The sequence below is a fragment of the Balearica regulorum genome, chromosome Z (assembly GCF_011004875.1).
Source record: "Balearica regulorum gibbericeps isolate bBalReg1 chromosome Z, bBalReg1.pri, whole genome shotgun sequence".
NCBI lineage: Eukaryota > Metazoa > Chordata > Aves > Gruiformes > Gruidae > Balearica > Balearica regulorum.
The window spans coordinates 6,784,072-6,922,505 of record NC_046220.1 but is presented as its reverse complement, the minus strand read 5'-3'; the positions used below and the strand labels follow the sequence as shown (position 1 = coordinate 6,922,505).

At 40.2% G+C, this 138,434-nt stretch overlaps 1 protein-coding gene across 3 annotated transcripts; it reads left to right on the top strand.

The window, feature by feature from the left end:
* The first annotated feature begins 25,083 nt into the window (after positions 1-25,083).
* Positions 25,084-137,695, top strand: VCAN (versican). 3 transcript variants are annotated; one of them, XM_075740933.1, is made up of 15 exons: positions 25,084-25,332; positions 33,349-33,424; positions 41,576-41,947; positions 54,075-54,249; positions 54,364-54,491; positions 67,147-67,440; positions 78,867-82,058; positions 101,427-106,943; positions 108,698-108,811; positions 111,202-111,315; positions 118,306-118,464; positions 119,236-119,318; positions 134,707-134,851; positions 136,005-136,187; positions 136,661-137,695. In XM_075740933.1, exons 2-15 carry the CDS (start codon positions 33,355-33,357, stop codon positions 136,789-136,791), a joined length of 10,677 nt encoding a protein of 3,558 aa, XP_075597048.1. In that variant the 5' UTR covers positions 25,084-25,332; positions 33,349-33,354; the 3' UTR covers positions 136,792-137,695. The 3 variants fall into 3 exon arrangements, with proteins under 3 accessions (XP_075597048.1, XP_075597047.1, XP_075597049.1); XM_075740932.1 differs by lacking the exon at positions 25,084-25,332 and adding an exon at positions 27,518-27,586; XM_075740934.1 differs by lacking the exon at positions 25,084-25,332 and adding an exon at positions 27,536-27,586 and having other exon boundaries at positions 78,867-79,283.
* The last annotated feature ends 739 nt before the right edge of the window (positions 137,696-138,434 follow it).

Below are 138,434 nucleotides of genomic sequence, written 5' to 3'. Positions count from 1 at the left end.
CACTGCAGTCAACCCCAAACCTTATGTGGACTTCAGGGAAGAAAGGATGTGACCCACATGCTTTTTAAAATTCATAAAGTGGTACTGCATGGCTAAGATGACAGACTAGAAGCAAAACAGACAGCGCATAGGGGCACCTTGCAGGCAGGAGAGCTCTGATGGTTAGGGTAATGTATGGAAAGGGATCTCCCTTAGCTGTGGTTTGGAGGAATGAGGGAGTCTTTGGTTGAGTTTTTGGAAAGCAGGAGGTTGATTTTTTTATTTACAGAAGAGAAGAGCCTGGGCTGCAGGCTGTGGTGCCAACAGTGGCCCCGGTCCTAAAGAAGGGTGCAGTTTAAGAGGTCCTCCCTGTCTTCCTGCTCTATCTGCTGAGGGATGGTTGGAGATATCCAGGTGTGCCAAAACCAGGACTAGGGGGTTTGGATAACTTCTGAATTAAACTCACACACCTATGAGTTTAATCGAGTATAGCTGCCCTGAATGTAGGACTGACTGAAGACCCACAAACCTGTGCAACTGAAAACTACCATTGCTGCAAGCTCTTTGATGGATCGTTTCGTGATCTTTCCAAATCCTGAGCAGAAATACTGGATCACATTTCAGTATCCTCTGATGTTTGTCATCAGCAAAGGGTATGTAAGAGGACTATAGCATAAACAAAAAGGGTTTGGAAGGTAGCACAAGGCAGTGGGGACTGCTAGAGGAAGCAAGTAATGGCACTTCAAACATAGCTAAAGAAGAACTGACAAACAAACTGAACAAACTAAAACAAACAAAAGGAAGCCACTCTTCGTGCAACCCTTGCAGCTCATTGCCAAAAGACAATGGATGCTAAAAGCTAACACAGCTCCAAGAGGAAATGGGTCAAGTGTTCTGAAAAAGGGTGACCAAATGTTGGCCCAGGAGGTCCCCTGGGCTGACAGTGGCTAGGGGCTGAGAGAGTACTGGGGGAGAAATATCATACGTATCACCCTGTTCCTATGTGTCTCTAAGCAACTGCTTCTCACCACTGAACTGAGTAGACCTCTGGTCTAAGCTTAGCAGTGACTGTTCTTATGGGTATAGTTTATTAATAGGTTGCTGTATGCCTTGCCTAGGGAGTAAAGCAGTTGCAAGAGCAAAAGGACTACACACACTGGTGTTTTAATGAACCTGGGGAATGTTGTCTTATAACCAATGAATGGATTTATGAGGAAGGCAGGTTGCTATCTCCTCAGTGCTCCTCGATCCCTATCTCCTACGTGTGTAGCCCTACTCCACAACATATAGCAGCACCAAATGTGATCCCTATGTCCTTCCATCCAGGGTCAGAACTGAGTCTGGTCCTGCACTAAATCATCTTCTTTTCAGCCTCCAGAAGTTAAAGTAATCCTGTGCCATCATATTTGGTTGGCAAAGGGAGTTGTATTTTAGCCAGTGTAAGAAAATTTCCTATTCAGATATTTAAATGTGACACTCTCAGGACACCATATAATCACTGTTTAAATAAGGTGCATATGTTTGCAACCACTGCAACAGAAAAGCCTGTGCTGTGCAAGTCAACATCTGGCCAACTGTTGACATGGAGAGGTATCAACCCATAAAGGGGCAAAGTTAGGCACAGGTACAACTGCGGAGCATCCTCAGGCTTCTTGTTGGCAGTCAGAGGTAGAAAAATGCAGTTTCTGTTCCAAGAGCAGGAGCAGTAACCTTACAGCTGGACAAGGTCTACCTTGCATTACAGCCTGTTGCCTACCCGTGTGTCTTCTTGTAAAACATCTGGGTCTCCACTCACTTTTCTACACATTTGCATAGTGTTGCCCTGTGTGAAAAACATTTCTTGTGTTTCAGCCTGAGAGGCCCATTTCACTGTCTAATTATAGTATTTTGTTTCCGTGGCCAAGTGCTTTTGGATTAAAGTGCAGTATTCTTGAACTATTATTATTGCAATTGTTTGATTTGATCACACACGGCTAATAACAGACCTGGTCCCAGGACATCAGCCCTGGTAGCTGCTTGCTCCCTCCCCTCCTCTCCATGACAGCCCTGTTGCTCAATCTGTTGGGAAGATTGTTGCAGTGCAATGCTTTGTTAGCTATCTCCATTAACATACCAGACCAAGCAGCTTAGGGAGGAGGATTGGTCACGGTGCCTTGTTTTCCTGTTCATATCTCACACTAGTTCATTAAAATTATGAACATGTTGTGAAATGAAAATAAATATAATTCGGGCTTATCCACTGTAAAACTAGCTTAGTCATGCTGAGATAGTGGCTGTCTACATCTGTTAATTATATCCTGACAGGCCTCAGCTTGAGACTTTTAAGACATCACAGGATTTTCTGAGATCTCTTGATATAAACTTTTTTCCCTAAAGTGCAGGAACAAAGGCCAGAAAATTTTTTTTTTTGTTCTTAAAGACACCACCACATTCAGTCTGTCCATCGAGATGTGAACTATACTTATTCTCCATTTATCTGACATATAGGATTTGTCTTCAGAAAACCTGCTGGCCATGTGCTCGCATGCTGCCTTCATAGCTGCACGTGACAGCATACACTGCCTGTCACACCGGGTGCCAAAGCTCTCCAAAGACTAATTCCTTCAAGAGCTGACTTGACACCAAATAGCTTCTGTCAGGAAAATCCTTTCTCTTGCTCTCCCAGAGTGGTCTCAGATTCAGGAGCAGCAAGCATCAGTTGGTGCCCTGCATGTGCTGGAGGCTAATGCTGACCAGCTCCTCTGAAACATCTCCCTTTGGTGGCGGATCTGCTAAAAGTCTACAGCTGAGATCACATCTTCACGCAATCAGCAAGGGAAGACAAAAAGGCAAACTTTGTTTCTTGCCGGAGTCCCACCCTGCAGGATATCCGTATTTCACCTTCGTTTTAACATCTCATGTTTCTCTCTTAGGTCTCTTGAGCTCATACATGGTAGATCTATTCAGTGTACTGATGATGATGGTGCTACTAGCAGCGATGTATTGCAGATACACCTAAAGAGGATATTGGTTTCTCTATTAGACAAGTAACTGAACCTTAGACAAAACAAAGTGCTAACTATTATAACGAGAGGGGAATCTTCATTACAGAAACTCTGGAAAATAATGTTATAATTTACTGCTTAAAGTGGGTTTTTTTCTGTTTTGAATTTAAAAATGCTGTAGAGAGTCCAACAAGTAAGTGTTAAACCTTCTGTAAGAAACACATATGGAAGAGGAGGGAGTTGCTAAGTACAAGCCAATGCTGGATACCTAAAGCCCAGAGAGAGAACAGATGTTTTACCACCTGCACACTCTTTTCTACCAGAAAATAATTCAGATTTGGATGCTCCACACTGGATCAGTATTTGTTTCTTTTTTAAAGATGACTTCCCTTCTCCTTATATTTAAAATGTAAGAAGGGGAGTGGAGGGGGACATATCAGTATTATACCCTAGGTTTGCACAGTGCTTACAGGAAAATGTTAAAATGAAGTTTCTGTCTCTGGGGGTTAATAATGCATGGTTAGTGTAGGGTTGTTATGAAAAGAACATAGTTACAGCGAGAGCATATGGCCAAATAAAAGAAGGAATCCAGCCTTTTGGAGATGCTGTTCTCATGGAAAGGGAAAGGCAAAAGCCGACAGGAGCATAGACATGTTCTTAGCTGCAGATAATCTGCTTGTTTCCTTCCAAAATATAAGGATATTACTTCAAGACATGCAGTATGCTTCAATGGTGATTTTTTGGTGAAGAACTGTATTTCAGCCATAGGAGTGAGGTTTTAGGGAGACACCCAAGCAAAGTGCAAACACTGTAACACAAAATCGCTGAGCACAAAAGGTGTAAGAAATGGCTTAGACTGGGGTTAAATCCAATGAGTGTCCCTTGCCTGGGGGACAGGAGGTGGTGGAGATGGTTCCTGAGGGACTCTCCTCTATGTGCTAATGGATCAGGGTATGAGAGAGTAGCAGGAAAGCCAGCCACATAGACACTGAATAAAGGGGTGAGTTAAATTAACCCAGATACAATCTGTAGGTGTGGATCTTGGTAAATCTGAGATAACAAACAATTAATTTTACTTATCACAGAATCCTAGAATGGTTTGGGTTGGCAGGGACCTCAAAGCCCATCTAGGTCCAACCCCCTGCCATGGGCAGGGACACCCTCCACTAGCCCAGGTTGCCCAAAGCCCCATCCAACCTGGCCTCGAATGTTTCCTGGGATGGTGCATCTACAACTTGTCTTTGACTCTAAAGCTGCAACGTCATTTCTGTCCACTGCCACCCACGCAGGACCTCTCAGCTCTGTACTGCAGCAATCCTACTGAAGACAACAGGAGTTTTGCCTCCTGTCGTGCAGAACATGTCTTTCTAGGCACTGCCCACAACATTATAATAGCTCATACTCTGCCGTGAGCAGCACAGTGCCTAGACAGTGCAGAATACTTTCATTTCTAAACAAGTAGAAGAGAGTTTACTTTACTGACAGATAAAGATAAACAGGAGGAGGCAGCTGTAAAAAGAATTCCATTGACCACTGACCTGAAAACATGTAGCTTTCCATTAAAAAAAAGCACAAACTAAATAAAAGTGAAAATTTAAGGTCTGCAAAAATATTTCCTACAGAACCGAGCCAATTAATTTTAGAGGGTGATATGAATAGAATATGTGAAAAGGAGAAGGCATGGCTTTCTAGGCTGAATTACCATACATTTCAATATTACTGTGTGGACATCTTTACTCTCTCAAATTAGACCAGAGCAGATGCCCCAACTGCTTCTGACTGTACATGGGCCGAAGACGAATTCTAACTCTGGCTTCACAAAAGAAGCCCAGATCTACACAGAGTAGGAAGCTCCTATTCCAATGCCTTCAATAATCTAAAGGAAAATGTTAGTGGAACTACACTAGCACTGGGAATAGCCCTGATTTTGTTGGTTCTTTTGGATTTGCGGTAGGCTTTGTTTGCTTGGTTTTGATAAGGTTTGGTATATACCCAAAACAAGTATGTGTGTGTGTGTGTGAGTGAGGGGAGGGAGCATACATGGATGTCATCTTAGTTAATTCTCTTCTTCACTTGCAAGACCAGAAATAAATTTAGTATGGCTGCAATTAATATATGCAAAGTTAAATCACTGATAAGATAGAGAAACATAGAGCAATCTGAAAACTGATCTGTAATCTTCCATAAAATAAAAATACTGTTTTTGTTTGGCTTTGGGTTGGTTTTTTTTATCCTACCCAGTCACCATCTCCACAACAAGTACCTGAATTTAAATCCAGACGGACTTCTTAGTTGGGATAACAGGCTGATAAATGACACATTTCTCAGGGGCTGGGTCCCAAAATACAAGAGATTTGTTTTCCTGAATTTGTCTAAATACCATTGAAATCTCCCAAGAATTCCAGTACCTGAGGTGCCTGGGAAAGACGACCAAACTCTGTACATGTTCTCTTGAGGTCACCTCCATTAAAGGTCAGATTATTTAAGCACTAAGCTTACTTGCTACAAAGTTTAGACCTAAACCTGAACATCCACCATATCTGTTCAGGATGCTACCCCTGTTATGTAGCTCATGTCCAAAACCCAAGCTTTATTGTGACACAGCTACAGCTGGCCTAAGTCATAGTAAAAATCTTTGAGCTTCTATATAGTATTTCTTTCAGGTATCACCTGTGCTTACATGCAGACTGAAGGTTCAAATCAGGCCTGCTTGGTTGGTTTTTTTGGGGGGGGGAGGGGAAGAAAAAGACTAAAAAACTTTGATATCAAGTAATTCAGCTTCTACAATAACAAAACCACTCTTGTTCCTCACAGAAATTTTAGCCTTACCTGGATACCATTGTGCATGACTACTACTCATCCACTGCAGATCGTCTAATGTCCTCTTTGTTACCAAGGTCAGGTTGACTGATCCGACACAAAGAGCAAAAAATGCTAAAGAAAATCTAAGGAGTGAAATACTGCCAGCAAGCTCTCATGAGTAAGTGGTTTCCCAATGAATATTGAAGGAAATGAATGGAAGTCCTTGGGCTGGTAGAAAGTGCCTGTAGAAGCCTGTAGAAACCATACAGAAGCAGAGGGCCTGAAGCAGTAGAAGATGGATACACTAGGCCAGGTTTGGTTAGAGATGCACCTGAAGAATGTGTAAGAGGAGTGACCACCGTGAGACATGTTGTTAAGCCACCTGCAAAGGCAAGTGAGCTCTTAGTGATTGCAAGGAGGCAGCACTTACAGCCCAGCTTCGGCAATAACAGCCTCAGGGAGCAGCTCGAAGCACAGGTAGAGCTGACTCATGTCAGTGAAAGATGCCACACAGACAGCCTTTGTCTCTGCAAACACAGATCCTTGCAGACACCCAACACAAACCATCTGATCCCAGGATGCTGCAGAGCATCGGCATCCTCTCACTTTCTGTTGGGCAGTGCACCAGCAGTGCTCTTGGCCAGCATCAGCCTCTTCTCTCGATGCTGCAGCCACATCCCGGGTGAGCTCATGGCACAGTGGCTTGGTTAGGGGTGGTGAACCTCTGCATTTTGGTTTGCCCCAGGGTTTGGATGTCTGACTTGTTTGTGGATCAGCTGCTGGCATGTCACAGTTTGCAGCGTGGTATTTTAAGGCAAACAAATGTTGGTTTTGGTTCCAGGTTCCCGCTGTATACCTTTCTGATGCCATACCACATCCAAATAAATCCAACTAAGTTGAAAATAGCAATTATAGAAGAGTGATACACTCTCTACTTGGAGAAGATACTGTCCTACAATCAAATGGGGAAATTGGTTTTGTTTTCACTTCTAACTGATGGATGAGTTACTAATGGGAAATAACCACCTTTCTGACTGTTTTTACTACGGTTGCCATATAACACTTCTGTCTAGTGGATTAGTTTGTTAGAACTGGATAAAATTTTTTTATGAAACATACAGATGTGGTGTGGTCATAACATCTTAGAAATTCAAATTAGATTTTTGCCAAGTTGTTTGTTCTATAAAAATTCCAGAAAGTCCAGGAAAAACTGGAAACTGAAAGGAAATACAAGTCCAAGCATTGCTTCAGACTGTTCAGGGGATTTCCATTCAGGCTAGATTTTTGTTCCTCATTTTCTTTAAATTAAAAGCCTAAATCCAAAGCAAAATTATTTTTTAAGGATTAGAAAATATTGTTTAATCTCAAAGTAATTTTTGAGTTGACTGAAAACACTAAACTTTGGATCCGCTGAAAAGAAAGTTCTTCTTTTCTATTTGTCCTTTTTTGTTTGTTTGTTTTCAACTAGCAGGTTTGTTTTTTTTAAAAAAAATAATCCATTCTCTCCTCAGCTTGGTTGTAGGCGAGAAGTGCCAATAGAGCTGCTGGGATTTATCCGAATGAAGCAATGAAGAGAGTTTGACCTTTCCCCATCCTCCCCAGGCAGCCTGGCTCTGCTGCCCTTGAGGCCTTCTGAATATATTTAGGAAAGGTGAAGGATAGAAACTGCCTCAGAGGTGAGGTCATCTTTGATGAAGAGTTGCTTTAAAAGTTATGTATTTTGCCATCAACATTACTAAGCTTTTCTTTTGTTATTTTTTGTTCTTGAAACAGTTCGGTGGGTTTTTTTCAAATATTCTGACCTATAACTTGCATTGACTAACACCAAGTGATGGATTCTCCAAGGTTAGTACACAAGTTAAAATTTTACCTACTTGGTCACCTTCTTGGTGGCAAACCACCAGAATTCAGTGCTTAACTTCTATCTAGTGGGCATCTGCCAATTTGGCTTAGCAGGGATCCCCTTGGGACATATATCAGTAGGACTTTCTGTAACTCAGCAGAGCTATAAAGCTTTTACTGGCACTAACTATGCCCTTTCCACTGGAGGAACAATATAGATAACATGTCATCATGAAAATAAAATAAAATAATGTTTTCCAATGCTATCATATTATCCAGAGGCATTGTTGTTATCTTGGTAGATTATTTTTTTTAATCATGCAGAACATACAAGCAAAAACTGGATGACAAATATTAGAGTTGCTTTCAAAATATGAAACAAATGGATCCCACAAACATTGGCCAACAGCTACATTCTGGGATTTGTTTTGAATGCAAAAGAGACAAGTGTGAGCTGAGAAATTAAGTCCCATAAATCTATCCTGTGCACATTGCCAGTTTATTTAAGTGATACAGTGTTATGTTAGTTGAAGTGATCATAGGAGAGTGCTAATAGCAAGTGATTAGTCGCTTAGGCATATTTATTTAAGAAATATAATAGATTAAAAGCCTTCTGGTCAGAGTAGATACTCCATCATCTTTAAAGTAAAATAATTCCTGCAATTTATGACTTCTTTTGTCGTAATTCAGGCTTTAAAACCATGAATCACAACTGAATTGCTGTTGACTGGGCTGTAGGCAGAGACATTTCTAAGGATGATAAAAGAAAGTGAAAATTTATGATTGCTGAACTTATTTTCCTCTTCAAATAGATTTGAAAAGAGAACACCGAAACGTTCATTTCTAATGTCCCCATGCCTCTGACATTTTCAGCTTTAAAATGTCTCTTTAGCTACTAAAAGTGCTATTGCATTATACAATAGAAGCTTCTGCTTTACTTTTTCATTGTAAGTCAGTGGAAAATTATCTGTGTTAAAAAGAGAGCAATAACATTTCTGTGAGCCCTATGTATTAAACTCTTCGCATTATTTATTGCATTGACATTCTACATAAGCATCATGAATGTGATACTTGAGCATAAGTGATATGTGAGGTTAATTATAAAAACACAGCATAAAAAGGAAGAGAACAGAAGCTTCAGCTGCTGCTTGATGATGGCCCCAAAGCCTGCAGAAACAGGAACATTAAAGGCTGATTGAGCTCATCAGGACCAGGACTATTTCTCTCACCTCTTTTGTGATAGTCACATTTCTGCACACCGGTGCCTCACCTCTGGGTAGAAAACTACTTACAGAATAAGCTGCTAAGAGGAGAGAGAACAGCAAAAGATGACCTGTGATTTTTAAATCAAAATGGGGTTGGTCCCTTTTTCTCTATACACACAGCTGCTAACAAACTATGGTCTTTTCTGTGCATCATGGATTGGCCTAGTGCTCAAACAGGACAAAGGCAGCCACCCCTCCGCTGCCAAAGGGTTTATGTGTTGAGTTTATTTTCTGGAGGTGAGAGACTAGCTCAACCTCATTACGAAAAGATCTTGACTTCTTTGCCGCAATGTGCAATGGCAATGGCATCGGCATGTCAGTAAGGTCCTATTGTTTTGGTGTGATAAAGAATAAAGGTGAAATCGGACATTGTGCGAAGAGCAGTGAACGCTGGTACATATGCTCAGATACAGATGAAGTGATCTGAATTTCATCTGCTGATTTCATCTTCCCCCTCGCAAAGTTCCTCTCCAAATTACCACACATCCTTATAGTTTACATAATCCCCCATATGCTTCATGTACCTTGTGACTTCATTTCGTCCATCCACCGTGCTTTCCAAAGACACACTAATCACTGTTTAGTGCTTGCGCACAGTGAGTTCCCACCATTATCTGACTCTTACTTCCAGTCTGGCTGCCTCGGAAACATTACACACAAGACGTAAACGTTTTAAGTTATTGCTCCGGGGTGGAAGAAGTACAGTATTGCTGCTCTACTGCAGTTGTGTATTGGGTGATCATCTCCCAAATGGTTTAATGTATCTCTCACTAGACATGAAGCTCCCTCAAGCTCCAAATACTTCTATTTGAAGAGTAATATAGTGATATTTTATCATGCACTTAGAAAAATGAAAGAACAGATGTTGTGGTTTTGATTTATTTATGTTAGAGTGGTGAGATGTATTTTATAGCATATCCACTTCTGTGTTCTTACCATGTATAAGATACTGAATATTTATAGCTTAACATTTTGTCCATGGAGATAGGTCACCTATTTCATACTAGTATGGGTGTAGGTCAAGGATGGATAATTTGAAAGGCTGTTGGGAATGAATGCTAAGATTTATTGGATGATGCCTCACGCCAAATTAGAAATGGTTACAATATTAAAATATCTGCTCTTTTTATTTTGTCTGGCTGCTAGTAGAGTATCTGTTGCTCTAAAAAAAGGGCTGGCTGTGTAACTTCTAATCTGAATAGGTCATTGTGTAAGTCCTTCTCTGTAAGAGCTTTCATTTGATATCTGGGACCCAATAATGGAATTGCTCTGTATGTGGGAGCACTTTTTCATGTTAGGAATATGAAAAACATTCTTCTGTGACTTGCTGCATGGCAGTAGAAATGTTAATATATGGGTAATATGTAAGCAGAAGGTCTCTAATATCAAATCCTTCTGAAGGACACGTGATCCACGGTTGAACTAAAGCTCCTTTATGCTACACGCCAGCAGGAGTTGTGGTACTGGTGCGTTTAAATCACAACTTCTCAATCCAGAGCTTACTTTTATTGCACCAGTCCTTACATGAACACTATATCTGGGCTTTTCATAGGAGTCTGTGGAACCTGCTCATATCTTTCCACTGGGCAGATGATGGATACCTAGTCCAACCTTCCAGAATGAAAATCTTGGTCTAAAATTGTGATCATGTTCCCGAATCAGTCATCAACACTGGCTGTGCCCATAAAACAGCTGCAACTGCATTTAGGTTAGTTTCCTTCCATAATCCTTCATTCAAAAACCACTTCACCTGTATACAAAAAAGTGTATTTGTATAAGTACCTACGTCTAACTCTAGTGATCCAAAATTATCAGGATTCTCGAGAAGTTATTGCATTGAGCTATATTCCTCTGTGTTTAAAATAATTTCTATTTCCTATCCTTGGGATGGGCTCAGAAAACAAAAAAGCCAACATTCAGTTTCTGACCATTCTGTAGAGGCACCACTCAAAGATACCTCCTGCTCTTTCTGACAGGCTATTGTACACATGTTATTAACACAGTGATTTGTGGACTGATAGGATGAATGCCCAGGTGGTCTCCAGTCTCCCAACGGAGCTCTCCCTCAATCTCTGCCTTCAGGCAAAAAGAACCGCTCACTTAGATTAATGTTACCTTATCTTGCCTTTCTTCAAAGCTTGCCTAAGTCAAATCAGGGCTCAGCTTCCAGCTTCCAGACCCAGAGTTGTGAACTAAGCCCCTGAACTGAATGTTAATGTATTTTTTTTGAGGGCAGTAGGCACACAATAACAAAACCCAGGGAATGTTATTAGTCCTCTTGATAGGTGAAGTGTGTGGTGTATGTATGCATGAGCATGGGTGCATGAACTCACACAAACAGAGCATCCTATCTTAGTCTATTAAAATAATTGCATTATTATGTGAAGAGCTTATTGCAGTCTTCTGGGGAGGCTTAAATGCCTGGCCCTGAAAACATGCATTTCAGAAAGATAGCATGTTTCTGTTTAAATGCTTTCAGGTTTCCTTTTATAGAAATGTAAGCACAGTCAACATATTCCTTTTGTTTGGCCGTTTTACTGCACACATCAGAGCATAAAGCTCTTGAAAGTCAATGGGAGAATTATGAGGAAACTCAAAAGACTTGAGATTAGGACCTAGAAATATATTGTAAAAAGACACAAAAGATAAAGATACCTCCAATATTATCTTTTTAAAAAAAAATGGGTTAGTCTCATATTAACAAATATAATAGCAATAAAAATAATTAAAATTTAGTAAAATTATATGGATAAGTTCTAACTATGTGGTTACATATACACATCCCACAAGCAAAAAAAAAAAAAAAAAATGCAAATTACATCTTAGGAATCCCTTTCATACCCTGAATTATTTCCCTGGGAAATCAGAAAAATTCAGAGGTGAGACTGCCATGGCTCCTTGACAGTAGTTGTAGAAATAACCTCCCATTATCCAATTTCTTTTGGTTCAGTGTTCTCTCCTTGTAGATTATTATCTGCTAGAGAGACTCAATATCTGTTCCCTTTATCCAGAAATGGTTCCCTTCAATACTTAAATACCCAAACATTTTTTAAACTGTTAGAAGTTAAAATGTTGTCTTCAAGATGTAATGACTCCTGTTTCAACAGAGGTTTCACACTTGTGATTTTGCTCCCTCTGTAGCTGACATCTGTAATCATGGCTCAGGACCTTTCCCTGCATCATCATTCCTGAATGTGGACTATGAAGTAGTGAATATTAGTGAAAAAATAGTAATTAAAAAAACCTCCACAAAACTCAAATAGTTTTCCTTTCTTTTTTCCCTTTCTTCTGCCAAGAGAAAAGGTTCCTCATCAGACTCAGCTGTGTGCTGCACCATCAGCAGTGGTTGCATACTACCCATGGTCTTCATCTGCTGCAAAAATGAGGTGCACGTGGGGGATTGCCTCCATTGCATCCTCCCATGAAACCCCTTGTTCTCTCTCAGGGCAAGGGAGCCACAACTTTTCTCGCCCAGGCTGAAGATTGTGCTACTGTTAGTTGGGTACCAGCTGTCTTTTGACAAAGTGAAGACTGTAAATGAATACTGAAGAGCTATAGCACATAAGAAATAGTTGTTGGTTGTTTTTTTTTTTTTCTTGACTTAAACCTTTGCTGTTGCTTTGCTGTACAACGCATTCAATCTTGCAAAAATTATGTAGAGACTTTCTTGTAAGGTATTTCTATCCGTGTTATGCATGTCGCTTTCAGTCTTGAAAGTCAGTTAGTATCTTTGTAGCTTTTCAGCACCCGAGAATCATGTATAGTTGTATAGTTAATACATTTCAACAGCAGGACATTGCGGAGGAGTTTTCAGGGATGGCACACACGTATCTTGCAAGTATTTTAATTGTGACCCTCACTATAGTGAATAGCTTATTACTACTTTATATCTTGGGGGCATTTTTGACCTGACTCCTTAATTTATCTTTAGCAATTATTACTTGTAAAGGAATGAAGCAAAATCTAACAATCTAGAGATTTCCTCACCTTTCCTGCTTAAGAGAACAGCTTTATTTGCTTAGCTTTTTTTTGTTGGGATGGAATTAACTTTACTCTTATGTCAAAAGAAAAGCTTCTGCAAAAAGTTTTAGCACAGAGCAATGAAAGTAAAAACCTTTTCTTTCTCTGTTCGCCCTGTTCAGCTCTCCTCTCTTTAGTTTCACAGTTGCTTAATTTAATTAAGAGGAGCAAGGATTGTCAAGAAGATATGTGCAATGGGGGTATTAGCACCCATGATTCAGTCTCCCTCGTGCCGATGGAAGTGATTATGATTTCAGAAACAGAATTAGTGCTGCTGAATGCTCCTTGGACACAATCAGCTACTCTGCAATACTGGAAATTTGAAGAACGATCCTGTGAAAATAGATGTTGACAAGACTTCAGATCCTGTTCTCCATCAGCGCCCCGAGATACTGTAAGCATTGGTGTGTGGGAAATCAAACACAAACAAAGAGTCAGGATTTTCTCTGCTTTTGAGTCAAAATAGGAGTGTTTGCCCAAGAAAAGGAGAGGCCTTGGAAGGAAGGCAGACATGTTATACATTCAAGAAAGACATGTATGAACAGAAGACAATGGGCAAACTTTGCAAGGAGAAGCAAAGCTCATGGAAAGATTTCTCCAGTTGCTGCTGAGAAGCACAGCAGTAGATTTACCAGGGTCTACCAGGGCTCTAGGAACTCCACCAGCCCCAAAGGGGTTGGACCCCCCAAATAGGGTCTCCTGATGCAATCCAGCACCTGTACAGCCCTCTTGCATGACCAGCAGTCCCACTGCCTGTCCAGGGAAAAATCAGAGTCAATACAGCATCCACAACAATGAATAAATTCTGATCTTCAGACACAGATCATGTTCAAGGGATTTCACCAACGTTAGAGCCCTCAGCTTTGGCCCTGTATTCACAAACTGGAGCATGCTTTTTCTTGTCAGCTTTGAAATATTGTAGGTATAAAAATGGTTTCACCCTTTATCCATCGAGCATTTTGTACTGAGCATTTGTTCTCCCCCCCACCCCTGCCCCACATCTTGCATACCTGGCTTGCATATAAGGCAAGTACTGCAGTGTGTGGTTGCAGTGACATAATTAGGATTTGTTAATAAAGCACCAAATCTGTAGTACAAAGTGGTGCACTGAAAGTCTTCAGTGTGATGCTGAAAGCAGCAGAATGGACTGGAATATGTTAGGAAGTTTTAAAAGGCATTAATCCTGAGGGATGCTCGCACGCAGAAACAATCCAGCCCTCTGTGAATCAGAGTGAAATGACTGCGGTAGTGCAGGGAGCGGAGGGCAATCAGCAGAGGTTACTCTATGAGAAGGGTTTTGTTAGAAACCACTCAGACTGTCACAGTGCAAAAACAAAATTGCCATGAAATGAGCAAATTCTGAGAAAAAGCATTGTTCAAGCCTTTGTTTGTGTTGCTTTAAGCCTATGAGAACTTATTAAATCATTCCACAAATACAAATGTATGTGTTCTCATTCAGTTAAAAACAATAAAATAGAAATATCTCTATTAAACTGAACATCTCAAGACACTCCACAAAAACATGCAGACCCTGCCCTGCAAACTAGGATCTCGATCCTCATGTGGCAGCAGTGCCACTAAACACAGAGAAAAGTGGCTGAGCCCAAAAAGTATGCCAGACTTAGCAAAATCTAAGCCTCCAAGTTCACTAAAAAATGGAGCTAACAAAGATGGATGGATAAAAAGTGAGAGGGGCAATGGGAGTGTGCAGGTATGAATGGGTATCTGGTTGCATCACAGATGATACAGTATAAATAAATCTGTGCACACATTTGAAAAAAGTATAAATTGCCTCGTACCCATTTCCCATTTGCATCCCACATGCTTCCGCCGAGGCACTCAGGGCTCTGTAAAAGAGCCCACTGTTCACCAGCAACCAGGGAGCCGGGGGCAGTTTCTGAGCTTGGAAAAAGCCACATTTCACTTATCTTTCCTCCTCTCCTCGCGCCCAGATGCTTTGCAAAACAAACAAACTACATATCTACATATCATAGCCAAAACTACGTATCAGACTACATCCACTGAAAGGCTCACTGTCTGGAGCTGTAAGATTCAGCAAAGCTTGGCTGGGCTGTCCATGAGCCTGCTGCTTGATTTATGTTTTCAGATGGAAACTATATGAAGCTCTTAGTTATGCCTGGTTTTCTGCCAAAATCAGTTTGACCTAAACTAGGCTTTATAGAAACTTAAAGCACAAGGTGAAATGTCACATAATCCACAGTAAAACCTGGCTCTATTTTTTTTTTTTTTTTAAGAAAGTGTACATTTTCTTGGGCCAAACTCTGAAGTTTTCACTCATTTTAAACTTTCTCTGTGGGTGCTGTGAAAGGAGTAGCTGGAAGGCCCAAATTGGCTTTCCTGTTTGTCTTCTTTCACGGCACATTGGTTGAGTCTGATACCAAGGCAACAAAGAAAGAATGAATGTTGAATTAGGACTGAAAGTTGTCTGTTTTCAATAACAAGCACTATCTCTAGAGGAAAGGATCCAACTTTATGCACGTGTAGGAGGCTGACAAGTTTCAACAAAACAAATGCAGAAGCAAAGAAATCATTGTGAGCTCTGAGCATCTGAAAAAAGCAGAGATAAGAAGCCGAGACGGAGAATATTCACCAATCTTGGGTTTAAAAAAAAAAAAATAATAAAAATTTGTGCATTAGCTTCCATCTCCTTTAGCCGATTAAAAAGAGTGGGCAATATTCATTAGCGGCATCAGTCGTCCGGCTTAATTACTGTAATTTGTAAGAAGGGAAGTGCCACCTAGTGGCACGGACCGTGTCCCTGCTGCTGCCGCAGCAGCTCAGCCTGCGAGAGGCAGCGAGTACGTGCTGCATGGCCAGAGGTCCCCACAAATTTGCTAAATACTCTAGACTAATACGTGCTGTTAATTCTTTATCAAGTGCCAATGGGAATCATGGCACCAGGCAAACACAGGGGGCCTCCTAGTCTAATTTAGATGGGACAATAGGGCCCAGAGACCCAAGATGGATATCCCCAGTGCAGATGCATTCCTTTTAATTCTGTTTGGTTTACCAAATAGGAATTCCTCTAGGAAACCTCAACAAAGAAGTGGATTAATGAGAACCCTAGCAGAGAGTGTTTGCTGTATAAGCAATTCCAAGCCTAAGTAAAGCAAGGGGCAAAGTCTGATCAGCGTTCAGTACCAAACTCAAATAAATTCTGACAGAAGTGGGTGAAAAATGCACCAGCTGCAGGTCAGCAAGAAATGCTAACAACTCTCAAACACTGGCCTGCCTATTTTCATTAAAAAGCAAACAGAGTACAAAACAAACACTTATTTTTTCCCCCTGGTTTTTGTTGTTCTGTTGAGTTTGTTTTGACACTTGTCCTTCAGCTATACTGTCTTCTTGTTTCTTCTGTTTTCATGGCATCTTGCTGCTCTGTAACACCCTTTACCTCTGTCTGGCTACATACAAGATAGACTGCTCCCACGATCAGGCCACATCGTCCCTCAGAGTACTTTCACCTTGCTGCTGCAAGGTCCATTCTTTGTCTCTTCTGTCCCAATGGCTCCTTAAATCCCCTGGTGCAAAAGTTTACTTTTATGCATAGAAGCAGGCAGACCCTCCCATCCTGAGCTGCTTACAGTTGCTCCCCTGGAGCATATCACAGGAATACTCTCTCCTCTTGGGCTGACCTGAGTCCTCAGTGCTCAAAGTGCTTTGTTGTGACAGCTCGGTCACAGTTGGCGTGCAGCAGCTATGTCCAAAGGACCAGCCAGCTTTTGCTTCACTATGAGTTACTGCATCCATGCCGTGAGATTTCCTCTAACTTAGAGATTTTTATTCCTTTTCTTTCCTGAAAGGCCCTACACATTTTGGGACTGTGGAACAGTTGATGAGAACTAGCCAGAAGACAGTCTGCAAGAAACAAACTCCCTCAAAACTGTGGTCTCTCCTACCATCTCATGACCAGCATGGCCCTGGGGTGACTGACACCATCTTCAAATGGTTAGCTGTTTGATGCACCCCACACAAAAAAGTACAATGTACGGCAATGCTGGTAATAAGCAAGGCACAGAAGCTGTGAAACTGGGTGTGCTACTGGGTAACATTACTATTGGTTTCAGTAGAAATGCTTAAAACTTATCCCTTGTGCATCTGAACCAGGAGGGAAAAATGAGAAAGGTGATCCAACAGCTCCTTCTTAAGTGGCTTTTGTTGGAATATTCTGTGCAATGATGTAGCTGAGGTCAAAGACAAGAAAAAGAAATACATCCCCTCCCAATCTGGACCACCTCTCATCCTTCGAAATAAAATACCAGGCAGGTGGGTTTATCTATATTTATTGTACCACAGTCCCTCTTGTTTCTTGGCTCACAGGACCGTTACTGGTGGCAGGACCAGCAGGAAGGACAAGCAGTGATTACAAAATCTCCGTATGGCAACAGATCTTGGAGGGTCTCGGAGGAGCTCGTGCCCCCAGTGTGAGAGCTCCTTATCTGCTCCGGAGCACGTCACCGACCCCGTTTGCAAAGTCACCACCCAGAAGAGATAGCACAAGTTGCTATCTAAAGCACTTTGGGCATGGAAATGTCAACTGCTGGGGCCATTGTGCTGAAGGCATGTACTCAGCCAGGTGTTGTTCAAAATAGAAAAGAAGACCCCCCTGCACCAGGCTAACAGCAGCGGTAGGTCCACTGGCATTAGTATGGAAGAGTCTCACAAAGTTTATGGTACTTTTGTCTGATTATATACTAAAAAGGGTATTTTTTTAGCTCCTATAGCCAATGTTATGAACAGTGAAGTTGTTCCCATTCTCCTTCAGCCCCAGAGACCCCACTCACCACGACAGAGGAATCTTTTGCTGAATATCTGGATACCAGGAACACTTATTTTTATCCTTCCTTCAGCAGCTAGAGGATAATAATGGCATGTGTCTTCAGGAGGTGGCCATTGCTAACAGAGTAGCAAAAACTGGTGAGCAATCCTTGGTTATAACTGAGCCCTGCTGACGCTTGCTCATAACAGAGACCTGGTGAATGGTGTGGGGGGGGGACATGGAGCATGAGGGGCTCCTTGCACAAAGTGCCCCAGTTTGGTCTCCAGAGGCATTTTAGCAGCATTGCCTGATACCTGGCTTTCAGGGTTCACCCAGGTAAGGGTCTTCGTTTGCTGTACCTGCCAGCCGCAGCTGTTGGAGGAGGCGTGAGCTGCAGAGCGTGGTGCGGGTGCTCGTGGTGTACGCCACAAACAGATTCTCACCTATTGACAGTTCCAGGCTTCCACACTGAGCTCATCTTCCTCTCAAACAATGAGATTGCTTTACAAATCACAGGGTTTTTTCTGTCTTTGAGTATTTTTATTTGCGATTGGGTCTTCAGGGCAAAGTTACTTCCTCTTTCCAAGCTTTTCTATGCTACCACCATGATTCATGTTCTGTGTTAAATGCGAACAAGCTTCTTGAGTTCTACATTTCCAACCTCAAGGCCTTTAAAAAAAAAAATCATTAAAAATCACGAAACATCCAACAAAGCAGGGTCGCTGTCATCAGAGAGGGACTCCTTCAGCAGCATAATGATCGGAGGTTGTGCTGAGGGGTCAGCAGTGGTGGGACCTGCAGCAGGCAGAGCAGAGAAGCCAACACAGATGCAGGCAGGAGCCGAGACCATGTGCAGCCCTGCCTGCTCTTCAGCACTAAAGGGAGATCTTTCTCCAGTGGAAGGACTGAATCTTTCTCTCTGCTTTCATACCCATCCTTTCCCCACTGATCAAAAAAGGATCACTTCCTACATAGGTGAGCAATCCTACGTAGGAAGTGATAGCTTTTTTGGGGGGGAAATATTTGCAACTACCCCTAGAATCTTATATATTGTGCAAGATGTATTTCCAGATCCCCCTGTCCTTTTATTCATTTGTTTATTTTAAATGAAGGTATCACAGATATTATCCTGACCATGTCCGTGAACCAGCCAGAAGGTGCAGGATGCCAGGAATAGACCTGGCTCAACATTTTCAACCTGCTTACACCCTCTTTTTCTCAAGCTCAGTTGTGACTTTTCTTGTAGACATGCGTCATTTCATCTTTTCTTGCCTGCTAATAGCTACCAAAATTTCCACCTTTTTCTTTTGATATCCAAAAAGGAGTTTCCAGGGAAGAACAGTAGAGATTTTCCTGCGTGATGGAAGACAAGGAAAAAGCCTGCAGTCTCCTTTTCCTTCTCTTTTTAAAGTCTTCCTGCTCTATTTCATTTCTTTGCTCCACTTCACACACAGCAAAGCAGAAGAAACTATTGACTGACACTTGTGGAGTCAGTGGGATCTTTCTAGTGACTTCAGTGGATTTTGGATTAATCACATTGCGAATGTTTGTTATTGCTTTAGCAAAGGATGAGAAGGCCCAGGAAAAAGAGATTAGTTAAGAAAATCTCTCTTAATCCGCTTCAAGAGCTTGCCCTATCAGTGTGGAACCAGACCCAGCTAGTTTATTCTTTGCACAGTGGTAGTACCTTTGTATCATAAAAAGAAAAAAGACAATAAAAAAAAGAGAATTTATGAAAGGCTTATTTCATTCGGTAACCGTAAGTGAACAAAACCACCTTTGATTATTCAGGATTACTTCTGCACTAAAACTTATGATGCAGCCAGAGTTATCAAAACAAAAATAATCTGTGTCCAGGATGGAGTTTATCAGAGGAAGCCCAGGACAGTACGGATTAGCACAACACTTGACTATGGCTCGGGCCACCCCGTGCTGATAAGTTTCTTAGTTTCTTTCCCCTTTGCTTGCCTTGTCCTGTGTTTGGTCCTCATAGGGATCAGTGTCGAGAACAACCTCGACAGTGACCTGCCCACCCTAGCAACTCCTCCCCAGAATTACAAAGCAACTATTCTTTAAAGATTTGGATCTGGCTGCTTAAGGCAGACTGCTTTTTGAGCCTGACCTGAAGACAGAGCCTGATACTTTGGCTTACACCAGGCAAAACCAAATGCCACCAGCTTTCCAAAACAGATTTTGGTGGGACTAGCCATGGAAGCAAAAGTGAAAACATCCCAGCTTGGCCCCTTGTCCTTGGAGTCAGGGCAGAAACACTGAGGAGGAACAGAAGGCAGTATCGAAATGCAGGAAAAGAACATACTGTTGTCTTTGCCATCATCAAGTGCCACTGAAAGCCTCCATGTCCTGGACCTCCTCCTGACACTCTGTCCTGGAAGCTGACTATCTTAGTGTAGATAATGCTGTGTCTGCATCATTACATTTAATGGAGAAATAATACCTAACCATCAATTGTGGTTTGTTCTGTTACCAAATGAAACACTCTATTCATAGTTTTCCATGCTCTCCCCTCTGCTGCAGAAACATGGAGTGAAAATAGGTGGAGAAGGGTTTTGCCACAAAAGAAACATTGACATAAAACATCGAGTGTTTCATTTGAGAAAGTGGTTGTATACACTAAGGTTACCACTGCTGCTAAGGTTGACTCCTTTGAAGAGTTTTAATTTGGCTCTAAAAACATAATTGACTTGAAGCGTAGGAAAGAGAAGGACTGGGAAAAGCTTTTCTTAAACACAGAATCTGAGAACTTGCAGAAGTCTATTGTTTTGAAAGATTTTGTGGTTTCTGAAAACACATTGGGTTTTAGATAACTGAATCACAGCAGAATCAGGAAGCAGCCTCTGTTTCTGTACCTTTAAGAGGGAAATTGGACCAATGGACTCATTTTCAGCAGCGCTGGCATGGTACAGCCCTTTGCAAGTAGATGGGAATGGGAAGTTAGTCCTTCAGAGCTAGTGGCCAAGTGGAATAACTTTGCAAGGATCTTTGATTTGCCTGAACTGACCTTAGTACTGCTGGCATCTAAGTTATATGAATTATTTCCTTGACTTTTACATAAGGCTTTTCACACACAGCAGCTCAGGAGAAAAAAAGGAGGAAAAAAAGCACAGGAAAAGATGAATAAAAAGTGACTATAAAGTCACAAAAGATGGCTTGAGAGAACCTATGCCAGACAAATTAGTTTTTCCTTGATAGACTGTATTTCAGATTCACAATATTCTTCCAAGTGATGGGAAGCGCTTTTTTTTTTCCACAGATGTTCAGTCTGATGTTTGCACATTGGCTGTAGCCATGATCTAATTAATTTCAGATATTTCAAAACAATGGTTTCTCATAAAGAACCTTTTAGGGTCTGTGTTTCACATTTAAGATGATAATCATTGTTGAGTCAGTAACATAAAACCTGTGCTTAAAAATGTACAAAGAAAATAGTATTTTTCATCATCTCAGGACTACGATGTAGCTAGCAGGATTTTTTTTTTCTCCACTGATATTGCTCTAGGATTGAGACAAAGTCTAAACATTTTCTCTTTGTTGGGTTTTCTCACACAAATCTGAACATCTGAAAACAATGATTTGTCATGGGAGACATTTGGCAGCCTGAGCAAAGGTTTACTGTTTCTACTTTGCCTAAAATATTTACAAAGAAAAATATCTGACATTCACAGTAAATCAGACAATGTTTCAGCCTCTGACATAACTCATGGAGCAAGTCTGCGTGGTCTCTCCAAGAGGAGAAAAGGACATCCCGTTTCTGGACGTTTTTTGGTTCAGTGCAGAAACCTTAGCTCTCGAGGAAGAAGGGGAGAGTTAAATAAAGTGGGATGGAAATACCTAGGGCTTGCAGAGGTCTGTTTTTCTGGCATGATCAGCTCCTCACTTTTCCCAATCTTTCTCTCCGTTCTCAAAAGCCCTGAGGGTCTCCAGTGCAAACCACCCTCCTCTCCAGGGTTTTCTTTCCGTCCCGGGCCGGGGATGCAAACCTCTTCTCTCCCACCCCGGCCCCAGATTTCTGGCGGGCGGCAGGAGCACACCCTACACAGGGAAGGGGCGGGGGAGCTCTACGACCACCTTCACTATCGCCGCCTGCGCCTTTGTCTCGCCAGCCCGAAAGTCTCCCCCGTGTCCAGAAATCTCCATCCCACCGCGGATGCAAACGACCCCCTAACGCTTAAAGGGGAGGGGAAGGGCGGGGGGAACAACACACGGCTTCTCGTCTACGTCGTCTCTTTGTCGCCTCGCTCCGTTTCCCCCGCCGGAAAGGTGAGGGGAGGCGGAGGGCGGCTCCGTTCCCCCCGCCGCGGGGCTCCGCGCATCCAGCCCCGGGGCCGCGAGGCTCCGCGGGGGCGCCGGGAGCTCCGCGCCGGGGGCAAGCGGAGAGGGGCCGCGGGAGCCCTGGGCGGGCGGGAGGAGGAGGAGGAGGAGGAGGAGGAGGAGGAGGAGGAGGAGGAGGAGGAAGGAGAGGAGGAACAGGGCGGGGGTGGTGGGGGTGAAGGGGATGATTTCTGCACCCTCCGCTTTCTTCCCAGCTCCGTGTATCAGCGGCTTGATCGTCCGGTTCCCATCGGGGCTCCGGCGTTTGGGGGGTGGGAGAAGAAAGGGGGGGGGGGGGAGGTCTTTAAAAATAATTGCTTTTCTTTCCCGTCGTGAAACAAGGGATGCAAGCAAGTAGCCCTGAGGCTGGGTTAGCCCCGGGGCTTAACTCCTAGTTGCTTCTTGGTGGTGCCTGTAGGCAGTGTGGTGCCCCTTTCCCCCAAAATTTCTAGTCATTCAGTATCTCCCCATCCCCAGGAGGGGTGGCCAGCTCTTCAGCTGGACCCCCAGCACAGCGGCTGTCCCAGCAGGCACAGACAGCTGCAACTTTCCCTCTTGGGGTTGTCCCACTTGCTACAGGGGCAGCCACAGCTGCGAGAAGTTGCTCATAGCTCAACTCTGCAGGAGAGCAGGCATCTCCACACGGTAGGGACAGCAGAGGCACCGACTTCTCTTCCCTTCCTTTGCCAGGAGAAGTTGTTCAATCTCCAGTGGCCAAGAGTCAACAGGTGATGGAGAAGCAAGACGAGGGCTGCAGAGGTGGCTTCTGCTTTGAGGGAAATCACCCCTCCTGCCTGAAGCCAAGGCAGGGAGTGGAATAAGAACAGATGAAGCTGGAAAGATGGGGAGGGTAGTGGAGGCTAGAGGGGACAACCGAGCTACCTTCAGTTTGCTGTGGTGCCTGATCAGTTACGAGTTCCCCATTTATCTTGGAGGGTGGCCTGGCATAGGGGAGATGCCTGATGACACAGGGTATGTCCTGCCCTCCTGTTCCGAGGGCTGGGATGGTGGCATCTGGAAAAGGGAATGGGCCACTGGAACTGGTGGAAGGAGGAGATTTGTCCAGAGATTCTTGCTTTATGCATATGTCCTCAAAGGGTTGCACCTGCAGCCCGAGAGGGGTCTGAGATTGTATAGGGAGAGGGAACAGTGCCCTAACCATGCATCTCACACAACGCCCTTACGTCTGGGAGGGCTTGTCTGAACCAACGTTGGAGAAATTCAATGTTAGTTTTCTCCTTTCACCACAACATTGTGCAGAGGAAGCGTGCACAGCCTCAGCAGTGAGCGTTGCTGTCTACACATGGTGAGGCAGGGAAGACCAGGCTAGAAAAGAATGGAGTTAACTCTGACAACCCCCTTCCCGTGACTTAATATTAACTGCAATGCCTTTGTGTGGTTTTGTATCAAAAAGCCTCAAAAATATGCCTGCAACTTTTTATTGTGCCTGTTTGAAAGCACAGTTGCATTTCTGTCAGCTGTTCCACCGCACAAGATTTAAGAATTGAGAAACTCGCAACCCAACCTGAAGCAGGTCCAGTCTGTCGTGGCAGGATGTTGCCCAAGAGGCACATGTGCCGTGTAGGGACCGACCCGTGCAAGAGGAGCTGGAGGGATCGGTGCCAGGGGGGGTGGCAGTGGTAGGGAGGCTGCTGCACACTGTTTATGTTCACACAGGAGAAGGGGATCAGCCTCTCTTCAATGCTCTGGGTAGCAAGTAAGCAATTGTGGATTTACCCTATTTAAGGAGGAAAGACCAACAAGCTCTGTGAAGGTGAGATAAGGATTTCACCCAGCAGTCCACCTCCATTCACGCCCAGGCCACAGCTCGCGTAAACCTGATCTGGTTTAAGCCACCAAGTCTCCATTTCCCTCTGCTTGGCTGTCTTCTCTTCCACCTCCCGCTCCTCCAACTCGGCACCAAGGGCTGTATTTGGAAATGAGGGCTTTGGGTTTGTCTCAAACCCTCTGCCAGCATAACTCTGGGGACAGAATAGCTGGAAAAGTAACAGCGAGAGGCACTGAAGGAAAACTCCTCCTGTCTCTTCCTAGCAGTTGTACCTGGGGCTGCCAAAAACGTGCCCAGAGCGGTGTGATTGGACACACCTATTTCTCCAGGTTTTTCTTTTTTGGCTCCGGATTTACACCTTTCTGGAGAAGGGAGAGATTGTGGCACACACGCTCCTCTGAGGGAGAACGCCAGAGGCACTGCTTTTGCCAGCATTTTGTGCCTGGTGAAGGGTGCCTTTAAGCGTCTACCACATACCAAGATAGGTACATTTTGGGAAAGGAGCTGCCTGAGGAGCACAGCAGACCCTGTATTAATTGGTGAACTTCCCTTGTAAAAGGGTGGTTTAGAGTTCTGTGTATGACTTCATCTCTGAGAGGTTTGGACAGTAAATGCAGAGTCTAATCTTATAAAAAAAGGGGAAAAAGAAAAAAAGAAAAGTGGCTGGAGATGCGTAAAACTAGGGTGGAGAAGCTTGGCTTGGGGAGGCTGCCGATGTGAGACTGCCTGTGAATTGGCACCGTCAGGGGAAGTTTGGAACAAGCACCGATATATTCTTTCATTGCAACCTCCGCTGAGATTGGGGAGGCAAAGGGGAAAAAGGGATTTCGGTCCCAGTCACTTTCCCCCATTTCAACCGGCTTCGGGGAGCCAGGGTGGAGGAGGTCTCTCCATTCTCTTCCCGGTTAATTATTTAATTGGGGAACAATGCGCCTTTCGCACCCACTTGCCCCTCTCCAGAGGACCGATACCGGGCGAGCGAAGGGACCCGTCCCGCCGCACGGGCTGCGGTTCCCCGGTACTTCTGGGGCCGCTCCCGGGCTGGGGTCTGCGGGGCCCCGAGGGCTCCCCGAGGGGGCGGCCGGGTCGGGCCGGTGGGGGGGGGGGGGACTGGGGCGCGCCGCTCAGCGGAGGCAGGCGCTTGGGGCTCTCCTGCGCCCAGCAGCTGCGGGAGCTTTGCAAATTGCAAGGAGGCTCTTGCAGAGCTTGTGAACCCTCCTCTCCCCGAGCCAGCGCCCCTCCTCTGCAGCGCTGACGGTACAACGATATAATAATGATCGGTGGCTGAGGCTCGCATTTGAACTTGCAGGCGAGCTCCCTTTGCTCACAACTCAGCTCAGGCTCCGCAGCTCGGAGTCAGGTGCTCGCCGGCGGGGAGGGAGGGGAGACCGAGCTCTGGGAGAAGGGGAGACCCCGGAACCGCCGTCTCCTTCCAGCGCTAACGAGGGGATTTACTCTTTCATGCGGCCACTGGGATCTCTGGACTAGCCTAGCCACCACGTTGTGATTTTTTGCAATCTCTGCAATACGCTACCTTTTAAGGTAACTATAACTCTGTTAATGCGGGTTGGGGTTTTTTTGGGGTTTTTTTTGTTTGGGTTTTTTCTTTTCGCTTTTCTATTTTTTTTTTCTTTAAATATGATTGCCAGCAAACACCTAGTGTAAGATTTAAAACGATTGTTCTACTGCTGGTACTTGTAAGGACAAAGAGTTGAACTGCAAACCGTAAGCGGGACAGAATAGCGATGATTGGTGAATTTAAACAACCGGGGGTAAGTTCAAGCACACGCAGGGAGAGAGGAGAAGGGATGCTCGGGGACCCACAAAAATCCCCTGGTGCAAAGAGGAGAACAAAGAAAACTAGGAAATAGAAGACTTTGGGGTGGAAGCCCTGACAGAAGTCTTTGGTACTGGTTGTTTGAATGGCCGGGAAGGTAGAGCTGCACCTTGGTGTGCGACGGGGCTCAGAGGCAGAAAGGAGGAAGCTATTTCGTACGGGTATTAAATACACAAAGCGCCTGTGTGGCAGGAGCGACAAGAATGGACCTTCCCTCGGGCCACCAGGTTTTCCTGCGTGTGCTCGGTCTGCTCCGCTCTTGTGTGTTCCCCTCACCCCCCACCCCACCTTTTTTTTCCCCTTCCCTCTCCTTCCCCTGATGTTCCTGGAAAGCTGCTCACAGGGCAGAGCGGGGCTGAGGTGCTCATACAGCATCTCTCCAGAGGAGACGGAGAGCGGGCGTCCTCTGAGCCACATTTTCATTGCTGAAAGGGGGGGGCGGTGGGTGAGGAGAAGGATCACAAGGTCAGTGGAGCAAAACGCCCCCTTTTACACCCACGGCCAGCTTCTCGGGGCACGGACACTGCCTTCCCTCTCCGTTCCTCGGGATTTCGCCTTTGTTTTACAAAGAAAAAGTGAGAGCATCGTGGAAGGAATTAAGGGAGTTTCGACGGCGGGAAAAAAGCGGGGGTGTGGGGGTGTGTGTGTGTGGCCGCATCGGGTCGGGATCCCCGCGGCAGGGCATGGGGCGCCGCAGGCAGCCTCCATCCGGCCCCCGCCCGGGCGGCCCCCAGGCACCGTCCCCGCACAAAGGGGCGACCGGGAGCGGGCGAGGGCCGGGGCCAGCCCTCATTGTCCCCCTTGTCACGTCCTACCCGGCCACCCCCTCTGCCTCTGGGCACCGGCTTTCGGGATTAAGCCCCGAAGCCCCGATGGCTTTTCTTTCCTTTTTTCTCTTTTTCTTTCTTTTTTTAATCTTTTCTTAAAAAAAAAAAAAGAAAAGAAAAAAAGAACGAGTGTTGAAATGTGTTGCAGAAGCCTATCCCAGGATGGACGAGTGTGAATGTTGGGTGGGTTTGGGGGTTTTTTTTGAGTATTTTTTCCTTTTTTTTTTTTTTTTTTCTTTCTTCTTCTTAAAAAGGCTGAGCAAAAGGGGAAGTTTCCCTCCCAAAAGGAGTGAGTAAGACTTGGCGGAGCGAGAGGGGCGCAGCGCCCGGTGGGGAGCCCTTGCTCTGGCAACGATGCGCGCTGGCGGGGCGGACCCGGCCGCCCCCGGGACGCGCTGACGGGCGGGGCGGGAACGAGAGGCTCTGCCGGAGCTCGGCTGTGAGAGTCACCGACGGCCGCTGCTCACAGGCGTCCTGGATCCGCCGCGGGGGCGGGGGGCGCGCAGGCGGGCGGAAGGGGGAAAGGCAGGCGGGGGTTGGCGGGGAGCGGCGGGCCGGGGCCGGGGGGTCCCGCCACAGGGTCCAGCCACAGGCGGGCGCGGCCCCGGCCGCTCTCGAGGAACGGGACGGGCGCGGCGGCGGCACCACGGCGCCCCCTGGCGGCCCGCGACGGGCTCGTCGTTTCCGTAGTCGCTCGTTTCCCGCCAGAGGGCTCCGGTTTCCCTCACCTTCAAGAGGAGGGGGGGGGGGGGGAAAAATCATCATTATAATAAAATAATTTTTATAAACTGTCGCCACGGCGTTTTGGGCTTGTTCCTCCCGCTCCCCGGACCGACGCGGGAGCCGACACCGTCGACGGCCGCCCGTCGGGTGCTGTTTGACAGCGGGGCGTGACCGGCGGGTTTCCCGCCTCCGGCCGGTGTCTCCCAGCGCCCCGGGCTGAGGGTGTGAGGCGGGCCCGGGGACGCTGGTCCCGTCAGGGACACCGCCGGGGGGACCCGCTGAGGGGGGATAAGAGCCCTCGCAGCCTCCTGAGTGCCCAGTGCCGACACCGGACGAGCCCGTAAGACCTGCTCGAGGAAACCCTCGTCCAGCCTGCATACTGGTCCTTGTGCCGAGCCTCGTGATGGTGGTACGGAGTCGTGCCCGTGGGCAGTGAGCTGCATCTTTACATCTTTTTCCTATTGCTGCTCCTCACACATGCCTCTCGATACCTTCGCTGTGCCGGTGGTGTGGGTGCTGGGGAGAGGTGAGGCAGAAGAGGTACCCTGGAACGCAGGCTGGGAAGCGGGAAGGCAGAGCCTGCCTTTGGGGTGATGCTGGAAGGAGCATGGGGGCTCATGTGGCTCTGCAGGCATGTGAGCCCTGGGACCTCGCTCCACGCGCTGCCTCCGACAATTTTCCACTGTCTCTCTGTGAGGCCGTCTGAGAGCCCAGAGCCACTTCTGGCATAAATTAGCAGAGGCCTGGGAGGGATGTCCTCAGGCAGCAGCTTCTCGGCAGCTGCCAGAGCGAGGAGCGCCAGAACACGCTGTGCTCTGGTCACTTTTCCCGTCTGCGCCCCTGCCTGCGCTTGGGGCTGGCGGCAGCGCTGCTCTCGCCTGTTGAGGCTCCAGCATGGGAAGAGTTCCCCCTGCAGCTGCTGGTGCTGGAGGTGGTGAGGAAGGGACCATGCCGATGCCCCTAGGACCTTCTCAGGGGCCTTGGGTGGACCTTTGCAAGTGATAATGGGCTAAGCAGATGCCACTGATGAATCAGATGCAGGCTGACTCTGCCATGTGGCAGCACAGTGGACTAATTAATCACATGGCAGAGACGTGGTGAATCTGGCAAAGTTAATTAGGCAGCACTTACGGTGAGCTTGATACATGTCAGCAGTTAACAGTCAGATTGCATAAAAGGATCAAAGGACTGCGAAAGCAAAAGAAAGTGCAGACTGTGTGCATTTGAGAAAGGATAGCAGCTGTGAAGGTTTTGGGCAGAGCTCGGAAGGTGGCAAGAGGTGTGCTACGTCTGGGGTTGGTCATCGATAGCTTGCCAGGGTTTCCTTGGAAAGATATGTAATTTATTGTTTTAGCCATTAGTAGGAGCAGCAACCTCAATTCACTTCTCTAATGCCAGGTTCTGTTAGGGTTCCCCCGCTCCTTTTTTTGGGGGGTTTTTTTTTGTGTTTCATTTTTAAATTTTTTTTATGTGAACCTGGCTTTCACTATGCAGGCAAGGAGGGTCAATGGGCAGAGGCTGCTTTTTACATATTTAAGAAACATGTCCAGCTTTCACAATACAGCTACAGAGCATGTGCTGAATCAATCTAAGTGTGACCTGAGAAGCTGCAGCCTTCAAAGACAGTGTCACCTCCATGAAAGTAGCCGATTTCTTGTTGTCCCAACTTTAGAGAAATTTGGAATAGTTTTTAGACGGTAGATTTTAGTCTGCTCCACACGAGGACAGTTGACTGTCTTTGTTAACCTGGGGTTTAAAACAGAGAGACATGATGATGTCCCATCTGGTTAAATTAAAATAGCACTGGTGTGAGGTCAAGCTTACATTGTAAACTAAACACGAGCTGGAATTTGATCAGAACTTATTGCTCCTATGAGTTTTTGCTGTGGTAAGGGAAGGTAGCAGTGCCTGCAAAAATAGGAGCCCTGCTCTATCCCCACAGAGAGAACCTCTGCTGCTAGTTTTTAAAGATGTGAGCTTTGTCAAGGACTTGGCATCTTCTGGTTAAAAGATGCTGTGCTCAGGGTTGCATCCAGTTTAAAAATGTAGTGCAAATTACTACTGTAGATTGGTCTGCCTGTAGTAGCTCCTAATAAAATGGATCAGTGCAGCTGGAAACTAGCCAGCAGGCAACCTGAGTCTGGTCACATTAAGTGAGATACTTTTTTTTAACAGAAGGTGGAAATTAAACACTTACTCAAGTCTTGCAGTCTTTAGTTGGCAGGATTTTCTTACTGTGTCCATAGTATTATGGCTTCCTCTTACTCTAGGTGAAGTGACAGTAAGGGGGGGAAAAAAACACCAACCACCTCATGAAAAAAGGTACAGTTAGAAGGATTTTGGCTAATTACAGTGGACTTAGGGGCAGTATGGCAGCCAGCCAGCAGAGGCCTTTGTAAACTGCAGAGTGCTGGAATGGGATGTACAAACCAATTTTAGAGCAGGGATTTTGCTCAGGAGGCTACAAGGCTCTGCCTTTAAGAGGGGAGGAGGCAGGAGCAGTCACATCTGATAGCGGTGGCCTGGCAACATGGGCAGCACTGAACGAATGGGAATCGGGGGTGCTAGGTATAAGCAGCAGCCTCTGCCTTGCCTGTGGCTCTTGGGGAGGATTGGTGGTACCAAATCTGCGGAGCTCTGCTTTCTCCTAAGCTAGGCTGCCCTGGATGGCTGAGCGAGGTACTGCCGTTATGATCTGCACGCTGTTGTTTGGAAAAGGTGGTGGAGGTAATTGCACATATAACTCTGGCAGCTGTAGTGGAACAGCACTCGGTAACCCAGGAGTGTTTATGGGAGCCCACCAAGGACCAGAGTGTGAAAACCCTCGTGCATGGACTGTTGCATGGGAATCATACTCGTGAGCCTAAAGGCTGAAAATTGGACCTTTCCCCCAACATTTTCCATTGCTTGAATAAGGACATCAGGGCAGAGGAGATTTAGGAAAAAGAAGAGGTTGAGAGATGATTTTCCAAGAGTTGGGTGGGGATTTTTGGCAGGTGTCTCATATTAAGCTCCATGCTCAAACAGTGCAGTTTTTTTTCAGCTATCTGAGCTTTTGGTGCAGCAGGTGTAATTCCTGCGCTACTCAATAAAAGGCTAAGTAGCCATCACAGTCATGAATGCTCTCTTCTGTAGTGATGGTTGCGTTCAGGAGTCATAGGGTGTCTCAAAAATTATCCTTCCACAGTTGTCTTTCTGTTTTCGTATTTAATCATGGGTGTATATATTGTGTTTAGTGACTGGAAGCTGAAGATGTGAGGGTTTTTTTTCAGTAAGATTCCTCAAATTGCACTTGTAATGCTGTCGCCAACACAACATCGTAGGATCAGTGCTCTGTGCTTGTGCGCAAAGTGGAGAGGAGTGGGAAGATGAGGTTCTCCCTGTACTCTGGACCTGTAGTGTAGAGCAGCAGCTCACGTTCAGAGCTCTCAGATGGCTCTGAACATAGTAGCAGGGTTGTTGTCTGACGAAATGTGGAAGCGGTTCCACCACCTCTTGTCATGACAGTATTGCAATGAGCTTCTGAGGGTAGCAGGTCTCCCATAGGCATGTGCCAAGTACACAAGTACTCCTGGGCACGGCCGGTGCTGTTTAGGTGCAGCACACCCGTCTTCCAGGAAAAAGAAAATCCATTATTCTTTTTCTTGGCAAATTTCTTGGATTCCCTTGTTTCTTGGTCCCAAAATCCAAGGTTGCCTTCTGGGGGTGGAGGGAGATAAAGCATATGGGTAAACATGGAAAGCTAAACTTGTAAACAGTTTGTTCTTGATTTTTGTTTAGCTATTGATGTAGCTCATGTGCGACACATGGGAAACACATGGGGACAGAACATCTCAAAAGAAGGTCTGGAGCCACTCTGCTTTCACGTGGGCCAGGGATTTTGCATTGTCTTGCAGGCAGGTCCAGCATTCACTGCCTTTGAAGGTAGAGAAGTCTGTTGGTCGTCTTCTTCTGCTCTCTTCAGAGTGCTTGTGTTACTGAAGGAACTAGTCTGCAGTGATTTTGGAGCTTGAGGCTTCCAGCAGTTTCAGGATACAAGGATTGCTTGAAGACCCTTCTAGTCTGTGCACATCTGTAGGCTCAGTGTGACTTCTCATTTTGTTAAATGTTGTGTAATAATGAGGATCATTTAAGTGTTTATCTAAGCAAACACATGTCTGTATTTCAGAGCTGGTCCATTGCGTTAAAAGGACTTAGATGTCTGCAGCTCTTATCTTGTGCAACCTCCTCAGTGTTAATAACCTTCTGCAGGAAATTATTAGGGCATATATAGTATACCAGTGCACAGTACAGATTTTTAAAGTTAGCTATTAAATAGACACTGTTTTTTCCATGTACAGCTTGGCTTGTGTAAGTGCAGGGAGAGATAAAACTCTGGCTGGAGGAATGTGTCAGAGTCTTCACGAAAAGCTTTATGGCGGATAGGGCTCAAACTGAACCAAGTCAAAGAAGTCCCAGTTCTTGTTTGAGGTTTGTCATAAAAAGCGCAAATTCCATGAAGATAATATTGCAAAATAAGTGACATCACATTATACACTCAGCTCTATTGAATGGCTGAAGCAGAGATGGGGCGTCTTTGGCAGCGCGCAGTTTGCTCTACAGAAAGCAGCTGTATTCTTTCCTCCACGCCCTGGGAATAGGTTGCAGCATATGTTTCCCAGTGCAACCAGCCGACTCTGGCCATCCACGTATAGGGAATGAAAAGCTCTTGGGTTTTCAGCCCTTTTGGGTGGGAATTTTTAACATGATCCTGTTATGTTAGAGATTGCCTCATTGGAAAGGCTTCATTTGAGATGTTTTGCATCTTTTCTGAACTGTTCAGCCATTACAGGATAGATGCCAATTCACACAGACTCATGTGAAGTTTGGACTGCAGCTGTAAGCTGTGGAGAAAACTTTCCTGAGATTGAACACGTCACCAGTAGTTTTTCTGAAGATGTTTCTCTGTATGTCTTGCCATCACGTTCAGTATAGTTTGTGGAGGTTTTTCAATGTATTAGTTAATGTTTTTACCCTAAAGCATTATATGTAAGTACTAAAGAACTAAAATGCTAATGTAAAAATGCTGAAATACCTATGTGCAATACAAGTTCCGTAGTTATAACACAGATGTATATCTATTAAATCTCTGTTTCACTGTTCCTTAAAGCAGTTCAACTGTATTCTCTCTTGGACAGGAAAAAACCTATCAGTTCAGGTTACTGGCCCAAGTAAAGAACTCAAGTAGCATATTTTGACAGCAATATCAGGAAACTCAGGATTTTGTGATAAAATTTTTTCAACGGCAGTATTTGATAAACTATTGCTGAAAGTTATTTCTTATGTTGGCTAGATAGTACAAATGTGTAACCGTATGGAGGAGGGACTATAGACCTTTTATAGTAGTTGATGTTTATGGGACTTGTGATGCTTTTGTTAGTGTACTTTTCCACTTTTCAAGATATTTACAGATTCAACGTGTGTAACTAAGATCTGGAATAAAAATGAATATATACTATTATGAACATGCAATATATTGTTATATGCATGTGATATACGTGGAGAACTTTTCAACTGTTAAAAGGTGGAGTCTGTAGAAGAAGTGAGAAGCAAACCCAAAGGGAACTGACATGTCTGAGTATCACTCTGAACTCAATAACCTGAAACTCATTATGAATCTGTATTCAATAGGGACACATTATCATTATAACAAATTTCCACCATAAAATATTGTATGGTGAACTCTTGAAAGCAGGAAGTCATCTGGCAACCTACTTGCAGATGGGAAGAATCATTGTGTGTACAATGACTCACTATCAAAATTCATGAGAAGCTTGCCATGGGAGACCCTTCTGACATGAACCGGGATGTTAGCTGTTGCTAAATGACAGGTAGTTGTGTTACGGACATAAAACTACCCAGAGGTTGGATATGAACTGGCAACACCACATCAGGAACAAGTCATCAAATTATATGCATATACTTCTACCACTGTATGGGAATAAATTTGAAACAGTGAATAAAATGGCAGAAGATTGACATATTAAGAATTATTCACTGTCCTGCTGAACATCTCTTTTAAGTAGATGACTGCTTCTAATATCAATGACAAACATTGATGTACTGACTTACAACACTTGATAAGGACACAATGCAATACTAACCACTTACTCCTTTGTTCTTTATTTGTAGGTCAAGATGTTGTTAAGTATAAAAAGTATCTTATGGATGTACTCTACGTTAGTTATAACATATATGCTACCTAAAGGTAAGTTTGTTACACACAGAACCATTCATTAAAATTCATTTTAGTGGTCCAGTTAGTACGGTATTTCCCAGGACTCAGGCATCAACCTGAATTCAGAAGATTCAGTTTCTGGTCTTGCCTGTGTCACTGTTTTTGTTGCACTAACTAACTTTGTTTCCATGTTCTCCTCATTACCGTACTGATTTATACAGAAAACTCTTGGTGTGTGGGCATATTTTTGACAAGGTTTTTACATGCCTGTCATGTCTGCTGAGGTTTGTAAGTGCCATTACTATAATTCAAGTAATAATAACGAAAATGCCGTAGAATTACACTGTGTAAAGCAAAATAAATTGCCTTCTCCAAATATTCAAGAATGCATTTTAATCCTTTAACCTGTGTTTCTGAAATGTTGGACCTGTTGGCCAGGTATGTCTCACACCTTCATGTTCCATCATCCACTAAGGAGCTGCTTGCAGTAGACGAGGTGAGGGCTGATGGGGGGTGCTAAGTTTAGCGGGGGCAGACAGCTTCCATGGGAGCTTCAGCCAGGTGCCAGGGAGGGAGCAGTGAGCAGTGCCAGCAGCACAGAAGCAGGAGCAGGTTCCTGGAACAGACCTAGCCAGGCTGCAGAAGTGGTGAATGAAATGGGGGAGGTTTTGGGCTACAGGAATACTGGTTTGGCATACCTCCCGGTCAGATCCAAATGCATGTGCTTATGTGTCTCGTGCCATAGCAGCCTTTTGGGTCTATAGGTCACAGCTCACACCCTCTCTGTATTCAGGGTGAAAGGTGCCATGTGCAGGTAGGATACAGGGGAAAACAGTAGCCTCAGTTTCTGCATTGATCTGTGATCTGTCAAGGAGCAGTTGGAGACATGCCTCCTGGAGTGGGCAGTCTGGCTGCCAGCCCGCTGTTGTGGGGGGGCTACATGAGCTAACCTGGTGGCCTGTCCCTTGGCTGGTGTGGTCTGGAGCAAAGACGTGTTAGGGCATCTGCAGGTCTTTGGTTTGGGTGGAAAGGAGGAGCCCTTTTTACTTGGTGACTACATGCTAACACTGAAGTATGTATTCATGTGTGGTTGCCACAGTTATTTCAAAGTTTGAGTCAAGCCTTTAGTAAGGAAGAGGTCCCTATAGCTGCTGCAGACTCACAAAATTGGGATAACAGCTTTCTCAAGTCTCAAAGCAAGATTTTTCTTGATTTTTATTTATTTATTTATTTATTTTTTTTTTTTTTTTGGAACATTCTTTTCTTTCCAGGAGCTCCTCAAACTGATTTTAGCCTTTGGGAAAATGAGATGTACTCATTTCTTTTTGCTGGCTTGAACACTGTTTCTAGCAAAGTTTTTAGGTAATCCTGTAAGATAAAGGAAAAGACCATTGTGCTTAGCCACCTAAAAAAAAAAAAAAAGTGGGTTTTTTTTCCTCCAGGTTGGGAGCACTATCCTTTACTGTTTTGTACCATCACTTCCTCCTTAAAGCTGGTTTTGTTTTTCCATTCTTCGTTAAACATACAACAGGGAGGATGATTAGACTTGTCCTCAGGGACAACAGACTCAAAGCTTCAAGCAGGGGGCAAGCCACTAAAACTGAGCTTCATTTCCTTATTCATGGAGGGCTGACACTAAACTGTCTGTAAGTGTAGACTGATGTATGGATCTTGGATCCACAGCTGACATTTAATAATTTGTTCGTATGAAGCATTCGGAGAGGCAAAGTATGTGATTGCCAGAAGAGGTCATGGACTTGCAATGTAAGTCTGCACAGTGAACTTGGGAGTTTTTATTTGATAAGCCACTTAGACTTAAATGGAGCTTATAAGAAAGATAGAGAGAGACTTTTTACCAAAGCAGGACAAGGGGAAACAGTTTTTAACTGAAAGAGGGTAGATTTAGATTGGACATAAGGAATAAATTTTTTACAGTAGGGTTGGTGAGACACTGGAACAGGTTGCCCAGAGAAGTTGTGGATGTCCTATTCCTAGAAGTGTTCAAAGTCATAGAATCACAGAACGGTTTGGGTTGGAAGGGACCTCAAAGCCCATCTAGTTCCAACCCCCTGCCATGGGCAGGGACACCCTCCACTAGGTCAGGTTGCCCAAAGCCCCATCCAAGCCGTGAATCTTCAGCTTAAGGCCGTTCCCCCTTGTCCTGTCACTGCGTGCCCTTGTAAACAGTCCCTCTCCAGCTTTCCTGTAGCCCCTTTAGGTACTGGAAAGCTGCTATAAGGTGTCCTGGGAGCCTTCTCTTCTCCAGACTGAAGAATCCCAGCTCTCTCAGCCTGTCCTCACAGGAGACTCGGATGAGGCTTTCAGCAATGTGATATGGTGGAAGATGTCCAAGTGCAGCTGATTCTTTTGTTTAAAAAAACCTCTAAAAATATATCTCTGCATTTTGAACAGTTAGACATCTTAAGTTTCACCTTTTTTCTTTTGAAATCCTGAATTTGAATATAAAATTGAGGCCTTGAAATCTTTCATGAAACACAAATTCCCGTGCTTCAATTCCCCCAATGGATTGGATCACTCCATGTATTTTAACTAAGTTTAATTAAATAATCACTTCAATGTGGTGCTTTGCAATATTTCCTTTAAAACGCTTTCAGGCAAAATTGTTCTGAAAGTTTAAAATTTTTCTTTCAAGAGTCATATGGGAAATGTGTCAAAATCAGCAGTAATTTTTAAAGTATAAATTCTGGAATCTGTAAGTCTTAATATTAAGTCATAACAAAACTGAAACTGAATTTAGTACACAGCAAGTTATAAGCATGCAGGGTTTTATGGATTCACCACTAATCGTTATTCCCATCTTTGTTTTCTCTCCCGCTTTCATCTTTGTGAATGTTCACATTCATAAATACCTAGCATGTTTCCATGGTGTGCTTGTTAGATTTTATGTAGCAACAAAAGTATTTTTCCTTTGAGGGCAAATTGAGAATGGTCTTGCACGGCTTCTTAAAGACTTTAAATTCTCAGAAGATGTGTGTCAGGAAGGCAGCAGGAAATACGGTGTAAGCTTCTGGGGTCACAGGAGTGCCCCTCTGCGAGACCTTTGCTGTTTGCTCTGGTGCGTGTGAAGGATTAATGACAGAAGCTCACGAGCAAGGTTTACACCTACTGCTAGTGTGGCCTTTACTCACTTTGAGCTAGCTGATGTTAAGATATTGTAGTTTATAAGGTGGAGTCTGTGATTATGATCAATGTTGGAGTTTATCTTACCCATTTTAAGCAACTATTTGTCATGCCATGGGTGAGTATGCTTTTGTGAAAGCCCTGTAATCCAGAAGACAGTAGAAATCCCCTAGATTGCAGTGTGTGATATGTTCTTTCAAAGGTATATAAATAATGTACCGGTTTGAACATCAGTTTATCTGATTATGTTTATGTTCTGTATGTGCTATAAAATACCTGTGTGCATGCCTGTGTTGTCTGCATACATTATGTTGAGTTCTACAGCTGAGATTTACATTTACCTGGTTTCCTGTGAGTTTCTTGCAGAATATGTAAGGAGTTGTTTCTTCATCACTCTATGCCTCCTTCTCTTACTTTGCTTGCTCAGACCACAAATCACCTGGTAAAGAACTCAGTGAGGGTTTTTGTTGGGTCTCAGTCTGTTACCTCTGCTGTCAGGGTTTCATACAAGTTTGTGTAAGCAGTGCATTCATTTTAATTTATCATCATCTACATTAAAAGATTTATAATTAATGTGATAGGACAAGGGGTAATGGCCTTAAGATGAATGAGGATAGATTTAGATTAGATCTAAGGCAGAAATTCTTCCCTGTGAGGGCGGTGAGGCCCTGGCACAGGTTGCCCAGAGAGGTTGTGGCTGCCCCTGGCTCCCTGGCAGTGTTCAAGGCCAGGTTGGATGGGGCTTTGGGCAACCTGGGCTAGTGGAGGGTGTCCCTGCCCATGGCAGGGGGTTGGAACTAGATGAGTTTTAAGGTGCCTTTCAACCCAAACCGTTCTGTGATTCTATGAAAAGACTTCTATTAGGCTCAGTGTTAGTAGTCAGATTAACAGAACACATAACTTCATTGATCCTTTCTATTGCTTACCATGTGTCTAGGCAGGTTGTTGATGAACTAAAAAATGAGATTCAATTTTTTTTTGTCTTATAAATTTGGCTTAATGTATATAGATTTTTTTATTCTTTAAACGTGTGGTTTTTGCCTGCATGCTCAGTAGTAACATTCTCTTCAGTTAAACTTAATTACATAGCAAAATTGTTCCTTTAAACAGTGGCATTTCATGTAGGGTATTCTTTTCGTTAGACTTCTAGTGCATTACAGACCTCCTGGTCTGGTTGTTATGGTTAATGTAATACAAAAGGGCAAATTTCTGTCCTTTTTTTCTCTTTAGATTTCTACTTTAAGAGTTTTGTAACATTTACAACAAAAAAAATGTACAAATTCTAGGGAAAGAGACTTTGTTCTCAAGCAAGAAGTTCTTCTGTAGTTTGTCTCCCACTTCAGAAGAAAGATATCAAGCTATGTGTCATTGCAGCTGAAATGGTAAACTGGGAGGACCTCAGGCAGTTTTGCTGTGGACAAAAGCATGAAAAGGCAAGCTGCAATTTTTATTTTTTATTTTTTAAAGAAAGAGTCATGCCATCATCCTCATGATAAACTGACACAAATGCATAGCCATAGCTCTAGGTTTGGAGAAAATAAGGCAGTAATAAGTTGTGGCAAAATCCTACCCAATAAGTTAGACCTGACAGGACTGTCTTCTGTCAGGACATCTCATGGGAGAAGTTTTCATTCTGCATTCTGTTCCTGCTACTTATTCTGATGCTGGAGATATTTAATATTTAAACAGAGGAACACAGCAAAAATACCCAACTGTAAGGCATGCTATCTACCAAGTCTGCCTGTAATCTGACTGCATTTTGCTGCTCTCGGCCCTACTTCATAGTTCCATCATCTTATACAAATCTCCCATTGACTTTGCTGGGAGTTCTGCCAAGAACGTTTGTGGCCAGGTGATTTGGACCTGTGTGTTTTATTTCTTTATTGTTTATATATTTTCCCTAATAAATTATTTATGCATGAGTGATACATATGAGTTAGCAACAGAAAAAAAAAGCTTATATAAATTGACAACCAGCTTAATAATTTCAAAACCATCCTCTTGTTTAAGAGTACGTGAGGTTACAAGTATTCTAGGTCCTACATGGCGAGGTGAAGATATGGTATAAACAATGTTGGCAAATACCTGCTTTTCTCAGTTTGTCTTCCAAACAGTTGCAAAATGTTTTGTTCGTATTGTTCATTTTATGACCCTTCTAAGGAATAGTCTATCACATACCATTAATAGTGGCTGAAAAGGAGATATAACATGGAGTATGAGCCCTGGGAAATGCTAAAGGAACAAAAAGGCTATAGGGATTCGTAGAAGATATTGATACTTTCTGCATTGGCCAGTGAATTCTGCTTGACTGACTAACTTGGCCAGCTGCAAGAAATCAAGCTTTTTGGAACTGTGCAGGAACATAATTTAATCTTATGTTTCAGTGCCAAATATTATTTTATTTTTCTTAGTAGGGAAAAGCTTGTCCCCTCTTCTTGTCCACTCCTCTTGTCAAATAGTGCTTTTACGTAGTGTTTTAAAATACTTTGTACAGTTAGACGGGCATGTTTGTAGCTACATAGTCTCCTAGTCTGGGATGAAGCCCAATGTAGCATAGGTCTAGTTTGCATATCATTATGATATATGTTGTTTGCCAAGGGTTTCAGTCTGCTGATGTGAAGACACAAGTTTTAAAGAGAGGAAATTTCCTCAGGGTTCAGTGCTGATATTCCAGATCACTCATAAACAGAAACAATGTTCTTAAAAGTTTATTAAAATTCTGTCAGTCAGGATAATTATAACTAGGTCATTTTTCATTTAAGAAGTTCCTGTAATATATGTAGATGACAAGAGAACATAATAAATACTAAATATTTTGAGACTGATTTTAATCTCCCACCTGTGCAATTTGGCAGTAATTCCATCCTAACTGATACGACTGAGTATTCATTCTGTTTCTTTATCTCTACCCCACTGTAACTCAGTGAAGTTTCAAGAAATTAAAGGTTATGTAAAAGGCAATGGTGTTTCCATACTGTACATCTTCAGAATAAAATCAGTCCTTTCTAGTTCTAGTGCAATCAATTGACTCTAGGTGAGGTGAGTTATTATTTCCTTGTGGAAATAATAATTAAAACAAAAACACTCAAGGTTTTTTTTCCCCTAAAGAAATATGTATGCAGTCAAAGTTTTTGAGCTAGTCTTTAGTCTTCGGTACCTTCTACAGGATTGTCTTCAAGCCTTGTGAATTCTCCAGTCTCCAGTTCTAGATTGGACCTGCTTTTATTTTTCCCTGTTTTACAAATAGATTCTTGCTTGGTCTGGGCCCAAACTGTATGAAGTGATTAGTTTCTTTGATTATTAAAGGTGCGTTGTACCATAACTGGTCTCTGTTTACAAGTTAATGGAAGAATGAAAATCTCACTGCATGCCTGAATCACAGAGTGAGCATCTTGCTAGTAAATGTACTCAGACAGTGCCGTTCCATGTGAACTTTTCAGCTGAGCTTTGGGTGCAACACAGATGTTTTGGCAGAGCTCTACTCCATTGTTTTATACTCTCTCTGGTCTAATCAGTTTTGATATGGTCATGTTGAACGTATCTACATTGTGTTCCCAAAAATTTCTAGTTAGGTAGGCATGAATGCAAAGGACCCGAGGACTTCCATTCAAACTTCTGGGTCTTCCTTGGTCAGTCCATATTTTTTTCTTTTTTTTTTTTTTTTTTTTCCTTTTTTTCCCCCCCTAGTTGTTACTTTATTGTTAAAATGCTTGGCCATCAAGCTGCTGATTCTTGTATTCAGCCTTTTTAGATAATGCTATTAATACTTTACTCTATATAAAGTCATCTGTTGCTGTTAAAAATAATCAACTCAATGAGCAATTTGTCCTTTTTTTTTTCCTTCTTCCATGCCCCTCCTCCCCCCCAAATCTTCTACTTTTTATGGAGAGATTATATTTTTTATGATAGATAAATAGCTAGATAATTTTCATGTGCTGGTGTCTCCTATTTCATGTATCATTCTGTTGGTAGCTAGTATGTGAAGTTATTATATTTCTAAATTTTATGAATCCTAGCTCACTTCAAATTAATGATCAGCATGTTCCACCTTTCACAAAATGTTAGAGTGCAGAACAGTGAAAGAGGTAAGATACTGTTGTGCATCAGCTTTTAATCTTCATTAAGCCATTATGTATGGTGAAATAACATCACATTAAAAATAAATCTAACAGAAATCCTCTCTTCAGACAGTTGATGTGTGCAGGTTGGATGAACAGTAGTCAACTTTCCCCTCAGGATATTGTCAGATGGAAGCATTTCACTGTAAAGTGCTTGCAGCTGGAGATGTCATAAAAAATGATAAAGGTCCTATCATGTCAAGACTGAGCCAAGTAGGGACTTTCTGTGTGCTTTACTTCCTTCTTTGCTTCAACATTCTGAAATACTTTAGTTCTGCAATGTGTTAAAGTCCCTGAGGCTACAAGGAAGTAATTTTAAAAGAATGACTGTTTGGGAGAATCTCACTGGAAAGGCTTTCGTTTCAGCATCAATGCGATACAAAGAGTTAACCCTTGAAAGAATAACGGGGTAGGCAATGTCATGTATGCCAAGTCATGGGCTATGTTTTCCTCTTAGGGCAGGAGCAAATGAACAAGCTACTGTGAGGTAAGGCAAGGTGTAAACATCAGTAGCTCCCCTATATGCATGCTTTTGGCCACCAATAGATTTGAGGTAACTTACCATCTTTCTCTCAGAGTGGTCTTCCTCCTTTGAAGTAAAAATTCATCTGTCATCTAAAATTTCAAAACAGTTTCTGAAAAAGGTCAATAACTTGGTGACTACAACAAATGGAGAAAAGTCAGAGAACAGTGAATTACATTTGCCCAAACAGAAAAGGGGTCCATCAGTAGCCTAGGATATTGGTGCAAACTTTTTTAGCTTATAGTAATCAGTTCTGTTACAAAGCAGCCAAGGTTCATGGATTTCAGGCCTTGTATGTCTGTGATTTGTTAAATAATAATGAAATATATCTGTTTCTGATTTTGCTATTCCACTAGCGTGATTTCTCCTTTCTCTACCCCTCTCTTGCCCTTTTTCTAGTTAAAGCAGAAAAAAAAACCCTGGTAAAGGCATCTCTCTCTGGAACTTCCGTCCTGCCATGTTTCTTTTCAACCACACCCACTATAGCCTCCAGCTATGCAGCTGAGTATCTTCGAATCAAATGGTCAAAGGTTGAACTCGATAAAAGTGGAAAAGATGCAAAAGAAACCACAGTCCTGGTGGCCCAAAATGGCAACATCAAAATTGGTCAAAGCTACAAAGACAGAGTGTCTGTTCCGACCCATTCAGAGGAGACTGGTGACGCTTCGCTGACTATCTCTAAGCTGCGTGCAAGTGATGCAGGGGTGTATCGCTGTGATGTTATGTACGGAGTTGAAGACACACAAGGCATTGTATCATTGGCAGTTGAAGGTAAGAATTTATCTTTTTCATTTGTAGTCAACACTAATTCCAGTTAAAATAGTAAAAGTTAGTATTTAACATTTAACTAGAGAGCATTTAAAGGAGTGTCTTTGCAATTCACCTTTCCTTAACTGTTCACTCTTCCCATTCTCTTTCTGTCTTTTATTTATTCTTATGAATCTTTTCCAATCTGTAGCGCTCTCATTTCTCACTTGCATCTTTGGGGAGGCTTCTCTTGATTCCTGGAACAAATGTTTTTTGCTTATTCCCAGAGTAGTTTGATAGTTTGGTTGGGTTTATATTCTTTGCAAGACAAGCTCCTTTAACTTTTTTGTTTGTTTGTTTTAGGAGATACCTTTAAAGTTTACTCAAACCAGCCCTTTTGAAACATGATACATATTGTACTAATGCATCTGTCTGAAAATATAAGCGTCCTTACAAGAAGACAGACTTGGCAGGCAGAAGCAGTTTCTTTTTAATTGTGTAGGATGAAAAGAAGCAACTGCCTTGCTGCTGGAGCCATGGTATGATGTACAAAACCATAATGCTATCAAAACTGGGAGCCACTCTTTCTGTGATAGGAGCATCAAGGACAAAGGAAGAGTTTCTTTTGTCCCTGTAAGAAAGATTGGATAGGTAGGAGAAAACCCATCTGTTAGAAGCTACAGGAAGACAAGTAGGGAGGTGGCCACTAATGTTTTCCCATGTGGGGGTTCCAGGGCTAAGAGTTTGCTTGCCATCACTATAAGGAAATAGCATCCAAAACTTTGAAGGGGAGAAGTGTACATATAAAGAGACAGAACTTTCAAAACCATGTAAGTGCCAAAAGGAGCATCTGAACTATAGGTGTTTTTCTCATAATAGTCTGCTTATACAGCACGATAAGTACAGCATAGAGACCACTCCAGAGCCTGGTGTTGTATAGCCCTGTCAGTTTGGCGCTGAGCCTGAGCTAACAATCTGTGCTGAAAGGCAGAACATATTAGCCCAGGCTCTGTGCCATGTAAATGCAAATTCTGAACCCAAATTACTGTGCATGCTTAAAACAACACTGTGCTGTATGGATGTACCAACTCGCGTGAGCCTTCGTTTGGACTCTGCCTTCCACTCCTTTCCACTAAGGTGTTTTTTGAAAGTTCAGTATTTACTCAAATGGCTGAATTCCAAAACAAACATTAATATCTGCTGCTGGAAATTATGGCTTTGGCTAAGATTTTTTTTGTGAGCGTAATACTGCATTGTTCCAATATGTTTAACCCAACTTGAACAGTCTTTTGGCATTGATTCAATGAAAGGTTTTGAAGGCGTGGTCTTAATTTGGAAATAGAATAAATCAGTATAACCATTAAGGTCCGTATAAATTCATAACCTGTTTAGTCCTAATGGGAAAAGCAAAAGAAATCCTGATTTTAATATTACTTTTCAGTAACTAGAGTACCTGGCATTCCTTATTCCTTTTCAAGTGCTCCCTTGACTACATATCTATATCCAGGAGCAGCAGATGTTTACTGCAATAAAATACCTGATGATTTATGGCAATACTTTATCTTCCATAGTTAGTGCTCCTGCAAAACACTGCAATGAGATGAACTGATCTTTTTTTTTTTTTTAATTGAAAGAAAATTTCACACACTCCATATTCTTTGTGCAACTGTTCTTTTCCATGATTTCTTTAATGTCAAAATTTCAGGAGGATAAAAAGCCAGATCTCTACCCAAATGGAAAATAGCATTGTTCAATTGTCATTTATGCACTCCATTCTCCATTTTACTACATTAAGTAAACAAATACTATTTATCAGACTTGGAAGAATTTCATGTGAATGTAGTTTCTTGAATCTTCTGCACTGGTTTCAGTAAGGCTTTATGGTTTTTTTTGTGATTTCAGCTTTTATTTAAAAAAAGGAAAAACATCCTAAATGAAATTTATTTCCATTAATGTTGTCTTTTTGACTCTACACCCCAAAGTGATAACAATTGGAGAGGAGTGATCTTCTGTACACTCTCTTTGAGCATTCTTCGCTGCCTCTTGTTAGCATGGTGTAGGAAGATTTTTTCCACGTTAATCGCAGTAACTTCAGCGCTGACGGCCTGCATGGTTCAGCACTGTGCTTTGGTCAGCTCTCCTGGCTGCAGCTGGGGCTGGTGCATACAGGGCGACCCGTGAAGTCCTGTTAAAATTATAACCGTTTTTGCCGTTCTGCACATTTTATACTCATCACAAATGAAACATATAATGCATTTGCTTAACTCTCTTTCTCCAAGGACCGAGCAGGCATGTGTTGCTTTAGCTTTTCAGTGGATTAAAAAGTATGCAGAAAAAGTGGTAACTCTGGCTCCAGTAGTACTTGCTTGAACTTAGGGATAAGCTTGACCTTAACCCCAAAGTGAAGCAGAATGATTTTACTAAATATAGGAAGCTGCTTCAAAATTCCCTGTGTGGGGCAAACTAGGTGTGGGAAGAACTGTTACAAATGCTTCAGAAAGCAACATTCACATGTTGCATTACACACTGTTATGTGTTAAAGTCTAATTAAATAAATTTCTCAGAAATGGCCAAATTAAGTAGTCCAAAACTTATCTGCATCATTCTGCTGAAGTAGGTGAAATTGCTCTTTTGTTCTTATAACTGTATGGTGTTTCTATGCTTGGGTTTTCTGGGTATATTTAAACCACTGCAGGACTAGAGTTCTAGATATTTTCAAGATTTCCATTTGTTTTACAGATTTTCCCTAATTTCAAAGTTTTAAACAAAACCCACATTCCAGCATCAATGAAGCTAGGTAAATAAGCTTAGACTGCTTTGTGTTTTCTTTTTCAAATGAACCTTTGCAAGTAAGATAGTAGGTAACTGGGAGAGCTAACTTGAATAAGAAAAAAAAAATTACTGTAATTGCTATTTCTATCCTTTCGTTTAGGTATGTTAAGAATGTAAAACTGTTATTGAACCCATTGTGCATCAAATGAATGTATTTTACCAGTGATGGAATGTATTGTGAATGACAAATGGGATTTCTAAGAAAGAATGATTTTCTCTGTAGCATATAGTTTTTCCCAGGTTAAGCTGTACAAGCTGAGGAGTTGGTATTAGTCATTGAAAGTAAACAATAAAACTTTTAATACCTAATTTTTTTTGCCTGAGTCTCAAGACCAAGACTGACTACAAAAGATGTGTATAATTGTGCATCTATTTTTTTCTGTGTAGCTATCACAACAGACATATTTGATAATAATCCAGTTAATATGCTATTTTTAGATGCCAAAGGAACTTCTGAAGTTCAGAAAAGTCAGATTTATACGTTATTAACAACAGTATAAATACTAGCTTTACCAAGAAGATGGGATGTATATACAAAACTGCCATCTTTGACCTTGACAAACCTGTATTTCGGTGCTTTGACTCCAAATGCTTCAGCATCAAATCCTACCTTGCCATAGGATTATTTAGATAGGCTCTGAGTAGAAGATTTTGTATTTAATATAAAAAATATTGCCTAATTTACGTTCCATGCAAATTAGGCCAAAACTAAGCTCATGCCTGTACCATTTCAGACAAAGATCTGTCTGTCCCAGTGTCCCATTCCAATGAAAGCAGCAATAGCTGATACCAAAGTGCAAATGTAGCCATTTTTCCTGCATACTCTATTGCTGGCAGAGACTTGTCACTCCTGACTTCCTGAGGCAGAGGTGATGGCTTTAGGTTAGAAAACCCTGCACAGATTTTTTTTTTTTTTTTTTTGCCATTTGTTTGTTAAATGTATATAAATTTTTAGTATCCACAGCAGGACTCCTGGTTAAGCCACCACTTAACCACAGCTGGTTAAGTTGGTTATTATTCACAAGGAAGATATATCTTTTTAATCACCCATGTTGTCTTTGTCTCTACATTGCATATTTCTGCTACATCCTGTTTTTGACAGGTAAAATCTTTCTAAAGAATGGCAGGATCTTGGAAACTGACCCAATTCTATGTTTTTTCTTTGCTTTGGTTGTAGGCAAAACATATGCCAGCTACTTGGGTATCAGTAGCTGCTTATAGTCTGTTCACTAGGACCTCAGAAATATCACTAGGGCACTGTGGTTTAATATGGTATCTTGTATCTGCTGAGCAGTGCTGTATGTGCTTCATTAGCTTGTGACAGAGGTGAAATAATTTTATTTGAATTCTGTTTAAACTGCTCAGCTTAAAGCTAAGTCTGAACTGCCTTGTTTTTACTAAAGTATAAGAGTGGTTGTATTCATGTTACTAACCGGGGTGTCTTGGTTGTGTGTACAGTCCCGGGGATCTGATCTGGGAAAGTCTTAGCAATGTGGGAGTAGAAGGACATGTGGGGTCACTTAATCTAGTTCCTTTGGTATTGCCAGTAACCATGTTACGTGCTGTGCTACATGCCTTTATTAATCCCAAAATCAAGTGAGAGTACCCATTCACATGGGTTATTAGGTGCTTTGCATATTTCATCTCTGACATCAGTGAGGTTAGGTTGAGCTGTACCCTATATGTTACTATTTTCATTTTACAGCTGATGAAAGTGTGAGAGAGGAGTGAAACAATTTTAGTCCATGCAGGAAGTTCCAGGGCAGCCAGATGCCTGCCCAGCAACTGTAGAGCTGTCCTCAAGGCCAGGGACACTGCCAGTGCCGACAGGTCTGCAGGCTCGTGCAGAGGGGCGGTTTTTTGTTATGTTATTTTGTCTTCATTCTTAGTTGTTCTCTTTGCCACTGTTGTCTGAAAATGTCAGGTCTTGGAAGCCTGCAGCTACTTGAGAGATGGTTTTCCCTTCTCAGTAGCTAACACTGAGCTGCCACTTCTTTCCCATGTTAAGCTGCTTTTGGACAGGGGTGGGTTTTCACAGTATCCCAGTAGAGACATTTGAGAACAAGGTGGAGGTTGATGACCAGCAGGTAATGCCTTCTGAAGATCCTCCCCAAGTGTTCGCTTGCCTGCTAATAGTTTACTGAACACAATTTAACAGTCTTAACTCAGATGCCAAGTCTGAAATCAGGAAACCTGAAGTAAGGGTGGGATTTATTTCACCTTTGACAATTTAAGGTCACGTGCCTAGACTAAGCTAAATATGCAAGCTCGTGCTACCTTCAGCTCCTCTCTGATGAGAGCTCTCGGGCAGTCCATATCCCTGGTCACCAATTAGAGAGATTTAGATGACTAGTTTAGACTAGAATTCTAACCTTTAGGCAAAGCAAACTTTGGCGAGTTGAATCTCAGAAAGGATTTTATAAAACCATTCCTGTATATCTCTATGTCCATGTTTATTCCCTTTCTTTAGTTATAACAAAGTCCAGTTGTATAAAAAGGTGACCTAGAAGTGCAATGTAACAGTACTCTTCATTCTGGAACATAATTGATTATTTAATGAAATTCTCGTTTTGTCTGGTGCTATGATATTGGGCAATGAAAAATAACATGTATGACCAAGTGTAATCAAAAAGAAAAAATCTGAATAAACCACTCATTTGAGCTGAGTTTTTGTTATCCTCCTTGGAGATGATTTGATTTGAAGGGATCAAAGTGGCAAATGGAATCCTTCCAGTTTTGTTTCTCTCTTTTCATATTTTGTTTTTGAATATTTTTTACCTACAGTGAGAGCACTTTATCTGTTTCTTACTGATGTTTTGGGAGACCACTGTTTTCATGGTCCTCATGTTGGTAGCTTCTGTTTGATTCTGCTGCAATTCTGAGAGACTTTTTCAGTCTTTTTAGTTGTTGGGGTTTTTTTTTAGGGCCAGTAAAGAAAATCCTAGGCTTAAAATGCTGACCTTGTTAACAGAAAGAAGCAGCAATTAGGGAAGCAGAGTATATGGTAATTCACATTTTCATTTTTATGCAAACTCTTCTTTCTTGCAAGCATTATAATGATAATAAATGGGAGTTGTTTCTAATGTGGGAACTCTGCCACTCAATTGTGCTGTTAGCCTTGAGAGATTGTGTGTTGACAACCTAATTGATTTATTCTCTTTACAGCCAGAACTCCCCTTCATTATCTCTTAAGTACTGCATTTGAAGAGATGCTTTTATTTAATCCTTTAGATTTATGCCAATGTTGTTCTGGCTTGTATGAGAAACTGTGGCCAGCAGGACCAGGGCAGTGATTGTGCCTCTGTACTGGGCACTGGGGAGGCCGCACCTCAAGCACTGTGTTCAGTTCTGGGCCCCTCACTACAAGAAACACATTGAGGTGCTGGAGCGTGTCCAGAGAAGGGTAATGAAGCTGGTGAAGGGTCTGGAGCACAAGTCTGATGAGGAGCAGCTGAAGGAATTGGGGGTGTTTAGCCTGGAGAAAAGGAGGCTGAGGGGAGACCTGATCACTCTCTACAACTGCCTGAAAGGAGGTTGTGGTGAGGTGAGTGTTGGTCTCTTCTCCCAAGTAACAAGCGATAGGACAAGAGGAAATGGCCTCAAGTTGCACCAGGGGAGGTTTAGATTGGGTATTAGGAAAAATTTCTTCACCAAAGGGGTTGTCAAGAACTAGAACAGGCTGCCCAGGGAAGTGGCTGAGTCACCATCCCTGGAGGTATTGAAAAGACGTGTAGATGTGGTGCTTAGGGACATGGGTTAGTGGTGGGCTTGGCAGTGCTAGGTTAACAGTCAGACTTGATGATCTTAAAAGTCTTTTCCAACCAAAATTATTCTATGATTCTATGATCTGTCTCGAAACCTTACAGACTCTTGATGTTAAACTTCATGCCTCCTTGCTAACTAAATTAACATGAGCTGCTGCAATTTTAAGCTTGTGTTTTACTCCCCTGCATCATGCATCCCAAGGAATTTCTGACTTCTGTAACTGGGAAGGAAAGGGCACAATGGGTAGCGGCCATCAAAGGATGGAAGGGGGAAATTTATTTTGTGTGAGAAAGACCCAGGGTCTATGTGCAGTCCACATCAGGAACAGGGAAGCAAACGTCCCTTCCCAGTCCTACTGGGAACATGGCAGACAATGGGAAGGCTGGTGGGGTATCTGTATCAGGCTATGGAGGACCTTTGGTGGGAAAGCTCTAAGCCCAGGAAGCACATGGCATGCCTTTACATGCAGGATTGTAGAGCAAAGGCCAGTACCAATGGCTAAATGAGTTTTAGGATGTTGGTCATCCTCCAGTATGAGCACAGTTCTGAGAGGCTGTGTATTTTAATTTTTTAGTAGTTTTAATTCAAGTAGCAGTGTCTTGGCCTCAGTGACTACTTGTGTGACCTAATACATTGCTGTGCAGAGATAACGGGGTGATGCAGTTGATCCAACTGTATTCAGAGATTAATGCAGGTGTGATAAAGTCCTTCCCCCTGAGAAAAATACAGGTAAAGCTCAGCATCAATCACTTTCATTGTTGGGACCATTTTGGTCAGAGGAGGTAGCGTACACCTGCATGCAACTGCGTCGTTGCTCTGTGAGGGCAGATGCAAACATCTTGCACAGAGGAGCAATGTGCGAGTTTGTACAAGAAGTGTCTGCCCCTGGAGAGCAGGAGGCACTGGAGCTGATAGGGTGAGAAAGTACGTACTTTCTATCCCCACCATGAGAAGTTCCTTGAGGCGTTTGGCAAGGGAGCTCCTGCTGATGGGAGGCGAGCCTGTTCTTCTCAGGTTGCCAAAGCCTAAGACAGGGGTCAAAAGATGGGTGCAAAACCTCCAATGAGGAACAGAAATGAATTATTCATGCAGGAAGCTGAATATGCTGCCCTATTCCTTCCTTTCATACAGCGCTCAGTCCTGTAACCTCTATTTTGGCGTGTATTTGTAATGTAAATTGTCTTCTGCGTTAAAGGCAAGGGGGATCACCAGACTGTGTGGTAGCTTTGGCAGTGGGTTGGTGGTTATTTCAGGGGTCTGCACCACAGTGGCTATGGTTTGAACTTAAAAATTAACAGAACAACAACTACTACCATCATCGTCTTTCCTCTTGATATTCTTTGGTATGTGAGACAACTGAAATTCAGGCTTTATGTGACTCCAAGAGTGCATGTTGCAGCAGTGTGAGCTCACTAGTGAGAGTGAACTGTAATTTATTATCCATAGCAGGAGCCCTTCCCCTGCAGTTCAGTGAGGTTAAGTGATAAAGCAAAGTTGCAGCCCAAAGGCGTGAAACCGCAGAACCAGGCTCTTACCCGTGGAAGCCCTAGTTTGTTAAAAGTGAAATACTTTACATTCTCATTTTCTGGTCTGAGACAGAGATAAATGATTAAAGGACATTCTCTCTTGCTCGGACAGAAGTGAATTTTGGATGCTACAATTTACTTTCCTATGAGTGCTCTTTCTTGCAGTCACTGCTACTCCTTCCTGTAATTACACTGACTTTGTTTGCCAGATGTGCAGTGACATTATACTGCTCTAGTCTGTTTTCCAGTTGCTTTTTTTGTTCCTAGGACAACTTATTTCTTGCCTTTTCTTTCAGAGAGGAAATAGACAAAGGGAAAAAAATCCTTTACAAATGATTTAAAGTGCAAAAACTCGGACAATGGATTTTGCCCCTCTCTTTCTGTCTAACTGAAACAATGAAAGTTGTGCACTTTAATCTTCTTAGCCCCAGGGGGTCTTCTAATTATTGCAGCTGTTGCACAGGCTTATACACACTGACGTCCTCCTTCCCATTCATCTTGGAGGCTCTTTTATGTCCATTAGCTCCTCACTGGAAATGCAAGAGCCTTCAACTCTAAGAATAAATGAAATTTACCTTTTGGATCAGGGTGAGGAGAACAAAGCATTCTCCAAGTTCCTTTCCAGGATTTACAAGTGACCAAACACTCTTCTCAGTGCTGCAAAAGCTACTTTAAATTGACAGTGATATTAACTCTTTAGTCTTGCCTTACTCAGATATCACAGGGTTCCCAAACATATGCCAGCTAGGAAGGGCAGTGGTTGCTTCCAACATGGAAAACATGAGAGGTGAGATAGCTGTTGTGGAGAATGCACTCCTATATTTAAGTAGTAGGAAGCTTTAAAAAACTACAAGTTCAGAGAAATATGTTGCCATCTCCTCCTAAGCTAATGAACCTTTTTGTGGATGTACTGAGAAGCAGCACTTTTGTGCCCAATTGAAGTCATATAGCATCAGTTAAGCAATCTTGGGGGAAAAAAAAAAACCAAACCAAAAAAGAGGCAATTAATCTAAATTAATATAAAATACATTTTAATTAAGATTAAAACAACAAATCAATGAACAAATTACTTCACATACTTAGGAATTTCTGGTTTGACCCTGAGTTACAGAGTCAGTGTCAAATATTGTACACTACAGAAACACCAATGCTACTAAAGAAAAAAAAAAAAAGCTTAAAATGTTTGGATATATTCAACAGTAACATGCAGTAAAGCCAGATGCCCAGCTTGTGTATATAATTATGGCTTCATACTTATGATTCAGGGTAAATGTTTGATTCTGTTGTGAGCTCTGTAAAACTTGCCCATTTCTTATTTCTAGACCTAGAACACCAAGCAGGTCATTTGAACCCATGTTTTTATTTACTATTTTTCCACTGAATATAGTTTCTTTATACCAGCAGGTAACTTGCTCACAGAGTCAACCAATGTTACTAAATTCTGAATATATTAAATATTTTAATTCATACCACAGCTTTTACAAAAATAATCTCCAAATAATATTGTTGTTATTTTAAGCTTTTAAATTCTAAATATGATTAGTTGCTGTTGCCTAACTTTTTTTATGTTGTGAAGTAGTGCTCTGTGTTGGACATGTTAAAGGATGGTGCTGTTTAGGGTACACAAAGCCAAAATATGCACATGCATACACACATATATACAACTACATATGTATAAATAAAGTTTTGCACCTCTTAAGACAATATAAATGGTATGTAAATTTGCCCTAACTAGGCAGTGAAGGATGCCCTATAACAGAAAAGTGCAGGAATACAGGAGCTATCTCCCTGACATTCCCTTTCAATCTCTGCTGGTACAGATAGTTCACATAAATAAGAAAACGTGCTTGAGGCTGTGCTTTAGCACTGAGGCTGCCTGGAGCAGTGTGGCCCCCATCCATGCTGTTATGCTTCTTTGGCTCCCAGCACAGGATGAAGATGCCTGTTGGAAGTTGTCCCTGGTCTTTGCTAGCTGCTGACGTCTGCCCAGAAATTGTTTGGAAGGGTGTTATGGTCCCTGGGTCAAATAATGCAGTGAACTAATCTAGCTATTTAACAGTCTTGGTGATTGAATTGCAGGCACCTGGAATATTTAATTTAGTAATATAAACATAACCATGATTTTTCAGGGTATATTCTTCACTTGTCACTGCTGCCAAAATCCAACACTTGGGTCCTTTGAAGCTGAAATTACATCGTTGCTTGGAAGAAGCACTGCTTGTGATGGGTTCTGTCAGTGGTTCTGAAAAGGCATTTTATGGGGATGCTAATGGTCTGTAAGCTTCCAGTTAGTGGCTGCAGCTGGTGTGTGACTCCATATTAAAAGATGAAATATAGGGATTCCCAACATTTCCTCTTTGATTTCCTGTTTCTCTGCCAGTAGCTTTGATAAAATTGGTGTCTAATGACTACCTGTGAAAAGGTTTTGAATAACATATTCTATTTTAATTCCAGAAACATTCTTAGTGAATCATGAGAAGAAGAAAAATGTGTATTTTCTATTTATTGACCATATCCAGACCTTTGATAAGTGGCAAAATTTTACTGACTTTGTCTGTATGAGAAAAAGTATTTCTGAATATGTTGAAACCTCTTGAATCAACATTTTACTAAGTTACCCATATTTCTATTTACTTGTAAATTAGCAGACTTCTTCCATCTTTCAACAATGCTCTAATAACAAAGACTTGTTAAATTCATTATTGCTACAATGCCACCATTTTCCCAAACTGTATTACAGTATGTTATTTCCTCATCATGAAGTGCTCCAACAAAATCATCAGAGAAAAGGAACATTTTATGGTTTATTTTTCTTGCTTTGTAGCCATTCTGTGTAATGGATGTTTTATGGTGTTGCAAGGCTTCTGAAGATTTTAAAGTGCAATAGGTGAGGTTGAATGTTATTTTGCAGACATCCTTTGGATGCTAAATTGTAAAAGACACTGGCAATAGGGGGGAAGTGAGTTTGCAAGGTGGAATACCTGTTTTCTGTCACTTCGGAGTTGATGCCCTTTATGGTTTGTTTTAGGTGTGTGCATGTGTAGCTTTTGCCAAATTCAGTGGGAATTATGTGTATATAGAAAACAGAATGTGGCTTCTAGACAGATCCCGTCTTAACCAAAACCATCTTAACTCCAGCCCTCCCTCTCCAAATGTCTGACGTGCTCAAGTAACTTTTGAAATTGTCGAGATTCTTTCCAGAACCAGAAAGGCCCCAAATAAAAGCAAGCTTTGTTCTGTCTGTATCATTTGTAGTGTGTGCAGGAAAACGTGGTTACAAAAAATTGACCAACAGTGGTATATTTAAAAATGTTACATTTGTAGTAAGCTTTGATGCATAGGGACAGGCATCAGAGCCATCACCAATGAATGAATCTGCATGAAAAGCACAATTTTTTTGGTGTCCCCATTGGTTACATGTCTCACTGCAGTTAGCAGAATTCAAGCACTCCAGGGATCAAGGATCTTCTGCATGCAGTTACTGCGGCTGGCTGCTTCAGAAAGTCTATTTTTAAGCCCACTTTTTCCAAGGACTAGATGTGCTTAGTCTTGTCTGGTCACGCAGTTTGACTCGCAACTGGATGTGTCATGTAGGCCAATAAGCCAACATGTCAGGTAATGCTTTTAGCATAAGCAACCTTGCCCGCAGTGTAACTGGAACTGGAAGAGTCCAGGTAACTGTGTGATATCATTGACATACTTTATCAGCATTCATTCTCCCTTTTGATCATGATTTTCTGTAATGCTGCAGTGATAGTGCATATATGGTTTAATTACTTTTTTTCTGTGTGTACAGTGAATATAATTTCACCAACTATTAATAACATAGGGTGATATATAATTGCTGGTAGGAGCCACTGGGGGGGGACACATCATTTATATAATAGCATATCTCTTAGCCTTTTAGTATTTTTATTGTACCCATCTGTTTTCAGCATTGTAACAATACCTAGGTAAAGTTACAGTATGCTGATGGTTGCAGAAACGATGCAAAATGTGTCACTAATGTAAGTTTTTTGCCTTTTCAGGTGTTGTATTTCACTATCGCGCAGCAACCAGCAGGTATACTCTGAATTTTACACAAGCTCAGCAGACTTGTCTGGATAATGGTGCTGTCATAGCAAGCCCAGAACAACTGAAAGCAGCCTATGAAGATGGATTTGAGCAATGTGATGCTGGCTGGCTGTCTGACCAGACTGTTAGGTGAGACATTTAAAAGGCCCCTTGACACAGTTTCCCTAAATTAATACACTTAGCCTGTACAGGCTTAAAATGCTAACTTATCATAATTATAAATATGAGCATGCTGCATTTCAGGTATCCAATTAGACATCCAAGAATTGGCTGCTTTGGAGATAAAATGGGAAAGAAAGGAGTCAGAACATATGGACGCCGTTTTCCTAATGAAACTTATGACGTGTATTGCTATGTGGAACACATGGAAGGTAAGATAGGTTCATATTTACTCTGCACTGCAAAATTTAAAAATGACCAGAGATTCTAATGTGGAAAGACAAAGAAATAAGGAAATCTGTGTAAAATAAGTTTTAGCTGTTTTAAATCTGAAGAAAATTGCTGAATGAAGTGAACCTATATTTTGCGGTCTAGCAGGCCTTAATTAAAGGCGAATGTGGAGTATACAAAGAGACGGTCAGATTTAAAGCTGCTATAGTTAGTGCAGTAGATCTCACAAAAGTTGCTGTTGAAGCAGCTTATTTTTTGAATGTTATAAAAGGATTTTCAAAGAAATGCATTTAATGTTTGAGAAACTATATATACAATATATATAAAAAGATGGATATAGTACATGTGCTAACTATATTATAGTTCATAAGGTATGTAATTAAGTTTTTTACATGTCCATGGCATAAAAGTAGACAGATATTTAATTGCAATCCAAGTTTAATAATATCTTTTTAAAAAAGGGCATCTCAGCATCAAAAAGAAACAAACAAGCAAAAAACTTCCAGTGAGGAATCTGAGTCTTTAGTAAAATTCTTTGCAGTGCCATAGTACAACTATGGTCTTTGCAAAAGCTGCTAACTGAATGGCCCTATGATTCTGCCACATGGTGACTATGAACCATGGATCATATTGTGAACCCCTTGGTACCTTGTGATGCGTAGTTAGGCTCTATGATTGGTCTTTATTCAACAAAAAGTTTGATGATAAAAAGAAGAATATAGTAAGTTTTTCTGTGATTGGGCAGTTCTAGCATGCACAAATCTCTCTCTTACAGGTGTGATGTTGTAATCGTTTCTTATAATCTCTCTTCTGGAAGTGAATTTAACTATATCCTTTCAGTAGGCCTATAGATATATTCCAGACACCAGATATCCTTGTGCCTAGGGATTACTGTGACTAGTTAAATATGTATACTTAAAATATAAATGCAGAAATAGCCTTTCTTGTCCTTTAGCCTATTTTTTTTTTTTTGGCTTTGTGCTGGTTATGCACATGGGAACTTCATTCTGGTACGGAAGTACTTTGCAACCAGGACCAAAGTACATTTTCCATTTACTTCACTGGTCTGTGTGTGTCACACTGCTTCTGTCTTGACAGGATTTTATTCCACACCAGTTTCACTGTTCCTTTCTGGAAAAAAACCAACCAACCAAACAAACAAAAAACCAAAAACCAAACCCAAAACTTATAATTCCTCATTACATATCTTTTGGGCTGATCCTTGACTGATATACATTTAGATTCAAGTCAGCAGAACAATAAAACAACCACGGCTCTGAGCAAGCCTGCTATTGTATGTGTATATTTGTAACAAGCAATCGCAAAATTAAGGTGGTCAGTGTTTATTTGTATTCTATCTTAGAGCAGAAATAAATTAGATCATGCAAAGTTTTCTCCTGCTGATGACTGATAGAGACTTTAGTCACTGAAATCAGTAAGCATTTTCCTCTTCCTTTTAGTAGCTCAGGATCTGCCCCAGACTATGTTCACCTTGGAGAGTTATAAAATACAAGCAGTACAAGTCTTGCAAAGACTCAAAAAACTTAGAAGCTTGAGAAGCCTGAAAATTAAATGATGGAATTTTGTTAGTGCTCAGCGTTGTCTTAATTTTACTTATGTTCCATCTACATCTGTCAGTGAGCAGCACATCTGGACACCTAGAGTTTGTAACATTGATCCTCCATCAATCCTTGATGGGATTGAATTCCGAATCATCTCTGAATCAAGGCTTTCATATTCAATTTGGGTCTTTCCTAGCTTACAAAAAGAAGTTCTGACTAATCTGTATCATTTCTGGATGAAGAGCACTGCCTTGTTCCTTTCCCCTTTAAAAACAGAGCAGTGTAACTAATATGGAGAAGCTTATCCTGGATGCATGTGAGCCAGCAATTTCTCAGGGTCAAATATTCTCACTGAGCTTTTAAAAATAAAAAATTTAAAAAAGGCAAAACTGAAGCCTCTTTCACTGAGGCTAATGTTCTGTGCTCAGAACAATCTGGAACCAGGCCATGAGTTTTAAAGAGGTTGCAGCAACTCTGCAGTCTTCTTTGGTGAAGATGCACATGCATAGGCTTTCATTAATTGATTCTTCTTTGTTACAAAATTTCATTTACATTTACCAAGATTTATGAGCTTGCATTCCTCTCTGGATAGCTATACATTTCTGTCCTATTGTTGTGGGTGATGATCTATTTAAACATATGCATATCTTTATGGCCTATCAGCTGGACTGCAATAATGTGATCTGCTTGGATATGAAAGCTTCAGCATTTAAGAAATATAAGCTAGCACAGAACATTGAGGATATTTGCACAATCAACCCAGGTAGCAATAAACATGTTCATTTTACCTTCTTCCTTGCACAGTAGCTTCCTGTGGAAAACTGATTAAAGCAAACGCACAAGTTTCAGCCATTATCTTAAAGGCTCTGTAGCCTGGAATAAGGGTTAAAGACCCACAAGGACAAGACTTGCAAGGGCTTGTAAGTCTTCAAGACTGTGATTGACTACTTCACCTCTGGGATCCATTGAAACTCTCCAAGAGCTTTACAAAGCCTGTTATTTGGTAACAGAATGCTCATAGAGATGGGCACAGGTTCGGAAAGAAACTCTGCAGGAGGCAAAGATTCCTGCGAGTTACATTACTGTCGTTGCCAAAGGTGAAGTGTGTTTGACCTAGCCTTTATCTAAGTTATTCTCAGAATATACTTTTATAAAAATGTTCTGGAATCTTTTCTCCCAAATTAAGGAAAGAGCACTCCATCTTAGACTGGTACATATTGTAGGCTTTTTGTGCACTGAAGAGGGTGTGAGACAAAACAGTGTGATAAATGACGGCTGCACATTTTGTTATGATAATGGATAATGGCATTGCTACTAGAAGCACTTTGCTGTGGTAGTAAGCTGAATCTGAGAAGAGAGGAGAATTCCCTTTGCAGTTTTGCCATTGACTTCAAGAAAGTAGAGCACAAAGGAAAACTCATCCTTAAGCTATTTACGTAGAAGGAAGGTCCTGTATGTGCTGTGAAGGGGCAACTGCTGTGAACGAGATAATTGTCAGTTAGCTGTACAGCCTCTGCCCACTGCATAGGGATTTATTTTTTTTCCTGATTATATTGATCATTTTTAATGTCAGATTATTATAATAGTTAACTGAAGATACTCCCCCCCCCCTTTTTTTTTTTCTTTTTTTTGGTTGGGTTTTTTTTCCTGTTTTCTCAGAAGTTTTCAAATGAACTGCAGTCTGAAAATAACTTCTACAAGTCAGGTTTTGTGGATTTAGGGTACAGGCGTGTTATAGTGACATGCAGAAGAGTTAATTTATTCTGTTTGGATGAAGAGAAACAGATGCATGTCAGGAAGACACAGTACCACATCATGGTATAGAGCAGGATAAATTATTCTTCAGTGCCTTCACAGAAACCTAAGCCTCTGAGCCAGACTTCCTTCTTAAGATGGGGCTTAGGAGCCAAGATGGCTTTGTCTATATAAGAGAAGCAGTTTCTGTGAGAACAAAGGTTAATTTCAAATGCAGAGCTTGTTTGAAGTTACATAGCATCAATGAGATTACACTTTGGTACCAAACATCCACAGAAGACAGAAAATTAGATAACATGTCTACGGAAATTATTGGAAGGCAAACATTGCAGTAAACTAGATCCTGTGTTTTGTTTGCTATATTGCAACGCATTCATACATTGGTAGAGACTTACACTTCAAGATTTAAGGTTAAGCCAGATTTAGAGAATCACAGACTGGTTTGGGTTGGAAGGGACCTCAAAGCCCATCTAGTTCCAACCCCCATGCTGCGGGCAGGGACACCCTCCACTAGCCCAGGTTGCCCAAAGCCCCATCCAGACTGGCCTTGAACACTGCCAGGGAGCCAGGGGCAGCCACAGCTTCTCTGGGCAGCCTGTGCCAGGGCCTCACCACCCTCATGGTAAAGAATTTCTTCCTAATATCTAATCTAAATCTGCCCCTTTTCAGTTTAAAGCCATTACCTTTGTCCTATCACTACATATATCACTACATTTCTCATTGCCCTGTCCACCAAATACTTATTCTGCAAGGTATGACCTTTCTCTTGTAATGAGCATGCTCAACACTTCATTAATAACAAAGGACATTCATGGTGCTTAGTATACTGTAGAACTGTGCTTAAACATGATTTTTTCCATATGATTTTGAAAGTTCATATCTACATGGCCTGTTCTGATTCAATGCCAAATTCATTAGACTTACTTGCACTAAATTCTCCTTATTTGGAGAGACTGTGTCAGTGGGATGACTATTCATGGAATAAGATGGTGCTTGATTAATGATATCAAAATCTGGGCCATAATGAGAATGTCATCATGGAAGTCATTGAACAGTTATTGTTCTGTTGGCCGCTATTAGCGTGTTACCCAGAAGGCCATAAATGATGGTAGGAATTCTTGCAAGACATTTTAAAATATAGGCGTATTGAATTTACAGTACTAATTTGGGTACTTGCACTGAGGATTTGTAGGAGCAACACCATTTCAATTTTCTTCCTTTCTGGCCATATGAAATCACAAAGTTAGCCAGATACATGGATTTCTCCCTGAAACACAAACTATTAGCTTAAATTAAAACCAGTTGTCTAGGCTAACTCTTACTATTTCCTTGTTCTGAGGAAAGCCACGGAGATTAAAGACTGCACAGTTATAAGTTAAATATTTTGAGTTTTGCTAAAACACGCAGAAAAATAATTATGGGAAGGATTTAAAATTTCTGAGCTCTTAGTGATAAAAACAAGAATCTGGAGTCAAAATATCATTAAATAGGTACTGGGCATAGTCTCTTATTACAAACTGGTTTTCATTGCTCATATTTCATTACATAGTTCAGTGTACCAATCATTAACAAAAACATATAGGATACCTTTAACTGTGGGAGATGATTTACTAATAAAGAGTTTAAAGTGATTGAGCTGCAAAGGTTTGGATATAACTCTGAGGTTCTCTTAACACTCCCGCTGAACCAGTGTCTGCACCAGTGTCTTCTATAGAATAATCCCTTGAATGGAAAAGGGTGAAGGGGAAGAGGGCTTTCCATTCTGTCTTCAGATAAGTGTGTATGTGATTGATTTGACAGTGTCAGAAATGGAGACAAAGTGAGATCTGCTCGCCAAAGCCCACTGATGAAGTGAGGAGCTGTGAGAGCATGGTGCACAGCCAAAGCACAAACTACTCCATGCAGTGTTGTCTTCTGGCCAAAGCCAGTTAGAAGCCATATATATCTAACAAGCATCTGCAATATGCAGATGGGGATTCATGCTAAGAAAGTTATTTTGGGGTGGCTGTGGGGAAGATTATACAGTCTCCCTTCCGTGCATCATTTTCCCCCCCACGAGTACAGGGAAGAGAAAGAAAAAAACAAAACCAGTCCTTTAAATACTTTCCACCTAGTCTCATGCAGTTTTGCTATTATCATGGAAATTTCTGTGACAAAAATAATAATAATAAGTCACAGTCTAAAATATGACTTCAGGTGAGAAGTTTCTTCTGTGTGTTGGGCAGCTAAAGATCTTCTCTGAAGTCCATTCTGATTCTGCAGCAACAATTAGATTAGATGTTAAAACTGGGACACAGAGAAAAGGGTCTTTTCTGCTTAGTTCAGGGCCCGTGGTGGAGTCACAGCCTTTGCACTGGCTTACACTGAACACTGCTCTAGCCTTGAATTGTGTGACCTAATGGAGGGTCATGAGTCCAAGAGCTCTCAAGGGCAGTACAGACCCCAAGTAGAGTAAACCAAAAAGGAAATATTGCCATGGTGGTTTTTATGCATGACATTGTACTCGAGCTTATAATGTGATAAAGCTTATCTTTGGGGAGATCCAAATATCCTGACATCTAAGTGATTTTTCTAAGAGTAAGGCACAAAGAATCATATAAAATGCAAAGTTATTTTCCCCCCTTCGTATAAGTAAAAGCCAGTCACGCTTTGCAACTACAGCAGAGCTCTAAGGGTGTAGCAGTTGCAATGCTACTCTTCATGCTTGAGGGTAAGCTCATGGGAAAGTATAGTCTTCCAGCCTCATCAAATGAAGGCTTCCTGTTCAGCCTATGGTTTTGCACAGAATAGACCTAAGACATTCAGGAGAGTTTAATTAAATCATTACTGATGTGTATCAACTAACTTGTTTTAACATGTAAGAGAAAAAGACTTCTTCAGCTTGTCTAGCCTTCTGCTTTAAAGTTGAACCTAGCTGCTCGGTCTTTGTGTTTTTCCAGTCCTAGAGAGTGTTTCTCAGTAATTTGTGACTTTTTTAAGGATACCTACTTATTAGTCTGGTGTGTCAGAGAACCAGAACTTAACAGCAGCAGGATGGAAGAAGAGAACTGAAACTGAAACCAGGCGTTTTGTCTGCAGTTTGGGCAAGAGGGGGAAGGCTGGAGCATGATTTGGATTAATAAACAGGCTAGCTACACGTAGCCTCCAAGGCCCCTGCCTGTAGTGAAGATAGATTAAACTATTCAGGTCTATCTTGATACAAATGTATCTGTATTTTTTTCCCTGGAGTGTTCAAGATGAGGATAGTGGTCTCCATTATCTTCACACATGTGTGGAGGGGATGGATAGATGTGGGCAGTATTTCTTCCCTCCTTGGTGTACAAGCAGTCTAGTAGTCCTGTTGATGGCTGCTGCTGCCTTTTTGTGTGGGTCTTTTGGCCAAAGAGAGAAAGAGAGGAGGAGGAAATGGAAATTCTTGGGATGTGTGGTCCTCAAGGTGCAAGGGTAAATGCTTTAGTCTCCAAAGTGGCCACAGTATTCCTGCTTCTTTGCACACTTGCTTGTGTTCTAGAAATGACGGTTTAGACAGATTCCATGTTTCTGAGATAAGAAAATCGTGATGGCAGTGTCTCATCACTGCTTGAGCTTTGAACTGCCAGCTGTGTGGCTGTGACCAAATGTTTATGAGGAGCAGTAACGTCATGTTACAGCATCAGGTGGCAAAATGTCCTTAGAATGTTCCATATAACATCAGTAAAGATGATATTTTGTCACTTTTAGCCATCTTTCATACCTGAACCAGGGCACCCTGCTCTGCAACTGTAGTCACAGAACCCTGGAGCTCTAACATCCCTGTAAGGTCATCTTTGTTTGATGAGCTACCTCTCAGAAACAACTAATGAACAGGTCTGGAGTTCACCACAGACCCATTATGCTCGAAAAAAGGAGAGCTGCCAAATTTTTAGCGGGGAATAATGTTTCTTCTCCTCAAACAGGGACACCACCAAGAAGCTAAGATGGAAAGGTACTGAAAATTTTTGTCTTGTTTTTATTTTAAATTGTTGGAGTTAAATGTTTCCATCTATGGAAATGATTAGCCTTTTGTGTATTTAATATCCCTTTGGATATTTTTACATCTTCCTTTAGTTGACATTGAAGGCAGTGAAGGTTGTAGATTCTGAGTACCCAACCACAAGGTAAAGCTTGTGAGCACCAAATTCCAGATAGGACAGTAATAATGAAGGCTCCTGTTGCTCTGTGAGAGCACAATGAGGGAACAGACTAAAAATATTACAACCAAATAAATCCAAGTGTCTCCTTAATATTTGTCATTCCCTTATGTGGATTGGATAATAGTGACAACATTTCATAGTTGGTTGACCAGCCACCACCCATGGCAGTTGGTATGTTACCAGATGTGTCAAAAGCTTTCAGCAGGAGACTCACAGATTACCTCTTCAGCTTCTCTGCAGTTTGGAAGAATCCTTCAGACATCTGTAAAACTTTTGCCTTTAACTTGCATATGGTCCCTTCGCATGCCAGGTGCAAGTGACTTGTAGCTCATTTTGCTGTGTCTGGCATGGTGGGTGATAGTGTGTGAAGTTGAGGAGGTGATGCTCTGCTCTGGAGGGGAGTGCCACATAGTCAGGCTCAAAGATCTCTTCTAGGAAGTGGCAACCCACCAATCCCTTCATTGTGGTTTCATCCATGAAAAAAAAAAAAAAATTACTGGTGAGGTCTGTGCTGGAGGGCTTACATCTAGATTCGTTACTTCTACCCTAGTCAATACATGTTGTGTATTGACCCCCGGCTATGGTTCTAGCGTGCCCTTATTTCTGTGCTTGCTTTTAAGATGTGTGATTCATGAAATTCACATCTACAAACATGCCCGGTGCAGTGAGATGTCTTGTGATGAGAGAGAATAAGTGAATTAACCTTCAAAGGAATGAAGCTTGCTATAAAACCAGCTGATAAGTCTGTAGATCTTAAGCTTTGTCCTTGGGGGTTGTGGTGAATCAGCTTTTGTCTTCAAGAGCAAAACCTGGCTTCATCTGGTTTGATATATTTGAAAGAGAGGGAAAAAGTATGACTTTCATCAGGTGTCTGTTTTAACCAAGCAAAACAAACACATGTAACAGGAAAATCCTGGGGATTCTTCAAGTGCTCTGACCGCTGAGGCTGGACGATCAGCCTGAAGCTTGGTTTTAAACAGGAGCCAGCAATAATATATACTACATTATTGTCTGCAGTCTAAACATTGTCACGGTCTCCATTTCACCCCCTGGTACTGTAGAACTAGTTCCTTTTCATCTGTTGCTCTAAGCCCTGGGGTTTGCCTGCATAATATTGCAAAGTTGTTCAGAGTGTACTCCGCACACACGCACACACTCTCTCTCTCTCTCTCTCTGAGTCTGCCCTGCTTTGGTGTTGGTGGCTATGTCATTTGTTTATTGATGAGACAAGTTTTCTCTCTTAATTTCCTTGTTTCCAGTGTTTTGGCTACAAAATTGAGGCGCTTTCAGATATCATAATAAAGGCGCTGTAAGAGTGTAGCACGATGAATCCTTCTGCTTAATATGGAACCTGTTGTGCTTCCAAAAATAGTAGTTAATTTTAGAGGCTGCATGGATTACTTACATTTTATTAGCTTCACCATTAATTTTTTTTCTTTTTAGAGGAAGTTTCTGTGCAAGGGTCAAATCCTTTTCTCTTTGATACTTTGAAGGAGTCAGGAGTCAGCTACATTGACTGATATGCTGAAAGTCAGGACTGGAGCACAAGTCCTGTTTCCATGGCCTCTTGAAAGCCTCTGTCAGTTTTGAGGTTGAGTCCATGAAAGAGCTCAGCAGAACCTGAACTCCATTGTACAGTTCTTCCTGGCGTGCTAGGCAGCGCCAGAGCAAGTTTCTAGAGCTTCTCCTGTTTTTTCTTCAGCTATCAGCACCTTTCTGCACATGCCGCCTTCCCCGTTTCCTGCTCTATTGCTCAGCTTTTGTGTAGACTGACTGGGGAACAATGTGTTTTCCAACTCAAGTTTTCACTATGAGAGAAAAAGCCACACTGACAGTGAAATTGGACCAGAGCTCTTTTAACATATGATAAACTGAATTTCCACATTGCTGTGAGGATAAAGAAGTGAGGGATTATCAAGTAGAAATTCCAGAACATGCACCCAAAATATCAATAGTTTGGTGGCCATCTCTTTCTGACCAAGGAGACTGGTGGTGAGCAAGCGTCTCAGCACTAACCATGTCAGAGAGGCAACATGGATAGCAACATGTCATCCCTGCGCATTCCAAGTGATTGCCCTTACTGCAGACAAACGTAGGTCCTGATTAGTTGCCTCTGTGCTGTATGGGTCACCCTATCCCTGAAGTGCGAAGTCTGCTCTTCAGGAAAGACACATGCCCACAGTCCTTTCCAGCTGAGAAGTGCAGGAAAGATCGTGCAAACTTTCTCATCACGTAACTCAGAGCTGCTGTAAATCAAACTGATGCCATTCAGCTGAAGAAGTGTTTTAAACACTGTTTTCTTCCCAACTGCTCAACAGAAAACATAAACCTTTCTCTCTTTCTCTTTTTTTTTTTTGGTAAGGTGATTTTGGAAGATTGCAGGACAACTTTTAAGTGTTTCTGAATTTATATAGCAAGCAAGACTTTTTTTAAACTCTTGATATGTTTTTCCATTTTAATACCACCAATTATCATGCACATTAAGTGCACAGTCAATCGTACAGAATTTTAATTTATTTTGAAACTGGACAGTCAAATTGTAGAGTCATATCTCATAGAGTAAATGACTGCTATTTGGAATCTAACTTTTGCATTTTACTGGATTTTTGTAGAATAGGAATTCTGGAATCACAGAAAAACACATTTTAAGTAGAACAATTGCAAGCTGCCATGTTTTAGCATCTTTGTACCCTGTATCTTATCACTAGCATTCCTGAAGTAAATATTTACATGTTATATGATGCAATAACAATAAGGGCATTTTGTGGTTTGCTCTGGCACCTTTTTGCCTTCTTTGTGAATTTATCATCACAAATTTTTTAATATACCAAATAGATGGCAAAGAATGTGACTTTGGACTTCACTTATTGGGCTGATCTGATTAGGATGCATTTTTCCTTAAATGTATGGGGTTTTTTATCATTTATTTTTTCTGGTAAAACACCCTTTGACAAAGACGCTATCTGTATGACAGCAGCTGACTTTAAGACATGAGCCAAATAACTAGATGTAGGGTCAGTAGAATAGATTCAATAGAAAGAAAGATATGCCATCCATCTTTTACATGTTCAGTATTATCAATACTACATATATGGGCATACTCCAAGACAAATTTAAGGCAGATTTCCATATAGAAATGCTCTTGTGCAATTTGGATAAGTAAGTTCTTTGCAAAGTGACCTCTTTTACAAAAGTACTGATTATTAAACCTTGCATTTTGATGTCTTATAGTAAGACATAAGTGTTCACTAAGTTTCTTTGCTTTAAGAGAGTGCAGACGACAGCTCAGAGGAATAAATACCCCTAACTTTAATGATGTTATGCACAAGCTACATTTGGAGGCAGTGATCCAGTTGATTGGAAAATTGCTTTGCTATTAATCTTGCACTGTTTATTCATTTTCCTGTGTATTCAATAAGTTTTTCCCAGAAGGAATGTTGTGAGGTTGTTTGACATTATTTAGTTTTTGATCCATCATATTTGTTTCTAGAAACCATTAAAATGCAGTTTTTCTTACTTGTCTCATTTTCTTGTCTAACCAGACCAATATCTGCTATTTAATTGCAATCATTTTAGCTACTAACTCTTGTATACATCATGGTTACTGTGGGAGAGGATAAGTGAATAGTCCTCAGAACAAAGGGGGCTGCTCTGCAAAATTTCTTTGCTCCATTTTTTCATGATACTGCTGTTGGGACAGCATGGTGGGATAACTGCATCCATCATTCTGTATTGGCCATGACACCAGATCTGCCCCTTGATGCAGAAAAAGCTGTCTTCTGCAGAAGTGTTTAATAAAAAAGTGTATTATCCGTGTGGTCTGAAGAGCTGAATGAAGATGAATGATTCTTTGCTTTCCTTACCTGTCCTCCAATAGACACGCCCTTTACCTCTAAGTTAGAAACTCCCTACAACATGTATAAAGAAACTTACATGATGGAATTGATGTTACAGCTGCAATAACAAATCAGAGTTTCCACCTAGGAGGAAAAATAAAATTGACACATTGCCTCCTTTCACACTTGCATTCCTTTCAAGCCTGAAACAAGCAAAATATTGATGTGAATGAAACTGGTTGGGGTGATGTAGTTTCTGTCTGTCTTTTACTAGGTTGCCTTGAGACATCTGCAGAGGTAAGATAGATTGCATGTCCAATATGAATAAGATTGCTTTCCTGCAACAGTGACTGCTGTAGTTGAGGAAGAGAATTACTGTCTTGTAACAAGTATTTTGAATTTGCACTTTTTACTACAGCTGAATGTGTTAATTTAAGGTCTCATCAGTTCCATCTGAAGTCTGAGCAAAAACTAGAAAGGAGTCAGTTTATTGTTTCATCCCAGGACATGAACATTAGAGCCTTGATTTTGTTTATAGTGTTTGGGTGAATGAGGCAACCAAGCCAACTGCATCATGGTGATTTAGCTTGGAAGTAAAATATTAGATGTGCTATTTGTTTTGTTTCAGTTTCCAAATGAATGTCTATTATTACCAAGTTGTTATTCCATGGAAGCATTCTAGACTCATTCAGCTTTTTCATACAAAAAGGGCTTTGTGCACGCAACATGTCTAGTGCATTCCCTCACCTTTGTTTCCCCATGGGCAAGATGAAGACTGATGGAAACATGACATTAGAAGCTGCTGTAGAGCAGCCAGTGAAGAACATTTGGGTTTTTTGTGTATCTATCTCAAGTGAGATTCTAGTGATGACTAAAAAGGTCAGGTTTGCAGATGTAAAAGAGGCTTGCAGATGTAAAAGATTTGTTTTACTGAGAAAGTAAATTCTGTTGGACTGGATTTAATTAGTGCAGTTGAGCTGCAAAACCTACTCAAACAGAGGTCACAGAGGAACGTCAAGGATGCTGTTAACTCTGCCTAGAGATTGAGGGAGGGACTCAATCTCCAACCACAGTGTACTTCGTGGCATAAAGTTTGCGTATGATTGCTTATGCTTTGTGGTAGGTTCATGTTCATATTCAAATCTGGGACATATGATTTTCCAACTATCTGATTTTTTTAAAGCAAAAAAACTATTCAAACAAATCTTGGGAAAAAACCCAACCATGCAGGACACTGACTGAAAGAGGGCAACTAAGCTTGATGGTGGTATGTGATACTCAGTCTTTGTGATCTTTGTTTTCTTCCTCTAGATGAAGTGGTTCATGTCTCAGTCCCTGAGAAGCTCACCTTTGAGGAAGCTAAGGAGCTGTGTCGGAAAAGAGATGGCGTTCTTGCTTCTGTTGGGAACCTCTATGTCGCCTGGAGGAATGGCTTTGACCAGTGTGACTATGGCTGGCTGGCGGATGGCAGCGTTCGTTACCCAGCCTCAGTGGCAAGGCCCCAGTGTGGTGGAGGTTTACTTGGGGTGAGAACCCTGTATCGCTATGAGAACCAAACAGGCTTTCCTTACCCAGATAGCAAGTTTGATGCCTACTGCTATGAACGTAAGCTTTTTTTTATTTATAATTTTCAGTATGCTTACCATGCTAACCCTGAAAAGTGTTTACTTTAATATGTATTTTGTTTCAGTTCTTGCAGCATGCATGAGTTTTTAAAAATTTGTTTTATCACTACGGCTTTACAAAAAAGAGGGAAAAGCTGAAATAAAACAAATGTCGTAAAGTAACATTGGCAGATAAAGATAGGCAAAGTTTTAAGGTAAGATTTCAGCCTGAATAGTGTTTTTACACACAGTGACACACCGTTCCCACAGTCACCCTGAGTCTGCAGATGCTACGTATTTTGGTGCCTGAGTGCACCCCGGTATCTTTGTGTCATGTCACTGAACATAAGAACAGAAGAAATGTCCTATTTGACCAGGTGAATGACTGTCATCTAACTTGATATTCTGTATCCAATGATGGCAATAAGAGAGGTTGTTTACAGACTGCATACAAGCCTGTCCATTTTCTGGTCTCTGAGATGCTGGTAATTTGGGGGCTATCTCTGGATTCCAGGTGTTTTGTTCCATCATATTTTTTAGGCTTCTAAAGCAGTTGCAAGTTCTCCTCTCAGCTGCTCAGTGTTTCATGTGCCAGTCAGCTGGTAAATTCCCTTTCTTACTGCTGCTTGTTTCCCTTCTGGTATTTGCAGAGGTGCATCAAGCATTTGCCACATTCACCTGGTAGACTGCCTCAATCTAAACCAGATCTCCTCCACACCTGTCAGCTCTCCTTTGGTTTGGGGTTAAACACTTCTCTGTAACCTCTTCCATCTTCAGTGCCGGCAGCCTCGCTCTGCTATTATTTTGGTGCAGCCTATCCTTGCATAGGTTCCTTTTGTCCAAAAAGGTTCACCAGCTTCTAGTGTACCTGAGTTTCTCTTCCCTATATCATCTCACCAGTGCACCAGTTCCAGATCCCTGCCTGTCTCTCAGGCCTTCTTGGAACTGTCAGTGCTTCATAGACCACCACCATGGAGGTCCTGGTTTCATCTGCCTGGCCTTCTCCAGAACATCCCTCCTACATTTCTCTCTGGCATTAGTGATGACTACTTAATCTTTCCCTTCACCTCGAGAAATCCATCCATGCATCTCATGATGTGCAACATTTAAGTTTCTATATAGTCCTTTCAAATACCACAGACCAACTACCTGTGTCTGTTGAGAGGTTTCCACCACCTTTGAGCACACACTGTTGGAAGGTGCATAACATCTAAGACATCAGAGTGCTTCTTCCCAGCTGAATACCCTGCTTCCCTGAGAGCAGCCTCCTCAGCAGCATAGGGAGGTTGGACTGTTCAACAGTTTTCCTGCAGGCCTCTCTGTTCAAGGAAATTCCTGTGGTTGCAAATAGTACAATTGACATTAACATGTAAAGGCGACTTGTGTCGATTTAAAAGTTCAGAACTTGGTCTTTAACTATGAATATCTAGGTTTTTTGGACTCCGTCCTGTGACTCTAAGTCAGAACTGCTTGAAATGTGCAGTCTGTACTGTCCCCATTTTGTGGATGATGAACCATCTGCAGCTGCAGATCTTTCCAACTCAGGCATTGAAGACACATTTATGAACAAACCTTACTACTTGAGAACCAATCCCAACATCCGGTGTAATGTTACAGTCTGGCTGTTCTCAGACACTCTTCTCTGCAATATTTTAAAATAGGACTTTTTTTTTTTTTTTTTCCCCTTTGTTGCTTGTGGGTATGATGTTCCAAACTTTTCATGTAGGAGTAGTCCTAATGGACTTCAAGGAGACTGCATACAGTAATAAGGACTAGTTAAGTTCAGGAGAGTGTGCTCATAATCTACAGACCAGAATTTTGCATATCACTGCTCCTGTTCCTCCCCTGAATTGTTTATGATCAGTTTTAAGTGTCGTGGGTAAAACTGACTTTAATGGGGATGAAATTCATCAGTCCCTCTAAAAGACCAAAGCAGTGACTGGACATTTTGCCTGTAATCTAGTCTTTTCTTAGGACAAATTACAGTTTTCTGTTTGTGTGAATTTCACCCCTTTCAAACAACATGTGCCTTTTCAATGTTCTTTTCGGAAGTTTTAGTTAACAAATTCTAGTGACATACTATTTGTTCTAAAAACATTCTTGATAAGTATTGGGTTGTTGCCTTTTGTATAACTGCTTTTTCTGCAAACTCTTGCCCTTGATACACAGAGAATAAATATTTCATCAGTTTGCAACCCAGGAAGTAGACAGTCTATGACTATCAACCCTTTTACAAGAAAAAAAGACTAAAAGAACCAACACTATGTGGTAGACAGTGGGCTGCTCTCTAGCAATTTTAACTGCAGTCAACATTACATCAGAATTAATTAAATGCTGCTAGCTAGATGACTCAGCTTTTGCCAAATACATCTGTTTTTCTGTAGGGAAACTCAGGAGTGTAATGCTGAACCCTGCATCCTCCTTCACGGTGCCTGTCTGCCACATATTTCAGAAGTTACTGAAAGCTCTGTCTCCCTCTTCGAAGGTGCTTGGGGTCTCACTCAGCAACCAGCTGTAACTCTTCATTGCTTTTGCTCAAAGATTTACACAAGAGGTGACTAATTAGTCTCGCTGCCTAGCATCTTGGTCTTTCACATCTCAAGCAGCTGCCTGAAGCAGTGGCTGTAGAGTGACTCTCTCCTGTTGGAGCCTTGGAGCCAATCCCTTTTTGGGTGGGCAGAAAAAAGGAGAGAAAGAAAAAAATGGCTCTACAATACAGCAGGAGGCTTGAATATAAGTTCTTTTTTCAAATCATCATCTTTTTCTGAAGTTTCTTCCAAAACTTCCCATTATCTCTATTTCAAAGTTTCATTGCAGTGGGCCATCACATAAAGTCCACTGTCCCCAAACTCTGAGTGCTTTTAGCTCAATATGAAGCCTTTAAGGAGCGATTCCTGCTGTGCCAGACAACAAAACTGCCCTCCCCAAGACCTTGACTCTTTCCATGTAACAACAACCCAGTGCTTATAGCTCTTACCATGCTCATTACGTGTCTCACATTACATCTTACATTTCCCTCCTCACCTGAATACCCAGTCACACCAGCAAAAAACTTCTGTTGCTGGAAAAAGAAGAAAAAAGGGATGTTGTTACATGCATTTGTGAGATCTTGGTCAGCTAAAGCAAAAACCACAGAGTGCCTCTGTGAACAGGGGAGGATCAAGCCAGCTACCCAGGTAGCACCAGCGCCAAAGGTCTGCAGCACAGATGTTCATGTGGTGATCTTAGTTTTTTTACAGCATCCCTGTAAAGTTTCCTCTGCCTCCTGTGTGAAAGCTAGCAAAGTTCCCGGTGACTTAGCTCCAAGAGCAATGGCCACGTGTTGCACAGTTAGCCTGAAATGAAATGGCAACGACGAAGGACCTGCGTCTGCCACTTTTACTCAGGAGGAGTAATACTATACTCCCTGCGTAAGGCCACCAAAACAAATGCCTCCCAGCACAAAAGGGATGAGTCCAATGCTTGAATTTACACATACTCTGAAGCAATAGATTTGTGGCAAAGCAGTCATCTGTTTTAGTCATTACGAAGACAAATTGTGTATTTAAGAAAGGAGATAACTCTTTCTTCAGCCCTGCTTAGAGTCTTCACTCCTATCCTGTAATTAAATTCTTTTTGGTGGAAAGTCTCAAAATACTAATTTTTAATTAGAGCTAAAAGGAACCTCAATATGTATTGTGAATATTTTACTTACTTTTAAAAAGGAATCATGTTTATTAAAATACATGAAAAACAGTAAGTCAAGCAGTAAATTCTATTTTAAAATGCACTAGTTTCAATAAAACAGCCAACCTGGACAGCATTTAACAGTACAGTTAAGTTCAGGATTTTAATTTCAACAGTGTTCTGGTTACAAAATTACATTGTACAAAGTGTCTTGACTTTATGAAAATAAAAGTGGCCCAGATTAATAATACATTATTTAAAATCTAAAATTCTTGTTAAAAAAATAAAAAACCTTCTTCACTTTGATCATGAGTGTTTTTCACTCTACAGAAACCACATGGCTCTGAGTTTCTGAAACATTATCTGCGTGTTTCATCTTATCCCAAGACTTTCAACAGACTTTTTAGTTCTTTTTTTCTGAGAAGTACATAATCATGTATCTGATGGAGCTTGAAAAAAGTTTCAGGTTAGACACATGATTAAGTACTTGAAGCTCCTTGGAGGCCATCATCAGGGGAAAAATTTTTCAAGTGTTAACACTTAGAACTTATAACATATTAACATATTAACATATTTACAATTTAAAAAAAAAGAAAGAACAACTATTGCTGAACACTTATATTTATTTATAAGAGAATAAAACATTGTATCAGCAAAAAAAAAAAAAATTAATTTTTAATGGGATACCTATTTAATAGTTAGTTCTTGCATAGACCTATAGGGTATTTGTTTAATTCCATCCCTCATTCCCCCAGTCTTGTCAGATCTAATTCACTGAAGTTTGTGGGAATCTTGTCACACACTTCAATTGACTTCGGATGGGACATTTTATACTACAGCATCTGTAGAATAAATTGGACTCCAGAAATGCACTAATCAAAATGTATACGGCTTTTGTCTTATATACCTGCAACAAAACTGAACTTCATGAACTTCATACAGAGGTGGTTGAATTTTTGAATCATAAATCTATGTTTTGCTGAGAAACACTGATTTGTTAAAGCTGAATTCTTTCATAGACCTGTATTGCTTTTGGCGACTCTTTCAGCAAAACATTTTTTGCTTGACTCAAAACATGTGTTGACCATTTTGCTCTGGATTTGACCATTTTGTTTCAGATTTGCTCTCTTATTTTGACTTTGTTTCATGCACCTTTGTTGATTCTCTTCGATTATGCCACTTTGGTTTAGCATTATGATTTCATTTTAGCTGGAGATTGGAAAATTCCAGTTCTGAGACAGCATTGCCCTAAGTGTTCATCATGAAAGCAGTCCAATACAGCCCCATCACGAGTGTATCCAAGTCAACCACTCTTGTGACTGAGGGCCTCTTTCTTTGATGCTTCATCTGTATAGAGCTCAAAATCAGAGTGCACTTTTATAGAAAAAATATAGGAAGCAGCAGCCTTCGTAGTACGTAGCAAGACAGACCTTTGTAAGAGGAAAGTGGAGAATAATTGTCTCTCTGCAAACCTCTCCCCTGCACACCTGAAAACCTTGCCAACCAAACTCTCTGTTTCTTGTGAGTTCAAGTAAGAGTGTTTTGCTAGGACAGAGGTGTTTGGTTTTGCAAGGTGACTTGCAAGTGACTTGTTCTTCTATGGAGGACTTCAGAGCAGGGAAAGATAAAAAAAAACCCTTCTTGGAGAGGTCCTACAACATGAACCACCATGATTGCAAGCTAAGCCTCAGAAAACATCAACTGTGCTCCACTTGTCCAGCAGCAGAAAGGATAAGATTTTCAGGCATAGCTGAAAAGCTGGCAGAAGAAATGCTGTCTTCTCTTTTGCTACATGTGACTTAGTTTGGAAAACTTTGAATAACTAGGCAGTTCTGTCCTTCTCCACAGCAACCGTCGGTAGCTACATGTCCCAGCTATTTCCTGGATGAGGGAATTATTTCCAGCCTGATGTCAGGGACTGTATTATGGGAGATCTGTGGATTTTTGATCAGTTTGGGAATGATCACAAAATACTGAAGATGTAGGGCGTGGTGACATCCAGGGAACAAAATTTTCAATCTGAAGAAAAAGAACAAAAAAAAGTTTATTGTAGACAAAACACAATAGAGTGCTGAACATAATAAAGCCAGTGTCCCCCACCATTTCACAGTCCAGTATCAGAATGGATAAAATGCCTTTGAGCAGGCAAGCATCTCAAGGACATGGCACTGACCACAGCGTATACAAGGCTGTTGGCTCTGCTCGTGCTTCCTTTCCCCTCTGTGAAAGTGAAGCTATGCAAAGGGCTTAAAATGCCTTACAGAGGCAGCTGCCACCAGATAACAATTCTCTAGCTTTTATTATTTTGCTAAGAAGGCAGATTTCTGTGCTTCTCTCAGATATGCAGTTCAGCAAGACCTACATAGCTGCAGAGATCTCCAGTAATATCTTGGACCAGGTGTAAGAGGAATAAATCTCTGAAGCTCTCTGCTGGGTTTATACCAACAGGCAAACATCACAGAGGCTGTGTACGCTAACAGCTTGCAGCAGGTTTCTTAATTCACTCTGCTTCAGTCGCGTGGCTGAATTTTGAGAGGGTGCATGGTGAATTTTGAGAAGTCAGTCAGACCATGCTGAAAGCAGGAAGAAGACTTCAATCCACTTCAGACAATCCTGTGCCACAGACCTCACTAATACATCACCCTGAGAAGGAGGAGGAGGTGGTGGTTGGGTGCAGCTTGACCTTTTAAAATCTGTGTAGAGTATGAACAAACAGAACCAAATTTATCAATCTAACTGATGTATGTGGAGCAACTGTTTGCAGCCTCAGGAGGTTGACCTTCAGGAGGAGACACTGCTTTGGTCACAGAAAGTGAACTTGCATTTATCCGAGTGATTCAAAACTGGTCCTTTAAGAATAGTTCATAAGTGCAGACATTGTGGACAGAGGGAAAGAGGAAAGAAAAGACGACACAGTTAAAGGCATTTTTCTTTTGTTCCCTCAGGTCACTGAACGGGTCAGGTAACAAGGATGGGATTAGGATCAACAAGGTGAAGAAGTAAAAGATCCATCCCTTTAGGTGTTCAAGTACAGGAAAGATAAATTGGTTTTGCTCTTTTATACCTTTGCTCACTGCTGTGGGAACTGGTTACCACTCATGGGACGTATGTGTAATTTGTCTCCTTTCACACTAGGTGGGGAGAGCAAAGCAGCAAGAATTTTGCTGTTCCTTCCTGACCTGAGTGACAATCTTGGCGCTCTCTGTTCGTCAGTTGGTTTTTGTGGTCAGGAAGCAAAGATTGTTGCTTTTATTTGGTGCTGGGATTACAGATGACTAAAGAGAATCTCTGATTTTTTGTCCTCTTTGGCAGTTTTTTTATAAATAATGTGGAAAGAAAAATGCTTTTTGCTATTGTTCTTTTGTGGATAGATTGGCAGGTTATAATTTGTTCACAGAACTACACTTACATGTGGGGAAGCCAGGAGATAACATATCCTTCCCCCTTTAACTGTCTGACTTCAGAAGTTATGAAATAGCAAGTGGTTTTACTTAAGAGTGTTTTTGCTCACAGAGCTAATAGAGCTGCTGCCTCTGCTGTTTTGTTAGCTGGAAGAAAAGAACCTTGGGCAATGGTGTGAAGAGGATGCATGGCCTTTTGTTATGTCTTTAAGTTTTTCCTTACAAATAAGATGGACTAATAGCTTTTAAATTATTTTTTTTAAAAGAATCCTATTATTTTTCTCTGATATTGCACATATTTTGTAAGTGGGAATAGACACTGCATTTAGATTTTTTAAAATTATTTTTCTCATTACATTTGACTTGTGTTTTGATGTCACTACATGGTGTAGGTAAGTGGGAGTATACACCTGGAGTTATAGAGAAACTCTTATGGCTGCTGTATCAGATTTCAAATCCTCCTTGTGCTATCACACACCTCATAAGTAATGAACAGAACTCCACATCCCATATAGAATTTTCTCCTTCAGAAAGTACACCCAGATAACCTGAAGTTATTATTAAACAGCACAGAACATATTAAAATACTTAGTTGGTAATTGCAAAGTTAAACCATGTCTAAAGTCGTGTAGTGTGATTTCCTTAAAAAATATTAAGTTTTAATATTGCTCCATTATTTTAAATCCTTATTTAAACAATGGTGGGAGAGAAGAGGAAGAAAATGCTGTACAGTGAAAGCACAAAATAAATAAATAGAGAGTGAAAAATATAGTATCTCTGCAAAATCATATATTCTATCCAAAATCAACTTCATGCAGGTTGTTCAATATAAAAGGAATCGATTCAAAAATGACAAGATAATCTTTGATATGAGCAGCTGTTGGTGAGATAATTTGCTTTCTTGCTGTTAATATGTTCATGAATTTTATTAGGAAAATCTTCCTCATGTCTTGAATCAGAAGAAGGACAAAAGAGATAACATATTGCATGCATGATGCAAGGAGTACAGTAATGCAAAACATCTGGGTGGAGTGGACGACAGTTCAAACTGATATTAAGTCTATTAAAAGAGCAACCTTCTCTTTGTTTTTTTATTTTTCCTAAGGAAAAAAAAATTATAGATTTCTCCATGAAAAAGCACCTTTTTTTGATCCACTCAAATAAGTTTGCAAACCTGAATGATGTGTATGAAAACTTATATATCATATTTATGACAAAGAAGTTTTAGAGGCCCTGTAGTTGATTTTAACCAGAACTGCTCTTTGCACACTGGTAACCCTGTGCCAGTTTTCACAGGAGAAAATTTGGTGTGTTTATTGACAAACTCTTAAAAAAATACGTGCTTTTCTTACACCAGTACATAAATTTAATATTTATTGATTCACTTATTAATATAAGCAAATCAAATATGCTTGGTGTTTTTTCAGTTTTACTTCATAAATATGTACCTATTTTAACAAGTAATTAGCAGATAATGAATCATGAACAACAAATAACTGTATCTCAGGCATAAATATGTGAACTTTTGGGACTTCCAAATGTTTCTTGGAAATTGGGAAGCTACATAAATGGTTGTAAGTGTACACAATTTCCCAGCAGTGATGAAATGTTAAAATGTTACCCCTTTTCCCCACAGATTTTAAAATCTATTCTCATGCCCTCACTTTTGTTTAGCTTTGTTAGAGGGTATTATGTTTTCATAGTGTTTCAAACAGTGATCTTGATAGTCACTTAAGAGATTGTAATTGGGGTCAACTTGGTGTTGGCTATAAAATACATGCAATCTGCATTAAGGAAACTCATCCTATGGTTAGAAGGGACAATATAAGACTATGCTGTCTCCTTTCCATTTTGCCATAAAAAAGAGCTTAACGGGCACATTGGTGGATTCTTTGCTAGAAATTCAACAATTACCAAGTACCACTCAGGAGGACAGTGCTAACTTGTGTGCATTCTTCACTCCCTAGCTGTGAAGTAAAACTCTGGTTTAAACCATCCCCATGCAAGCAGAAGGGGAAAGAATTGTAAAAATTTGTTGATTCTTGATTGTATGAACATGATCCCATACTTAAATCCCATAGGCATTGAAAAGAGCAATAAACATCCACTTCAGGTTGTAGAACCCCAAAACACAAAATTCACTTGTGTTAATGCTGTGCTTTGCATATCGGGATTTCAAGAACTTTACTCTTTCTTGCTCAACTAAATGTTTTACCCTACAAAAAAAGAGGTATGTAAGTAGCTAAGTCTTCTTTGTAAAACCACAAAATGATTTAACATACAGTAGGGAAAAGAATCCATTCCTTTTTCTGCTGGGAAAGAACATTACCACTTCTAATCATAGCGATGTTATATTTTCCTACCCTCACAATTTCCCTTTCACTTTCACTTCTCATTCAAGAAAGCTGAAATATCAGCTCTTTTTCCTCAATTCCCTACTCTGTAAATCTACCCATACTTCTAGAAATCCTAAGCGGCCATCATCTGGCAAGCCTGTCTACTTCAGGGTAAACCAAATAGGTCTCTTGCAAAGGTGACATTTTCAAAGCTTGGTGTGTGAAACTGAACAAATATTTGTGTGACCCTAACTTACACATGCGGAATTCATATCTACAAATACCAAAGCGGTACCTAATTAGACATGGGTGTGTGAAAAGAACTGATTTGTGCATACATACTGCATATGCTTGAGTATAAATTGTCATTGCACAAATATGTGACTAAGTTGAGTCTTTCTAAATTTTTCACTTATTTTCTTCCTCTCCTTTTCTCATACTATTACTGCCTGCAAGTCCTGAGTCAGTCAGAGGCTGCATCATCATCTAGAACATCTTCATCCCCACATGCCAGGCAGTAAAAATCCAATCTCAGAACTCACTTTTCCCCCTGATAACTGGTATTTGTACCTTACATTGAGTAAAGCTTCCTGATCTCTTTTATTAACTCACAGCTGTAATAATGAGCCTTTGGATTCAATATTTTCTTGTAAAATACTGTAACTGTTTCAATTTCTGCATGTTAGGGGAATAGAGTTCTTTGCTCTTTCAGAAATTGAGCAATATTTTCTTTTGCAAGAAGCTATACATGTAGTTGTGTCTGTCTGGTAAGCAGTTAGTCCTCCTATATACAGCCTGTTTAATGCATTCTTCATCTGCTTAGTGTGATTTAAAAGATCATATTTTTCTTTTTAGTTGCATCCATATAAGGCTTTTGACTCTCAGATACTTAGCAATTAACAGCACTGATTTAAGCCATTCACACCTTTCACCTGTCTGCTCCCATTGCCCTTCTGAAGATTACCAACCTGGAAGAATTGGCAGAAGGAAAGATGTTTCCACCCTGGGCTTTTCCCATCCTGTTTTCTGAGCAGAAACTCACCTTTTTCAGGAGTTTAAAATCTGATATTGACTTTGCAGTGTCGTGGTTGTCTGCACACATTTCCTTCTCAGATAGGATGGAAATCTGGGGCAGGAGTGGACAAGGCATAAGGCAGCAAGATTCTTTAAAACATCACAATTTGGTTCACTGGGAAGACTTTTCTTTGTGTGTCTTGTGAATCTAGGATAGCTAACCCCTTACTCCTCCCATCATTCAGAGGGTTCAATACTCTGCCTTTTCATGTTCAACACACCCATAGAAGCACTTTTGTCTGTGAAGGAGCTTCAAATGTGTATCTTTGAAGTGTTTTCCAAAGATCAACATCATTATAGTATTAAGTTTATGATCTTATGGTTTACTGTTCTCACCTTTCCCCATAATAAATTTCTCTCAGTATAATTTAAATGCAGGGCAGCGGCTCTTGCGGCATTGTAAAACAGTACTTCCTGATGGCATGTTTGTTCCTGTTGCTTAAGCATGCTTTCACTCCAGTGAGGGTTCCTTTTTGCAATTTGTAATTATGTGCTGAAAATAAACTAAAGTGGTATTTTACTCCCTTTATACATTTGAGTTGTATGCTACAGTAAACTTTGAAGAAAACCCACAGTTTTTTAGTACCATTCCTTCATGACATCATGAAATAAACTTTTATATTGCCTGATCAGTACTTAGCTGTCTGATGGGTACTCACATAATACGAGGACTTCTAGGCGTAATTATATAAATAATGAATATGAAGAATACTGCTGTTCTTCTTATTTCATCTGACTTTAAGTCAGATGTTCTGCAGCCTTATAGTGTGTTATTTTATGTCATTCAAAGCTCTGTTGCATGCTAAACAACTATCTAAAGCCTTTGAGCGTTATACTTATTTCTCAGTGTAGCATTTAGTTTTTGTTGGGAACATTCAAACTGAATTAAAGTAACATTTGTTTGTGTTCTGATGGAATGATTCCTTAACTTTTTTTCTTTCTTTTTTAAGGTAAAAAAATCATAACAGAGCCTACAACTGTTAAGCTGATTACATCTCTGAAAACTGACAGTGTGAAAATGTCATCTGCTAAAGTTACTCTTAAACCTCCTGTTTTTGAGACTCCGATTACTGAAGTGGCTGTCACCAAAACAGAGGTCCCTGCTTTGGAGGAAACAACCTTAGAGACTGAGGAAGATACAGAAATGACTACTGATGTGGCTGAGGAAAAAAGGGAAATGGAGGTGCTTATGGAGAGCATTAAGTTAACCACCCTTCTACCTCAGACTGTCACAGATGGAGAAATGAGCACTTACGATACACTGGGAAGGACTGAATACGATGTTTCACCTAGGTTAACAGAGAGTACATCTGCAGCTTTGGAGCTGGAGCACACTTACTCTGAAGCAGAATTGCCCGAGGAACAAGGTAGGTCTGAAAGCATTGAGGACGCTTTCTTGACCTCTGTAGTTTTTCAGGATAGCACTGCTGTAGCTAAGAGTTCCCCTGGTTCATGGGAAGATACTGAAACAGGAGATATACAAAAACATGATGCTGATAATCAGACTGAACAAATAGAAGTGGGTCCTATGATGACAGCTACAGATAGCTTGTTACCAACATCTCGGAGAGAGTTTCCCAGAACAGGGACTTCAGTTTCACTAACAAAAGAGAATACGTATCTTGGTGCCCACTCAACAAAAGAACCCACAAAAAAGTCAATGGAGGCAAAATCTGATGAGAAACTTACAACAGTTGTTGTCCCTACAGCTTTGTTCACTGATCAGTATGATCTTACTACAGAGGGGGAGGGCGGACAGAGCATGTACACCGTTATGCCTGATACAGTTTCTGGCATGGCTGCTGGTAGAATCCTGGAATCAGATGTGCCTGCTGCATCAGAGACACTCATAGATGAGCATGCAGTAACCACTGGACAATTTTCTACAGCAGATGAGTCAACTCCATTTGTTAAATTTAGTTCTGCGACGATGTTTGATAGTGAGGCGTCAGCTGAAGGAAGCAGAGAGGACCTGAGCGATGTGCAGCCTACTGTGTCATCTGGAATACCTGTATCCTTTTCTGTATCAGCTGTTAATCAAACCGGATCTGAGGCCATTGCTCTCTCAGGAAGTACTGCTTCCCCGCAAAACCTTGGAGAAAGCACCACGTATGTTATCCAGTCATCTCAGCAAACAAAAGGATCAGACATTTTAGAGGAGCAAGGAAAAACAGAGGAGCCAGGAACGAGAACAATGGATGTTAAGCTCCCGACAACCGCCATTCCTACCTGTATTACAGCAGAATCTGAGGGGTGTTCTGCAAGTGAGAAGTTCACACAGGCTTCTCCAGCTTCTGGCATGTGGCTGCTGACAGATAAAGATCAGGGGTATATGACGGAAGAGTCGTCTCATACTAAGAGAATACATGAGCTAGATACAGAAGATGGTATCTCTGGAATGGAGCCTACATCATCTCCAGGGCAAATTACAGAATATACAAGGTATCCAGGAGCTCTGATTTCAGCAATTACAGATGAAACTGGGACAAGCATGGAGCCAGAGGAAACAAAAAGTGATGAAGAAGCTGTATCAGCTGATTTTGATCAAAGTAAAGATACTACAGATTTCTCCCACACAAGCAGCTCTTTGGATTTGGAAATCATCACACTACCCAAAATATCAGTGGATGAAAGTAGCGCAACAATGAAGCCTTTTAGCTTCTCAGGTGTCACTGTATTACCAACTGCTATGCCCACAGTCATGGAGGTAACTGAACATGAAGGAGATGAAACATCAGGGTATGGTTTGAAAATGTCCATTCCTATCCCAGAAGTTGAACAAAAAGAGGCTACTGAGACATCGGTAGCAACGCCTGGTGAAGATGTCTCTACTGAAATGGAGGTCTCAAAATACAGAGTGACAGAGGAAGGCCAGACGGGCATTCTGACATCAGCTGAGGAGGAATCAGTGGCAACACTTCAAGACAGAAAAGGAGCACCATCAACTGGCTTTGGAGGGACAAAGGAATCTATTATATTTACAGATATAACAAAGGTAGATACTACAGTTCCACAGAAAGAACGTGATGCTTCTGTAGTTCCAGTTACTGTAGAGAGTGAGGTCACTAGAGATATACCAGCTACTGATCAGACTCCTTTGGATGGTATCTTTCATACAGAAGCAACAGAAACAACTGCAAGAGATAGTGAGGTGTTCCCAGAGGAACTTTCCACGGATGATCAAGATAAGGAACCAGTTACTGCCACAGAGTCTACCTTATCTATGACATCTGTCCAAATACATGAAGAAAAGACAGCACCAGCATCTGAATTATCTCAAACAGCTATTCAGGAAAAGCAGGATGAGACAGGGTCAGCTTATGATGAGACATATCCAGCAACAGAAGTATCAGTGCCTGCAGTGAAGTTCACAGATTATGGAAGAGTTCTGGGACCTGATGAAACTAGCACCAGGACCTTGCATCTCATTGTGACTCCGAAAGCTGAAACTGCTACTGATCAAGAAGAGAAGGTCACTGAAGTGATGCCTGTAACAGTGGATACTGAAGCAAAAACATACGAAAGCAGAGGAACCCCCACAAAGGAAGAAGACAGTGATGTTGTGAGCTGGGAATCTATGTTGCCCCCCGATACGATGCCGACAGATCATTCTGCTGTGGAAAGCCATACTCATCTGACTTTGGGAGCTTCTCCAAGCCAAACTCTGGAAGGTTCAGGAATATCAGAAGAACCTGAAGAAATGAAACCAGCTATATTTTCAGCTAATGCAACAGATAAGGCAACAATTCTCAGTGATGTAACAACACCTTCCGTTAGTTCCGTAGACAAAATTCAGCCTACATCAGCATCCAAACCTTTTGTTACTCAAAAGTCACCACGTATCATTCCTGAGGAAGAAGAGGAGGTAACAAGCAATGACATCATCATAATTGATGAATCTATTTCTCCCAGTAAAGCCACTGCAGATGATGATCTGACAGGAAAGATGTTAGAGCCAGAAATCGATAAGGAATATTTCACAACATCAACTGCTACTGCAGTTGCACGACCTACTGCACCACCCAAAGTGAAGGAGGCCACAGAGGCTTTACAACCTCAAGAGGTGTCTCCTTCTACTTCACACCCTGATAGTGGAAATGACATAAGATTGTATGTTATTCAAATCACAGGCAATGAAACAGGTAAGATTTTGCCTTTTAGACCTGCAGTCCATCAGAATGGACAGTTTATCATAACAAACTGGTGTACTTTAGAATATGCTGGAGATGTTTCTTGGATCACTGAAGGATGCAAAATACAAGTTTTATCTAGATAGCAACGTACTAAATATTGATAGGTCTATTTTTCTAGCCATTAAAAAACCCTCAGAAGTGTGTTGTATACATGGTTTGGGGTAAGATTAATTTCTGTGTAAGAATGAAAACCTATTGTATTTCCTCTTCAAAGTCATGATGACTGTAGCCTCGTTTTCTTATTTAATGTTGCCAAGTCACTGATTTAACTTCAGCTATCTGTGAAACAAACATTTTAATTTCACAGCTTCCATTCCATGCATTACTAGTCCTAAACAAAGCACTAGATTATTTTAACATTCCATTAGTCTGTAGCAATTAACAATGCCATGTACAGTGTAGTCAGCTAAAAAAGGTTAAGGCACTCTACTGCATCCACAAGTGGACATCCTGTGATTTGGGGGAAGGGATTTTGCATCTTTTCATAGCATATCATGATATTTTTTTAATCCGTTTTATAGAATCTGTAAGGCAAATTGACATAATTTTTAGTTTCGTTAGATTTTTTTAGCTGATGGCACTGTACATGTATATGTAGCTTCAATTCCATGGGTATCCAGAACAGAAACTCCTGAAGTAGCAAGGAACAGTTAAGTTTTATGATGAATATGTCTCCATAATGCAATAGCTGAAGGCTATGCAATTTTACATTAAAGAAGCCTGTCAACTGACTATTGTTTAAGATGCCTTCGTAAAACCTTATTTTTTAAAATTAAATGTAAAAGAACTGACAAAAAGGATAAAGCTCAAAATATTTATTAGGTTCAATGTTGCATTCTATTTAAATATTTTATAGTTACTTTAAAATTATTTTATTTTTTTGAAGGAACACAGTAGAAATTCATATTATGTCTTATATACCTTAACTCTATGCAATGCTTTTGAATGGTTATATAAGAAATTGTTTTCTCATTGGTTCTCAGTCATAACATCCATATCTTTGAAGAACTTATCCAACAGAATTCATAATTTATGGAAGTCTTTTGGTTGGTTTTGTCAGGTTTGTACTTGGTAGAATTTCATTCAAAAATCAAAAGGCAGAAGTAGTTTCCTTGAGATTTGTCATATCATTAATGGACTTTTCATACAGTGGATTTTGTATCTTTATTCACTTTATGCTTATTGTTGTACTTTATATTTACAGGATGTATAACTGCACCAGTCATATCAGTAGCTTAACCTTCTATTTCAGGAAATAATAGTTCTGTTATTTTTACATTTAAACGGTACTTTTGCTTCTGTGGTATATTATCATTATTTCGTCTGAAGCTTTAGATGTTGCCAGTGTCTTGGAAGTCTCAATTAAATGAGATAAGTCCGGTAAGTCAGAACAGAAGGGTAATTTCTGAAGAACAGAGTTAAACCACATATTAAATACTTTTGTACCTGTGGAAATTTGGTTTATTCTGCTTAATAATTAATAGTTGGACTGTGTAGTTGTGGGGTAGTTTTCCCTGTTATATTGTTGAGTTATGCTACAGTTTATTGCACATGGGAGAGTGGGTTGTGCTGGGCAGCTGTATGTTCTAAGTGGATGGAAAGGCGTAGGATAGTTTGGGAGGGTGTGGAAACAATATTTGCTTCAAATAGTGCACAAGGTATACAATTCAGGATTTCTCTGAATATACATCAAGGAAAGCCTTATTTTATACTTTTTTTTTCATAATGGTGTGGGTACTGTGATTCATTAAATTAGGAATTAGTTCAAGCTGGATTATCTAAAGCACAGTGGATCAATGGATAGTTGCTCTTCATAGCTACTCTTGCTTTCACTTGGGTGATCAGGTCCTTAGGATAGACTTTCTTTAGGATTTGCCTTCTGCACCTTCACAAACTTTCTAAAATTGCACATGCATTTTCCAGGTATATATGTGCATATGTGTGGGGGTGTTTATAAGCAGAGTTAGAGCTATACATCCTTAAAATTCTGCCTTTAGGATTGATATAGTTTTTCAGCACAGAGAAAAATCTTTTTCTTGAAATATTATGAACTTCTTTATATGGCAGTATCTGTATTCTCTTTAAAAAGAAAGGGTTTTATCATGTATCTAGTGCAAGGTCAAAAAGGAGTTTTCTTTATTTTTTTGTATTTGGAATCTGACAGTGGAAATTCCTCCATTTAGTTTTCCACAGGGAAAAGGTACCCTCTACCTACTCACCAGAAGTTAAGTTAGAGCTGCCAAAGATATATTCTGTCTGAGGATTCGGGTTAGTGTTTTCGTTTCTTTCTCCAGAAAAGAAAGACTGCATCTGAAAAATCCTGTCAAGCTGAGTTTCTCTTCATTGTTCCTCAGTCCATAAACTTTTCTTTGTGCTGAAGAAAACGTACATAGGAGGTGCTGAAGAGGAATGAATTTGGCAGATTTTACTAACATATGCCTTTCACTAGGACATAGTTCAACTGCTTATTCTATTACTCTTTGTTTGAAAATTGATCCGTAGTCATACAGGAACTACATAAACTCTAGCTTTGGCTTTTTATTCTCTGCTAAATGGGAACAAGAAATAGAGTTTTCATCATTACACTTCTGTGATAAAACAAAGGTTTTTCCTCCTTTGCTTTGCCATGTTTTCAACGTAATATAGCTTAGCATTCTCAAATAAAATAGTCAGTGAGGGTTATAAGTAAAGGCCTTCATAATTTTCAAGTCAAGAGTCCAAAAGTGCCTCCTACGAAATGACAGCTTGCTTACCAAAGCCCCTCGAACAATAGCTCTTTGAAATAGGAATAATAATGAGAGGTTTGCTCTATAAATTATATTGTGCATAAATGAATATAGTATTTTCCTTTTTGTGTATGCAAAAGTGTTGGAAATATTACAAGATTAATTTTTTTTTTTTCATCTTTCTTCACCTCCTTGTTATTCAGCTTTTGCCAGAAGCAACAGTTTAATAGTGAAGCAGGGCTCAGTGGAAATACGGTACCATGTTTTGTTTCCTATCAGCTGTATCACTTAATTACAGTAAAAACCTGCTATTATACTAACACAGCTGAATATTACTCTCTGCAGCTCCATTTACCATCTGAAGCATAGGCATAATAATATTTAAGTGCTCCATGGAGGTGCTATTAGGCTTTGTTAGTTACGAGTGATATTTTATACTCCATGTGGAAGAGAAAGGTTATGACAAACAAATGGAGTTTTGAGAGATGCAGACATTTTTAGCAGTTCCCAGCACGAAGGACAGAACGTATCCCTTGCAGCACAGGATCCCTTTCTGATGGGTGGGTGTCTTACCTCTCAGTGAAGCATGTTGAGAGCAGCCCATTGCTGCTCTGGGTCTGCTGAGTTCACCTGTGGCCATGCACTGGTAGAGGAAGAAGCAGGAAGGATTTCCTGCACCTTTCTTCTCAGTCTCGAACCCTCGCTAAACTGGCACCAACTTTGCTGAAGCGCTTTGAAGTCTTTGGCTGGAATGTGCTGTTGGTATATGGAATGTGTTATGGATGTATGGAATGTGGGCGATATTACTCTTCATTATTATTGTAGACTCAAGCTGCACTTGAAAGATGTTGAATGTTGACTGGGTTAAATTCAATTAAATATAGTGGCAAGGATCTTAAACTGTCTTGTACACACAATCTCCCTTAATATGAAGTAGTACAATGTAGAACTGAAAGCTGATATTAAATATTTTCCATTTTTTATTACAAAATCTCTTAAATTTATTAGACCAGAAAAAGTTTCTCCTAGAGGACTTCTTTTCTTATACCATCTAAGAGGTAAATAGTTATACTCCTAGCATTTAAAAGGCATGCTTGCAATCAATTAAAACTCGGGTAAAGGAAGTTTCAGTTGCTTTTAGATTAAAAAAAATGTACCCATGGAAATAGAAGTAATTTGGGGACCTGATGGGAGATAAAGCTCATTAGCTTGAATTCTGGAAAATGTGCTCTAGTGCTGCTAGGAAGGAACACACCCCTGAATGGATTAAGCTGCTTATTTGTATAAGAATACAGTAGTTCTCATTGATAATATGTATTGTACAACCAATCCATATACTTCCATGTGAGCAAGTGTGAGGCAGGTGCACAAATTAATGAAGGATATAAGGCATGGTTTTTCTGACAGCCTATGTCACATGGGCAGATCCAGGGCAGGTGTTCCAATTAATGAGGAAAATACATTTGTGCATGGGGTAACATCCCTTTTTATGCCACAGAAAGGACCATGCACATGTTTCATAATGGAAAGAGCTTGGGACTTCATTCACTTGAGTGGAACTACAGTCTTTTCCCTTGGCATTGTGATCGTGTTGTGAAAGTGAGAAAAGAAAATAGCCCTGCACTGCGATGTGTTATCACATCAGCAGCTTTCCATTGCGTAAGATAGGGCAGAGGAGTTTTGTCTTTCACTGCAAAAATACAAAACTTGCCATCTCGTGCCCTTTTATGTTCTCTTAGCTCCTATGTATTGTAGTGGTGAGGGCTGGTGCTGTTGCTGGAAGGTAATGGAGTAGCAGCTGAAAAAAACCCCAAACCTGAAGGAACTTTTCAGCTCATAAAGCTTTTATGATCTGAAAAATGCTTGTGGGGGTGTTGTTTAACAGTGTTTGAGGGGATGCTGGAAACATAACTCCTGTCTGTATCAGGAGTAATTTGCACACCTGCATTTTTTGGAGACATTTAAAAGTCTTTACTTAGTGAATGTTTCAAAGTGCTTATTGGACCCTGGGACTCACAAGAGCTCTGTCTGGTTTCTTGTCCCCTCCAGCTTTGAACGGAATGAAATTGTAGTAACTTGTGCTTTGTAGATGTGGAATTTTATGGAAAGAGGTTACAACCCTTTGTGTTTCAACATGTAGTCCTCTAACATGCATATTTCTGTCTTAGCAGTGTAAGAGGTCATGTGAAATTTGAATGAAAAGCAGAATGGTAATGAGTCATAGTCATAAACCTTAACAAAGAAGGCAGAATAGAGTCTTTTCAGGTCCATCTTAGGCCTTGTCTTAAAATTCATTTAATCCTGTTGTCTTCACAGCTCCTTCTGGAGGGCTGTCCCAGATCGTCATGGCTCTCTTTAAGTCTGATTCTAATATCTAGCCTGAATTGCTTCTTGGCCAGTTTATACCCATGTTTATTCTTGCCAGCATTGTCTTTAGCTTGAATAGGTCTTTTTTCTTCCTGACATTTATCCCTTGATACTTTTATTTCTCTGTTCAGTTATAGAGAATAACCATGTCCCCTTTCAGCCTTCATTTTGCTCACTTCTGAGGGGAATGTGTGCGTGGGAGAGCGGAAATGCGCTGGGAGCATGCTGGGAGGCAAGGCACTGGCTCCGTTCCGGAGGCTGTGGGTGTCGGGATAGTGCTATGATGAGATCGGATGATGGTGTGGAGGGACAGGAGCAGCATGCCTCACAACGTCATTTTCAGGCAGCACCTTGCTTGCAGTAGAGCCAGCTTAAAAGCATGCAGCATGTGGGCTTGTATCTGTCTGCACCTGTACCCACGTTGTTCTCTTTTAAGTTATTTCATTTATGCCCACTGGCAAATATCTATCTGGGCAGTGTTCTTTGTAGTATTAACACATGTGCTACATGCAATTTTTGGTGTACCTTTCAAAATTTACTTGTATTAATTATTGTGTTAGAGAGACTTCTGCTGAAGGTGAGGAGACTTCGTCTTTTATGTGCTCAAATTACCATTTGTTTTTCCTCAAATGAAAAGTATATGGTATGGAAACCTATTGTTTATGCATAGGACCTATTTCAAATCAAAGCTTATTGTAAAGGAAAAATGCTGTCTTGCATTCACTGCATTCTGCTGCTTTATGCAGTGACTGATAACATACCCAAGAGGATGCGTATGAATAGGACTTCCCTGTCTGTGCAAGCTGTTCAGCTTGATTCTTGATATCGCTGTCATGCATTTAAGAAAAGAAAAGTTCCAAGTTTACCTAAACATTGTGGTGAACAAAGTACCATTTAATTTGCAAGTGCATTTCATCTTGTATGCATTTGGACGTGGTGTTCTTTGGCCGCAGTTTATTGGTGTTGTGCACTAGACTGACCTGAATTAATTTCTAGTGGGACGTTGAAGCAAGAGTAAAAGTGGCCTCACGTGGGCTGAACCAACTTTCCGTCTTATTAAATGCAATATCTCCTATTTATTTAATGAAGAGCTGGGCTTGTCTACTTATTAACTGTAATTTTCCAGCTGACATTAAGACTTCTGCTGGTTCCTCATCAACCCTGGAGGAAGACCCTGAGTGAGCTGCAGTCAATGGACACAGTCTTATTTCAGTGTTTGAATTAGTAATGCAGTCCTTCCTGGTAGTGCTTTGTTTTGAGCCCTGGGCTTGTGCGTTCAGCTAAGAAAGAAAACCACCTGGTGGTTTTGAAACACATTTCCAAATGAAACAGGTTTGTCAATGTCCGATGGCTGCTCAAGTCATTTTCATGCCCTGAATGACTGAACTCTCTGTGTTATTCATAAAATCTGGCATAGAGACAGCCAAGCTCTCGTTTTGTCTAGAGTAACTGAAGTGTTAAATGCTTAGTAACATGGCCAGATTCTGATATCATCTTCCACAGTGTAATTACACCACAGTAATTCCAATGAGATGACCGAGAGCAGAATTGTTATGGGGATGTGGGGATGGTAGGTATCAGAACATCTTCATAACGTTTACAGCTTCTGGTTCATTCAATAATTAGGCGATTTTTTTCTTCAGAACATATTTACCCAAACTGATAGACCTGTTACTTAATTAAACCAGTGGGAATTTTTCTATATTAGAATACTCATGTTGTACTGGTGCTATGGAAGGCTTTTTAAAATAGGTTGGACACTATCACATATAAATCATATTTAAAATGCAACAGCAGTGGTGTCCTGTATGAAAGCAAGCCCTAATAAACAAGTAATTGTAATAAATTCAGGGTTTTGTATTCTGCTCCTTTTTCCAAAACAAAGGAAAAAAAAAAAACCCAAACCAAAAAACCCCACATCCAGCAGAGTTGCAACTTGATACTTAGAAAATTTCACAAGAAGCTAAGACTGTGAATTAATAAGTAGTCTTTAGGCCACTATTGCTGGCTCTTCCTGAAGACTTATTATAGAACAATAATTTCTTTTTTTCACATTCCTTTATAAATTTCCATAGATACAAGGAATAGTGCCCTCACATTAAATACTGTTCAGAGGATGTCTACACATTCCCTACTGTTTTTGCATTGTTTCCAAGGAAACGTCTCAGATCTAGACATAGGGATTACACATTTCTAGCTTTCTTATAGCTCTTTGTTTATTCATGAGAGAAATGAAGGAATTTTATTTATAGGTACAATGTAGTTTTTCATACTTCTGTTGTGAAGGAGAGGAATCTTTTAGAAGTTTTGTTTATACGTGGAGAAAGTCTTAAAAAATCCTATTGCAGAAAAGATGGTCTGTCTTTTACATGGAAACACAATATGAATTAATTTTTTTGAGGAAAGTGGGTTTTTTTGTACCCAGGTTTTCTGAATGTATCCAGATTGTAACAAAACTTAGTACTTGTGATGAGGATATCATCTTTTTTTGCCTCTTTCAGAAAATATTACCTATACCATTTTACTTTGCATGAAAGGATTCATTGGATATGGTGAAACTGAGTGAAAACAGGATGTGATCCTGGAAATGTAAATAAAGATATTTTTATAAGTGGCTCAAAGGCTAAAGATCTTAACAGAAAATCATTCCCATAAGATGAGTGTCTTGATAATTTGTCTAATAATGGCACTTAAAGAATATTTGTTGCCTATTCTTTCTTTTTTTTAGAATGTAGTTTTCAGTGTTCTTTTTTTTGCAGTTGTTCTTTTCTTTGCATAATTTATATTTAATGATTGAATTAATCCTTGTTAATCCAGCTGGTCTTTTTCTATCTCCCTCTTTTTGGAAGTGTTTAGATGATACATTTGATCAATAATATACATAATACTCACTGGTGTCTTTCAAGATATTTGTGAATTGTTTCCTGACACAAGTCAGGATATGTTCAGAGGGTCTGCTGCATATTTTGTGTCACCTTTCGGTATGTGGAGCTGAAGTTATCTATCTTTTTCTATGGAGTAATTCACATTTAAAAAACAAACCAAAACAAAACAAAAACTGCTCAGTGAATTGTGTTAGGACTTGTCTGACCAGTCCCATATTACTATATTTGCTTAAGTAAGAAGAACGCAGTATTAAAAATTCTATAGAAATTTCTCTTCATTAATAATAAAAGCTGAAATTCCTGAAGAGGAGAAATGTAGTTGGAATTTTGTTCCTGATCAGGAGCAATCTTATCTTCCAGCGGTCTGTGCCTGCTTTGGTATTACCTCTGCTGCACATCATTACTTTTTTTGTTACCAAGCATTAGCTTAAAGAGTGCATAAGAAACATTATTTTTAAACTTGTTTAACCATAATCTTGGATTTTTCATGTAGTACCTCATCAAGTGAGAGTTCCATATTTTCAGTGGGATGTTTTTGGCATTAGGAAAAGAATTTCCACGTATATGATGTAATTTTTTTGCCAAAATAACAGCAAAGAATCTGCCTATATGTACACAGAGTAGCACTGGGATTTTTTATAAGATTTTATTGTGGGATTTTGTCTAAAGTATTTTTTTCCTTTCTTGCAAATGGTGAGTGAAATGTATCTCGGGTTACTCATGTATTTACTACTCAGGCTTGTAGTGAGTTTCCAGTGACATGTTTAATATGTTCAATATTAAATATTACAATCAAAATTCTGGAGTCCTTTGGAAATGTTGTGTACACTTGGTCCAACTCACAGGCAAGGATAAAGACCACAGGATATATCCTCCGGTGAAACCAGATAGTGATAATGGGGTTGTAGTGGTGAGTGAACCTGGACAAAGCTTTTCAGTGGTCACAGTGGCTTTTGCCTTAGTGTGGGTACTTCTTTTCATGCTTGAAAAAAACAAAGTTAGTGTAAGTTCCCACTAAATTTCTTGGACTAATCATCTGAACAACGACTGAATTTGGGTGATGTCATGCCATCAGGGAGAAAGGAACTAATGTCAAACTCATCACAGTTTGGAAATTATTGCAATAGGTAGCAGTGACACTGATATTTGTTTTTGCTGTTTTGTGGGTGTTGGATGTGGGAGTCCAGTGAGAAACACAGCTGAGCATTGCAGCGCATGTAATGGATAAGCAGTTTAGCACTGTATTGAGTTACCAGAATTACCAGGTGACCTAAGAGGGCATAAGCTAGTTGTATACTCTACCCTATGTGAAGTAGGAACGCTATGAAAATCAATGAAACTGAAGTATTTCTATGTCTCAAAAATGTTACTCAAGCATTTATTTGTTCTTATCTTAATTGAATTATGTGGCTTCTTTCTCTATATGCTTTTTTCTTGGTTTATTCAGAGCCTGTCAGGTGTGAACTAATTCTGAGTCAGTAGCCATATAATCATATTAGTATAGGATGGAGTTTGTGCTAATAGGTTTATAATCAAATGTCTGTCCCCTTCTGCGCTTTTTTTTTAGTACTGCACGAAGCTTACGACAGGTAGGCTGCAGTTGGTTGAAAACTTTTGTTCTCAAGTATTGTCCAACAAAAAAGTCTTTTTCAAAAAACATGTGTTTTTAAAAACAAATTAATATTTTTCCAAAACAAAAGTTCCATGTTTGCCAAGAAAAAAAAAAGATGGAAAAAGTTCTGCTTTTAAAAGAAAAATTGAACCATTTCTCATTTTCATATATGCATATGAATATATGGTTAAAAAGAAGCTCATGCTCTGTATGTATTATATGTTCTTTTCCCAGCTCTGAGCGATGAAATGGTTAAATATTTACAGGTATACTGCAACTTGCTCTCAGATAAGTCTTCTCCAGTTATAAGCTTATTCTTAGAGCATCTGCTGCATCAGGCTTCCTTTTCTACCTTTCCGGGCTACCTGGGCTAGTGGAGGGTGTCCCTGCCCGTGGCAGGGGGGCTGGAACTAGATGGGCTTTGAGGTCCCTTCCAACCCAAACCATTCTGTGATTCTGTGATTCTATGATTCTGCTCTGCTCTTCTTTCTATTTCATCTGCTGTTCTCATGTCTCTGCAGAGTTCAGGAAAGTGTGAGGATCAAAGGCACCCCTAAAGTTAATCCAGGTAGAAATTATGTATTAAAATACTGTTTGGTACATGATTTTTGAAAGGCTTTCAAGCACATGTTGCTGCACTCTTTTTCCTAGAACTGTGTCTGAAAGACACTCACACTTGTGTCATTCCATCTGCAGCACTGGGGATTTTACAGCCTTATGTTGATTTAACTGACAATCCAGTTTATCCCTAGGCTGCTTTGGTTATTTAATACCCAAAGGAATCACGTTTATTTACACTTATAGCTAAATTTCACATTTTTTCAGCTTTGGTTTGGTTTCCTTCCCTTTCCTTCCTTCCTTCCTTCCTTCCTTCCTTCCTTCCTTCCTTCCTTCCTTCCTTCCCTCCCTCACTCCCTCTCTTTCTCTTGATGTCTCTCTCTCTTCCTTCTTTTTTCATAAATATGCAGCCACACATACAAACACTGCTGTCTGTCTTAGAGCTTGAACATTTGAATATTTTCTGCTTTTATTTTTGCCACACAAAATTCCTCCTTTGAGACAAATTAATTAGATTAAGAAAGAAAATTTAGCGGATGCCTACTACGTAAACCAACCGTTGTTACTCCTACACTAATATGATATCAACCTAATTTTTTCCAGATCTGCCATATTAAGGAGCATACTGTAAGTTTGCTCCTAAAGCCAAATATTGGTGACATTACTGGAGAAAGGGATAGGGGAAGGAATATTCATTACAGGCTATCTCATATCTGAGCAGCCACAGGAGCAGTCAAATGGTGGACATCTGCTTCAATATTGTAACTGTAGAATTTTGACTTTTTGCACAGAATTTTTGTTGTGACAAATTGGTTTTGTTTCTTCTGGGAGGGATCACACTTTTCCCACATTAGTGGGGCCAGAACTGGTTCCTTCTTTTTCAAATTGGCAGAAGCATTTGAGGTTGCCCCAGTGTAACACGGTGTAAGTGTAACCAAGGAATGGCGGTGAAGTAGGCTAGGAAAGGGCAAGACCGATTGGTATCTCATGTTTCCACCTCAGTCATGAAATACCACACATGACATCAAGGCTGGAGTCGTTTTGGTCAGCAGTTGCTTTCCTTCCCAGCCAGTTCTTCTGTTTACCACCTGACCTGGTGAGTTGTCCCGTGGAGTTGGTCTTTTCTATATATATATTTCCAGACAGACCAGCTAATCCAGATACCGTGTGACTGCACAGTCTGGCTCTTTGCTTTGTTTAGGATTTCAGCTGGAGAAAATGATTTATTAGTTGCCAGTTGTTTGGTTTTGGGTTGTTTAGCCCTGCAGAGTTTTAGAATTGTCTTCTCTGTAGGCAGTAAGTAAAATGTTGTCGTTGGAAGGATGCTCGTGTCAGGGACCACTCAGGAGGAGACATTGCTGGCTGGAATGTCATTTTCTTAATGACGTATTGGAGAAGAAAGGAAGTGGGAATAGTTGTCCTTAGAATATTGTATAACCTGTCATTACCCAAGGAATTGCATCCTGCACTAGCTGGGGCTTAGACTTGACACTGCATGCTGCCATTTTTTTAACAACTTGACATTTTACTCAATCTGTTTTTTCTTAACAAGTTTACCGCTGCCTCGGGGAGGGGGGGGAACACAGGAAGCAATGAGGCTGATGGAAACGCCAGAGGTTGCCAGAAGGCTTCATGATATGCCTTTATAATAAAATGGTTCCTTTATTTCTGACATGGTTTTTGCATCATCATGTCTATTAATTTAAAATTTGGCAGGGGTGTTTAAGCACAGGCATGCAGGCCAGAGCCCTGCGCAAAACAGATGTCCACATAAGTGACATCCACTTTCCACAGGTGTTTCTGGTCATAGCCAACAACTCTGTCAAGAGGGAGCTTGGGGGAATGGCATAGCTGTAAAAAGACTGCCGTTTAGGAACATGCCAGCAATTGATATTCAGATTTTCAAGAGGGCTGTATCTTGCATGGAAACAGAGACACCCAAATATGGTAAAGCAGGCTGGGTAAGTGAATTTGAGTAGGCAAGACTGACCACCCACCTTGAATTACTTTCAATCCCTGCCCAGCCAGCTGTGCAAAAATTTTTCTTTTCAAATATTTTCTTCCAGAAATTTACTTGAGTAGTTGAGATTTTTATGCAAGGTCAATTTATATATGATTTTTTAATTTTTTTTTACTGCTGCTGAGATTTTACAAAAGCAGTTGACTCTCTTTTGACTGTCAGAGAGAGAACAAAACATAAATTTTTGATAAAATTTAGAAGGTAAAAACACCCCCAAACCTATTGAAAGTGCCCTACATCCTTAAGCATTTCTAAAGGGAGCCAAAGTTAACAAAACTTTTAGAAATATATATCCAGCTGGGGAACATTTTTAAGTGAACTAAATGAAGCCTTTTGTTTATTTCGACTGAACAGTAATCAAGAATTGGATTTCACTAGACCTCATCATACATACTAGTCATGTTAATATGAGTTAGAAGGATTAAAATATCCAAAAAATTAATTATTTCTGGACCTTTCTTTGTTGTCTTTTACTTACGTGTGTATAATAGTAGCCATGTTTCTTTAACACCTTAGGCCAGCTCCTTGGCAGTATTCCCACCTTTTCCTGATGGGGGACATGGGGTATGCCTGAAGCACTGTTACACTTTGATGGTACTTAGGTAGGTTAATGGTATTACAAGATGGCACAAGTTAGAGGAACTGCACATACCAAAGGCTGACACTTGGAATTTTCCTTCAGCAGGAAACATCTGTATTTCAAAATCTTATTTCTTTTGAAATGAGATGAAAAGAACAATTAAAAAAATCCCTTTTCTATGAAACAAAATGGCTCAAAAGATGTTATCAGAATGGTTTATTTCTGTAAAATTGAACTTTAAGGGAGGGAAAAACCTAAATACAAAGGGTTTTAAACAGAAAAAATTAAAGAGGTTGGGCTTTTTTTTTTTTTTTTTGTATGGGGGCCCATCTTGTCAGATTGCTTCTTTACTTCTTCAGTATGCTTTTAAAAGAAAATATATTCAATGAGACTGACACATTCCTGTGGAATTGGTTGAGCTTTGTTTCACTGGAAGAGTTTCAGCTAGCCGTAGTCATAAAACTGCTTGAATCCACCTAGACTGCAAACCCTGTTCAGGGGAGTCAATATCTGACATAACGCTATTTAAGTCTTTCCTCATGCTAGATCCTCTCCCAAGCCCAGATACTAGGCTTCAGTGGACTTTCAGAGGGTTTAAATAAACAGATTTGAACCTGTTCTACTTTGAGAACTCCTAAATATTTTCCAGGTAAAGTGGAGACACCTGTTGGCTGAATTTAAGACTGCTGGCTCTTTGCAGGTCACCCTTGCAAACCTGTCAGGCACGTCCCACAAATCTGCGGGGATTTTGGGATAACACATTAAAGCTATGCGTTTAGGTTATACAGAGTCTTAAACACAGTGTACATGTTTACTGAATTATTCTGTGTATTGTCTGCATCCATTTTTCATAGCAGCTTCAATCTGCAGCATACTGTATGAATGTACAAAAAAAAGGAAGATAGCCTTCAGTCTCCATTGCTGTCAGAGTGCTTTTCTTAGTGTATTTTTACAATCTTTTTCTGCAGTGACTTTCTCAGAATAATGTTTTTTGAATGAGCAAGGGTCTGATCAATAGCTGCTATGAAGCTTGAGACATCTGATTTGAGTTGTCATTTAACAGCCTATCTAAGCAGATGGTCTGTCCTTCCACGATGAGCTGAACCATTGTGTTAACTCCTAGGTATGAGGTATTTTGCAGGTCCTAGTCCAAGACAGCTCTGACCTTGATCTCAGAGCATCCAATCAGTCGGAGGTGACGTTTAAGGCTGTTGCCAGGGAGTGCAAGTTTATCATCATGTGTGTGATGGGACGCTTCTGCAGGAGGTGATGACCACGGTACTGTGCAGGCCAACTATAGTAAAGAGAGGAGGCATATAAAAATAGAGTACATATCTTTAGGGAAGAAACAAGGTGACAACATGGAAAACAGAGTAGTTAACAAGTATGCCAAGGGACACACACACACACACACACACACACACAGATTTGCTCAATGTTTATCTTAAATTATTTATTGTTTTTCTCACTGAGCCAAACATTTTTTATTTTCATTGCAAGTTACCACATTAGCGTTTTCACAGTCATCAAATGTTACATTTGCAGAAATTTGATACAAAACCACATATATGTAATATTTTAATAACATTTTAGTCATTCTGTGGTCTAAATTCACCCTGATATAATTATTTTGAAGCCAAAACCAAAATTTTCAGGTTAGGTAGAAATTTTCAGGTAGGAAGAAATTTGACTAATGTAAACTATTTTTGCTTTTTCATGCTAACCTGTCTTGTCGTTATGGCTTCTTGGTAGTGAACGTTCCGGAGTTTGTGATAGTGTCACATTATGCAATGGAACACATGCTTTTGAAACAAACAGTCCAAAATGTTTTTGGTCTTCTTTTTAATTTTTTTTTTTTATTTTTAGTTCTATTCTAATAAAAATATAGGGTCTGATTCAAAGCTGACACAACGTTTCATGAATCTTTCTGTGAATTTCAGGGATTATCAGACCTGAGTCCTTCCACAAAAGACTGAACTCTTACTTCTCACAAGCAACTCAGCATGTTGCTCTGAAGCAATAAATGGACAAATTGCAGGAATATATAGGCGAAATTCTGTCATCTGCAGGAAGCCAGCTTGGATGTTAACAGTCCCATTTTGAATGCGACTTCACGAAACCATGCTAAATCCAGAAATCTTCTGAATTAAATATTTTGGGTTTTGAAAGTTTGGAAAACATCAGAATATGTTTTCTATTTAATTATCCACTAATTCTTCTTCAGCCACTTATTTGAATGTTTTTGAGACAGAAAATTCTTTTTACTGCCTACCTCCTGAAAAATTATCTTGGAAAAGCCCTTTAGGGTTCTTTGTAGAATATTAAAAGTCTTGTCAAGAAAAAACATAACTATATCTTACACATTTTTTGGATATGCAGAAGTTACCTTGTCCCTCACTACCATAGAGGCAACTTTTATATTTTATCCAATGAAAAACTAATGTGGATTTAGAATCAATTGTCATTAGAAGGATTGTAATGGAAATTAATGTCACCTCAGTCACTGTGTGTATGTGTAACAGCAGTCAAGTCTTCTTGCGGCTAAAACGGGCCCTGTAGCCAGGGGGATTTCCATTTCTTACACAGTTGACTGTTACTGAGATAAATGCCTATTCCATAGAGGTAATTTCAAACATCTAGACATATTAAATGGATTAAGAATCACTCTAGGCTGCATATATACTCATCCACCTATCTATTCCATCTCTTTTTCAGTGCATACCTCATCATTTTCCTCAGTATGAGGCTTTACTGATAAATCTCCCTCAGGACTTGTTTGGCTTGGCAATCTGACCTGACAAACCTTGGTTTTACTACTTTTTAGCTACTTGTTTTTACTTTCTTTTTCTTTGAGTCATAGTAACAAAGTGTGTTTTTTGAACAAGTGCTCCATTTGGCTTGTTTACCATGATAATGTGTGAACTATTGATAAACAAATTTAGGAGCCAAACTCTTTTTCTTTAAAGTCCTCATTTTGTCTCTTATTAATAGTCTCAGGTCTGTATGTCTTTACCTACAGCTGGAATGGACATGAACATAAATAGGGGCAACATAATGTCAGCTGCATCTATCCAGTTTAAAACTTTTACAAGTGTTCATGTGTTTGCCCTAAGGATCTAACAAACCAGTTCAACAGATAAGACTTTTCCCTCCTGTATTCATATTTTATGGTAGCACTTAGATTTTCATCCTAGTGTCTTGCTTATTCTTAGAGGACAAGGGTATATGTTATATGTGCTATGTTACATAGATCATTGGATATCTCTGGGGTTTAAGAGAATTTTCCATAGCTGTTAACCCTGAGCACTGGCAACTTGATTGCTAGCAGTGAATAATCAAAGCTCTAGAAAGCAGAAGAACTTATAATAAAAAAAGTTAATTTAATTGGATGCTTTATTATTTTCTTAAAAGCTGGTTATTTTTTTCTTGGAAAAAACCCCAAACCAAACCAAAAACGCTTAGTATTTAATGAAAGAACCTCCTGAAAGTTTATTATTGGAATATCATACCTTTAGCTAAAGTTCTTTTATGTGGATCTTTGTGGCATGTGAGATCTTGAAAAAGCTAACAAAGTAAAAGTAAAGTCTGATAGAGATCTTTGTGTATGTAAAAATTTGTATATGTCTTCTAGGTGAATTTGGAACAGATGTTGTTCATTAAATTTATTACCTACCATAAATGATTTACCGTGAGCTAGTAATTTGAGGGACTCCCAGGTGTGCACTGCTAAAAAAATAATACACTGGTCAGAACTTGTTAGTCATGGTACCCTCCTACAGATTACAGCCTATCCAGTCCGATTCAGGTTTTATAATTTTTTTTTAATGTATAGTTCTGTGTAAAAGTATGCTACATGCTTTGTGCACACAATCCTAACAGCTGTGTATGAAATCACAATTAATCCTTATGCCACATTAGTCTATATACCAGGTTATTTATACCCATTCCTTCATAAGCTGTGCAAGCCCCATCTCTTGCCCGTGCACATTTCTATACATAGTTCCCTGGTTCTGTATATTGGTGTGGTTATTTTATAGTGAATTTACTGAGAATCAGAAAATGCCAGAGCTCCTTAGCAGCTTTGACTTGCCATTCCCCTTTCGGTTATTGGATTCATATGTATTTTTGCATTCACAGTTTTGAAAAGAAGGTGTACAATTCTGTGTCAATTAGAGCTTCTACTTTTATGACAATATGATTCCTCAGTGTGACTAGTGTTGCTGTTTGCTAAAATCTGTGGATTCTGAAACTGGCATTCTTAGACAAGTTTCTCCACCTCATATTGTAAGTCTTGGACAAATGACTAAATTCTTGCTTTTCTGCTTGACCAAAGTTTGAAAGGGAGATCTGGGAAGACTCAAATAAATGGCTGCAGAACCCGTATTTTCCTGTGGCATTGGGCAGCCTCTGTAAATATTTCTAACCTACTGGAGGAAGGAACAGGGAGAAATTCTCTCTTTATGACCATTGCATAAAACAACTCCCAACAAGCACATGTGAGGGAGACAGAAAGTATTTCAATTCCGTAGTCATTTAATAGAGCTGTCATAGCACAAAGTAAACACCAGGTTTCATTGGGGCAATATAGGATAGCCAGGCAGAAATGAGGATAAAACCAACCTTTCTTTCATTCCACTGGGAATGCCGAGCTTAGTGCTGTAGAAACTGAATATTTTAGTGGAAATACACAATGCTGAATGTGATTTATTCTCTGTAAGGTTGACATGGATCTTAATTTTTCCCAAGCCATTTAACAATTACATCAAAGCCTTGGATTCAGGGTACCTTTTAATGTGTTCTTTGTAAAACAGAGCTGAAGATGCTATTTACTCTTCAGTTGGAGGTTTTTTTCAAAATGAAGATTCAGTACTACTTCGTGAGTTTAGTTGTAAACACAGCATGAGATATTAGGACATTAATTCTCAATAATTAATTCTGCAATGACCTTTTCAAGACCTACAGTGCAGTCAGTTTGCACAGACAACACACCACAAACCTCTTACAGTGCTCTGCATCACTCATTTTCCAGAATGATCACCTGATTACTCATCTCCGAGGGCTCAGTAGTTGTAGAGGTTTAGTGATGTTCGTATGTAGGGGAATTACTTCAAACTAATGAAATACTTTACCTGTGAGGTTCTCATTTTTTTACAGCTTGTAAACAGTTTTAATGAGGAAGATTTACTTGAAAATTGCACTCTGTTGTATACTGGGTATGCCTGAATACCTGCAAATATTCTTTGGGGAGCAATCATTGCTGACAGTGCTGTGAGACAGGAGTCCTGGATGCTGGTTCAGATCCTTTACTGGCAGACACAGATGAAGGTCCACCAGCTACAGGAGTTTATACCAGCAAACAGTAATTTTACTTTGGACAAAACAGCTATAAACATAGACTCAGAAGAAAGATACATTCATGGAATAAGATTTCAGCGCAGTTTCCAGCTTGAAGTTGGTCAACCAAGCTTGAAATGTGGTTTTTTCTGAGTCTGTTGTATTTGTATCCATTTTACTTTTTATTTTATTTTATTTTATTTTATTTTATTTTATTTTATTTTATTTTAAATGAGGATATAGAATCATAAAAGCATAGAATGGTTTGGGTTGGAAGGGACCTCAGAATTGTCTGGAACAGAAGGTTTGAAGTAATGTTTGTGCTGAGAGTGCACATTTAAAAAGCGTCTATGGAATTTGGGATCATAAATCTTAGAGGAATTCATGAGGGCTTCTGCAGCTAAAACCTTGTCTACTTAGAACTTCCTTCCTTCTCTTTATCTGCTTAGCCACCTAGAAAAAAAATGGAAAGGTTTGTGATCTGTGGGAGTGTGTCAATAATTCCAAGTGAGTGGTAACAGAAGAAAATAGCAGGACTTCACTAATGGTACTGTCTGAATGGTGATTAGTTTTTGAATCTGGGATATTTTTTCTTATTTGCTTCCTACTGCTTTATAATACCAAAGAGCAACAACTTTGTCAAGTGAGACTTCATTTACTGACCTGGGGTCTAAGTGTAAAGAATAGAGCAATTGATGTAGTTTTTGTGGTGTTTCTAGTAACTTGAATTACTCTATATTGAGAATAAATGGAGTTGTAGAGGCATATTCTATATGTCCCATCTTATTTTACACTTTGCGTTGCTTAGCTTTGTCTAAGTTAAATTTATGGTAAAGGTTAGCTAGTGTCTCAAATCCATTGAAGCAGTTGCTGCAGGTTGGGACCAGAGTCTTTTGATCTAAAAATGATTTTCATCTTGTCCATTTCTTATCTCTGCTGAATAGAGTAGGATAAGTTAGCTCAGGTGTGGGTTTGGTAGTAATTATGCATGGCAATTGACAATATTACATTATCAATGTGTTTCATATACACAAGGGCTTCAACTAGGAAGTCAAACACTGTGGCAGCATTTAACTTTGTGTCAATAGAAAAACATACTGAATTTACTCTGTTTAATTTTTTTATTATTGTTATTATTTTGTTCTCCGATGGATTGCTTGTACTTCATATGTCTACTATAATGCACAACCATTGCTGTCACTTAGGGATTATGAAAAGCTCTCTTTTTTTTGCAGATCATCCGGTGAATGAATTTTTGGATCTGTTCAGTCGCCACATGCTTCCCCATGCAATAGATGAACCCCACACTGATGCAGAATCAACTCAGACTGAACCCTGTACTTCAGACTCTGTGCAGGATTCATCTGAATATTTAATATTGGATCCTTTCTTTCCAAACTTGGTAGAGTTTGAAGAAGAGGAAGACTGTGAAAATACTACTGATGTTACAACTCCTCCAGCTTTGCAGTTCATCAATGGAAAGCAACAAGTTACTAGTGCACCTAAGAGCACAAAAACTGAGGAAGCCAGAAGTGACCAAATTGAAAGCGTTGCACATTCCAAAAATGTAACTTTGTCTCAAATCAATGAAACAAACACATTTATAATACCTGAAACTGAAGCTTCTGGTACTGTGCAACCAAGCAAAGCTGGAGAAGTAATAGGGGCATTTGAAGTTACACAACCGACAGCAGATGTTGCAATGTTAGAACCTGTTTATAGTGGTGAATCAGAAGTTGCCACAACAGATAAATCCATAGCCATTACTTCTTCATATGAGCAGTCTCTGCAACAAAATGAGACCGTAACATGGCATGGAACCGAGGAGAGCTCTATCAAAGATACAAAAAACTTGCTTTTGATTAATAGCGAATCTTCTGGAGAGGGCTCCACTGACTCTGATTTATCCAGTTCTGTCTTCTCAGAAACTGTGACAATGTCAAGAAAGGAAGATGATGGAAAAAATTCTGGTACAACTTCTGCTCCTGATGCATTTACTGTGGAAAGTTCTGCTGTAACTGCTTCTCTGGATGCAGTTTTTAATACTGCTACGGCAGGCGTAGGTGTGAAAGACCTTATTCCAGAAAACGCAACGCCTGCTCCAGGAGATCATTATAAATCAACTATTAAGCTTAATGCAAATTCCCCTGTTGAAAATCTTCTGGAAACAAGTAGCCATACAGCAAAGCCTGAGATGAGTGCTGCTTCTTTTATAGTTCTAGAAGGCTCTGGAGATGTAGAAGAGGACATCACCATAACTTCAGCCATGACAACAGAAACAGCAGTAACAGAAACACTTACAATGAAAGATATTTCTTTGGGGTCTAGCACAGTACTGCCAACAGAAACTTCTGTAACCATTTCAGGAATCACCTCTGCTTTGCCTAGAGGAATAAGCACTCTTTATTCTGCTTTTGATAAAAGTTCTGAAGTAACTGTTGCCACCAATTCTATGTCAGAGTTTATTATGGAAAAAGTAGTCGCCAGCTCTCTTGTAACTGAAAAGAATATAGAAGATGAAAAAGACATACAGACCACTGCTTATTCAAGTCAGGAGAATTCAGCTACTGCTGCAGAGGAAAGTTTGGAGTTGAATGAACTTGGGAGCACTACTAGTGAAATCAGAACTGTAAGTCATGAGCCCACTCTGCTCGGAAAAGCAGTACCGGTAACGGGTACCATGAGTTCTGAAATCAAAAAGGTCACTACCATTCCTTTCTTGAGAGAGAAGAAGCTCTTTCTAAATGAAGGATCAGCAGAAGAACCAGCAGACATATTTTCAGGGGGTCCCACAAGAAAAGTGGTAAGTACTGACTCCCCGTTTATTGATCCAGGTTCTGGAGACATAGATGTTATCACTGAGTCTGCTACTTTGACTTCAGTTCCATTAAGGCCTATCACTGAAACACAAACAGAAAAGTATGAAGGAAATGTTTACAGGACAGATGATGCTTCACTGAAGAATGCAAGCACAGAATACGAAGAACATGCAAGAACAGATGAATCAACGATATCACTTTCAAGTACTGCGTCATTTGGCTTGACAAAGGAGTCTGGAGTTGCAAGTCAGATGTCCCAGGATGTGTTTAGTACAGGAAACCCAGGAGAACAAAACCAGGAAACAGAACCAACTTACACAGTTCCTTCTGAAATAAAATCTAGTCCTGGTTCTAGAAAAGATATAATATCTCATGTTGCACCAGGAGTTAAAACTGAAGATGTAGAAACAAGTGAGGTAACATTATCTCCAGAATCAGTGGTTAGTAACAGCCCTCATGACATCATGGTGACACACACTACTGGCGGTATAAAAGCAGTAGCTGAATCTACAGAAAGCAAAAATGCAAAAGTTAGTTCTTCAACTGTCTCATTAGGGAAGATTCTCCTGATTGAGCATGGCTCTGGAGAAGAATTCAAAGGTGACAGCAGCACCACAAAACTAATGTCTAATGGACCTACTGAAGAAATACTTGGAAGTCATTTGTCTTTCCTTGATCAGGGATCTGGAGAAGCAGACACATTCATTGAATCATTTGCAAAAACAGCATTTTCACCCACTGGGACACCAGAAACAGGAGACAAATATGATGAAAAAGTTGTCAGCACACCATCTATGGATCATGCCTTCACTACCGAACCTGATCAGCTAGTCACAAGTACCGAAAATGAAGTAACCACAATGGGAACTGTAACTGATTTAAGAATGGAAGAGAAAACAATTGATGAACTGACAATAAGAGCTTTTACTACAAAGATTCCTTTGATGGAAGATATACATTCTGGGGAAGACAGGCCAATGGAAATTTCACCAAAAGCTACAGAATCTTCTGAAGAAACAACAACAGACCCATTCTTTAAAAGTGCACAGGCTAACTATGAACATCCAGGATTTTTAAATGTTCCAACTGTCAGTCCGTATTCAGAAGAAAAGAAATTAGAAACTGACTCTGTTAAAATTCTTTTGCCATTTAATGATGACAGAGTAACTGAGCCTGTAAAGATTGAAAGGAAATACATAAGCTCTCCAGTTACAGATATAGAGCAAGAGGAGGAGTTGGTACAAAATATTTTCCCTACGAAAGATACTCCCAGATCACTCCTGACACCTAAAGAAGAAAAGCTAACAAGTAATGAGCTCATTGGTGATCCACTATTTTCAGGACAAGGATCAGGAGACGACCTTGCTGTTATTCCTTCTGTAGTGCCATTGGCTGTCAAAGAAATCATGAGTACTTCAAGCCCTCAAACTTCTCATCCTGCAAGTATGGCACCCAAACTTTCAACTGACAAGACACAAGACTTTGAAAGAGGAAGCACTGACTCAAATGATGAAGTTAATGAAGGAGTTACAAGCGCTGTAACTGAGCTGCTGTCAAAAACAGAACACCAGTTCCTCAGCTCAGTGATCACCAGTTCTCCAGCTTTAGCAGAAGAGAGTTCAAAGAGCTTCAGCTCTAAAGAGATTAAAGAGATGACACATTATTTTGTTGTGATTGAAGAACCTCACAACAAGGAAACTGACTATAGGAGAGGAGAAAATGAAACATACAGGACAACAGCTACTTCTAAAGCTGTTTCTCAAGAGGAAACTTCACATTTGCTGATTGAAGATGGTGTAACTCCTGTTTCTGTAATACTGAGTGGAACTCCTAATCTTGAAACAGAAGAATCACTTGTAACATCAACAACAAAAATGCCAAGCAGAGTATTACCTGAAGGCTCTGGAGAAGGATCTGGCTGGGTTGGTGTTTTGGATTCATCTTCTCCTGATATCTTTACTCATTTGTCAATACCCCCTGTGTCAAAAGTAGAACTAAATGCTTCGTCTATTGTTCCTGGGGAAGTTTATTCTGAAGTTATGACAACAGAGGCACCAACAGATAGATCACAGACTGTGATCACAGGACTAGCATCCATTTTTACAGAAGAAAAAGAGATCGTGGCAAGTCCATCTGCTGTTCAACCAAAGACAGCTACATCAGAAGAACTAACAAGTGATACTGGGATATATGACAAAATTATTCCTGTGATTGATGATAAAAGAGGTGTTATACTGAATGTTTCTGTTTATGGTGATATTACACTAATTGAAGAACGACTTCAAATCCCATCAGAAGAAACAACTATTATAGACATGGATCACTCAAAATCAATGCCTGAGGATATAATAAGTGTGCAGACAATGCCAAATCCTGTCAAGGAATCAACACATGGCAGTGATGATATCATGACAGCTGAAGGGGAGAAATACGATTCAACACCTAAATTTTCCATAACCAAAGAGACAACACTTGGATCTGGTGATAGCCTTTCTTTGACTACTTCCAGTCAGTCAAGTAGTGAATCAGTAACAGCTGGGCACAGACCAAAACCAGATGACAAGGATTTGGGTTCAGGGACTGCCATGAAGTTTGTGACAGAAACTCTCATCACTACTGAACTCTCTGAACTGGGCATTTTCCTTCCTACAGTACCATCACTGGCAAGCCCTCATGTGCCTCATGAGTCTAAACACGTTGTAACAAGCACAACAGAAGACACCTATGAGCTGAATACTTCAGCAAACAACCGAGTAATAGCAGATCACAGTGAAACAATCTTTGTCTCTGGCTTTTCTGGAATGGGCCAAGAAAACCTGGATGATAAGCAGTCTGCGGTTCCTTCTCTTACACCAGTTTTAACTACTGAGGCAGAAAAGGCTTTGACAACTGACCTGCGTGATGTAAGTATTGTCACCACACAGCATACATCCCAAGTGACAGCTGTATCATCTAGCAAAAATGAAGAAAAGCATCCTACAGTATACACAAGCACAAAGTCTGCATCGGCAGAGTATCCAGAAACAGATTCAGTGAGTTTTTATTCTATACCTCAAACTCCTAAGTCCTCAGTGACTGTTCAGTTAGTTAATGGAGTATCTGAGTATCCTCAGGTAATCATTCCAAGTACACCATCATTATCAAAGGATTCAAATCAGTCTGATCATTCATCAAAAGGAACCTTCAAAGAGGTTAGTTCTGATATTGCGGCAACGTATAAACCACCCACTACAGAGCTTCTCGACAGAACAGAGTCTTCTCTGCTGGAGTTTTCTCCCAAGCCTGTTTCAGGAAGCACAACTACTGAAAGTACTCCTCTCTTTACTAGACTTGTAACAGACAGGATGGAGGAGACAGAGACCTCTGTAACTGATTTGGCTGTTGAGGAAGAAGCTACTGTTTCTGGAGACTCTCCATCAATACATATCTTCCCTACTGCTTTTCTGAATTTTGGAGAAAGAGCAAGCACAGATGTTCTGAAAGGTAGCACAGTAACAGTTGAAGCTTCCTCAGGGAGACTGAACAACCCCCGTCAAGAAGATGACAGGAGTACTGAGAGAGAGATCCCATGGCTTTTTTCCACACCTGTTTCAGATTCACCCAGTAGTATTGAAAGTGAAGTATTTAAACCTGACCAGGAAGCAGTTACAATGCTAGCTTCATCTTCACAACCTTTGGACAGAAGCACGGAAACACAATCAGCTTTGTTTGGTCCAGAGGAGATCACAACAATTTCTTCTAACATTGCAACAAGCAGCACTGCCCCTGGAAACAGTCAATATCAAAATGAGCTGTCAACAATAAGCTCTGAGGAGCCAAATACTCTTGAACTTGTAACTTCGTCATTTTCCCTTCCGGAAGTCACTAATGGATCAGATTTCCTGATTGGCACCAGTGTGGGTTCAGTTGAAGGCACAGCAGTGCAAATTCCAGGTAACTTCCAAATATGATCACTGTCGTATATGTTTGTTGTGATACTTGTAAATGTGTTTCTTAACTCTGATAAGAGGTATGACAATCAGAGCACCATGTGAAATAACACAGAACTTGAGAGCCTCAAGCTGTGAAATCAGCATGACTGTAACCCATACAAGGTGAAGGAGGATGGGGTTACCAAAACTCAAGTTTAGTGACTTTTCCTGAGTGTTTGCATCATGGAGCTCTGGATCACACTTCAGGTGACTGGCCATTCTAAAAGACAGGAAGGTAACATTGATTGTGGTAGAGAATTCAGCTGTAATTATTTAATTTTTTAATTTCCAGCAGATAATTTTGTCGGATAGCTTTTTGGTGTTGGCATGATGATAGTACTTGTACAATTGCTTTATAGGTAGGGTTGTTTTACAACATCTTGCAGTTGACTTAGAGAGCAAATCTAGTGCGCATTTTAGGATCTGAATATCCTACAAAAATTAACTTCTCTTAACTTACAATATAACTTTCCAGACAAGAGAAAACTGAGACTTCACATTTTCAGCCTGTCTGTAGCTTTAACTGGTTGATACGGTGTCTGTCTCTTATAAATTACAGATCTTTTTGTTAGACATCACTTGCCACATTTTGTTTTCCATAATGGTTATTAGGCACCATTTCACCAAATACACAGATGATGCAGGTAGGGTCAGCATAAGTAACGTTGCTTCAATTCATATTTTATCTAGATATAGCTGAGGAAAGAACTGAACTGACTTAATTTTATAGGTTTTTCTATTATTTTTCCTCAAATAATCCAGGTAGCTGTCAATTTGAAAATGTTTACTTGCAAAATATCCAGTCTGTATACCCATTTTGTAAGTTTTCAAAGCCAGTGCATTCTTCTTGTATCCCAGAAGGACTGTCTTCATGATTTTCCTCTAACTCTGAGTAGCTAATACTTACAAATGATTATCTAGTGCATACTTGTTTGTGTGAGTGATTGCCTCTAGGCATTACATCAAATGCAAATATCTAAGTATCTAAACTCAATTGAAATAAACATCACTAGAAGGCATAAAGCTCTGCAAGAAAAAGCTATTTAAACGAAAAGTCCCATAACAACTGAAGATTTCACAGCAGGTAAGCTTTTCTCTTAATGTTTAGTTAGTTATGAATGTATTCAGTATCTTTATTTGTATTTTTGAAATGTATTTTTAAGAAAGATACGTGGGAAATATGCATGTGTGAAAACATCCTTTCAAAGAAATAAGACTTTGTGGGGATTGATTAAATATAACAAAGTGAAACAACAGCAGCTAGCCAGTATGTTCTGTGTACCCAATCATTCTACATAAACTAACCCTGTTCAAATTAAAAAAAAAAAAAAGGCATTTTCCATTCATTTTGCTTATGTTTAACTGATTTCAGCTATAATTAATTGTCATGTCATGCAAACTAAATCCTCAATAGAATATCATGACTGCCAAACATAGTACAAATTGCTATGAAAAAATGTAATTCTGAAAATTATTTATACTGGTTCATAATAAATGCCATGTTGTTAAAGTTGAAAATAGCGATGCCTGAAAATAAGCTTTACTATTTTACAAAACTCTTTTCTGCTCAGTAGTCTGTCATGTACATAGAGTTTCTGTAACTACAGTAAAGCCTGCAACATCAATGCAGAAATGAAGAAAGATTTCTTCTTCCAAAACATCCAAAAGATACCAGTTCCTTGAAACAGAGTCAATTTTGTTTTTCTTGTTTAACAGGCCAAGATCCATGCAAAAGCAATCCCTGCCTTAATGGTGGTACCTGCTATCCACGTGGTTCATTTTATATCTGTACCTGTTTGCCAGGTTTCAACGGCGAGCAGTGTGAATTAGGTAAGCTGATGCCATCTAGGTACTGATTAAGTCTAGTATTAAGTTTTTATACATGAGATCTGCAGAAGTGGTGTGTTTTGAAATTGAAGAATACATAGACATTTGAAAAATTTTACAGTGAGACCTTACTTAAGAGAACAATAAAACGAAGGAGGTCCACTTACCCCTTTTCTCTCTCCCCATAAGGGCACAGATGTTTACGTACACAAACAGGATAATTGTAAATGAACTACATGACCTAGAATTCATAACATTAAATTTGTAAATACATCAAATAAAATGAAATAAACATTAATATTTGGGATAGTTCTTAAGAGCTTTGTGTAATTATTTGAAAGGATGGTATAATAAACTAATCCCAAATGTGACTGGGTAGCTGAGCACTGAATGCCAGCTTGATATTTTCTCAAGGAAATTGTAAATATGATCATAATCATATACATCTTTGGCATAAATTAGTATTTTTATAACTTTTCTAGCTGAGGACTTCTTCAAGCTGCCTGTGACATCTGCATTTACCTGCTATGACTGTGAGTTTCAAGAGACTCGCTAGTACAGTTCAGAATAACCAGCTTTTCATTCCAACCAGCAAGCCAAATTATGATAAAAGTGGTAGTTTGGCTGTTTAGTTAGAGCTGGTTTATGCTTTTGAAAAGTTTTAACTTTCATGCCCTAATAAATACCCTGAACTTGCCTGTTACACAGTTGCCTGCCAAATTTGAAAGAAAAAAACTCATGCAATGTTGCTAAAATGAGTTCAACTCATCATATATAGCTTGGGAGAAAAAAACCCAACCCCACCCAAAGGTTCATAACAGTGCAGCATAATTGTCAGGATTACTGTGGTTTTATTTGTGTTCTGCAAGACAGTATGTGATTAAAAAAATAACTGTCCAGGTTTTTCTCTCCTTTTCTAGCTCATGTTGATGAGTTGCTAGTTCCCTAGTGGGTTGTTGCTGGTAGATATCAAGTTTTAGGTGTTGCATCTTAAATCTTCTTCTTTGACAAGGAACATGACATCCCCTGGTTGCAAACCAGAAGTCAGAGATAATAATTTTCTTTTTTGTTTTCAGATTACAAAAGAATAATCTGGCCACTTCTTGTGTCCTAGAAATCTTAGTGGCATATTAACGGATTGGAGTGGGACACTGCATGGCCAGTCAACATATAGAAATATGTTCTGTGATGCTTAAGAAAGTAAACCTCAGCATTTTTAGCTCTGAATTCAGGAGTATTCTGGATATAAGGCATAAAATGTTGACTTAGAGTCAGGGATATTCTGCATAAAACATTGACTTGACAGCTTTCCAAATGACTGGAAAAAATAAGACCTAAAATTTGAAAAGAAGTAATATTTTTAAATAAATAAATAAAAACCTTTCACATGGTGCAGCAATTATTCCTAGGATTACACAACTGTTTGTTGATTTCTAGATATGTTTAACTTCTCTCTTATATTTTAATAGTCAATCACTACCAGCAGTTCACTTTGGACTAAGATATTTGCAAAATCTCCATTGAAGTTTAAGCTGTGATTATTTCAGAGGAACAGCACTCATTAGAAAACACCACATGATTTTTATAAAGAGACGTACTAGCTTATAACCTGTGCACAAAGTACATGCACAAAGTAATTATATTAAATGAACTAGTGCTCCAATTTAGAAGGCGAAGACAAAGTATTTTAGTAGCCAGAGGAGTGGGGAAAAGAAATGTTATTTGTTTACTCTAGAGCCATAGGCTCAGCAGTTAGCCTGTACAGGACTATGAATGTTACTATCTGATTGGTCATTTAGTGAGATTGTCTTTATGATGCTTTGTTTTTATCTTGATGAGATTAGACAAGGAAGAAATCAGAAATCAGAAACAAATAAGATGCCAGGGCATGCTGCTCTGCAGACTTAAATTAGCAGTGTGTTTGATAATATATGATAAGATTTTGAATATTTGAGATTCAGAAGATATTTGAGGTCTCCACTACTTGATAAGAGTTTTTTTGTGCCATAGTCATACACTCAAGTCAAATTTTCCACCAGTACGGGAAAGTACTACAGGCTGCACAGTATCACTTCTTTCTCAGCTACACAATGAGGGATTCAAGCTCTAGATTTTAGAAATTAACTCAGGAGTCAGAGTGCAGGATATAAAATTGTGGATCAGTAATGTCATATTTCCTGAGGAAACTGCTTCTTGGCTTGTGGATGAAGAGAAATGATGGTTGTGCACAGTGAAATCAGTTATCATGCAAATAACTGGTCACTTGAATCTTTTGCAATACTTCATGTTTCTGGATTGAACTGGTCCTAATAATAAGTATGACTAAGGCTGAAGAGCATTTCCCTTCTAGGAGGTGGGTGGATTATAAAAACATTTTTATCTTTATGTTGTAGATATTGATGAATGCCAGTCTAACCCATGCCGGAATGGAGCCACTTGTATAGATGGCCTCAATACCTTTACTTGCTTGTGTCTGCCAAGCTATATAGGTGCTCTCTGTGAACAAGGTAAGGTGTATTCTTTACTTCATGGTGATAGAGGTCATCTGTTTCCATTTCAACACCCTTCTGGAGTAACTAGGCAAAGCCTCCTAAAACCGAGAGGGTGGAAGAAACTGTCAAAATCTGTGGGAAGTCTTCAGTGACGAGGAGAGAATATAATTTTTGAGTATGTTAGACTCCCATGATTTGTGGCTCAGGACTTTTTGTTTAAGGTTACATCTGCACTGTCTTTTGCAGATGGATGAGAGCAAATTCTATCCACATGCTAACCTGACTGGAAGTCACGTTACTGCTGTACGGAATACAAGCTGTTATATTGGGCAGTTTCTGTGTCAACATAACAAGAGCCATACAGTTTTCAGATGGCTCCAAGGCAAGCCATCTTGTTCCTCCTGGCTTGTAAACTACAGGAAAGGCAAAAAACAAGGTGGTCTCATTACTGTAGTGATGTTAAGGGGATAATGAGTGGGAGTAGAGTTAGTCTTTAACCCAGCTTCTGTCTTAAAAAACTATATACAGTGTGAAGGACATATCAGAACTCATCACTTCCAACAAGCATCGCTGGAAAGTAGAAATAGTTTAAGGAATATGCCAGATTATATATCCATCCACTGGGGACCATAGGCTTGACAACTTCATCCCAGAATTTTCAAACTGATCTGTGATTATTTTAGGAAAAGTAGGTGCAGGATCAGTATTACAAGGAAGTTGTAAAAGTCTTTCTAAACTGGACAGCTGAAATCAGATTAAACATCCAAGTCTCTGTAATTGTTAGAACACTGCCTGCAAGAAATCCCACTGTATTTACAGAAATATTTACACTGAAATGCTTACTCAATATGTGCATGTAGGAGAAGAAATAGGGTAGCCAAATCTGTTCACATTAATGAAAGCATTTCCATAGGAAAAAGAAATGGTGTTTTAAAGTGTACTTTCTAAAGCTTATGAAAATGCTTTTCTCTTTTTCTTCAGCTAATTGGTTTTGGTCACAGGTGAATGAACTAGACCTTTAATTAATATTGTGTATCTTCATCTTTGTTTCTCATCTTGAAAGGCAGTTTGCAAACTCTTTCAGCTCAACCTATACAGATTTGTTTGTTAGAGCTGAAAACTCTCAAAGCTGACCAGCTCCAGCACTTTTCACTGTTTAGCTTTTTCAGTAATCTGGCTGACCTTGTAATTTGAAAGGACTTTCTGAATCTGTTCTCCAAAATTATAAGTTGACAGTTTTTTCACAACAAAAGGTATAAATGTTCTCATTCCCTTCCTCCTCCCCTTCAGTTGAGCAAATCCATAGTAGCGAGTGGCTCGGAGTACCATGGTAGCTTTAAGCTGCTTTTTATGACCAACCTGAGAGCACATTTTAGGTGGTTAATGGGAACATTTCCTAGTTTGTCAATCAGAACCAGAGCCCTGCTCACTCAGCTTTGGAATTTAAATTTCCTCCACTTAAAGTCCTGCAGTGGTTTGGGACTTGGGAAAAGCATTTAGTGCCAAATTTCCACTCCACCAGACAAAATAAAACTGTGTTGGCGATTCAGACACGGTTGTCTGGCAAGCAGGCTTTATTTCAAGGCACCAGTCCTGACCTCACTAGATTTAAAGACCAGCCAGAACGACAGAATGCGTACCTCAGTGCCACAGGAAAGGTGGAGTTGAGCACACCGAGATTATATTTCATTACTCTTTTTTTTCTTTTTCTCCAATATATACTATTCATTTTAGAAAGCTTCAAAAAAAAGTCAAGCTGAAGGGCTTTCTAATGCTCAGTGCTGAGTATTCAAAATGCCATGGAAGGGAATGGAAGCAGCGAGCATGCATTGCCTCTGGAAATGAAGCTCAAAGTAGGAGACAACTCCACAGCATAGTGGTCCCACAACACTGGTGTAGGAAAAATGAGAGCTCAGAATTTCACCCAAATACCCCTGTGAGATTTTTCTAGATTAAGGGATCTTCAGTTGATATATTACACCTATGTCAGCATTAGGAGGGGATGCGACCAGAGGACAGTGCAGCTGCACATCAGGGAGCTCCAGCAGGTGGTAGAAGTTAGAGGAGCCTTCAGGGTGATCTAACCTAGGGTGAGGAAATCAGTCCTGAGACTCAGTGAGCTGTAATTGGCTCCCTGACAGCTGTTTTTCTTGCCAGGTGGAAAGAGTTCAGCAGACAATCTGAGCCCAGGAACTTCTTCGTGAAGAGAGCTAAAGTTGTCTGATGTTAGGAATAGAGCAGCTGAGGGTGTTTCCTTGTTGAACTAAGTTGGTAGCTCAGTAAGCCAGCATTGCTTCTGGTTCAGACTAGGTTAAATGTGAGTGGAGTACTTCTGCTAGATAATACTCTCTTTTGCCCTCCACATGTAACTTTTCAAAGTACAGATGCATATTCTGCATGCCACTTGTTGACATTTGAACATCACTTCTTAAAATATCCCAAAAACACTTTTTGAAAGGGTAACTGCAGACTACAATAGATCTTGATGCGAGTCTTACCGTGGCGGAGCCATCAGTCTTTCCACTGGCATACCTCTGTGAAAAGCCCTTATGAGAGCTCTCAGTGTCCAGATAAGAGAGCCCAGAGCTCAGATCATCTCAATTTTACTGCCTGAAACGTTGCTTTGCCAGCTCCATGTTTGGGGAAAGAGGAGAGGAGGGTTGTTTGATGTCCTGTCTCACACTGGGCTGGTAGAACCAACTATAAAGAATAGTTCCCAGGGACCAGTGGTGCATTATCTGACCATCTGATTTGTGATGAGGAGTACCTTACTTCATGAACCATGGGAAACAACAAAATGGTAGAGACTTGCAATTTGAACCTAAGTTTCAAGAATAAGAGTTATTCATGAGAACTGCATAAGCACCTGTTCCTTCCTTGGTTGGCTAGACTTTCCTTTTCTTTTTCTCCTTTTGCTGTTCTAACTGGTGTCTACCTGCTTTCAGGAACAGTGTTTGTGTTTTAAACTTCAAGTTTGGCTTTCTCCACTGCAGGATCTCCGCAGGCGTACCTAGGCTAGCCTGTTTACCAAATGCAGCTGCACACATGGACCTGTGTGCCAAAATGGCACACGTGTTTGTTATGGGACATGCCTCCTTGGGATAAATCAACCAGCTGTTCTCTTCCAGGTTCTGAAAACAAAACAACTCTGTTTTTTTAAATCATCATATCAGGAACAATGTTTTTTTTGTAACCCAACTTCATTGTTGAAATGTCTGTGATTACTCCAGTCTCATTTGATTCACTTTGTTCCCAGGGCTTGGTAGCTTGGGATGGAAGTATTTGAGAAGGGCTCAGTGCAAAGATACTTTCTGAAAACAGATGGTCTCTAATTGATATCTTTCAGCTGAGAGGGGATTATTCTGAATATTTACCAGAGAAATGATTTCTCCTCAAGATGTGTGGGCTAATGAGTCTCAGGCATTTGTTCATTAGCTGAAGGCTGACACTCACAGATACAATTCACAGCTGAGTAAGACTCTCATTATGTTCTAGTACCTGTGTTTCAGTCTTTGTTTTCTTTAAGCCTCTTATGGAATTTCTTTAAAGACCAGGGAGCTATTGTCAGCAGCTTATTGCAGCTGTTGAAAAAGCTGTACCTATCTATGTATTAAACCTACAGAGAACTTTTTTTTTTTCAAAGCTGTATTTAGAGATTTTTTTATACCTATACAATTGCAGTTACAGAGAACAGAAACTGTGTAAGTCCTTGCACACATCACTGAAAAAGCCTGTAAATTGTCATAAATCTTAAGACTAGTCAGACAACTTCTAAAACACCATAAATATGGCAAGCAGTGTTTCAGTCTTTCCATCATGTTCTGGAATAAGGTTACGGAAAACTGTGATTACCTCCCTGGATAAGTATACGATGAACATGAAGTATTGTATTCAGTAAGTGCTTGTACCTATTCTGCTCACAAGTGATCGGGTCAGAAAATTTACAGCCATCTGCAATTAAACTTTACTGGTTCAGTAAAGGCATTAAAAACTTATACTCATATGGAGTCCTTACCCTTTCAGCTTTGTTAATGTAGTAAGATACACACATTCAGGACAAAGCACTGCAGAGATGGAACAGTCCCCACATTTTTACTTGTCTGGTTTTCATTTTTCATCCTCTAGCCTCCTTACTTGCCTTTTCTCCATTCCTTTTCCCCCTCTTCTCATCAACCTCTCCTCTCAAAAACAAACAATAAAAATTCTCTTTTTTCCCTTCTAAAAATCCCAGAATCCTAGAATGGTTTGGGTTGGAAGGGACCTCAAAGCCCATCTAGTTCCAACCCCCCCTGCCGTGGGCAGGGACACCCTCCACTAGCCCAGGTTGCCCAAAGCCCCATCCAACCTGGCCTTGAACACTGCCAGGGAGAGGGCAGCCACAACTTCTCTAGAAAAAGTTTCTAGACAAAATCCTATAAAATCCTATGTATTTTATAGCCATCAGCCCTATCTTTTTCTGTATTTGTAGATTTGGGCTACAAACAGGTGCAGAAGTTGTTATTAAACTTTTCCTTTTTGGAAAACAACATGCCATCTTGGATAGGAGGGAGGAGTTGTATGTGCACTGCAGTGCCTGCATTTCAATTAAGAGTACCTATGTCAGTGTTTGGCATCCCCTATCTTAAGAAGAGAAATTTTATTATTTATGATTCATGCTCAGGCCATTATATCTCATTCTTTGAACCCAGTCTACAAGGTTTTGTGTTTTCAAGCCTCTTTGCCTCCCCCACGTGCCTTTCAGCAGATCTCTCGAATCGTGACTTCTTCCCTAGCAGACGCCAGGGAAGGCTTGATTAGACTAGCCTGGAAGTGCTCTCTGGCCACAATCTTCTCAAGATGCAATGCTGCTTGTTATTATCTGACTTCTTTCCTGTGGGACAAGGGAGTCCCTGAACAAGATGAATAATAAAACCTTAAGTGCCTTCACAAAGGACATAACACTGTTAGTCAGCATTGTGTGGTTAAACAAATGTTCTAGAAAGCAAAAGGCAGACTAAACTTCAAAATGGCCTAGACACCAGAGATTAAAGCTGTATCTGCAGCCTGCACCTCATACAGACTACAAAGAGGGAAAAGATAAAAAACTAACAAGTTGGTAATATAGATTACATTCCTTTTTCATAGCTGGGATTACTCAAGACACAAGCAGTTTTCTACAGCTTAACTTGTTGAAAATAGAAGAGAGATAATCAGTGTAGGCCCTATTATGCCTTTGTATTTGCTACCTTTATGTCCATACTGATGACTTTTAGAAAGCAATTTTGATACCAGACTCCTAAGACAATGACTGCTGTGTTATTAGTGTTGTCAGCAATTGTCAGAGAAATTCTGGTAAGCCTCCGAAGTGATAGGCTTGCACTTCTAAATCCATTTACGTACATGTAATTCTAGTTTTTATCTTGGAAGATTTAAAAAGTTTTAAAAAAATGCTTTCATGCTTCAGGATGTGAAAGGCCTCTTCCTTCCATGAATTAACCACCCTTGTGTTGTGAAAAAATTATTCCATGATTGTCTTTCCAGTGGTAGCTGCTCAAACCTAAAAAATATCATAGTTAAAGAATTTGCAGTAATATGTCGTTGGCATATTCTGTAATATTTGGCTTTTTCTGTACTAATGGCGAAAGAGCCCCTTTGGCCTAAGCATATTATTGACTATATCGACTTTATTTCTTATTTACTGAAAATAAGAAATCTTATTTCATACCCAGGAAAGGCAAGACAGTTGCTTTCAGTCACAGTTTTGTTTGGGAATTGGTAAAACTTGGTGGGAAGTGGCAAATTCCTGTTTGGTGGGTGGGATGAGCAGGGCCAAGCTTTGTGTTTTTGTTCAACCTCCTGCAGCCGAGGCCCATCGGTGTGAACCATCAAGTACTTAGCTCAGAGCAGCTGTAGTCGGAACAAGCTGTAATCCTGTGCCACAGGGTCCTTTTTGATGCCATTTCATCTACCATAACCAAAACAGTCTGAGTTTTCTGTATTGTTTCTCCTGTTCCTCGCTAAAACTCTCTCTTCTCAGGGGCAAAGTCTTCTTATCATCAAGCACAGCTCAGACACGTTCAGACACCATGTTTGTTATGGTCATTAATACTGATTTTCGTCTGTGATTCAGTCTGGCAGTGTTGGGGCAGAAGCAAACTTGGAACCAGAACTTTGCTGTTTCTTGCCATCAATTCTGTTCACAGCTGCCTAACCTTCACAAAATAATTAACATTGAATCCACGAATTGTTACTGTTCCAAGGCCTGTGTTTACTTCTCTTTAGATGAAAGGATATACTGGCTGATGCGAACTTCTCTCTGTTATGCATTCTTATCAGTACCATCCCTCATACAAGCACAGACAATGTGTCACTGCTTTGTATTTCAGCTTTACGGCCTGCGTTAGAATCTGATGCCTAAAGTTTATTAAGTTAGACTTTGTCAAGGAAGATGAGATTTGTAGGAGGATTTGGAGGGGTAAGTTCAGCAGGATAATACTGCGACTTTGCATCTGTGGACTGAACAATCACAAGCACTTTCCTTCATACTATTTTCAGTTATCAGTTTCTTCCAAACTGAGGCAATTCAGTACAGTCACTCAAAGACTCTCTATTTGCCCTTGCAAGTAAAAATTCCCATCCCCATGTGCATACTCAGAAAACTCAGATGAAATGTAGACTAACTGGAGTCCAACATCCAGGCATTTCATTCATCCAGAGTTACAGACTGAAGATGTCCTCCTGAGATTGTCCAGATACAGCACAATTTGATCAGTGGAAGCTCTCAAAGTTGCCTGTTGCAATTATACTCCTCACATACGTAATATTCTTGTAGCTTGTACTGGGTAGACAGAACTACTTGAAAATGTAAGGAGGTCTCAAGGATGAGTCTTGATTGTTTGCATTTGTACTGCTTAATGGGTGAGTATCTTCTTGAACCTTTGCCCTGCAGAAAATCCATTCGCTTGCACAAAACATGACTGTGTTTCATGCCCATTGACAGAGCTGTGGTTTATTTGTTTGTCACAGACACGGAGACCTGTGATTATGGCTGGCACAAGTTCCAAGGACAGTGCTACAAATACTTTGCCCATCGGCGTACGTGGGACACAGCCGAAAGAGAATGCCGTCTCCAGGGAGCACACTTGACAAGCATCTTGTCTCACGAGGAACAGATCTTTGTGAACCGTATGTACTGTTAGGATTCCTCTAAACAAGAGTGGGCACTGACTCTTCAGAGCTAGTGAAATATCCTCCTGATTACTCAGCTTTTACATCTCTGTCTTAAAATATAATTTTAGAATGTTTAAAAGGCACACTCTGCATCCTTCATGATTATGTTTGCAATGCAAGTTCCCTATCACTAGGAAGTTATTTTTTGTTACATAGAAAATACTTTGGTTTTGAGGAAGAGAACTGGAGCTATTGTTTTGGCATTGGAAATTGATGAAACACTTTTTTCTGGAGGCTTTAGATTATTTGTGTGCATGACATCAATGACCATGCCACCATATGTTGTACTAAGTAGGCATAAAGAAATAGTTCCTGCATGTTGTGTCACACAGTCTAGACAGCACTGGTCACAGCCTAACCAAAACTTGAAAAATGTACATTAGAATATGTGCTTTTATTATTTTAATCTTTTTTTTTTAATTTGTTTTTCTCTCCCCTTCATATGTACTCAGGTAGGAAACTGATCTATTTTCTTTGAGAGATGCCATCAGGAGGGAAGAGACAAGACTGTTTAAAAATGTTGGATGAGAATCTGCATTTTTATAGACGTCCCAAGTTAAAATTGAAAAGCTGAAAACCAGCCTGTAAATAGTTGTTTGCATAATGATTAGAAGAATCTTAAGAACAGGATGTCTGATTCATTCTGTGCAAATTCTTTTTATTTTCTTTGGTGAAATCTCTTCCTTTTATGGGAAGGTTAATAAAAATATCCTTCTGGTTCCTTAGGTATTGGGCATGACTACCAGTGGATTGGTCTCAATGACAAGATGTTTGAGCGTGATTTCCGCTGGACTGATGGTAGCCCACTGGTAAGATGCCTTTGAAATGAAATCACTCATTCATTTCTTTTTGTGGTGGCTTATCAAATTCCAACCAGCAATGAGGGAAGCTGCATGAAAAAATGCGGTCACTAAATATGCACTCAAGAAAACAGCCAGCAAACTCTTGTTTCAGGATAACTACTGTTTTGTGGTATAGTTCTAAAATCTTATTCTTAGTTATTATTACTGTACCTGCAGGAGCTCTCAAAGCTTCCCAACAGAAAAACTCAAAAACTCTGAGACTGTAATTTATGGGTCTCTGCTGGAGCTGGTTTGTGCTCCTCTGCTGTTATACAAGGACATATGTGGCAATTCTCTTTTCCCTTCTGTATATGGAGCAGGATGCGTTTTTTGGATGAGGATATGGCATTCAAGCTCTTGCTGTTTGCTGGGTCTGTGAGAGTCCACAAAAAAGCCTCTCGAGTACTGGAGATTGTTCTAGTCTGTATGGCAGCTCTACAGCTAGGCTGGAGAAACAGCCATTTCTAGGTGGTTCAGGAGGCCTGTAACCAATAATCGGTCCATAAAATTTTAAGATGCTGTTGATACTTCTTATTGCCTTAAAACAAGGAAAATCAGCAGAAGGAGATGAGAATACTCTTTACCCACCCTTAACTATCCTAAATCAAAGTTCTGACGGAAATGATTGAGTTCTTTCCAATGCAAAACAGTCTCTTTTGTAGAAGACACAGGTGATTTATTGATGTTTAACACCCACTGAAGAACATTACTTTAAAAAAAAAAAATAAATTGATTATGCTTATTATTTTCCTTTCCAGTTGTGAATTCTTAAAGCAGAAAGCATCTGGACATACATATGCACATGCACACACATGCATACAATGACAATTGCTGCATACCATGCAGCTGCAACTTATGTAGAAAGACACCTGGGGCAAAGCAGGCTTCGTTTATTTACATTTTGTGAAATAACCAGAGGTTTAAAGTCCTCTGAAATGACTTGTAAATAAGCCATTTCTTGGGGAAACTACCACATGTGGCAGGCGACAGCACAGGGGGAAGGTGACAAAACTTTTCCTTGCCTGACTGATCACTCAGCGCATCCAATGAACCCATTTGTGCCTGGAGCCGCGAAGTCTTGCAGGATCTAAGCAGAAGAGTTTCATTTCATTGTTTTCTGTTGCCTATCCTCATGTATTTTTTGAAACACGAGATGTGCCGTGGACTTGAACTCTACTCATTCTGGATGAGTTTATTCTGTCTCCTGATGTGGCTTCCTACACATCACTGACAGTAACGGGCACTCTCTGAGGGTGGTTTAGGTTTGGTTGGAGCTCAGGGGTAGTCCGGATTGTCTGCAGTGCTTGGTCAAGGAGCCTACACTGCACTAAGCGATCTAAAGTTAGGTGAGATAAATTTGGGTGTAAATGTTGTGCCTGAAGGGGCAGCCCACCTTACACTGAGAAGCGTAAAACAAGATACATGCTTGTATATTCCAAAGACAAATTTGGTATGTCACTGAATGACAAATTCAAGAAAATAAAATTAGGGCTGAAATTCTATTAGTTAATTCAGGTTACTGAGCAAATGTGGTATTACATTTTTACTTTACTTTTCAGTTTTAGGAAATGAAGATATTCTAGGAATAGAATAAGACCATCTGTCCAACAGATTTCTCTTTTGATTGATCTTTTTTCCACTTTATTTTTCTTTTCTTTTTAACAACTTCCCTCTGTCTCTTCCTTCGGAAACGATTTAGGTGTCTCTTGAAATCATTTATGTTCATTGCTTCAATAGCTTTCCCTCATAACTTACTCCATATGGTTTCTGGATACCATGGTTCTGACCAGCTTCCTCATTTGCTCCTTTTCCCTAGTTTTTAACTTATTTTTCATACTTTCTAACCACTCTTCTGGTTACAGTGATTTATTACTTCTCTAGTAATTAATAGGAAAAATAACATAATTAAATATGTACATCAAATGTACTTCCCTGATGATGTCTTAAAATTCAAGTGAATTTGAATACTGTGTAGGTCAAAAAATTACATCGTTTATGTATTTGGAGGTGAACAGGAGTCATGATAGCATTAAATGCATTAATATAATTTGTGATCATAAAAATCAGCATTATTAAATCAACACTCGGGTTCTAACTTGAATTTCTGAGATTAAAGGTAGCTCTTGCATATAGCCAAAATCTAAATAGCCTTGTGTTTTACATATCAGGGTGCATCTGTAATTCAGCTGTTTCTAACTTTGTTGCCAAGCTCCATGCTTTCTCCAAGATAATATTATCTGTCTACAATTCTATTCAACACTTCTGGCATAGAGAAAAACTTGTCAAGTCTGCTGAGGATTCCCCTGATATAAAGGTTTTGTTGGAGATACTATCAGAAAAGTCACTCCACCTCTTAGATAGACTGTCCATCTACAAGTGATGTACATTCATCTTTTCTTGATACTTGTTTGAATTTTCTGCCAGTAACAGCTCAGTTTAATCTGAAAATCATGCTTAAATGATTTTATTAGATTTTGGATTTAAAAAAACACAAAACAGTTCTGATGTTTGGTAGACTTAGAAAAAGCAAATAGCAGCAGCAGCAAGACATGTTGAGGATGGAATTGAGGGACCAATGCTGCTGTTAACCCAGTACTGCTCAGATGACATAGCCGTAATACATTTTAGTGATTTCTCTTTCACGTGAGTTTTCTTTCTGAACCAAAAAGCCCTCCTAGAATTGGGAATCATTGAAGCACAGGCCCTACCATTGGAGATTATGGAACAAGGTTTGGATTACTTTAGTACTCATTTTCCATGGACATAAGGAAACCCACAACTTCAGTATGTTGAAAGGAACTCTTTTGCCAGGTGTTGGCATGTATTTTATTAGTAATTTCTGGAAAAGGGATCAAGTATTTTTTTTTTACTTTGCACCTAAAAGGTATTTCAACCAATGGGTTCAATGGAAGGAAGTCAGTCATTTTTTGACATTTTCAGCTCATGCCAAGTTGTGTTTTTCCAGATTTTTTGAACTGAAGCTAAGTCCTAGCCACTGTTAAATATGATAGTTGGACAAAGCATGTACAGGAGTTCCTTAGTGAAAACCGACAAACATACTTCCAAATGCACTGTGCATTGTCTCTAACTGCAGTGAGCTATTGAATACACATGCCCACCTTAGCTATTTTTTGTGGACTTCATAGTCATATGCAGCCCTGGCATATAAACCTTGTGCTGTCTCACTTCCATTGCCTCCCAAAATACAGGAGGGGAGAGGGCTTTTTTTGAGGACACTTCTTGTCAGTTCATGAGAGTGATAAATTCACCTTTGTCATTGGCCTAGTAATGTGAGAAAACTTAAATTCTCAGTTGAGGTTGCAGAAATTTCCCTTCTCTCATGAATCAGTGGATGTTAGTTTCTCCAATCAAATGAGCAAGGGTCATTCGGTTTTCTGTGCAGTGTCCAGATGAGATCAGTTCATGTCCCTTCAGTGGGATGGGAGGTTTGTTTGTTTTTTAAGGCATGTGGGGCAATGTGACCAAGATTTTTAAAAAGCGAGCATACAGAATTAAGGTTCTTATGGTGAAAGCTATGCTGAACCTGGAGTACCCTTGACAGGCTCATAGCCCTGTTGAAAACAGGGGCAATTATTTAGGTGCCTAGTAGTGGACTAACTATAGTCAGCCACTTTTGATATCCTGGAATTCTCTTTTTAACTCCTATAGAAAACACTGGCTGTTAGCAATTGATCAAAAACAGCAGCAGTCAAAAAAGGCCCTCAGTTCCTGTGCAGGTTTTTCACATATCAACTGTAATTACATTTAACTTCCAAAAATAATGCCAGTAAGTCTTGGAATAGATCAAGAGTTATCTTGTAAATACATGCTCTGATTCTTAGAGTTCCTCAAGGAAAATGTTGGCATCTTGATTAACGAAGCAAGTACAATTGGATTCAATGAGAAAAAAAGGAACAGTATTTAAAAAATTCTGGTCCACATGACATTAGTCCATATCCGTTTTGAGTCTACCTGTTTTCTTTTAAGACAAGGAAAATTATCCTAACAGAAAAGGGTGCATTCCTAAATCATAGTATTGCAGACTTTATTCCTGCAAACAGAACTTGAGGAGGCTTTTTGATCTCCTCTCTGAAGTGTTTGTTGCATAGTTATCTGTGTGCTTTTAGGGGATTTTGGCAGGTTTATTTCTTAACTGTAATCGGGTTTTTAATTTAAAACTGCTCAGGAGTTTTCTGCCTTTCAGGCAAAACGGCATAATCTTATGCAATGGATTGGGTTGTATAGATAAAGTCTCACCATCGCCTGGTAAAAGACACCTTTTCAGTGTGCTGTACCCACTACGTCCCAAACACAGACTGGGCTTGAAAAGTGCAAAATAACATGAATAAAGTAATTGGGTTATATCTCTCATCCCCTAAAGTTTAATTGTCAGTCCAGGTGCTACTTTTCCATAAACAAATTGTTTTCCAGGTAACTGGTATTTCATTATACTGGATTTTATTGGCCAGGCCAATTTACTTATATTTGTCCTTTTTTTTTGCAATTTCTTTAAAAAACAAATTGGAACCTTCTTGGCTAAGGTCAGAGCACGTCTTCAAAGGAGCTCCTTGGCTAAGCTTAGGCTACCTTGTCCAATATGCAGAACCAAATAAGCTATAATTATACTGAACTGTGGAATCCATTGCTGGCCACCCATATGAATCTAATTTATTCCGATTTGCTGTACTGTATCCGTATGGCAGGAAGCAGTCTTTTCTCATCTACAGCGTGTTCCTGCTCCTTCTCTTTTTTTCCTTTTCTTTTTTCTGTTTTTGAAAGAAAGACTTTTTCAGTGTTTCCGGTAGTTGGGAGAGGTGGATTCGTGTTCTGGAGCTGTTGGGCCACATGAAAAACACTTTGGCAGCAGCAACCGTTCCCTTTTTTTTTATCAAAAGAGTTGATTGCAGCTGTGTTAGTGCAACATAAAAAGTGAAAGCTCTTTCAGGAAACCCAGATCCTCACTTGTGCTGCAAGTTCAGTGAGAGGTGGAGATTAGAGGCCACTGCCACATGGGTTTGGAATACCAGCAACATCCGAGATCGCTTGGACCAGTGGGAAGGGAATTTGTAAGCTGCAAACTTTGGTGTATCTGCCTAGTCACTAACTTCAGATAATTTGTCTCAAAGGTGAAGGCTGTGAAAGCAGGTACTAAAGTGTGTTCAGAGAACTCACAGCACCTCAACATTTTTAGAGCTTCATTATTCATTACTTCCTGAAAGTCAAGCCAATTTCTGCTCAAGACATTTCAAGTATGATTACATTGACAGATGCAAGAGGCAGAAGAAAATAATACAGTATTTTAAAGAGTGTGTTTTGTTAGCTCTGCGTTTCTTCTATTGCAGTGTAGTTGTAGGGCTGTTCTGTTGGCATTTGGTGTGGGAAAGCATTAGTTTTCCTCTGATTTACATTCTACACAGGAATGAAAAAGGCGATTTGTAAGACTTTGTTTACATTTAAAAAATTACAGAATGAAGATTATTCTTGCACTTTTCTGCAGACTTTTCTCCCAGCATTTCTGTGATAGTGAACAACTCTCTAAATTGGACAATCATGCACAATCTTCATCCCACAATTATCATAAAAAGCTCTAAGCAATAAAACCAAATGTGTTTGGGAAAATCACAGTGATACAGGAGAAGAAAGCAAGGCCTAAATTCTCACACAGCTATGGGAAAAGAGGAATTTGTCCACAGCTACCTGTATCTTTGTATACTTTAAGTTTGATGTAATATGAACTACAAAATAACAAAACTTACATTATCAGTGGAGACATTTAATAATTGACTTGATCAAAGAAAGAGTGAACACAATGTGACATTTGAAAATATCTTAGGGAAATTGAATTTAAATAATTCACTTAGTTCTGTGAATAGTAACTTTTACAGCTGTAAAGCACACCCATCCAAATAGAAAAAATCTGGTGTTGCTTTTGGCAGCTTCTCCATTGTGTTTGGATTGCTGGCGTTTCACTGTTAAGGACCCTTGTGAGCAGGCACAGTGGTAAAGGAACCCTTTGGAGCTATTCATGTTATGGATTAAGCGCATACAGCTACTTGGGGTTGTGCCTTGGGCCTCCGTCTCACAAGGGGAGTTATTCATATCCTTTGGAAAATGCTGTTGATAATTAGTGCTTTGTAGGGCGGTGAGCTCACTTCCATTACATAAGATTAGTGCTGTAATAAGGAGCTGGCTAGTGTCTGTGGCCAGATTGTCTGTCACTTGGAGAATGCTGCCAGCTAGGAAAGTAATGGGGCATATTGCCACTTTTAAAACTGTCCAGAGACTCTACGTTAGTTTTTCTTCCCTTCGGCACAGGAGCGTTCATGCTTTGTGTTTTGCAATGCTGGACCTCAGGTTGTCAGTGTTAGGTAGCTACATTTAAAAAAAAAAAAAACAAAACAACAAACCAAACCCACAAAACAAAACAGAAGTTTAATTCTGGGAAAAACAAAGCCCTCTCTTTTCCTTCCTTTATTGCTCAGTGAATCAGAATGCTTTCACTTGAGCAAATCTGTAACTGCACCCCTCTCAGAAAGAGTAACTTTATTGAACACAAAAACCTTCAAAAGGCATGGAGTATTGTAGGGAAGCAGCCTGCCTCTGAGGGTTAAATAAAGCAAACAAACTAAAAAGTACTGTAGTCAGCTGCAAACAAAAAGCTCATTGTGCCCATGTCCCACAGGGTCCTTGGAGAAGGAGATTTTAAATCTACCAAATGTTTTGGTTTTGTGCTGCAGTCAGTCATTACAGCCTCTTTTTTAAGATGCTCGTTTGACCTGCATTTAAATGGAGGAGAACTATATAATGTTATTAATGACAGGTATATTTTTAGTTCAGTATGTCATAGGCAGTATGGAGGGCCTCTTGGACAAAGCAGTTTTTTGTCTCATTTTTACCAGGGGGGTCAGCAGTTACTTCAGAGCCTCATTATGGTTGGCTCTGGGCTAAAACATTTGGACAGCTTCAAACCTGCAGTAATTGTTGACATAAATGACAAAGTGCAGGATTTTCCTTTTTTTTCAGTGGCTTTCCTCGTAGTTGTGCACAAAAAGAGTAAGTCACACACCCCATGCAATTTGATAATGCATAATTACGTTAGTGTAACTCCCAAAGAACATGTATTATACCAACCAGCTTTTAACACCCTAATGTACTTTTCTTCCATGGTAACACACCTGCCCATTAGCAAGAGAATTTCACCAGCTCTTTGCCACTCATTTTTCAGTCTCTGTACTAAGGTGACCAGAAAGCCCGACACACACAGTATACCCACAAAATTGAACTGTACACTGTGTGAACCATGATGAAAGTTATTACTCTACAAAGAGTGGGTACAGAGCAGATAAAAATCAATCGAGTTGTGTCCACTGGCTTCAATTAGCTTTTAAAAAGTTAATGAAAGAGCAATAAAAGAGATATCTTTTCTAAATAATTATTATTTTGGAACTACTGAAAAGTTAGTATCTGGACTCAGTCATGAGTAGACATTGCCATCTAGTGGGAGTTTCTTGCCATACTTCGTGGTTTCTGCTTAGTGGGGAAAATTTGCCATACTATGGTATTGTTTTAAAAAACATGTGAAAGAGTTAGTAATCTGCTGCACAACATAATCAACTTTCCCCAAAAGATAGAATTGCTAGTGCTTTTATGTTTCAACTTCATCAGCTAGCCTTTTTTTTTAACTTGTTTCATTTGTATTCCTTAGATTTCTTTCCCAAATTATTTACTTTTTTCATAGATCTTACTGCATATTCAATCTGAAACCTGTTCTTGTGGATATTCATGGATATACATGAGAGTATGTTATTCAGAGTCCTTTTTTTTGCAAGCTAGTGCATAGGAAATGAAAGAGTTTTCAATACATCCCACTGCTCTGTTACCAAAAAACCCTTTCAAGTGAAATCTTTTGCAAAAGTCCTTAGCAAAGCTCCTTCTGGGAATTTGTCTTGCTCACAGTGTGTCTCTGTAATGGGGAGTGTTGGGTGCCTGCCTGATCCAAATCCTGCCAGTTTCCCAAATCCCGTGGAAATAAAGCCCAGATTAAGGGCTTGAGGGAAGCCATTCAACTATGATCTAAAAACTATCAGGGTCATGACGTGATTTTTGTGTGTACTTCTAGAAAAGTTTAAATACAGCAGTTGTCTTCAAATTGACTAGAACTTCTCCCAGCAAAGATTTACCAACAGACTTCACTTGGTCCCTCCTTCAGCAGGTTATTTTAGCATGTGTCTGAATTGTGCATGTGATCTACCCTATAGAGTTTAGGGCACCACCTATGTCTTTAAAGCAAGTTATATGCTTAAGCACTCACTGAATGGCGTTTTTAATCATATGAATGCTTTTGGTGAGTTCTGTCAGACTGCTCCCATTCATAAAATTAAACAGAAAAATCCTGTGCAGGAGTGGGGTGAAATTAAGTGAAACAGAGCCTATGGTATAAGGTAGTTTTTTGGTTTTTCCCAGTGTATAAATGCATTTAAATACTAAGTGAACTTAATGGAAGTATTTCAGACATTGCCAAATCTTCACAGTAATCCATTTGATTTTTTTTTTCTATTGAAAGAAAATGCAATCCCTTTCAAACTTCCCATGAGTGTCTCATGTAACAGAATCAGTGCTATATAACAGCATGAGCCAAAAAAAAGGGTTTTCTGAACTGATCCATATACTTACTGTAACCTTGTGCTGATTTCACTGTAGTTCAGCCAATCTATAAAACGGAGTAATTGCTAGGACTCACTGAAAGTGAGATGCAATTTTTAGGTAAGCTATTCAATTATAACAGAACCTCCACAGCAAGGGAGGCTTTCCTGATAAAGGTTTCTAAGAATTTGTCTGCAATTGTGAAAAAAAGCGTATTCCTGTTCTTAGCAAATTTATGGGGGGAACAAAGGACAATAGCTAGTAAGTTTTGCAGTGGTGGTTTCAGCTTGTTTAGTGATAAATACCAGGCAGGAAATGTTGCTTCACTTTAAGATGAAATGGCACAGAGAGTATTCAGTCAGGCAGTCCCTACATCTTTGCTTGTTTGTTTTTTTTTTGTTTTGGCTCATTAGTCTTGCATTAAGAAGCAATCAGATAGGGAAGCCGCCAGAATGAAAGAAAATAAAAATCACATTGGAAATTACAAGTGCCAAAAAGTGCCAAGACATATTTGTACTTTGAGCTTATTTAAACATGCTGAAAACACACTTCCTTTCCCCAGAAGGAAAAGCATTAACCCTGCAAATCTAAATAGATGTGTTTCAAGTAAATTATTTCCTAGCTTTAGTTATGTACAAAAGATTATTGGCCTTTACACAATAAGAAGGTCAAGCAGTAAAGTTTTGTTTGCACCAGGCGTTTATTTTGTTGTGCTTCATTAAACACAGTGCTTGTTGACTATTTTGGAATGCAAAATCCAAGCGATTGATCTCAGCCACTTGGTGTGCCTTTTGGAGATAAAGGAAGGGCTGAAATTTCCAAATGAGTGTCACAAAGCTGAGATACTGCTTACTTGTAGATTCACCTTGGCAGTGCAAACATCTGAAAGAGCTGGGTGGATTACTCATTAATAAGGAAATGAGTCCCTCAAATAAGGCTGGTTATCTGAAAATTTAAATAACAAATCTCCCACAAGGTAGGATCTTGTTCATGATGGGAAGGCTATGCTCATTCAGTTTAATTAGCAGCCATCTGAATGAGAAAAAATAGTGACTAGCTAATGTTATAACTCTTGCTATAATCCTGGCATTCTTAAGTTTAATTTATGTGAAAAGTCAGCCTGTCACCGAACTGGCAGATTCTGGTTGTGAGTTAATTCAATGCCATATAAGGAAATCCTCCCCAAAAATGTGGAACTTAACAAAATGTCTTCATGGGCTCTTGTAACCATCATATCCAAGCTCCCCCTGTGAGGCAAGAGAATACATTCTCTGTTTTACAGACTGGGAATCCGCCAGCCAAGTGCATTGTCTAATGCCATGTAGGAAGCCTGAAGAACTGAACTCTGTCTCAGCCGCAGCTCTAACCCATGGACCATCCACCCTATTTCTACAGGAAAAACTTCAGTGCTCTTTAGCAGAGAAAGCTAGAACCAGTAAATCCAATGTGTCAAGCACGGGCTTTGGTTTCAACAACAACAACAAAAACTGTACTAGAAAGATTAATTAATTATTACAGTATAATTAAAGACATAAAGAGCATAACAGGAGCTCCAGTTTTCAGCCTGAAATGGTGGCAGGGCAGACAAGTGGTGTGCCTCCCAAAGGACCAAATGAACATACAGGGACCAAAATCTTGTCCCCATGACTAGGTCCTACAATTACCTGATTACACAGAAACCTCAGCTTTTTCATAAAAAACCCCAACTGTCATGCCATCATGGATGTTGAGAGCTTTGCAGAGTGTCTGGTGCAGTAGTGCCTGCCTGAGCCTGAGGTGTGTTCTTCCAGCCTTCACTCCCCTGCATTCCTTTGAACTTCCCTCTCCACAGCCACCTCAGCAAAGCACACTTCCTAGCTGGAGGAGAAAAGTGTACTGGGCCAAAACTCCTTTGAAGTACATTTTGAGTCATGTACATAATTTAGATTATATGTCCTAAAATGTACAGTCTGGAAGTGCTTTGCATTTTTAATCCAGGGGAAAACTTCACAGGTGTTATGATAATGCTGCTTAAAACCCAAGTTATTAATACTTTTTAGGTCCCTCTGTGTGATCACGCAGCGTAAGTATCTCTGCTGAGGACTAAAAGGGTCATAGCAGCTTTTCTTCCATGCATTAACATAGCATTTGAATCTATTTAGATTTTCAGAAACATAAGTCGTATCTTATGAATGATACAGCTAAGAGTATTGCTAAAGGTGTCAACCGAAGCTTGGTTGTTGGCAAAAGGATGTCTTGAGCTTTATCAATTCAAACACACTGCTCCTTAGTGCGTTTTCATTGGTCTGCTGAGACAATTACAGTTTATATGAAGATATAACCTAGCAGCAGGGCGACTGGAATGACGCCAGCAGTTTTTGGCTCATCTGTGAATATGGCTGATCTTTTTTGGACATGATCTTAAAAACCAAACAAACCCAAATTGTACACGTTGCCAAGGAATGAAGGGTTTTTGTTTTTTTCTTTTTGTACAATATACTTTTCTAAAAGACAGTAATGCATTGAAACAGAAGAATCTTAAATGACATAGCCACTTCAGAAAGGGCATCTTGTTCAGGGTATTTTAAGCAGTGTTTCCCAACAGAATAATTATAACCTGAGTATCTTAGATGCTTGCTGCACTTACTGCGAGGGTAGGGGAATCTTTACACTTAGCACACTTGGTATGAGAGATTGTAAGGGATAACTTTGAAAACAAACAGTACAAATCAGTATGTGACTTATGGGATTTGGTTCTTTCCTGTTAATTTTTTGCTGATGTAGGTTTACTGGAGATAGGGCAGTCACCCCTGGTTTACACTAGTGTAAATGTAATCATGCTCATGGTCATGCAAAAATGTAATCCGTAAGAGGAAAGCAAAATATTAGTTTATTTGTCTAGCAACTTATTCCGCTCAAACTGTGAGAATCTTTTTGTATCATTATCCCATTATCAGTGGCTAAATAAGGAATTGAAAAATTACAGAAGAGCTGGGTGGAGACCTAAGAAAGCAATTCAGCAGTCTGGAACTTCCTCTGCTAAGCAATTCTGGCACTAAACCCAAGCAAAATCAGAGTTATTCAGCCAAAATAAATCCATGCAATGACGATATCAGATGTGAGGTAACAGCAAGTCATGCTGAAGGATATCAGACATTCTTGAATAAACCGCAGGTCCTAGATATAATCCTTTGCCATTACGCTGCAGCCCTGCCAGCAAAGCAAACACAAATTTTGGAGTCACGGCAAGGCGAGTAAGAGCATAGAGAGTCTATGTGCTCAGGGTGGGAGCTGGCAAGCTGCTGAGCACCTTCAGCTCACACGTCCCCGATAGCCATAAAATATCCTTCATTCCCACACTCTGATCCCTGTGGAAGCAAACAGCTCTCTAGTATCATTTCCACAAGAAACAGCTGTAAGACTTGGGGAAGTCTTTCCTTTGCTGTCAGGATGTTACTGATCAAACTTTTCTACCACTAACCTGGCTGTTTAATTTCTCTATGTGTCCGTATGTCTGGGCATATTCTTGAAAGTGATTGGATTGCCTCAGCTTAAGAAGTTGCTGCCCATCCTGTGAGCAGTGTGACCAACCATGCGTACACTTACATTAGCAAACCTTACTTTTCAGTAAGACATTCAGAGGTGAAAGCAAGAGGTGATCACTTCTTTCTGCTTACCCCACCTCTACAACACTCAGACAGACTTCCCTGCAGCGCGAGTGAAACCCACACCAATTTTCCTGCCATGCCTTATGCTTTGTGGTGCTCCTGAAGGTGCCTTGCAGCCCGCCCTGTAGAGGAGATGGAGCAGGTACCTGGGGCAGTACCATCGGCGAGCCTAAGCCTTCAGTGTGTGCATACACTCGGCTATCCCTGGTTTAGCAGGCAGTAGGTTTCTATGTTGTGGTAGCACGACCTTACCTGATTGAATTCTTCCATCCTTAACCAGGTCCGCTGTAAAAAGGTGCTAGACCTTTGGCTCAGTGGGCTTTCTAAGATACCCTTTTGGAAAAGAGGTCTTGGAGCACTCTAAGTTACATTAATACATGCCATGCATGGGCATATTCCTTCCTTCCCGTTTTCCTTCTTGCTGGAGATGTGCACAGAGCTTGCTTTTCTTTTTTTGCACTAGGTGTTGCAGGAAGCCCCTCACAAAGCAAATCCCATTTGACTCATATGTATGGTATTTGGCTACTGTGCTTGAAAAACTCATACTCTGATTTATAAGCTAATGTGAAATGCTGAATTCTGGACCGGACTAAATGAGTTAGTGTGTATTGTAGTTTAGGACTATTAAACACTGAAATGCTGAGATGGAATTAAGTTAGTTCCACATAAAAAGCGGGATGCTTCATTGGAGGTAATAAAATCAGTGCAGAACAAATTTATTTAGAACATGATTGTTAAATTGCTTGGATAATTAAAACCTGTGATGGGTAAGATGACAGGTGGTAGGAAAAGGTTAAGTATTTAGCTCAGGTTTTTTCATAGTTTGATTCATTCTAGGGTAAATACTACTTGTGTGGGGTATGTAAACTTTATTTCTAAAATGTGTTCACCCAGTCAGTGAGTAGTGGTTATTTCATAAAGTTAAGAAAATAGAAAGCTAAACTTTTATGACATTTATATGGGCCAGCTTTAGACAGAAAGATGTAAGCACTGAGGAAAATATAAGCACTGTAGAAACTGTGTAATTTTGACCATACAAGGGGCTAGCTGCCTGGTTAATGTCTGGCGTTTATGTGGATTCCAGTTCTTTCAGATATCTATTTTTATCCTTCATTAAATTCTTCTTGGAGTGACACAACAGAAATCCCAAAGAAAATCACTAAGAATAGTTTTCCAAATATTCTCTCACTTTTCTTTATATAACATTATGCAAATCTCAAATTACTGTGCTTCATTTGGGATCAAGATGAAACAAAAAGCGGGATAAAGATTATCCCACCTCTGATGACAGCAAGGAGAGTAGGCTATATGTCCCCTATCAAGGTCTACTGCATAGATTTTCTATCATCAATGTTACACTTCCTTTGTTTCTATTTTTCCTGCTTATTGACTGAAAAAACAGACTGAATCCTCCCTAATTTTCATCCAAAAATGACATCGTGCAATGATGAGCTTAGCCGCGCTTGAAAGAGTGCATTTTACAGCGGAATAAAGGTGGGTTTAGCCCATGCAGGGAGTTGTGCACAGCCTGCCAGCAGCCAGCATCCACAGCTCTTGGTAGGGACATACCTTTAGGTAGATGCAGAGCTGAAAGCTGCAGCGCTGTGTAGCTAAGGAAGTGCAGACCTGCGTGTAGCCAGCTTGAATCCCAAAGAACAGAGCGTGCCCAAATTGATATGCCAGATGTGTGTCCCAGGTGCAGGGCTAAGAAACTTTATTTTTGTATGTTAAAGCTATTTTTCAGTCATTTGAAGGTTTGGTTTTTTTGGGTTTGTTTTCTTTTTCCCCCGTCACACACCAACAATCAGATTTCTACTTCTAAAAGTAGTGTGCCAGTTTCTGTGTTTATTCATATATATTCATAGATGTCTGGAGTTAGTTTTTCTGCAGAGGGCAGAATTTAGATCATCATTTCTAAAGCTGAAAGGCTGCTGCTGTATATGCTCAGTCTGCCACCTAGGCCTTTTTAATGGAAATATCAATCTGCAGTGATCTGGGACACATCCTGACACCTTTACTTATTTTACACTTAATTCTGCACATTATTCCATTGAATGACTTCATTAAATCACAGAATCACAGAATGATAGCAGTTGCAAGGGACCTCTGGAGATCGTCTGGTCCAACCCCCCTGCTAGAGCAGGATCACCCAGAGCAGGTTGCACAGGATTGCATCCAGGTGGGGTTTGATTATCTCCAGAGAAGGAAACTCCACAACCTCTCTGGGCAGCCTGTCCCAGTGCTCAGTCTCCCTCAGAGAGAAGAATCTTTTCCTCATGTTCAGATGGAACTTGCTGTGTTCCAGTTTGTGCCCGTTGCCCCTTGTCCTGCACTGGGCACCACTGAAAAGAGTCTGGCCCCATCCTCTAGACATCCACCCTTTAGATATTTATAAGCATGGATGAGATCCCCTCTCAGTCTTCTCTTCTCCAGGCTGAACAGACCCAGCTCTCTCAGCCTTTCCTCATACCAGAGATGCTCCAGTTCTTCTAATCATCTTTGTAGCCCACCGCTGGACTCTCCCCAGCGGTTCATTGTCTTTCCTGAACTGGGGAGCCCAAAACTAGACACAGAACTCCAGATGTGGCCTCACCAGGGCAGAGTAGAGGGGGAGGTGAGAGAAATGAGGTCAGAGAATAAATAATTTGAGTCTGAGAAGCTAGTCTGTAATTTGCCATTTAGTAGATGTGGACTAACGAGGGTTGTGGGCTATTTACTGCATTTCCTGGCATTCCACTTCATGTCTGTCTATGTAGGAAAGTGTGTTTCAGCACACTTAGGATCAGATTTTGCTTGCACTGAATTATGTCACTTTGTTTTGTTCACCTGACACAAGTTTACAGTAAGTGAGAAGTTAGATCAGAATATTTTTTCCCATTGAGATAATCTGTTAACAGAGTGGGAGGATATTATAAATTTAGCCTTGTTTAGCTCGTGCTTAACAGACTGAATCAAACAATTGACGTTCCTCTTCACCAAGGGTAATATTGTGTCTTCTTCTGTAAAATGGAATGTAAATATACTCCAGCACTGGGAATAATGTTTTTTGCTCCTCTTTTCTTCAGCAATATGAGAACTGGCGACCAAACCAGCCAGACAGCTTCTTTTCTGCTGGAGAAGACTGTGTTGTTATAATATGGCATGAGAATGGACAGTGGAATGATGTACCATGCAATTATCACCTTACCTACACCTGCAAGAAAGGAACAGGTACAAACTTAAGTAACAATAGTGTAATTCTCTAAATTCCAGTTTTATAAAGTTAAAATGACAAATTCTAGCTGGTTTCTGGTGACCAGTACAGTGAGCCCTCAAATGAATTAGCCTCACAGTCATCCTTCATCTATATCCTCATATTACGTCTCTACCTATCTGTTCTTGAGTCAGGCACAAAAGTATACACAGTTGAAACTCTTGGTTAAAACCAGGCAAATTTCTTAGGCACAGATCTCAGCAAAAGAGGCATTCATGTAACTGGCAGACCTGCTTTACTTGCATACCATGAAAACATTACCAACTCTTCTTTCCTGGGATGGCATCACTGTCAAGTATGTGGGCAGCAGAATATTGGCAGGCAGGCAGAGCAGGCAGCTGGCCGCTGGTATGTGATTAGCTTTTCAGCATCAGCTGAGCATACCTTTCACCCATCAAGTAATGCTGACCTTTGTCGTCTTCTTTTCCAAAATCATCTGGTTTAATGGCACTGCTGGAATCTGAAAAGCACGTTTGGTTTGTAGACTGTTAGAGCTGATACTTACAGGAAACCTGACTGTTACCAGGAGCCATACAGTGATGCTTTAGGAATTGCCTCTGCCTCTTCAGACTGGGAAAGTAAAGCAGCAGCCAAAATCTTGTGTGCGCTCCATTGTTCCCAACTACCATTTACAACTTTTTGTTAACATGTTCTCTGGGCCTTGGCGAATCCATCAGTTTTAAGTGCTTTTAAATAGTCTATTGTTGAGGAAGACATGATAAGTATTGAAAATGAGACATTTTTCTTAAATGCTTGTAATAACTTCATTGGTTTCCAGGTTTTGCAGATTTCCAGTGAAAAGCACTACTTTGTGTGAGTAAGCCAACCTTTTTGGCTCAAATTTACATCAGAAATTTAAACCAAAAAGACAATACTAACCATACTATCTGCTGTTTCCCAATTTTCGTCATTACTATATTTGGTCTACAAGACTGGAGAACCACAAAAGCCAGAAAAGGCTGATCTCCTTGTCCTTATTTGGATGTGTCTTTTGGAAGTCTAACTGAGGTCCCTTGACATCCTCCCTTAGCCAGGGTTTAGAGGTCAGCACCATAACCAGCAGTGCATTTACAAACTGATGTTTTGGGCTGTGTTCTCTCTTCCTTTCAGTTGCTTGCGGTCAGCCTCCTGTTGTGGAAAATGCAAAGACTTTTGGGAAGATGAAACCTCGTTATGAGATCAACTCCCTTATCAGATATCACTGCAAAGATGGTTTCATCCAGCGTCACATTCCAACCATCCGGTGCCAAGGGAATGGAAGATGGGATATGCCTAAAATTACTTGCATGAATCGTGAGTTCTTTGAAAGAAAACCAGTGCTGGACCAGAAACGATAGACTTATTTAACATTAATAAGTAAAGAACATATATTTTAAGAGAAGTGCAAAACTGGTAGACAAATTATAACACCAATACTGCTCACTCTATTGTAGGAATAAACATCAGGCCTTCAAAACTAATGAAAATGTTCCTCTTCTGTTTTTACAGAAACCACTAAGATTCTTTTAAAGTAAACAGCAACACTCTTACAAAGCCCCTGAAATCAAAATTTTCCTAACAACACTAACAGTTCTTTCTGCAACTGTGGTCTAACTGTGTGTAAGAGGTGTTTCTCCTGTCTGTAACATGGTCATGGTACCAGTTAATCATTTGTTAACCCTCTAAATAATCAGGAATAAATGGAACTGTAATGTGAAGTATAGCCAGACCATCCATAGTTACATAATTTTAAATTAATTTTGCTTTTTTCCTCCTTCTCATTGCAGCGTCCACATACCAAAGGACTTACTCTAAGAAATACTACTACAAACATTCTTCATCAGGAAAGGGAACATCGTTAAATTCGTCAAAACACTATCATCGCTGGATCAGGACGTGGCAAGACTCAAGGCGCTGAGAGCTAAATGGTGAATGGGGATTTCCACCATTTCAGCCAAAGTTATAACTTTCTGTGCCTTTTCTATCACTTGTAGGAGTATTATCAAATTGTTTTGAAACTATGGACTGCGGTATTCACAATGCATTTTGCAAAAATATGGTGTTTATCAGAAAATTTAAAAAAAAAAAGGAGAAGTGCTTATGGGGATAAAAGGAAACCATTTCCAGCCTATAAAGATTAGTTTTCTATATGCCATCAGTGTGGACCATTTTATGATATATACCAGCCTTCTGCAATATTTAAACAGCTCAATTCTAGCACCAATGAAAATGTAAATAAGATGATTTTAATGTTGTTTAATTGTGTGTTGTTTTTAAAATCCTGTATATAAAATGAAAAGTCACACTAATTTCAGGCATATTTATGGTTAGAACGGCCTCAGAGGTCTTCAGTCATTTATGACGATGTTTTTATGTTGTTTACCTAGGCTGGAAATGGTTGAAATAACTTCACTGACTGAAATTTGCTATTATCAGGTGAAGATAAACACACAAGTTACATGACTTTTTTTTTAAAAAAAAAAAAAAAGGGAACTGTGCCAATTCCCATCCAAGGTACAGTTTGTGTCCACGTGATGCAAAGTTTAGACAGAGCACATAAAAGTGGCATGAAGCATGAACTAGGGACTGCATGTGGAACTTTTTTTCTGCTCTCCATTCCAGCTTCACCATTCATAATAAAAGAACTGCATGGAGGAGCTGTGTATGGCAGAGAGGGCCTGTAAAAATCCAAGTGCTAATACATTAACTTTATCAACCAGGGCCACTTTTTTGAAAAGAGAAAAAAAAAAACCTGAAAAAAAATTACTTTCACAACATTAACCACAAGGTCTATATTACAGGTCTCTGCATTCTAAAATGGAGATAGACCTGGTGTTTGGGGGATTTTTTTTTGTAAAAAACAAACAAAAATCAAAAAAGTAAATAATTTTGTATATATAACCATTTTTTAATCTTTTTATAAAGTAATGAATGTTTGTGTATGAATGCTGCAGCTGTGAAGCGTACATAAATAAATGAAGTAAGCCATACTGATTTAATTTATTGGATGTTATTTTACCCAAGCAAAGAAGATTGAAAGAGCTCACCAGTGCAGTATTAGCCCCTGAGCTCCACTTTTGGAACCATCTTTCAGTTCAACTGCTATTTCCCTGGAGAACAAAATTCCTGCTAAACAGGATCATTTGTTTGCAGTTAGATGGGTGAGAACTGTGTGACTTACAGAAAAATCAGAATCTTGGCTTTCTAGAAAGAAGTGTGTGCACAAAGAGATTGTAGGTTGTAGTTGGTGCAGTGTGTACGTAGGAGTTTTCTATTATGATTTCTTACCCTGGTCAGCTCGATGACTGACCTGGATCTGTACAGTAAGTGTAGAAGGTAACGTTTGAAACGACCTCTCCACAGAAAGGACTGTTATTTCTGCAAAAAGTGCCTTGCACACCTTTGGGCACAGGACAAAAAAACCCCCAACAAACCAACAAAAGAAAACCCCAACAAAAAAACAGTGAAAATAAAGACCAGTAAGTTCCCTATGATATACCTTCTAAAATAACATTACAAATACAAACACAAAAGAGAGGCTTATGCCTTTGTATTAGTGTG

What these genes read in the sequence shown, in the direction of transcription:
- VCAN (XM_075740932.1), top strand. An exon ending in AATCACAGGCAATGAAACAG is followed by an intron (nt 82,059 to 101,426) that starts GTAAGATTTTGC and finishes TTTTTTTTGCAG; the next exon opens with ATCATCCGGTGAATGAATTT. An exon ending in AGGTGCTCTCTGTGAACAAG is followed by an intron (nt 111,316 to 118,305) that starts GTAAGGTGTATT and finishes TGTTTGTCACAG; the next exon opens with ACACGGAGACCTGTGATTAT.